This window comes from Hibiscus syriacus, unplaced genomic scaffold, assembly GCF_006381635.1.
Source record: "Hibiscus syriacus cultivar Baekdansim isolate YM2019G1 unplaced genomic scaffold, ASM638163v2 tig00110257_pilon, whole genome shotgun sequence".
In the NCBI taxonomy this organism is placed as follows: Eukaryota; Viridiplantae; Streptophyta; class Magnoliopsida; order Malvales; family Malvaceae; genus Hibiscus; species Hibiscus syriacus.
This window is the reverse complement of record NW_024062648.1, coordinates 565,267-670,532: the sequence shown is the minus strand read 5'-3', so window position 1 is coordinate 670,532 and position 105,266 is coordinate 565,267. Positions and strand designations below refer to the sequence as shown.

Here is a 105,266-nt window from a genome sequence, read left to right as displayed (position 1 = left end):
ACAAATTTTCAAGAATAATTTTGAAAATAAGGATAAAGTTAAAATTACAATTATTACATTAAATACGTCACAAAGGCTGAGATAAACGTGTCATAAAGACAGAGAACGTGTCACAAAAGATATAATTATTCTTATTAAAAACTAAAAAGAAAAAAAAAGAAAACCAACGGGAGGCAATCAACATTAAAATCGGTGCCGCCGTTGGTTAAATAAATTAAAGAAGAAAAAGTTGGATTGATCAATAAAATTGACACAAATTATAAAAAAAAGCGAGTAGAAGAAAGCGGATAGAGTTTTATATTAGAAGATTTTTTTTGGATAATTTGATTTTATTACCCAAAGAAAGAGTAAATACCAATACAACTGCAGAAAGCAAATCAAAAATAAACAACACCCTACAAGCAACCTAAGCAAAACAACTCAAGAAGGACAACTAAAAGAGAAGCAAACAGCAAGTAGTAAATATCAAAACAGCAAACAGCAAAATTAGAAAAGGAAAACAACCCGCAAACAACCACCACAAAGGGACCTCTCGCATGTCTACAGGCAAGAGACCAACAGATCATAAGCAAACATCAAGCTAGCCGATGTTCCAGTCAAGGCAAAGTTGAGAATTAACCCTATCAGCTTTGTTAACGCTGCAATCATGCAACTTAACGCTGACTGTCCGTTTGATAACCTCAAAGACCTCATCAATCGCCCGAAAGCAGTCTCTAAAGTGTCTGAGATTACGTTCTTCCCAGACAAAGTACAGAAGACTAGTCCAAGCTAGCTTCAGAATGCAGACCAGCAAGGATTTCCCCTTAAGATTGCTGGCAGCCCAGACCAAGGTATCATCCCAACACAGCACCCTATAGGGAAATATTAGAAGATTTTAACATTATTGAATGTAAAAACATATTATTTAAATTACAAATCATTAATATAATGTTATAAATGTAATATTTATATATATAAAATATCAATATTATGCATGAATTTAAACTCCTCGGATTTATTCGACCCATTGAGAAAATCATGCATGACAGACGGTTCCCATATTAATCATTACTTCCAACCATGAAAATTGAACTCCACGGCTGTTTAGTTGACAAACGGCACTGCTTTCCTGTTTTGTCGACAGTTAATCATATATTTTTCAATTTGCGATGACGATTATCTTGATTTCATTTGTGTTTTTATTAAACATAAAACCTAACTTATTAAGAAGATTATCCAATAATAATTATTATTATCAAACATAAGCTTCTTTGTTTTCCCTCAATTTCTCCGTGACTCGTGTTGATTGTAAATTATTATCTCGGAATAAGGTAAATTACGTGTTTAGTATTTAAAATATTAGTTTTGATTCTTTTTAGTACATAAACTTTTATTTTTTAAAAAAAATTATACTTAAAGTTTATTTTTTTGTTTTATTTTAATATCCCGCCGTTAAATTTTTTTGTTTTTGTTTCATTTTAGTACCCCGTTTAAGATTTAACATTAAGTTTGAAAAAATTGAAAGTTTAGGTACTAAAATGGACCAAAAATGATAGTTTAGGTACTAAACATGTTAAATTTTTAACTACGAAGTACTAAAATGAAATGAAAACTAAACGTTGGGTATGATTTTGAAAAAAAATATTAAAGATTAGATACTAAAACGGACCAAAATTGATAGTTTGGATACTAAATGTCTAGTTTACACCCAAAATAATAATATTAAGGTAAACTATCTATGCACAAACTAAAAGGTCTCAGTTGTAATTGAGTTGTTATTATTCTTTAAGATCTTAGGTTCGGGTACCATGAATGCTGGAGGTATACACGTTCTATGTCAAATGGTTAATAGTTATCTTTGAACATATATTATCTTATACTTACCATAGATTAATAAAAAAATGAGATAATTACCTATTTGATCACCCTCTTATATTTTTCTCAATGTTGACATGACATTGTCTTATAATGATACATCAACAACACCATTAATTTTCAACGATGAGTGACCAAAATAGAACTAAAACGTAATATTAGGCTTGCTTTTGAAAAAAATGATAATAAATAGATGACCAAAACAGAAACTAAATAATAGATGGATGTCCAAATAAATAATTTACCCGGTAAACTACGCATTTAATTCCTAAACTATCAATTTTAGTCTGTTTTAGTACCTAAACGTTCAATTTTCTTAACAAAATACCTAACATTTAGTTTTTGTTTCATTTTAGTACCCCACCATTAAAAATTTAATGCATTTAGTACTTAAACTATCAATTTTGGTCTGTTTTAGTACCTAAACTTTCAATTTTTTTTAAAACTTAACGTTAAGTTTTTAACGGGATACTAAAATGAAACAAAAATTAAACGTTATGTATGATTTAAAAAAATTAGGTACTAAAATAAACCAAAACTAAACTAAAGTTACTAAACGCGTAATTCACCCAAATATTTATCTATCGCATGTTTACGAATATTTTAGGCATAATACCTTAAAATTCCCTTAACATTTGGTTAAATAATTATTTTACCTTTTTTTTAGAGTATTTTAGCCTTAAATATTTTATTTTAGGACAAAAGGTTTCTAACTTTTAACTAAATAGTCACTTTAATTTATTTTTTAGCACTTTAACCTGAACATTTTATTTTAGAAAAGAAAACTCTATTTCGATATACTTTAATTATTTGTTAACTGCGATTTTCATCGACATAAGGATCTTTTATCCCAAATACTCTAAAAATAATTAAATCCAAAATAATTATTTAGATTGTCAAATCATGAAGGCACTATTCCTTGGATGTTTGCCCCAAATTCATTGAACAATCTTTGGAGTGAAGTGTATCCTACATTCTTTTGCTATGTTGTTTCAACATCCAATATGATGATAATTTTATTTAAATAATTAATTAATTAATTCCACTCAGGTTTATAATACGTAAAACACAATATAAATACTCTTTAATATAAAATAAATATTTAAATTATACCCATTCTCTATTTAAATTCTTTTTAATTAAAGTATGAGACTATCGTTTTATAAATCCAAAATATTTATCCCAATATACTTTGTTGGCAAAAATCTATCTATATTCAAGGTATCAATTTTTAAAATTTTTAGTATTCTCTTTGTCTTATTAAATCTGTTAATTTTTTACTTTTTTTAGTTAAATTTTTTTAACTTTAGCTTAGTATTAATTAAAATTTATTATTAATAAAAATATATTTTAAAAACCTTAAATCAAATAGTTTTCAAATATATATTTTATAAAATTTAATTATTTTAGATATTTAAAATAATCATAATTAAAATTTAAAATTTTGACTTTTTAAAAGTCGATAATGGACGCAATTAGTAGGACAAAGGGTGTACTAAAATACTTTAATTTTGCATGTGACGACGAGTTGAGTAAAAAAATAAAGAGTAAATTGTATGTTTAGTACCTAAATTTAGTTTTTGTTTTATTTTATTATTCCATTCAAAATTTAGTGTTAAATTTTGAAGGGAAAAATCTAAAGTTTAGGTATTAAAACGGATAAAAATGATAGTTTAGATACTAAACGCGTTATATTTTTAATAATAAGATAAAATGAAATAAAAAATAAACGTTAGATATAATTTAAAAAATAAAAATTTAAGTATGATTTTTAACGATCGGTGGGAAAATAATTACGAAATAAAATGTTACGTATCCACTTTAACAAAAGGAAAAGTTTAGGTATCTTCACAAATATGTATATATACTGAAAAAATATTTTATATTATAACCAATTATCAACTTTGATCCTAATTGTCTTTATCGTCCACGAGGGATGAGAAGGTGGAGAATGGTCCTAATGCTTTGGAGAAATTATTAAATGGTATCGGCTCACTACTTTATTCGTAGTTTTAATTAATAATATTTTTTATATTATTTTTTAGGTGAATTTTCACTTCTTTTCTACGTGTAATTAAGAGGTGAATGATTATGTAGAAATTAATTTAAAATTTATGAATATCATTCATTAAGATCATGAATGACGTGGTAAGCCGAATTTATGAAATGATTTCTCCATGGTTTGCTTCGTATCTAACAAAAAAAAAAAGTGATGTCAACCACCCACGTCACTTACTCTAACTTGGCCGTCACGCCCGAATTGACCCACGTGTCCATTATACCTTATAGTAGGACTCACAAGACAACGAATAAGCATTATAATGCCATGTCAGCATCCTTTGCCACTTGTCAAAAATGTTTTAATTACAGTTAACCCCCTCGCTTTCGGTTCTTCTCGTTATAAAAGGTTCTTTGCCCTGCATCCCAACACTTGCATAACAGAGTGAAAAACAGAGGAAACTCTTACATAGACCTTAAAGAACACGATGGATTACTTCCTTTTTCACTCCCCGAATTCGAATTGTTCATCGGAATCCTCGTTGGGGTCATCGGAGTTTTTCCCGATGGATCACAGTTCCCTTCCTTTCAACGAGAATGACTCCGAGGAGATGCTTCTGTACGGGCTGCTAGCGGAGGTTAAGCAAGAGACCCCGGAGGTCAGTTCGACGGAGGCGGAAATCGCGACGAAAGTAAAGGTCTACCGGGGCGTGAGACGGCGACCGTGGGGGAAGTTCGCGGCGGAGATAAGGGATTCGACCCGAAACGGGATAAGGGTTTGGCTCGGAACGTTCGACAGCGCGGAAGCAGCAGCTATGGCTTACGATCAGGCCGCTTTTGCGGTGAGAGGCTCGGCGGCGGTGCTCAACTTTCCGGTGGAGAAAGTGAGGGAATCATTAAAAGAAATGAAGTGTAGCCAGGACGAAGGGTGTTCGCCGGTGGTGGCTTTGAAGAGAAAACACTCGATGAAGAGGAAGATGACAAGCAGAAGCAAGAGAGAAAGAGACGGCCGCGGCGGCGGCGACGGCAGTGTGAGGATAAACAATGAGGTGGTATTTGAGGACTTGGGGGATGATTTTTTGGAGCAACTTCTCACTACTACCGATCAAGCAGCTACACCTTGGTGAATCAAATACATATACATTTATAATATATGTCGTTGTTCATCTACTTCTAGTTTGTCATTAATTTTTCCTCTTCTTTTTTGCCTTAGTTTTTTGTGTTTTAGAACCTTCATTTGCTATTTGTAACTGTAAATAATTAAGGTTAGCATTTTAATTTTGAGTTTTTTTTATATAAAATTCATTGTAAATTAAAAAAAAATCAAATCGGAGTCATTTTAATAAATAAAAAATTCACCAAACATAGCATGATTATATGGATGACGCTTCTAGACAGACTCTCAATTAAAGAAAAACTCCTTAGAATGGAATTGTTACTGATGGCTCATGTATAATCTGCAAAGAGGCAACGGAGACTAGGGATCACCTGTTCAGTGATTGTACTCAAGCAATTTCCACATGAAATAATATTCTTAATCTCTCTAGTTTAGGCAATCCTCATTTACCACGGGTGACCATGTTAGAATGGGCTATAGTGCTTGGAAAGATAAGTCCATTCTCACTACAATCTTGAAACTTGCTTGGTGTGCTTTTATTTATTCCATTTGGGAGGAAAGAATTAGAAGATTATACTGAGGAAGCACAAGAAGTGTCGAAGAAATTGTGAACTCTATTAAGGAGATTGTAGGTATTCAATTAAGAGGAATGAATATAAATAGTTTAGATAGTATGAATATTTACCTTTGTAATCGTTGGGGAGTTTAACCATCGATTTTATTTGTGTTATATAATTAATTATAGTAATCCAAACGGTCCAAGCTATAATATAATTAAACTTGTAACATTTAAGAAAATGGATGATAAAACTAATTAGTTTATAATGTAATAGTCCAATGATTTTCCTAATTACTATTTCAGTCTAATTTTCAAAGTGAAAGGAAGCTTCCGGCTGAATCTGCCCTAATAAAATTCTTTGAATTGTTATCAATTGCATAATTATATCTAACAGTTTATCGGAAGATAAAGATGACCTAACCTTATTGTTTTTTAATTAATATAAAAAGAGGGCTTTTAATTGGATAAGAATTCTTTTTATTTATATTAACCATACAAATTTTTTTACGAGAGGAATACAAATAAAATTTTAAGATTGATATAATCAATATAATTAGTAATTAATAAAATAGTATTCGAATTCTAAATATTTTTAGATTCGAATAGTTTTGGGATTGTTATTTTAAATTGGCTTAACACCATAATAAGTGCCCAAACTATAACGTTTTTCCCAAATGGGTGCCTAAACTAATTTTCGTCGTGTCTAACGTTACAAATATTACCCATTTATGTGACTGGGCTGATAACAGTGTTAATTTCCTCGTTAAATGATACGTGTCACAACCTGGTAATTTTAAAATTTTTATTAAAGATTAAAAAAATTAAATTATATATATATTTTTAAAAATAAAACTTTGAAAACCTTCATTTCAACATCTAAACCCAAGTCAATTGTAGCCTTTTGCCGTCAACGATGCCCCACCCAACCTCCCCTCCCCCGCAGACTAAAAGTCCCATTAAATTGACTAATTGACGGCCTATCGACTACAAATCAACGTTTTAAACCACTCGACCCTAGGATTAAAATCGTGATACCACGCGATTTTAACGACCAATCGACAGAAACTACGACGGTGTATGAATAGGAAGATGGCAAGGAATACATCGGTGGCAGTGGTCGTGGACGGAAAGACCGACAGCGACAAATTAAGGTTTGGGTTTTAAATTATAGGGTTGCTTTATAATAATAGAAAAGTTATTTTTTTATAAATATCATAATAGTTTTAATATTTTATTTTAAAAAATAAATTTTAAAGCCACCAAATTATGACACGTGTCACTCAATGACAAAAATTAACGTCGTTGATGGCTCGGGAACCTAAATGGGCAACGTTTGAAACGTTAGACACCTGGATGAGACGAAAACTAGTTTAGGCACCTATTTAAAAAAACAGTATAGTTTGGGCACTTATTTTAGTATTAAGCCTTTTAAATTTCAACTTCTTATCTTTGATTTCGGATTGAATGAGTTTAGAAAAATTCAAATTAATTTGAAATTTTATAAGATATTTTTAGGGTATATTACTTATTTAGTCACTTACTTTTATCACACTTTTGTTTTGAGTATCTAATTTTAAAAATTTCCATCTTGATCACTTAAATTATGAATTTCATGATTTTATCACTCAATTGCTAAGAGTATAACGTCATTTATTTATTTTTAGATAAAATTATGAAAAAAAGCCCTTGAAACTTTACTCTTAAACTTAGTTTTTTAGAGTTTCTTTGATTCATCAATGTTGAAATCTTTTGTTCCAAATTTGAATGGTAAAGAGGTTGAGAGGGAAAAAATATAGTTCAAGAGAACTTCGGGAAAAAATAATCTGAGAATAAGAAGATAGAGAGAGAAATGAGAATTTTATTGTCAACTACGTCGCACATGATGATCGATGACAATAACTGTCATACAGTGATGGAAAAAAATACCGATAATGGGAAAAATAAAATATTATATTAATTTATAAATAAAACTGCTCAAAATCCAGCAATTTTCTATTGTAATCACATAACCGTTGGTTTTGCGATTAAAAATAAATTTTGAAAGTTTGTTGGTAAAGTTAAAAAAAGAATAAGTGACCAAAACAAAATATAATAAAAATTGAGTGACTAAATACATAGTTTACTCATTTTTTTTATTTTGATCGTCGTAAATAAAACCAATACTTTTGAGAAATATTTTTCTTCTGCTTTCGTCATCACTGACATCCTTTCTTTTGTCTTCTTCCTAAAATTCACAACTTTTACTCTTATATATAATTATTTTTTATTCTTAAATTTTTCATGTTTATTTCAGCTCATTATGGTAGAAAAATATAATTATTTTTATCCTAAAATTTATATATTTTCATAAATAAATTCAAATAAAAATATTTTTTTGGTCGATCGTGTTAGCCAAGGAAGACAGTCCAATTATAAATTAATTAATTAATTATTTCACGTGGTCGTTGATTGTGACCATTAAAGCCCAAAGACGTTGGCCAGAATCTACTTTAGTCAATTCCAAAAAGGGTATTTGATTTCATGAAATTCATGATAAAGTGTTAATTGTTCGTGATCAAAATAATAATATATTTGTACGAATTAAGTGGTCTATATCACTGTATGGTAAAAGAATTATTGTTATTTTTTGAAGATTCGAGTTCGAGCATTATAGATGCTAGAGGTGTGAGCGTTTAATGTAAAAAAGTTTAGAGTTATCTTTGAAGATATATTACCTTATACTTACTCCAGATTAATAAAATAATAATATAGTTTGTTTCAATTTCATTGTATAATGGTTAAATGAATTTGGTCATAAATAAAAAAAGGTAAACTTTTAAATAATTATAATTGTATCAATAAGGAAGTTGTGCTTAATGTCTCTTGTTGCTATATCATCGAAATAAACATAAATAATGTGATATTAGTATAGAATAAGAGAGACATAAGAGATCTGATTTGATTTAATGTAGTTTAAAGTTATATATTTTTACGTGTGAGAAAAACAATAACTCACTATAAACATAAAGATCACAAAGAGTACAGATATATGATATTTCATATATCTCGGCACTCGGTATTTATATTAAAATTTAGCGTCTCACAAATCACTTTCTCGAATCACTATAAAAATAGAGATCACGAAAAATACAAGTACATAATATCTTATGTATTCCAAAACTTGTTATCAATACCAAAACTTAATGTATCATAAATCACTCATCAACGTAAACCCCAAAAGTTACATATATTTTAAAATTATTATCTCTCTAAAATAATTTTCTCTCGTAATTCTAAAACTATAACATACTCTCTTTATTTATAGAGCTAAATATTGTCACCGATAATTTTTATACAAAGATTCTTAATTAAATAAACGTAATCATCAAGTAATCTTATTTAACCCTAAAATTCCATTTATGTTTATCTCATATGAAACTTTTCTATTATTTATTATGTGTCCACCCTAAAAAATATTTATAAATCCGCCACTCTGAGGATGGACCAAGGCGGGGACGGGGAATCTTCTTCTAAAAATTTAAAATTATCATATATTTTAAATTTTTTTATGTATTTTCTATTGAAAATCTATTTTTCCATCTACAATTAGTTTAAGTTCACCCCCTAATATAATGCATCCGTCCCATGTTGTCTCAATATCCAAAACTTCTCTATTTCCTCAGCTTTCCGCCCCGAAATCCTGCCGGTGAACAAATCCCACCGGAAAAATCCTCTCAGTAACAATTCAGGCATTATGAATATAACGCAAGATTTGAGGTCAGTTCACCTCTCACCAATAGATGAGGTCTTCTTCCTGTTCAGTCATTTTCATAAGCAAACTAATAGATGATCAAGCTTCGGTTTAGGCCCACATTCTATGGAATATATATATCTATACGTAAGTGGTTGATAGGGGTAGTTGAGCGGCAAAAACAACAATATGAACATGACATGTCATGTTTCTTCTTTGGTCCTGTCGTCGCCGTTTTGTTTAATGTCTTGAAATAAAAGCTCAGTGACGGGTTCACCAATCCTGAACAACTGTTGCCATGACAAAAACCAAGTAGTTAACTTTGTAAGATTAATGAAAAATAAAGATCCATTCAGTGGTGTATCCAAAAATATTTTTCAAGGTGGATATACGTATGTTAACGATATAAAATTTTTAAATAGAATAGGTACAAATGAAATTTCAGGTAGTTGAGCGGCAAAAACAATATGAACATAGCAGATCATGCTTCTTTGGTCCTATCGCCATTGTTCTGTGTCACGTCCTAAAATAAAAGCTTAGTCACGAATTCTACAAACCTGGAAAATTGTTGGCAAGACAAAAGCCAAGCTGTTTCTTTGTTTTAAACTCGTCTTCTCCCGTCATCGATACCCCAGATTCCTTTCTCAATCTCTTCACCAATTTTCTTTTGTATCTTTCTTTTTCTTCCTCATAATCTCTGAATTCACAACACTATTGATCGAGAGAGTTAAAAGTTTGGGAAACAGAAAGAGGAGTGAAGAAGATATGGCAGGCATTGTTATACCAGGTTCTTGTTCTTCAAGCTTGCTGTTTAGAAACAAAGAAGCAGGAGGCAATGGAGCTTCTCTTGCCCAGCACAATGGGCTTAGAGCTGTGGAGAGCATGCAGCTGCCTTCGTCTGGGATGACTAGACTGTCTTGTTCAGGTATTCGGATCATCTTTTACCTTGTTTCCATCTTCTTTCCTAATCAGAGATTTAAATTAGGCGTTACGGACCTACTTTCGATTGTTTTGCGTTTATCGATATTATATATAACGGATGTTATTACAATCATTAAGTATCATGATTGTACAATAATAATTTCTTAAGACACTGTTACCGCTTATGTTGCACGGGTACGACAATTCAATGCCGTTTGAAGTACCCAATATGTCCTTGAAATGGATACGGAACTGTTACAACTTGATACATATCGGGGACATCCCATGTTATTTTCACGTGGGTATTCATGGTTGTTTTTGAGATGTAATTTAAAAATGATTTTGAATAAGAAACTGAAGTTGAATTTGAAGTCTGAAATATTAGTTGATTTAACGACAAATTTTCGGATGAGGTCTTAGTATTTATGGGTTGAGATATCTTCTTGCGTATGGATCGTTTTTTTGTATCCTTTTTAACACATCTTGAATCGTCTCAATCGGAAGTCGAAAACTCATGATATATTCGTTTTAGCAAAAATAATGCAGACAAAAATCTTCATACGAGTCTAATACATAATTTTGCAGTAATTACGAATTTTAAATTTTACTTATATTTACCGTATCCTTATCATACTTATGCCGTGTAATTTTGAAAATTATCGTATTACGTCGTCGTATTTGTCCTTGTATCCATATTTGTCCTAGTTGGAGGTATAATGGAATCTCTATTTCTTCTCAGCTCCAAAACGAAGAACAATCAGGGCCATGGCATCACCAGCAGTCTCGGTTCCGAAGAGAGAAAAGGATCCCAAGAAACGAATAGTTATATCAGGGATGGGTCTGGTTTCGGTTTTTGGCAGTGACATTGATCAATTCTATAACAAACTTCTTGCTGGTGAGAGTGGTATCACAGAGATTGATAGGTTTGATGCTACAAGTTATTCGGTCCGATTCGCCGGTCAAATTCGTGATTTTTCGTCGAAAGGATACGTTGACGGGAAGAATGATCGTCGTCTCGACGATTGCTGGAGGTATTGCTTAGTTGCTGGACGAAGGGCACTCGATGACGCCAACCTTGGTTCTCAAGTCCTTGAAAAAGTAAGTTTTTTTTCAGTATTTTTTTGGTAAAATACACCAATTCCATTCAACTCTAACTGGTGTATCGTTTATATCACTAAACTTTCAATACCGTCAATTATAGCATCAAATTTTAACGGTGCGATGACATGGATGTATCTTTCCATCACTGTGATGATGTGGAGAAACCGACATCATTTTAGCATGATTATTGATGCTCAAAATGATGTCCTTTTAAGCACTGAACTTTAAGAGTGTATTGATTTTGTCATTAAATTTTTAAACAATTCATTTTTGCCACTGCACTTTTTCGGCCGTCGTCAGTAGTCAATCATTCTCCATCACCGGTCGTCTTTAAGATAAAATCAGTGAAAGACGTTTGAATTTCACTCCTCTTTCTTCTTCTAGGATTTGTTTTCTATGAAACTAACTTAAAATCGACAAAAACTCATTTAAAGGTTCGACAAACTGTTATTAAAATCTCTCATTTAAAGGTTCGACAAACTGTTTTCTATGAAGAGGGCTAGTTTTGAGTTATGTTGTTTGTCTTCTCAAAATATTACTTTTTTCCATTATGATTTTCGCACAAACACCCCAAATCCCTCAAAATTAAGAAATAAAAATGGTGACATTTTTGTTTAATTTCGTCGATTTTAAGTGGATTAATCATTCTTAGGAAAAAAAGAGAAGTGAAATGAGAACGTTTTGATATCATTCTTTCTACAAAAGAGGATCGATAATGGATTGTGATTGATTGTTTGCTGCAATTGGAAAAGTGCAATGACAAAAGTGAAAGATTTATATGTTTAATGGCAAAATCGATACATCATTAAAGATCAATGCCTAAAACGACATTGTTTTATGCATCAATGTCTGTACCAAATCGACATTATTTTGTCCATATCATCATACCGTTTAAATATTAACTGTTTAGTGACATAATTGAAGTCAAAACCATGTGGTGTACTTTATCCTATTTTTTTCTATGTTGACAAGCACTAAACGAACCCTTTCGTTGCCATAGATGGACAAAACTCGAATTGGGGTGCTGGTGGGCACGGGGATGGGAGGGCTCACAGCATTCAGCAATGGAGTGGAAGCCCTTATTCAAAAGGGATACAAGAAGATCACTCCATTTTTCATCCCTTACTCCATCACCAACATGGGATCAGCACTACTGGCTATAGACACCGGCTTAATGGGACCTAATTATTCCATCTCAACTGCTTGTGCAACCGCAAATTACTGCTTCTACGCAGCCGCAAATCACATTCGAAGGGGCGAAGCCGACATCATGGTAGCCGGTGGGACCGAGGCCGCTATCATGCCGACTGGGATCGGCGGGTTCATAGCCTGCAGGGCATTGTCTCAGAGAAATGACGAACCCCATAGAGCATCCAGGCCCTGGGACAAGGACCGTGATGGTTTCGTCATGGGGGAAGGCTGTGGCATACTTGTCATGGAGAGCTTGGAACATGCTATGAAAAGGGGGGCTAACATAATCGCCGAGTACTTAGGCGGCGCCATCACCTGCGACGCGCATCATATGACCGATCCCCGTTCCGATGGGCTCGGAGTTTCGTCCTGCATAATCAAGAGTTTAGAAGATGCCGGAGTTTCCTCCGAAGAGGTGAACTATGTAAATGCACATGCAACATCAACACTGGCTGGAGATTTGGCTGAGGTTAATGCAATCAAAAAGGTGTTCAAGGACACTTCTGAGATCAAAATGAACGGGACAAAGGTGATCAAAACAACAATTTTTTCTTTTATTACAAAAGTTAACGACTAAAGGGTTCGATTTTTTTCGAGTTTCAGTCGATGATCGGGCACGGACTCGGAGCTGCAGGGGGATTGGAAGCCATAGCAACAATAAAAGCAATAACAACTGGATGGCTGCATCCCACCATTAACCAAGATGTAAAAATCTCATAAACCTTGCTTATATTCATATCATTTTTTTAATCAATAACCTTGTATCATCTCTTCCATGAAGAACTTGGAGCCTGATGTGACAATCGATACCGTTCCGAATGTGAAGAAACAGCACGAAGTTAATGTCGGTACGTAGTTTTTCCGAAAAGGGTTTTTCACGTTAAATCTTAATGTCTATTTTATTATACGATCATTGTCACCGACGTCATCTTTCTCGACAGGAATCTCTAATTCATTTGGCTTTGGTGGACACAACTCGGTTGTCGTTTTTGCTCCTTTCAAACAATGAAAGAAACTTGCAGGGCCAAAAAAAAAAAAACCATCATGGAAAAAGAACGAAGTAAAGAAAGGAAGACAAAGCTTCGTGTTTCCTCAATTTTGAGATATTATATCTCTGATTTCAATAATAGAAAAGTATCACCTGACAAGAAGAACTATATATCTCGAGTACGCCGTGATATGAAGATTGATGCTTCGAATAATGTAACAACATTCAGTCCAAGTATACATTATCGAATCGAGTAATAAAATTGATGTAAATTAATGCATCGAGTATCGTATTCATAGAGACTACTATTAATCAAAGAATTGTTATAACATTGAGTAAGCAAAATAACAAGAATTGTGAAGTTGGTGTTGTGAACAAATCAATAAGAATTTAAAACTAAAATAGATGTGAGAATGAATATATGAAGGGATGAAGGGAACTATAGCAGTAGCAATGAAAGTAGTGGATCAGCTCAAGCTAAAGATTACGGTATTGTTAAATGCAACAAGCAATCAACGATGTCACAACAATAAGATCAATGTGTCTAGCATTAACTTAGCAGATTTCTCTCTCTCGATGGCTCCACTTAGAAACTCACAGAAGTGCTATATCTCTATACCCATTTATGCAAATTTACCAAGTATGATACAACAACCAGTCAGTTAAATCTCTCTACACTGATTCTTTAATCTCGCAATCGAATAAATGATAAACAAAATTAATTAAACATGAAATTCATAGAATAGATTAAAAATATAAGCATCCAAGGTTTAACAAATCTCACACGAGCTAAAGAGTATTTCAACTATGCAAAAGTAAACCCACTCTCAGATTCATTTCATCCTGGTTGTTGTTGATGCTATCGCCGATCACTCGCCACTACCCTTTCGGTGTAGTGACTTTGCCTTCACGTCCAACTGCTGCTGCTCTTCTTCAAGAGAATAAAAATGACGATAATAAAATCATCCATTCAATATCATTTAACTTAGTGACACCGTCTTAGTTATTTAAACACAATTAAACTAAAATATAAAATAAAAAGTATACATTTATAAAACTATAATAATACCTCATTTTTTATCTCTATAGATAAATAACTATCATTAAAATTTTAATTTTATTTAAGAAGATATATTATTTTCTAAAAAAATATTTTATCAAATAATCAAATTATAATCTCATTTAAAACTGAAACAAATTTTATTTTCTAAAAGAAAATAATAAAACTCTAAATATTAAACAACCTGGTATATGTTTAGACTAAGGGGACTAAGGGGACCAAGTCCCGTTGACTTAGGTCGTGCATGCATTGTTGATTTAAGTGGCTTTGCTTTATGTTGATAATATTGGGTTGGCTTCTTCTCTGCCACAAGAATTAGATCCTCCATGAATATCAAAGTAGTGGGTTTGGATTACCCATCGTCATCATCCTCTTTTCCTTTCTTCTGTGGGATTCCTCTCCCACGTTTAAAACCCAATAATGGCTGTCTCTTGTTCCCATATGTAATGGGATAAGGGGGAGGTAAGATAGTAGGCTGCCCCCAACACCAGGTTGAGAGCAACTTCCGTATAAGACTTCCGAATTATGAAATGCCCCCAATAGTTTTTTTTAATAATCCGACGTGATTACGAGGTAGAATCTGTTTAGAATCTTTCTTATTCATTGATAATGCATATATTTTATAGATACAATTACTCTAACGCGAGTCTTTTAGGGAGAACAACTCTCTCTTTTACCACTAAAATCACTTTAAGTTCGGATCCAATAAGACTTTTACCATGCTTGTCAGGTGAATGTCATGGATTATTAATTTATTATTTCATATGTCGATGGTAGAAAAAATATTCGATAACTTACGCGTTTAATACGTAAACTATCAGTTTTGATCCGTTTTTATAACTAAACTTTCATTTTTTTTTCAAAACCATCCTAAAGTTTAGTTCTCGTTTCACTTAGTACCCCGCTCAAAATTTAACATTAAGTTTTGGGGGAAATTTTGAAAATTCAAGTACTAAAATAGACTAAAACTGATAGTTTAGATACTAATCGCGTTAAGTTTTTGACGACGGGTTACTAAAATGAAACAAAACTAAACATTATGTATGATTTTGAAAAAATCAAAAGTGAAGTATTAAAACATATCAAAATTGATAGTTTAAGTATTAAATGCGTAGTTCATCCAAAAAAAATTATGAGTCGGATTTTATTGTTATGACCTAATTTTGGTATCGACTATAACGTGATATCCATTTTTTTTACGATTGGGTATCTAGTTTTTTTTAATGGTGCTTGTATGTTCTCAAATGACTAATTTATTGTATTAATAGTTATAAAAAATTCTAATTATATGTTTTATTTAAGAACCTTATTATAACTTTAAATATTTTCTATTTTTAATAAAATTAATGATTCTATTTGAATAAAAAAAATTAAATTATGGTTTATGAGTTATAAAAGATAATTTGATTTAATTTTTATCTAAAATAATTTTTAAATTTCAAAGTGTTTAATAAAACTATGAAAAATATTTAAAGACTATTTTAACAATGAAATTACTTAATACTATTGTAAATTCTTATTTGAACATCTTTTTCCTATGAATCTTGATTATATGTTCAAATAAGAATTCTTTCATCTTTGCATGGATTTAGGATCGTTGGAAGAGTAAAAATAAATGACTGATATTAATTTCTTATTTTTTTCCAGTGAATATCTTCTCGTTTTATGTATATTGAAAGATAAATTATCAATAATTTGATATTGAATGTTCGTACTCCTAACATTCATAGTACTCGAACTCGATGCCTCAAGGAATAACCGTAATTCATTTATCACTGAGGTCGCTTGGTTTGTGCATATATATATATATATATATGAACAATTGTTATTTTAAATTTTTATAATATAACATATTTCATTCAAATATTTTTATTGTTATTGTTCAATCTTTAACATTTAAAATATTTTATTACTTTATATTCCTATTGAATTACAGTTTGTAAAAAAATTAAATTAAATTAAAAATAACTAGATAAATTTCAATAAATATTAGTAATTTTTATTTTACATTCATTTTAAATTGCATTTTAATCTAAACTATTTAAATTTATATAAAAGAAGTAGATCTTATTTTAAATTATTTCTTAACTATAAAAATATTTTTATTATTATTTTAAAATTTAAAAAATATGATATATAAGGTCTAATAAATATTGAATTACACCTATATTTTTTAATTAATTATCATAAATGAATAAATATCTACTACATTTCATCAGCTGCATTATTTTTCTTATGGGTCCATTCTAACTACTTTGTACACTTCTTTTGCTTTATCTGGTTTTTGTTGCACAGCCTCTTATTATTCTTCTTATCATTCTTTTCCATGATTTTTCTTTTTTAAAAAGAAGAAGGGAAGAACTTGAAGAATAGATTCTCATGGCTGCTTTGTGATTCAAAGAACCAACGATCCACCATTTTTTCTGCATCAAGAACAACCATTATATTCTTCAAAAAGAAAGGGAAAAAAAATATACTTTTTCACTTTCAAAGGAAGAACAACCATTCGTTGTTCTTTCTCTTTGCCTTCCAATAATCTTCTTAGCTTCCTGTAATTCTTCTTATTGTTGTTGTTTTTGGAGAGTATGGAGACAAGGGTTCTTGATGGTATAATCAATAGGTTGCTTGAAGTTAGAGGCAAGCCAGGGAAGCAAGTCCAGCTCTCTGAGTCCGAAATAAGACAGCTTTGTCTTGTTTCTAAAGACATCTTCTTGATGCAGCCGATTCTGTTGGAGCTTGAAGCACCTATTAAGATCTGTGGTATCTTCTTCATTTTTTTTTCTCTCTGTTTAAAATTTGATTCTTTTTGAAGTTGGTTGCTTCTTGTTTATGTGTTTGAATTTGTAAAGTAGCTTGTTTTTGGTGTGTTTTGTTGTATGTTTTGTCACTGAAAATGTTCTGAATTTGGCATCCTATGACCTGTTTGTTGGAGTTTCTGACTGATGTTCATGAATTTGAATTCATATAGATTTTCTGCAATGTTTGATCTTTTCAGTTCTTTGTTCAAGTTTCAAAACCTTGAACCTTTGATGTTTAAATCGATGTTATTGTATGAATCAATTGAATTAAGTTCCGGCTTTAAAGATGTTGTGGTTAAATATCATACATCATACTGAATCTACACATATCATACATCATACTGAATCTACATCTTCATGAATTACCAGGAGACATTCATGGCCAGTACTCGGATCTCCTGAGGCTGTTCGAAAATGGCGGCTTCCCTCCTCGTGCCAATTACTTGTTCTTAGGGGACTACGTCGATCGGGGAAAGCAAAGTCTCGAAACCATCTGCCTTCTCCTTGCATACAAGATCAAATATCCCGAGAATTTTTTCCTGCTCCGGGGCAACCACGAATGTGCATCGGTGAACCGTACCTACGGTTTCTACGACGAGTGCAAACGGAGATTCAATGTCCGGTTATGGAAGGTGTTCACCGATTGTTTCAACTGCCTCCCCGTTGCGGCCCTGATCGAAGAAAAGATATTCTGCATGCATGGCGGACTGTCGCCGGAGCTATGCAATTTAGACCAGATTAGGAAGTTAAAGCGGCCCGTGGATGTTCCGGAATCTGGCTTACTATGTGATCTCCTATGGTCTGATCCTAGTAAAGACATTCAAGGCTGGGGGCCTAATGACAGGGGAGTTTCATACATATTTGGTCCTGATAGGGTGATTGATTGTCTCACGAAGCTTGACCTTGATTTAATTTGCCGTGCACACCAGGTTTCATATGCAGTTCACATCGAATCATTTGGTATAAAATGGTTATAGTCTTGGGTTCTTTTATCTCGTTAAACCGAATCTATACGCTTGCTTGCAGGTCGTCGAAGACGGATACGAGTTCTTTGCTAATAGGCAACTTGTAACCATATTTTCTGCACCAAATTACTGTGGAGAATTCGACAATGCGGCTGCCATGATGAGTGTGGATGAAACATTGATGTGTTCATTCCAAATATTGAAGCCTGCAGATAAGAAACCGAAATCCGGGTTCGGGACATTGACTTCAATCAAGTCTCCTACACCTCCATCTAGAATCAGGGTATACACAAAATTCCTTGTCCATAGTTTCAACAATTACAATGGTACACGAAATCGATAGTTACTCTTACATGGTGCTTGAATTTTTTTCTGTTTTTCCAGTCATTTCTTGGAGCAAAAGTATAATAAGAGGCTTATAACTGATGGAGATATCAAGAGCAAGTCGGCTGCTATCGATCAAAGGGGATATTTGGAAGATTTTACAACGTAAAACTCTTATGAAATCCGGTGATTTCCAGGACCCTTTATTTGTATATCAGTTTCAATATAATCTAACAAAGTCCTCTTTCCCTCTCATCATCTTTGTATTTAACCTCTGTGTTTTTTATTGTAATCAATGGATGAAAGTGAAAGAGGGATTGGTGATTACTCATTTGCTGCATTATTTCTTATGAATTAATTTAACACACTTGTGGTTGGAAAGGTTGTCCTGATGTTTGGAGCATTCCCAGCTTTGATCACGTATTACCGGTGCATGAAAATGCCCGAAACCACTAGGTACACTGCCTTGGTTGCCAAGAAAGCGAAACAGGCTGTGGCTGATATGTCGAAAGATATTCGGGTCGATTTGGAGTCAGAACCAGAGAAACTAGAACAAAACAAAGGGAACAGTTTCGGGTTGTTCTGCGCACAATTTCTTCGTCGACATGGACTTCACTTGCTTACCTAGATCACTTGGGTTCGTGCTAGACATTTCATTCTATAGTCAAAACCTGTTCCAAAAGGACATCTTTAGTGCCATTGGTTGGATTCCAAAGGCAAACATCATGCATGCCATTGAAGAAGTTTACAAAATTGCCAGAGCTCAAACAGTCATTGCACTATGTGCAGCACCGATCCTGGATATTGGTTCACTGTTGCATTAATCGATGAAGTCGGAAGATTCAAGATCCAAATTGATGGGATTTTTCTTCATGACAGTGTTCATGTTTGCATTGGCAATACCATAACACCATTGGACTCTACCGGACAACCGGATCAGATTCGTTGCCCTGTACTCGTTCACGTTCCTTTTTCACGAATTTTAGACCAAATGCCACTACATTTGTAGTCCCTGCTGAGATTGTCCCAGCAAGAGTGAGATCAACATGCCATGGAATATCGGCTGCATCAGGCAAGGCAGGGCAAATGTTGGCATGTTCGGTTTTCTGTATGCTGCTGATGCCATTGGAGTGAAATGGAACCGAAACACGTTCTGTCCAACCCGAAATCAACTTTAAATATATAAGTTGTTTTCGAAAATCGTTTTCTCTAACAGGAGAGGTTCAAAAGCACTGGAGTTCATCAACCAACAACTAATATTAACTAGCTAAACTATATTGAATCCTACAAGTCATCAAGATACAAGGGTTGATAAACAGATAGACAACTTTATTCATTTGCTAAGAGATGTAACCTTGATTACATAACCATAACTCGATTGTTTCCAAGAACACGAACCGGCCAATATTATCATGACTGAAATTACTAACCATTTTTGCTTGAAGTCTGTTCCAAGTCAATCTTTTCTTGCCATGGTCGGTTGAGATTGGATGATTCGTACTTCTGAAAAGGCCTGCAATAGGGTAAAGAGCTATACTGAGGAACGTAGAAGGACATTCTGCTAGTACTCTGCCACTTGGATGCTGAAGATTCAGCCGTTGAGCATAAGTCTTCTTTTCTTCCTGGGGTCCTCGGTTCTTTCTTCGGTTTATCCGCATGCAACGTTTCTTCTTCTGCAGGTTTTGCTCTTTTTTTCCTATTCAAGGAACCGTTGTAGCAATTCCGAAACGATGGTACCCTTTGATCATTAGACAAATATGTTGGACATGAAGACATATCCTTAGGACGACTTTCGGGATGGCAGTAGTACCGATACTATCAGAATTATCGAAAACTTCTTCATTCACCTGATCCGAAGTCGCGGATTTTGCAGCTGCTTCCATTTCCCATATTTTGAATATAGCTTCTCTCAGATGTGTCTATTATGGGTTTAGGATAGTTTAATCCCAACTCAGCTTTAAGCACAATAAGAGGTGCATCCCCTGGATGATGGATCCACTCGGTCGGCATTCTTGCCAACTCCGGCAGCCATTGCCTTACATTTCGCCATCGGGGTCGAAATTCGAGCCTTGAATCTGACTCGAAATATTAACATAAAATGAGGTCCAAAGATTAGTTTCAATTGACAAGATCCATCTCTATTTTACAGTTAATAAATTACGGAACACAACGCACCTGCGGCGAGTCTAATAGTTCCAGCTCTTGACCGTCCGGTAAGCTCCCAGAGATGTACTTCCAACCAAGAATGTCACATTCCAAATCTGCATCCAAAAGTGTGTCCCAGAAATACTTCATTCCCCATTTCCATGGTATAAGAAGAAACTTCACTGCAAAACTCGAGACGATCACTCTTATTCTGTTGTACATCCAACCAGTTGCCCAAAGCTCCCTCATGCCTGCATCGACCAACGGATACCCCGTCCGACATTGTCGCCAAGCCTTAAAACGGTTTGCATCGGCATTCCGAGGAAAATACTTCAGGCTGCTCAACAACGAACTCTCGAGAGCGAATGGGAAGTTGAAACAAAGATAACGAGAGTATTACCTTAGCCCAATGGCCTTCAAAAATAGAGTTACACTCTCTTCCCCTCGAGATTTCTATTCTCGTCTCCATTGTATCTGTTTCATATGTACGCACCGGAAAACTTTCCTCACACTTAGCTCTCCGAAATGAAGATATGGGGACAAAAGTGATGTGGTGTTGCCACCAACCTCGAACGACTCTTTGAATTGTCGAACAGATTCCGTTCGACAAACTCAGTTAAAGCCTTATCGGCATTGCTCCAACCCGGAGACCATCCTCTTCCTAACAATGCATTGCTAGATTTTTCAAATTCGTTTTCAATGCCCAAACCTTCAATAGAACATTTTTCAACAGTCCCTGTCACTAATAAGTGTTCAGCAACTACTCATTCTGCAATATGCATATACGTATATTCATACTTAAACACATAAATATGTATAAATCTATACATACATAAATATGTATAAACCTTCATCGTGTGCGTTGTCAACGAACTATGTTATATGTATTCATATTTACATATACGTATACGTTTACATCACTTGATTACATAATGTTTGGTTTAAATTTACCTGCAGCAGGCACCAATCTCCATGGTGGGAGAAGTGAAATGGGTTCCATTTGCATGTTCAAGAACTTGTCCCAATATGCATCAAAAGTAGTAAAAGCTCGTCCCTTCTCATCGTATATCTCCCATGGTTCATATAACAAATCTCCATTATACATTTGCACCGAGATGCGTACCTCTTTCAGTTTCTCTTTGACGTGATGATCGCGGACCAGTGAAACGGGATCAGGCAAAAGGACAGGGAAACATGACACATCTTAATTTGCAGATATCTAAGCATATGACTATAATCTTAAGTGTTTCACATGTTAACTGAAAATATTGCAGTGAATTTGGCATAAGAAGATTTGATCAGCTGAATCGGAACATACCGTAGAGATGATTGAATACTACTTTCGTCGCCTCGGTAGCTTTGATGCAATCTAAAAGAGCTGCAAGAGTACTTTGTGTCTTAATCAGCACAAGTTCAGCCCCAAGGGACTTCAAGGACTTCTGCAAATGAGCAAGAGATTGCTTCAGCCACCATCGTGACACTCGACCGGGATAGAACTGCCCTTCCTCTTTGGGGCACCATATGTAGACCGGAAATACACTGCCATCCCTTGCAGCAGCACCTAAAGCAGGATTGTCTTCAAACACTCTGCTAATATCCCAATCAGACCAACAACATGCATCTAAGATATCCAACCAAACCTAACTTTTAATTAAACCTTCCCTACCTGTCTCGGTTCGATCACCCAATTCGGCCAACCAAACTCTATAATTTTTCCCAAAATATCTCCAAATTCGAGACCTTGATGCAGACCTGCACTAACTCCACGAGAAAAAAAAAAAGCAATACTCTCCACTGTCACTTTGTCAAACAACCTTTTCGAACATGAACAACGTTCTTCATGAAGCTTCTAATGCTCTACAGACAGCGGAAGAAGATCAGATTTTTCAACAAAAAATACAGATCCAAGCTCCCCAAAAAAGTAAAATAAAGTGATTCCTTAATAATTCACATTAAAGAATGTTATCCACAAACAATGACAACTAAAACACACACACACTTCATGTATAGTATCTTTTAAGACAACTAAAAGTCTAGAACAAATAAACCGACCAAACCCTGTTTCTGCTTGAAGTAAATTTGTTGAATTTTTACCCCATTGATGCTAGAAACTCAGCAAGAACAGGCAAAAGAGCTTGAAACTCATGCAACCGGCAAGACCTTTACGGCAAGTGAGGCAGTCGTTTGTATGAAGATCACGTGGGAGTAGTATGATATTGTCCGCTTTGTAGATCGAGTCTGTAAATTTCTCTCAAAGACGGGAGATATGGAACGAAAATGACAGAAGAAAGCTTAGATACATGAACAAATGAATTTGGGCAAGTCCATCCCCTACAGCATCTGGTTCTTTTCCCATACACTCGAGTCAGCTGCTGAGTCAGCATCTGGTTCTTTTCCATCATCAATCAGCAGCAGCAGCAGCATTTAAGATCAACTGTGTTTCTAATTACTGTGGGAACATCATATTAGTTTCCATGAATGAACTTCAAGTTTAGTTTAATCATTTTATGTTGCAGTGTGTTTTACCAGCCGAGCTTGGTGAAATTCTGTCCTTGGTGTTCCAATTGAGAATGGTCAATAAGTTTCGCTGTTGCAGGCATACATGTCAATAAAGGCTGAACTAATTGCATCACATGTCCCCAAACCATGACTTGTTTTAGATTGGTCCTCAAACATTTGAATATTCTAATTTCATCCTCAAATTATGACTCTCATTTTAAATTAATCCTTAAAACATTTCAATTTCATCCCCAAATTATAACCCTCATTCTAAATTGGCCCTCAAACTTTTGAATCTTCCTATCTCATCCTTGTATTGATCCAAATATATAATTAGTTTTAACCGTAGTTTAACTTGAAATTTATTTTTTTCAAACATATAATAATATAGTTGGCCTAACAGTTTTATTAAAAGGAGATTTGATTAGCATATACTTATAGCTTGGGATGAAATCAAAATGTTCAAAAAGTTTAAGGACCAATTTAGAAGTCATAATTTGGGGATGAAATTAAAATATTCAGAATTTGAGGGTAAGTTTAAAATGAGAGTCATAGTCTAGAATGAAATTGGAATATTCAAAATCCTCTACCGTTATTTGCAGAGTATTCCCCAGTCTCACCATGATCGTGCAAATGTGCTGCACCTTCCATTTGTCTTGGCAGAAATCGATTGCACAAAAATGGACATGGCAAGGCTGTCTCAAAAGTACATGTATCTGAGATAGTTACTCCGATTTAACAAAGACTGCTTTTTAATTCAGAGTTCGACAGGATGGTAAAATTTGCTCATTTCTATACTAATATTTAATCCGCTTTAAAGCTCTTTTTAGACGTCCTTCAATTCGGCATTCTCTGTTGCAGATGGAAGCTCCGATTTCGGCTCGGCTCGGTCTACGGGTGGAGGCTTAGCTGCTCATGGCCAGTGAGTGTGCATCGCTTATTATTCTTTCATAGGGAAACTGAAGAAGGGAAAAACCGCCTCATTTGCAAGAGACGGGAAGAGAACCAGGGAGTGAACAAGATTTTGATGATGAAGATGTTAATTCTTAATAGTAGACAATAGTGTCGCTTATCCCATTTAAAATTGAAGCTAACATCGGGGATTATCGAATAAAAGATACGAAATATCCATGATCAAATAACATTTATGACAAGGATCGCTCTGAGGATGCAGCTAACCGATCACTAGCAGTTCATATAGAATGGATTTTTATTCAAAACTGCAGCTAAGCATACCAAGGCAAAACACTCACCTCTTTCAAACACATTATAGAAGTGATGAATGCATTCCTGAGAGGCACGAGTATGCCAATTCCTTTTCCTCGGTGAGCTCCGCTCCGGTCAAGTCCAACTTCTTCCTCGAGAACTCATCAATAGACAGCCCTAAGAAAAAGTAGAAAGAAAATAAATAAGGGGGGAAAACTCGCATTTGCACATGGTATCGGCCAATCTCCAAACTTCCTAAGAAAGTTGTACAGATTAAACTAAAAGTGGCAACAGTTTAGTAACAAATGATGGCTTATGCATTTGGAATCAGAAGATGTTCTAAAGGAAGTCCCACAAAAAGTGAACAGATGGTCAAAGGCGTTAATAATAATTCGTATTAGTTAACACATGCCGGCATAAGACTAGCCAAAATTCACACAAATAGCGGGGTCGCATTTTATTGCATTCTTACCTTGGACAATTGTCCATTCTCCATTCTCCATTCTTACAAGTAACCGGGAAGGAATAAATGACCCCAGCAGGAACATTGTATGAACCATCAGAGTAGACCCCCATAGAAACCCATGTGCCCTAATAAAGCAAAAAAGCCAATCAGATTGTGACCATATCAAATATCATAAGAAAAACAACCGATCAACAACTTAGCCAACCTCAGGAGTCCCAGGGACCCAATCACGTATGTGATCACAAGCAGCACTAGCAACAGATAGTGCACTTGAGAGTTTCCTCGCTTTGATGATTGCAGCACCACGCTGTTGGACGGTAGTTATGAATTCTCCATTCAACCTACAACAAATCAATAGTTTCGATATGTGGTCTGAAAAATCTATCAGTTAGAACATATATGTTTCATCAGATAACCAACTCTTTTAATATGCCTCTACTTACCATTCATCATCCTTAACAAGCTCACGAACAGGCTCGCCCGCAACAGTTGCATGATTGACATAAGATACTGAGTTGATGAGTGGTTACCCCAAATAATCACATTCTTAACATCAGAAACTTGGACGTTTAGTCTCTGAGATTTGACCTAATGCCCTGTTATGGTCCAGCCTTGTCAAACAGGTAATGTTCTTTGCAGGGACTGAAGGTGTGAATTCCTTCAGAATCAATGCTTGGTGTTGGCAGGGTTAACAACAACAAGAACCTGAAACAAACACGAAATGCACAAAAGCATGTGAGGTTGAACGGCAAACGAAAATATTAATCCATGAATTTAGCAACCTTAGAGTGCCATCAAAGAACCTCCACGACCCCATGAAAGGATATTTATGCCATTGCATAATTGATAGAAACAAAAGTAATTCATTTAATACAATTTAAGAAGTTATAAGAGAAAATGATTGTCCATTCCTGGCCAAACCAGTAACAAACCACAAAATACAGTACCGAGTACCGACAGTTTGAAGGCTTCAAGACACTGCTTCATAATTGCAGCAAATTATGTTGCCCAAATCTTTATAGGTGAAGAAGAAATTTTTGTGTAGGAAACTAGAGCTAAACATGTAAAATGAGATTTTTAATTTCGCAGGTGACCAAAATGCTAGAAAATTAACGTTGAAACATTATTTTCTCACCTTGCAGTTTGGAGCAGCATGCTGTTCCAAGGCAGAAGCCTGAGACTTGTAAATAGACACATTCTTGGACATAACATCTTTCCTTTCCATTCCTTCCTTCCTTGGGAAACCACCAACCATGACAGCAACATTGACTCCAGTGCATGCCTCAACAACATCGGTTGTAGCAACAACACCTGACCAAAACAACAAAAGATTAGATCACAAACCATACAACATATTCATACAAATTTAATAATTTTAAGTTCTGCTCGACGACTACATTCAAAACTCAAACAACAAGATAATTAACACAAATACCATTTAGAAGAGGAAATGCAGCATCCACCAACTCCATTTTGACACCATTTAAAGCCTCTGCTGCAGCAGGTATATCAAGCATGTGAAGGATAACGGGCTGGTAAGCACCCAACATGATTCCCCTAGCGATCATGGGTAAAAGAGCATACCCAATTTGTCCTGCAAACACAACAACAATGATTTTTCAGTTAGTCATTTTGGAAAACAAAAGAAAAGAGAGAGAGAGAGAGAGAGAGAGAGAGAGAACAGTAAGTCCAAGCTATGTTGCTCAGACTCGGGTGCGAATATTCAATATATGTGTGTGTGTGTGTGTCCAGCACAGTTCTATTTTTATTTTTTTTAAAGTTTTCGAGTATTTAGAGGATCCTTAGACAGCCATATGCTCATATATCCAAATTCAATTCAACTCCCAAGTACTAACTTTTCAATGTCAATTATACATAGCAGATCCCTCTATTTTCAAGCATGAAAATAAAAACAACGCATATCTCATTACGGAGCGGGTAAAATACAATTTTTATTTATAGATTGATTTTGTTTGTTTGTTTATGATCTTAGCAACTCAACATATTTATTTTCCACACTAGTAAGATATTCAACATTTTTCAAACTTCAAAGCACTTCTTCCATCGCTTACCATATAAGCTTCTACAGTTCACTACTTTGACCTACTAAGCACAGATCCATGGCAGATTAAGAACTTCTCAGTAAAATCCTAATTCTAGATCATTTTTTTCTAATCCAAACAACAATCAGATCAATCGGGACATCTAAAAAAACAGTTGAGAAGTTTAGATCGCGATTAGCTTGATCTAGAAAATAGAGATCCGGTTCACCCAAGTAAAATCACTAGATCTGAATACTAGATATCAACCGAGAGATGTTTAAGTAAAGGATCTAATTAGTGGAACCATAACAGTACCTGCAGCTCCAGTAACGAGGACGCGAACTGGTTCTTTCGCCAATCGCCATTGACGAAGATCGAAGGATAACAAAAAAACGATGTCGTTTAGCAAGAGCTCTGTCATAATTGGTTTTTACCTAGGTACGAATTTTTTACTTGACGAGAAAAATAATGGGAAAAAATAATTTTGATTTAAAAAATATTTTGAGAGTCGTCATCGGTTTTTTAAAAGAGTTTTTAAGAAAACGTCAATTAAAAGATAAATTGGTCTGTGTTTATAACCAAAAATTCATTCTTTTTATTAACAAAAATGGATTCGTGGTCGGTTACGTTTGGGGAAGGATTAACACCACACAACGCCCAAAATTAGTACATTAAGAATTCGAATATGTATTTAATTTATGCTCCTATTATTTCGTATTTTAAATCGGATAATTCTAAGGAAGAAAAAAATATTAAATAATTTTTATAAATTATAAATAAAATATTTATTTATTTAAAACATCAAAAAATGCCATCTAGTTGCTTTAAGAGTGTTATTTCTTAATATTTGAAAATTAAATATTAAAAATAATAATTTTTTTAAGAAAATAATTTAAATAAAACAATATGTGTTTTCTGGTTTTTATAAGTATGATATTTATTTATTTTTAAAATATTAGAATATGACATCCAATTGCTTTAAGACTGCCCTTTTCTTTGATATTAAAAATAAATAAATATTTATTATTTTAAAATATATATATATATGACTAATATAATAATAAAATAATAGTTAAAGTAATAATTTAAACATATTGAAAAATAAAGGACAATAATAAAAATAAAAATGCAAATAAATAGTAATTAAATAAAATTAAACAACAAGATTAAAATGTAAAATATCAAAATTAATGAACCTAATTCGAATTATTATAAAAATATAATTACTAATAATGTAATTATCCCTAATTGATTAACCAATGATTAAAATATAAATTATTAAAATCTAAGGGGCTAAATATGTTATTTACCCTAAAGATATATGAATATACAAGTAAGGATTAAAATAAAATAAATCAAAACTGAAAGACCAAATTAAAAGGTATATAAATTTATTTTAGTGACTAAATTGAAAGTTTATAGAGCTATGAGTGACTGCGGGTGACATTTACCCTTTTCCTAAATTGCACAGACACCCCTCCCCAAAACGACACAGTTTAGGGAGGGGTATATAAACTCATTTAACCGGCCTCTAAAGGCCAAATTTTCATTCTCTCTCTAACTGAGAGAGAAAAAATTTTCTCTGCCTTCTCTCTAGGCTTCTGTCGCCTAAGAGAAACCGACCACCTTGCTCCGACGCAGGTAGCCATCAGTGGTCGAAAAATTTTAAAAAAACCCCAAAAGATAGATCGGAACGTGCTAATACCGATTCTGGTGTTCTTTTTCCCTAAAAGACTCCCAATCAAAGCAAATCTACGAAAGTACCTTCGGTTTTCGAAGGCTTTTGGTGGCGCTTAGAGACCAGTGGTGACTCCGATCGAGGTGTTGTCTTCCCCGATAAGTTTCTCTCGCTCTTTTCTTTTTGTTTTGGGGTTTGCTTCGTAGTTGTTGGTGTTGGTGGTTCCTTGTTATTTTTCTGTTGTTGTCGTCGTTGTTGGTTTATGTCGTGGTTCCTGTTTGTTGTCCGTATTGCTCTCTCTATCGTTGTCCTCTTTCTCTGTTTGTAGGTGGTCGGCTTTTATAGTCTCCACCGAGGATGTTCTCGGACCAGTCCAAAGGGTTGAGCCTCGGTGAGTCACCATAGTTATGGTGGTGACTCACCATAGCTTGACTTGTGGAGGGGCAGCTGGCTTCTGGAGGCTTCGGCGGCGAGGTGGCGTGGCACTGGAGTGTTGGCAACGGCTGGATGAGGCATCTGACAGAGGCGGTGCCGCATGGATGTTCTGGAAGCTTGGAGGCGGCAGATGGGGCTAGGGTTATAAAACCCTAGCTGAAACCCCAAATGGTTTTAGGGTTTCCATATAGTATGGACCGGTTCTAGGTCATTGTTGGGCTTCGGGTTGTAAATGGGCTTCGGGTTTTGTAATATATTTTGGGCTTGTATAATAATATATATAATAATAATATGATGATGAAAAAATTAATGTCTACAAGCTCAGTAGAGAGGCCGAGACAATGACTATAAGCTGAGGCGCAATGATCAAACGAAGGAAAATATTGATAAAACCCATTGTCCAATTCTAGTTTTAGTCCCTCCACTATGTTATAATTTAAAACTTATATTTTTAGTTTATCATAATTTAATCTTTAAATGTTACATGTAATTAGTTATTCTTATTGAAGTGGTCATATAAAATACATTTAAATAAAAGTAATAATTGCATCTGCAAGGCGTCGATATTGTCAATAACTAAGAAAGATTATAAACAGATACTACATTGTAAATGTTCATAATCTTTCTTAATTATTGATAACGTAGACGCAATCTACAAATGAAGTTGTTCGAACCCAGAATCTCTAGGGAGTATATTACGCTAATGATAACTATTAATGTTATAAATTTGGACTTATAATTAATATTATAAATATAGAAAGATTGCATTATGACAAACTGAAGTACATGGATTGAAATTAAAATTGTAGCATAAAATGTGGATTAAAATTTGAATTAGACCTAAAAACAAGAGGGTTTTGAGTTTTGCAAAACTGTATGCTTAATTATCCACACACAAAAAACTGTGTGCTTAACGTCGTCGTTTGGAGGTGAGAGAGAATAAATGACGTTGAGAAGCATGCCGCGCAGATGGCGTGAGAGAAGTGGGAATCATCATGCTTGTTACCGTTGGAGCTAGGGAGGATCATGATTTGAATCAGATCGAGTCATATTTTTTGTTATTCAAATTTGATCTAAGTATAACATCGTTTCATTCGTCATTAGACCCCAATTTAGGAACATTTGACTGGAAACTCAGTTCGATTTTTAAAGTAAAAAATTTGTATTGAATTAGAGTCGACAAAAAATATATATAATTCTCGTTTTTATAATGTAAAATAAAGATTTAATTGAAAATATATAGAGAGAGAGGAGTATTATAAAAATCATTACTAAATATATAAAGGTTAAATCAAATATTTTTATCTTAATCTCGAACTCAACCTAACCTAGCCTTATCCTTAAAAAAATAATCATATTAATCGAATTTGAGTCAAATGTTCATCTTCAATTGTAACTTGAAATTAACCATATCTGAATTCATGAACTTGACATCTTTTCTATTTGTAGTCTTTTGATTACTAAAAATTGTTTAAATATAAATATTCGAGTCATTTTTGCATTGTAGGCACTGACGAAGCCAATACTTATTGAAATTTTTTATAATTATTTTCTCATATAAATAATATAAAAGAAGAAAAATGTCACCCGTTTTAATAAGATTTTAACACTCTTTAAAAAAGAAATTGACCCCATCCTTTAAAAAAATATTTAACAAAAAAATTAACTCAATTTTTCCACTCAAAAGAAAATCTTTACGAAATTTTTAAATTTAACACTACAAAATAAATTTTCTAGTTCCACCACTGATCGTGGGCATGGATTCCTCCGGAGCTAACCACCAAAGTAGCAAGAAAACAAGAGGGACATACAACAAAGAACAAAAGTAGAGCTCTTGTGGATCAAATTAGATGTAGACATTTAGCAAGAATGAAGAACAATGAACATGAAAACAGATCAGTTGGCCATTGGTCCCCAAGGAAAATGAAAACAACAAAGGCACAAAAGAAGCAACATGTCATCACTAGTTATTCATGGGGCATCATGTACGGCACTTCAATATCCGAAAAGACGGTCCAGGCATGGAGTAAATCATACGTTCGAGGGTATGTGGAAAAGGCTTCACACCTGCCAAGACGATCAAATTCAATTAATACAATTTTTTTCGGAACTATACTTGGACTCTGGGTGTGAGTATCGGCAGGTCATGTCCGTGTAGTCATATAACAAATAATATGGGGTTTAACTGAAAAATAAGTTACCAGTTCAGACTAAGTTATGCAGATTTTTTAAGTTCATACCAGCTATGTGTAGTGTCAATGAGACCTCTGTCATATATCAAAATTTTCTTTTTCTAAATCATTAATTTTGACTTTTGAAAGCTCTAAATCGTTTTTCAAAATTTCATTTTGATTCTCAAAATTAACTTTTGATTCTCAAAATTAACTTTTGATTTCAAAACCAAATCATTTTCAACTTTAAATTTTGAAATCAATTTCTTATATTTATAATTCATGGTCTAAAATTCCAAATACAACTCATTATAAGCATCTTGTAACTTATCAAAAGAATGTGAATTTAATTCATTTGAGTTAGAAGATACCATTGAATCTTCTTCGATGGTCATGAGGCATAGGTTGACTACTTCATGGCATAGGTTGGCTACTTCATCTTTTTCTTCGATGATCCTTTCTTTTTTAGGAGGTGACATTCATACTTGACATGACCCGTTCTTTGACAATTGAAGCACACCGGGGAACTCTTCTTCTTGGCTGATTCATGCTTCACTTCCTTGGAAGACATGAATCTCTTGAACTTTTTGAAGAGCTTGGCTATCTCTTCTTCTTCAACATCGTCTTCATCCACCTCTTCATTTGAATCTTGATAACTCTTGTTGGTGGACTTAAAGGCAATGCCTACCTCCTTCTTTTCTTCCTTCTTCTTCTCCTTCTTTTCTTCATCATCTTCCTCTTCCTTCACCATCAACTCATGAGCGATAAGAGAACTAATAAGCTCGTCGAGAGTGAGAGACTTTAGGTCTTTAGTTTCGATAATCGCTGTCTTCTTCGAATGCCAAGACTTTGGAAGAGAGTAGATCATCTTCCTCATAAGCTTCTCATTAGGGATTACTTCTCCAAATCCCTTGAGATCGTTGACAATCACGGAAAATCTATCCGCCATAGCTCTGATGTCTTCATCGGGTTTCATCTTGAAGTTCTCGTAACTATGGTTGAGAAGACTTATCTTGGTTTTCCTCACTTCATCGGTTACTTTATGAGTGACTTGGAGCTTATCCCAAATCTCCTTGGCATTGGAACAAGAGGAGACTCTTCCATATTCATCTGGGTCTAATGCACAAAAGAGGAAGTGTGTAGCCTTAGCATTGAGTTGGAACTTCTTCTTCTCTCCATCACTCCAATCATCCATCTCACCGGGTGGAGTGGAATATCCCTTATTGATTGAGTTCCAAGCTCCTAGATCGTTGACTTGAATGAAGTGCATCATCGTATTCTTCCAATAGGCATAATTTGCTCCATTGAAGTAGGGTGGCTTGTTAACCAATTGTGAATCTTCCATATAATAAGCACCTGAGGTTGAAGTATGTGTGTTCAGCACAGTTCTAATTTTTTTTTTTTAAGTTTTCGTGTATTTAGAGGATCCTTAAACAGCCATATGCTCATATGTCCGAATTCAATTCAACTCCCAAGTACTAACTTTTTAATGTCAATTATACATAGCAGATCCCTCTATTTTCAAACATGAAAATAAAAACAACACTTTTTTATTTATAGATTGAATTTGTTTGTTTGTTTATGATCTTAGCAACTCAACATATTTATTTTCCACACTAGTAAGATATTCAACATTTTTCAAACTTCAAAGCACTTCTTCCATCGCTTACCATATAAGCTTCTACAGTCAGTACTTTGAGCTACTAAGCACAGACCCATGGCAGACTAAGAATTTCTCGATAAAATCCTAATTCTAGATCATTTTTCTCTAATCCAAACAACAATCAGATCAATCGGAACATCTAAAAAAACAGTTGAGAAGTTTAGATCGCGATTAGCTAGATCTAGAAAATAGAGATACGGTTCACCCAACTAAAATCACTAGATCTGAATACTAGATTTCAACCGAGAGATGTTTAAGTAAAGGATCTAATTACTGGAACCATAACAGTACCTGCAGCTCCAGTAAGGAGGACACGAACTGGTTCTTTCGCCATTGATGAAGATCGAAGGATAACAAAAAACCAATGTCGTTTAGCAAGAGCTCAGTAGAGAGGCCGAGATGAATGACTATAAGCTGAGGCGCAAAGGACGAGAAGAATACGCGAAGAATCGACGTTATTTATAAGTACCAAGGAAAATATTGATAAAACCCATTGTCTAATTCTAGTTTTAGTCCCTCCACTATGTTATAATTTAAAACTTATATTTTTAGTTTATCATAATTTAATCATCTATTTTTATAATGTTACGATGTTATTAGTTCTTATTGAAGTGGTCATATAAAATACATTTAAATAAAAGTAATAATTGCATCTGCAAGGTGTCTGTATTGTCAATAACTAAGAAAGATTATAAACAAATACTACATTGTATATGTTCATAATCAACAATGTAGATGTAATTAACAGATGAAGTTGTTCGAACCCAAAATCTCTAGGGAGTATATTACGCTAATGATAACTATTAATGTTATCAATTTGGACTTATAATTAATATTATAAATATAGAAAGATTGCATATGGCAAACTGAAGTACGTGGATTGAAATTAAAATTGTAACATAAAATGTGGATTAAAATTTGAATTAGACCTAAAAAAGAGGGTTTTGAGTTTTGCAAAACTGTGTGCTTAACGTCGTCGTTTGGAGGTGAGAGAGAATAAATGACGTTGAGAATCATGCCACACAGATGGCGTGAGAGAATTGGGAATCATCATGCTTGTTACCGTTGGAGCTAGGGAGGGTCATGATTTGAATCAGATTGAGTCATTTTTTTTGTTATTCGAATTTGGTCCAAGTATAATATCGTTTCATTCGTCATTATACCCCAATTTAGGAACATTTGACAGGAAACTCAATTATATTTTTAAAGTGAAAATTTGTATAGTGAAAATTTGTATTGAATTAGAGTAGACAAAAATATATATAATTCTCATTTTTATAACGTAAAATAAGAATTTAATTGAAAATATATATAGAGAGAGGAGTAATATAAAAATTATCTTTAAATATATAAAGGTTTGTTGAATTATGTTTTGATATAACAATTTATGATAAAATGTTTTTGGACTTGAATTGAATTTATTCAAAGTTTTCAAAAATAATTCAAAGTCCATTTAACTTGAAATTGAGCACAAAATATTTTTCTGGACAAGAAGTACCGATACTGTTCTTACAGTATCGATACCTCATGAACCGTACCGATATTGTTCATACGATACCGATACCTTAGGTTGAGTTCGAAGATTAAGGACCAAATTGGACGTAGACATTTAGCAAGAATGAAGAATAATGAACGTGAAAACAGATCAGTTGGCCATTGGTCCCCAAGGAAAATGAAAACAACAAAGGCACAAAAGAAGCAACTTGTCATCACTAGTCATTCATGGGGCATCATATAGGCCACTTCATGTTGTCCGAAATCTGATATGTTTTTCGACACGGATATGGTTTATGTTCCTAGAAATGATCCTTGTACCTATCTTTGGACATGCATCAAACATGATATTTGACACCGGTATTTCAAGTACAACGAAGAGTCGGAGTAACATAGCATTCGGTAAGTTACCGATTTGCCAAAGAAGCTTTGGACGGCACCAAAGTAGACTAGTTCTTTTTTACTTGTTTGAAGAATAGCCTCTATAGATGGTAATCAATTCATGGTTTCTCATGTAATTCATTACAAGAATAGCATTTGAACCATTGGTTAATGCTACAAAATGAGATTGTTTACTGGACTAGTAATGGGAGAGCTTCTTAATACCTCGAAGCTGCAGAAGAAGGTGATGCTAAAATATTCTACTCAGAATCCCGGACGCTTTCACTTGTGAGCCACAATTTCTTTTGGACAATAAACACGACTTCATCCCCTTCATGTTCTGAATCCGAACCAGAACCAGCCGTTGCTACTGCCTCCCAGTGCAAAGCCGATAAATACTTCCTTATGAAATCTATCACTGGTCGTTTGTCCCGAACGATTATGAAACCGTTGGGCCGGAGAATACGATCCATCTCGAGTAACAAATCCTCAGCACTGCAGCCTTTCTTCTCAATATCCGAAAAGACGGTCCAGGCATGGAGTAAATCATACGTTCGAGGGTATGTGGAAAAGGCTTCACACCTGCCAAGATGATCAAATTCAATTAATACAATTTTTTTCGGAACCATACTTGGACTCTGGGTGTGAGTATCGGCAGGTCATATCCGTGTAGTCATATAACAAATAATATGGGGTTTAACTGAAAAGTAAGTCACCAGTTCAGACTAGGTTATGCTGATTTTGTAAGTTAATTTATGCATACCAGCTATGTGTAGTGCCAATGAGACCTCTGTCATATATCAACTTAAGTGTGTTCGGTCCATCCTCCGGGATGACATTCATCACCCAAACATTCTTGTCTTTTAGAGCAGCCGCAAAAGATCCCAGGTTTGCTTTCATGTCCATCACATTTCTCAAAGTGTCGGCTTCAATCTTAGGACTCAAGAGATTCCAATAACTCTCTACCTGTCGGCGCCAAGTTTCCTATGGATTTGAAAAAGCTATATTACCGTTCATACCGTTTGTCATGGCAGCATAAATTAAGATATAAGCACAAAGAAGTAATCACAAATAAAGGCGTAGATGAAACAATGATGCTGCCTTCATTACCGTGTCTTTTTCGAACATTTCGTTCGAATAACCAAAATCAGCAAGCCTTGGAGGAGGAGATGTCAATCTGGCCGGCCAAGAAGCCAAACCGCTTCCCTTGGCTTTCTGGTCATCTGATAGAAACAAAGAGAAGTTTTTAGTTGTGATAAATTTTAAAGCTCAGTAATCATGTGTGATCGAGAAACAATTGTATCCTATAAAACTCGCAAAAATCCGAAAAGAAGAAATGAGCAGAATAATTGCACTCGATACAACAATTAAAGATGGATGCAGAAGGCAACTAACTCTGGGGTTACTAAGCGATCTCTTTTTACACCTACACTTCTTCCATTTTTTTTTTATTTCTCTCTCTTTAACCCAAAGCGAAAAGCAAATCAAGCTTACTGTTAAGAATTCAACTACACAAAGAATACATCTTCATCAGGCATTTGATATGAAGCCGAAACATAAACCATCTTTATTACTTGGACTTGGGTGTAAGTTTTGGATATGGATATCTTTCCGATAAGGATGTGTTCAAGATTTTCAAGCTTTTTCCATGTATTTAGACTTTAGAGGAATGCTGGAAGGTCATATTTCCAAACCAGTGTCTGAAAATGTGTCGGACACAGGTGTCAAACTAGGGTACTTCTAGCGAAATGAAATGTCAGAGAAACATAGCAAGCGATTTCATGTTCAGTTAGTATAGGAAAGCAACACGATCAGTGGAAGAATGAGATATAAAATCCATCAGTCAACCAATAAATGACTTCAGAAATAAAATCTAATGATACAAATGTGAAATTGTTTATCTAAATATCAGCATACTCTCAATAATAAAAAATGGATAAAAATATCAATTAAAAAAGGGAGAAAAGACAATAATATTAGTAACACTGAGAGATATACTTACGATCAGAATAAGGAGTGATACAAGCTTCCATTGGAACACCCCAAACTGAATCTGGATCATCATCAGACCGGCAGAGGGGTGGATTACCAGGTTCTCGTTCCATATAACAATCATTTGTTAAAGGCTTTTGCCAAATGACAGTTTGGTTCCTTTTTGCAGCTATTCTCCAACACATACGTCCCACAAGGGTGCTCATCTCCCTCCATATCCGGAGATCCTCTTCGTCTTGTGCATAAGCTTCTGGAGACGAGTAGGCAAAATAGCCTCCGGGTCTAAGTAACCGGTCTAGCTCAAGAAGAAGAATCCCATCCCTTTGAAGCCAATCAATCCTACAGCGAGAACAGTGAGCAAGTTCGAATGATCTGCTTGGGTAAGGGAGCCTTTTGGTCCCTAGAACACCAAGATATGCAGGAATTCCTCTTTCCAGGGCAAATTGGATTTGATTTTGATGCACATCATTGGGGGCTAACGACATTGTTATGATATCAGAAGAAAGAAGATATGCTCCAAAACTTGCAACGCCACAACCGACATCAAGAACTGTACGAATCCTCCCTCCATTATTTAAATTGTTGTGCGAAAAGTTGAGCATCTGCCAAATCAAAATCATAGAAATCAGCCATTTCTTCTTCCCTAAGTTTGCAAAGTTCAAATAAGAATCATTACATATGAAGCCGATCAGTAAAAGATGGAACCAAAACATGATGCAGAAAACTCAAGCAGACACAATTATTTTCAATTGGAAAAAAAAACAGTATGCATCTGTGATCTTACATTTGCAATCAAAGCAATATACTTGTCAGCTCCATAGTGAAAATGGGTGCCTCCTCCTGGAAATACTATCTTTTCACCTTGAACAATCATCCAATTCTGGTCAGACTTTTCATGTGCAAGGTGAGTATGAGGAATATTTGCCTTCCACACTTCATCTCTGCTTTGAGGCCACTTAATTGGGATCTGTAATTTCACATGAATTAAAACACTTTCAGAATATGATAAATATCACAATAACCATCTCTATACATGAAAAATTCACTATATACACTTCATCAGCACCTTGTATCCCGCAGGAGGAGGAATCAAGCAATTGTATCTCCTTTCAGGAGGGGGGCAGTGGCGTTCGTAGTGCTCCATCACCGATAGATCAAGCTTTAATCTCATTTGGTATATGATATTTCTGTCTAAGCAAGGAATGAGTTCCGAATGTCGATCATCGCAAACCTTCAAAAGTCACAAGCAGATAAGTTAAATGCCACAGCAACTAGTCAAATATGGAATGATTCAGCAATAAACAACTTACCAGGAAAGTTTTTGGTGTGACATCTTCTCCATCCTCCAGTCCAAATTTTGTTGAAGATTCATATTGCTTGCCATCAGCTTCATCATCCCCACCCAAATAAGACGATCCAAACTTTCTCAGAGATTTGCTACCATACTCTAGAGCTGAAGCACCATTGCTTGAAGACCCAAAAATAGATCCATAATATACATAGAGGAAACCAAGAAAGATGGCCACAACACAGACCAAGGTGATTAATCTCTTCTTTTGGCCTCCATTGGATCTTCCCCTCATCCTTATTTAGTACTACGATCCTTCTTCACAAACCGTTTCACACAAATCTCCTTATCCTAGTCAATCTCACGTCAAATTTCCTACTAAAAATAAATCAGTTTTGTTGCTACCATCAGAAGGCGGTATTCAATCGAATTAATAACACAAAACACTACAAAACTTATTAAAGAGAAACACTGGAAAACTGATCAAACCTGCAAGAAACGATCAGGTGATTAGTGCTCTTGAATAAACCAACAAAGTTCAAAACCAAGCTAGAAGCTTGTGCAACAATTCAGATTCACGTTAACAGTCCACTTAAAGGAAATAAAAGCATGTAACCAATGCTCTCTTTTTACTCTGAATTGAAACAATGGGAATCATGAAAATGACGGCTAGGCAGTAAACTTTAATGAACTAAACAGATCTAAGTAAAAAAATCACAACCAAATCCAACCATCAAGAATCAAAGATGGATTCCAAAGGAATTAGTATCGCTAACATTCTTAAAGTAAAGATAGGAAACTGGAATTGACCCATTAGAGCTACCACAAACGCAAGCAAAACCCATCAATCAGATTCCCTAGAAGGGAAGAAATACGATTTTAACGAAAACCCAGAAATGTATTCACACCCAAAAAAAAACTTCAACCGAAAAAAATAAAAATAAATGCTTACTGGGTTTCAATGAGAAACTGTACTGGGCAAAGTTCAATTGAGAAATAAGAAAAGAGAGCTGTGGGCTATCTCCAGAATGAAGAACCACAAGCAAAGCAAAAAAAGTGAGAGGGATTATTAGATCGCAAAGAATCTGCTTCTTTTTAATCTGCAGTGTGGGTGAAAGAGAGAGAGAGGGAATGCGAGACAGTGCTGAGGTTCACACGGTTTTTCTGTAGGAATCTGTGTTTACATCTATCTGTCCTAGAGTGGATCTGTACATGACTAGAATTTGACACTGAATTTTTTTTTCTTTATTCCAATTCTTTTAAACGATTAGGGTTAATTACACAAATGATTTCTTAAATATATAATATTATTTTATTGAGTATTTTGATTATTAAAAATTATAAAATATTGTTCGGTTATATAAAATTGATTTGTTGAATCCATTGACTTTGAAAAGATATAAAATAATCATCTAACTATTTATATGCATCAAATTCATCCTTCTTCATTAAAAAGTTATCGGTCATCAAAACTGAACATTAACTTATTAATTGAGATGTGATAAAATATGATCATAAAACCGTTTGAGATGTATTTCTTGAAACAACTCTCCATTTACATTATGCCATAAAATCAGTGCTTGAAACATTATATAGTCAAACTAGTACATGAAATCAACAACGGCACTAATAGACATTATTAAAATATAATTTTTATCATATCCTAATCAGCTTGTTAATGTCCAACTCAAATTACATCATTTTTAACAAAAAAATAACGATTTTAGAATATATGAATAGTCGAGTGCTCAATTTGTTGCTTTTAATAGTTTGAGGACTCAATAAATAGCATCCTATAACTAAGGACCATTTTATAACTTTTAATAATCAGATGACTTAATAAAATAGAACCCTATAATTGAATGACCATTTATATACTTTACCCAACAATTTAATAAAAGTACTAAATTAAAATTGATAATTTATCTTTTATTTTAATAAAAATAAAAAATCTATTCAATATATATTATTCGAAAATAAATACATAATATAGTTAAGTTGTTTGATAATATAATAAACAAATTCAAAAGATGATAAAGATAATTATGAAATATAAGATTATTGGCTTAAATTTTAAATCAATCAAGCCAAATATTTTTAAAATTATTTAATTAATAACACTATTATTGATTAATTTAATTTAGTTCATATTATTAATATAATATCTAATAAAATTAAAATCAAATATATATATATATATAAAAAAAAATTTAATATCTATTGATTTATAAATGAAAATTTAAAATAATACAAATATTATATCAATTTGTTGAAAAATAATTATAGCATGTCCTACCTTAGGTCACGGTCCCATCATCAAAAGTAGTATATCTTTGGTCCCACCAAACATAATTCAATCAGGTCGTTGACAAAATAAGCAAGTTGCATCAATTTATTATTATTGTTATTATTTTGTATGACAAATAATTATATATTTGTGTTAGGATATGAACTTTTAAAAATTATATTAAAATTTTAAAAATATAAAAAATACGTTATTATTGTTATAATTTATTTTTTCTAATATTTGTATAAGTGTCTAATTTTTTGTCAATAATTTTAAAGGACCAGTTCTTCAATATTTGTTATCAGTATCCAAAATTTTTAATATTTATTATTAGGACATGTTTTAAAATTCAAATTTGTTCTAATATTTATTTATTGTTATGAGTTTAATTTTTTCTGTATTTTTTATTAGAGATCTAATTTTTTTAATGTTTATTATTATGAGCGTACTCTTAAAATTTACTTTTTTAATATTTGTTATTAGAGACTCGTTTTTTTAATACTTGTTATTATGGATCTACCTTAAATTTTTTCAACACTTGTTATTATGAACAATTACTTAAATAACGATTTGTAACCGTAACAATGATTGTTATACAATGGTAACGACGTCGTCCAAAAATGTAATATTCATAACCGTTATATCCACAATAGTATATGTTATTAAAAATCCACAACCATGATACTTGCAGTGATTGACATAACATCTGTTATGTTCGTAATAGCAATAAACGCAACGAGACCGAAGACATAATTGTAAATTGTAATTTAAATCTTTAATTAGGGGTCTAATTTTTTAGTTCGTCGAGATCACCAAAATCTCAAAAACGGAAGTCAGAATTCCAAGGCTGTTACAAAATTTAGGGTATTGATTTTGATTTTCTTTTGGGACTTTCAAACCCAAGAGTTTAAAAGAGTTTTCTAACAATTTGAAATTCAAAGTTAATATCATGCATTAACTAATAATAATTAAGCCTACTAAATAAAGAGATAATAAATTAAAGTATATTAAGAGTTTTAGGGGTGTAAGTGAACTAAATATTCGATAAAATATTCATGAATCATTCATTTATTAAGTTAAATAAATTAGTATAAATCAAATTTATATATTCGTTTAATAAACGAACAAACAAGCTCATTCATGTAGAGAGAATGTTGTTAATGATTTCTCTGCGTATGTTCGGTCATCACTAGTCCTTAAGCTTATTATACCTACAGTTTAAATTTTAAAATTTATTTTGTTTTCAATTTAGTCCCTACATCCACTAATATCTAAAATGTCAAAAAATAAAAGGAAAATGAGAAGCGAGTAAACAACCTTAGAATCAAGTTGATAAATGAATTTATTTGTGGATATAAACGAAACGAACATAAAGAGAGAATATTATATAAACAATCGGAGCTTGTTTTTTTAATCGATGAAGGAAAAATAAGAAGGAAGAAAATGAGAAAAAATTTGAGGTTTATAAGGATTCAAAATGACATTATTACGAGTTTCATTTTTAAAACGATGTCATTCTTTTGATGTATATTAAGTCATAATATATAACATCGTTAACTATTTAAAAGTAAAGTGATAAAAATTTCAACGACTAAAGTTTAATGATTAAATTAAAAAATAAATTTTAATAACAAAAAAAAAGAATGAGAGTATAATTGAGTGGTGAAATTTTATAGTTTACTCTAGATTAATATATATATATATATATATATAAAACAAATATGCTGCAATAAATCGTATGGACACGTGTCAATAACGCGGCTGTGTATAAGGCGGACTTCAAGGCTTTGCATTTATTTATTTATTTGTAATGGAGAAGTTAGTATTATTTGTCCAATTAATTAATATTAACAGTTCTCTAATCCAATTATTTTCAAGTGGTTAATGTCTCAACTACGACAGTATTATAGAAAATGTTAATATTTTTTTAATATTTTTAGTAAAATGTTACTTTAAATATTATTATTTTTACCGAAAATATTATTATTGGGTGTTACTTAAAATGTTTAATATTTCTGGTAAAGTGTTACATAAAATATTATTTTTTCTACCAGGAATGTTAATGTTGGGTTCTACCGGAAATTAGTTAGCGAAATTGACATTTTCGGTAAAAAATAATATTTTAGGTAGTGTTTTACTGGAAATGTTAAAAAAATATTAATATTTCCTGTAGGATATTTTTTTAGCCTTATATTAAAGATGTCGTACAGTAGAACTACCGGTACACCTCGTACTCCTATAATTTATCATTATTTTTCTTATTATTAATTGAATTGTATATTATACATTTTTTTTCACTTAACTAAATATTTTCTTTAAAATTCAAAATCTTAAATTTCACTGAAAACATATGTATGATAGGGTGTCAAATGGAATACTGAAGCCAAAATAAATGAATAATTCCAACAAATAAAGTTAAAATAAAACATTAACTCTACTAAAACAATAGATGTGATAATAAAGTAAAAAAGAAGAAGGGTAAATTATATCATAGGTAACTAAATTTCATTAAAATGACAATTTTGGTTATTGAACTTCTGAAAACTATTGAAGTTTTCAAATAGATACAAAGTGATCACCATGATATTACAAATTCAATCATTTAAGGACCCTTTTATAATAATTTGATAAAATTTAATAACCATTTTGTAATATTTTGATAAATTTAATGACCCCTTTATAAAATTATAATGATCATTTTTGTAACAATTCGATAAATTAATAATCATTTTCTAACTTTTGAATGTTTAATTACCTAGATGATCATTTTAACAAAGTTCAATAACCTATGATGTTTTTCACCCAAAAAGAATATAGCTTTTTTTTATTATTAATCTAGTGTATTACAATGGACACGAATCAATCGAATTTGGTGGTAAAAGAATTGTTATAATTCGTTGATGTCCCGAGTTCGAACACCAGAAATATCAGGAGTACGAGTGTTCAATGTCATATATACCAAATTAAACCTTGATATCAAGTTTAGGTACCTAATTAGACCAAAATGTTTAGACACCAAACTTCACCAACAAACTAAATTCGAGTACCAAATTGTATATTTACTCTAATTATTTAAACAAAATTTAATTTTCAGACGAAAACTTCAAATATAAAAAAATAAGAATAAAAAAGCAGGTGAAAAGCAAAGGAAAAGTCAAAGGAGCAAAGCCTCCAACTTTTCAAAAGCCATAAAATCCTAACCAATGAGACTTTCAATTTCGTCATCTTCAATTTAATCTTCTCTTCTCTTCTCTCGATTCCCTCTTTACTAGGGTTCTCTTCTACCTTTTCTTTTGGGTACAATCACTACGCTGTCGTTTTATCACTTCTCTCGTTTTGCTACAGAGATCAAATCTCTTCTCAATTTCATCCGGTTTAAGCAGCTTTGGTAAGTTAGTTTAATTATAGATTTGGTTTTGGAAAGTTAGTTAGATTTTCCTTAAAGAGATTTAAATTTTAAGTGACTGCATGGTATTATTTCGTCTTTTGATTGCTAGTTCTAAGATTCGTCTTGAGTGTTCTGTTTGGCTGGTGAGGAAATTAGCAGAATGCTGGATTTTTATTTTTATTTTAATTGTTAAGCATTATTAGCTCGTTCTTCCGGAACATCTGGCCTTGAATTGCTTTGGATTTATTGATTGACTTGAATTGCTTGCAATCAGGCGTTATATTGGCAAGGATCACCTCATCATTTTGTTTGTTTTTCTGTACTCATGATAAAGTGTCGGGATATTAATACTATTTTGTTTTGTTCTATGCATGTTTTAGATTGGTCACCGCAATCCAGTGGAACACAGTTTTTTTTTAATTGCCACATTCTTTGTTGGGAACTGGGTTTTGAGTTCGGGTCTGCTTTGTTCTTTGGTTGTGCTGAAAAATATGGGGAACCCCATGTTGGTTGATAAGAATTACGCAAAAGTGCATCTATTTGTGTATGCCGGTCATTTTGAAATCAATTGATCTAACACAGTAACTGAATGTTTGGTGAGAAATTACTGGCATCCGGCGGATGTGAAGTTTCCAATAATTAGAATTTTCTTCCCGTTTATCTGGTTTTTGTTTGTTTATCTGTTCGTATCCACTGACAACTGAGAACAACTTAAAATTCTGTCTCAAATGTTGATTGATTTCCCTTTTTGTGTGTATTTGTGTTTGAAGTTAGTCCTTATTCTCAGTTAATGTATTCTCATTTCACTTTTGCTCTTTGCAGAATCCGTTTGTTGAATATTTGGGTAAACAACAATTTGCTAAAGTCTGTCAGATTTCTGTTAGTGAGAATGAGATAGTCGGAACCAGATTATTCCTGCATAACGGTAATGTATGTTTAAGAGAGTGTGGGGGTTTAGAAGAGTTGTATTTATTGAGCAAACCAATGGAAGCTACAAGGTCTTGGTTCAACAAACTGAAATCAAAAGATAAGATAAGGTCTTCAAAGAATAAAGAAGGTGCAGCCAATGCAAAGGAGGGGTCTAAACCACCAACAAGTGAAGAGGCACCATCGAATGTCACCAAACAGCGGGTAGCAGCTGCAAAGCAGTATATTGAAGACCATTATAAGAAGCAGATGAAAGGCCTGCAGGAAAGAAAGGAGCGGTATGATTTAAGTTCTTCCTTGAATACTTCTAAATGTATTAGTTACTTTTATGCTCGCATAACTATAATATAGTATATGCGGGAAAAAAACTTAGTGCTGTCATTTTATTCCATATTAACATGATAAAGTGTATTTGTGATCGAAGGAATACTGTGAAAGTTATGGTAATTTTATTTAGAATAATGGGGATAATGGTTTTGGTTAATTATGGTTTTCTGCAGACGTGATATTCTAGAAAGGAAGTTGGCTGATGCTGAAGTCTCTGAAGAAGAACAAAACAACTTACTGAAGTATTTGGAGAAGAAAGAGACCGAATACATGCGTATTCAGAGACATAAGATGGGGGCTGATGATTTCGAGCCATTGACCATGATTGGCAAGGGTGCATTTGGAGAGGTAATTATATCTTTTTCATTTTGTACATCATATCATAGGTGCTTATTTTTCTTATATTTCTGATTTTGCTTTAATCTACTTGCTGATATTACGAAAAATTGATGAGCTATGACTACCACTAGATCATTATGCTAAAATCTTACATTTTGAATTTCTTTTTTTCATCAAAACCTTTTTCCCCGAGACAATGCATCTAGGGAACTTCTAGAAGGCCTTTTGCTTATTACTGCTTTAGTTGCATGATTTCTTTGTTACTAATGCTTCCGTACATATTGATCATACTTTTACCTCTCTTCTATGATCCACCTTTTTCTCTTAGCTTATCTTAAATTCTTGAAAAGTTTGTTTTGTTTCGCCAGAATTACTTTTAACACAACTTTTTCTCATTATAGGTTAGAATCTGTAGGGAGAAGGCAACTGGTCATGTTTATGCTATGAAGAAGCTGAAGAAGTCAGAGATGCTTCGTAGAGGCCAGGTGCACTATTTTGAATCAGCTATGTAGTTACCTTAATTTGTTCTGTGCCATGATGCTAACTTGTTAGCTCGCACTTTTGATGTTCAGGTTGAACATGTGAAGGCTGAGAGAAATCTACTTGCTGAGGTTGACAGTAATTGCATTGTCAAACTATATTGCTCCTTCCAAGATGAAGAATACCTATATCTCATTATGGAATATTTGCCCGGGGGAGATATGATGACTTTACTAATGCGGAAGGATATACTAACTGAAGATGAGGCCAGGTTTTATGTTGGAGAAACTGTCTTGGCGATTGAATCAATCCACAAACATAATTATATTCATAGGTGAGTTGGCATGAGATTAAACCTTCGCACACATTTATATAATAGTCTTCTTGAGTTTGGACTAAGTGGCGAACCCATCTCACATGTTGCAGAGATATCAAGCCTGACAACCTACTACTCGATAGAAATGGTCATATGAAATTATCAGATTTTGGATTATGTAAACCATTAGATTGCAGTAATCTTCAGGAAAAGGATTTTACTATGGCAAAGAATCTCAGCGGGGCTCTTCAAAGTGATGGACGACCTGCAGCACCGAAACGCACCCAACAAGAGCAGTTGCAGCACTGGCAGAGGAACAGAAGGATGCTTGTAAGTACATGACTACCATAACTAATACAACATTAGGTTTAGTTATTTTACTGCTGGTAATATTGGGTTTACAAAGTAATTAAGTTACTGATTTTATTTCTCTTATTTTCCATAGTTCACGCTTTGTTTGATTTTGTCGGAGTTCTCAAGTCTTAGATTTTACTGCTACTACTTTCCTTAGATATTTGAGAAAACTCAAAATCCTCACCTCTCTATCCTGCCTAATTCATAAATGGAAAGATTTTTTCTGCTTCCGTTGAAATTGCAAACGACTGTTGCTTGAACATTTTAATGTTGTGATACTTCAGGCTTATTCTACAGTTGGTACACCCGACTATATTGCACCAGAGGTTTTGCTGAAGAAAGGATACGGAATGGAATGTGATTGGTTTGTATATTGAACATGATATTTTATTTGTGTTTATTTTTGTCAGATTTGGTTATAATGGTATTTTTTTGGATATTTTCATAGGTGGTCTCTTGGTGCTATCATGTATGAAATGCTTGTTGGATATCCACCCTTTTATTCAGATGAGCCAATGTCAACCTGTCGGAAGGTATGCTTTTACCATGAAGTTATTGTATTGTCATTGTTTTATGTTATTATAATTTTGTCCATCTTTACGTCCAAGCATTTATTTTTATTTATATTTGGTGATTAACTTCCATTTAACAACTCTATCGCACTTCTTACCTTCTTTCAACCTTTCCCAGATAGTAAATTGGAGAACACATTTAAAGTTTCCAGAAGAAGCAAAACTATCACCCGAAGCGAAAAATCTTATCAGTAAACTCTTATGTAATGTTGAGCAGAGGCTTGGCACAAAAGGCGCCCATGAAATTAAGGTGTTGTGTGGTGTGTCCTGTTCTGGATTCTTTGACGTTTTAAAAATAGAATGCAAATTACTAAATTAACTGGCTTTATCTGTCTTTTTCCCAGAGTCACCCATGGTTTAAAGGTATTGAATGGGATAAGTTGTATCAAATGAAAGCTGCATTTATTCCTGAAGTCAATGATGAGTTGGACACACAAAATTTTGAGAAGTTTGAAGAGGTAGATTAGTATTACGATGATTATAAATATGCAGAATGGCCTGTTTAGACATTTTCTTATTGCTTTCCTTTCTTTGATGCACCAGGCTGACAACCAAGTTCCATCTGCAGCAAAATCTGGTCCTTGGAGAAAGGTTAGGACAATTTCATGTATTTTCAATTGACTGTTTATTAACCAAGTTTGCTAGAAATTTTCTTTACTGAAGTTTTCGAAATTAAATGGCACCAGCACCATTATTTTGGGGTGTCAAATGAATTCTTTGAAAATTTTCTTTTTTCCTTGAATACCAGAACCATTTTCTTGTGGAAATATATACTTTGCATTTTCCGGTCCATTAGCTTTAATATATGTGTTATACTTCATTATGTTTCTTAAATTATTAAATCAACTTTCTAAAGAAAGCGGATATATGTAGCCTATTGTTTTTAATATACGTAACCTTTTCTGGTCTATTTATTTATTTTTCCCTTTGATGCAGATGCTTTCATCCAAAGATGTAAACTTTGTGGGTTACACATACAAGAACTTCGAAATTGTAAATGATAATCAGTTACACGGCATCGGTATTTTTCTTCCTCGATTTAGTGTTTACGTTTGCTTCTTCTGCTTTCCATACACGAAATCTATCTAACTACTCAAATACTGTATGCATCCTTTTGATGATCATTGAGAAAACAAGATGATCACTGCTACATGTTTTTCTAAATGGATCTCTCCTCCTCCCCCGTCTAGTTATTTTGAATGTGGGCTCATCCCCTGCAGATTTCCAACCTGGCAAGTATATTTGTATTTGACTGTTTTTCACTTGTTCCATCGTGCAGCTGAATTAAAGAAGAAGAGCTCGAAACCCAAGCGACCCTCCATCAAATCCCTTTTTGGTAAGATCTTATCACACTATTATATGTTTTTGGTCGGTGCACTTGATTGTTGTTCGGCAGCTTTGCTGCAAAAAGTAGGTTGTTAATTTCAGCACCTTGCCAGCACTAAATGTTTGTCGATCAAACTACGGTTCGGTCATCTTAATCATGCCTATGTTTTGCAGAGGGCGAGTCAGCCGAAGCTGCCAGTCAGCCTGTTCAAGGGAGCTTCATAAACCTCTTGCCTACGCAAAAAGAAGTCCCCGAGAGCCGTCTGAGAAAGTGAAGGCTTCAATATCCTCGTGATGTCAGGAAGTTCTCCGGTGAACCGCATCTGCTTTTTCGGCACATCTTTTATTTTTCAGTGAAAAAGGCCCCACAAAAACAAAAAGTGGTTTGAGACGTGGGATTTGGCTCCTCCTTGAGCCAGTTAGGAGATTGTTTTCTTTTTTGGTAAAATGACATCTGAAAGTAAATATTCTTTAATATTTGTTGTGTATTTGCCCTCCCCACATTATGTCAATTTTCAAGGCAAGCAGAAAGAATTTCATGTACAATATCTCGCTGTTTTTCATTTTGCATGCAACTTCTTCTCAGGTATATAAGTGTGCTTTAACCATGTTTTAGACCTGTGTGCCTCATGTCTTCGCAATCATAGTTCAAACATTTTTATATTTGGGTAAATTACACTTTTAGTACTTAAACTATTGATTTTGATCTATTTTAATACTTAAACTTTTAATTTTTTTCAAAACTATACATAAAATTTAGTTTTTTTTTCTTCATTTTAGTATATCACCGTTAAAAACTTTAATTTTTGTTTCATTTCAGTAATTCGTTCAAACTTTAACGTTAAGTTTTAAAAAAAATTGAAAATTAAAGTATTAAATTGGACCAAAACTGATAATTTTGGCACTAAATGGATAGTTTTTAATAACCCAGTTACTAAAATGAAATGAAAATTAAACGTTAGATATAATATTGAAAAAATTTTGAAATTTAAGTATTAAAATGGACTAAAATTGATAGTTTAAGTAATGTGTAGTTTACCCCTTACATTTATTAGGCAATTCTATCATGGGTGGATATCGGACACGAATGCTTTAAGAAAAATGAAGAGTTCAAATAACCGCCCGAACAAGGAGGCATCAAACTGTTAATGCTCTACACACTCCGCTTTACTTTTGAATCATATCAGCATCCATTTTTCTTACAGTTGCTACAAACTTAAGCTTGGTCGAAGGTCCGTCATTCAAACAAAGAGAGTCGTACTTTCGAGGGACAAAACCTTGAAAGGATCGGTAGATATTCAAAGAGAATAATGACTTCAAAGTAAGCAAAGATATAGAGAAAGCAGATGACACATAATGCTAGAAAAGTCTTTGTTATAGTATACTTCTTAGGCATTCTTCTTGTTTGCTTCTGATGAAATAAAAGAAACATCATGTGTTTTTATTACAACTAGAATTAATAGTTGAAACTTGGAAATCTATGAACAATTTTCATGAGGTGATGACAATGATATCATCTCTCTCTTTCTTTAATGACACTCTAGAGGCATGATAATGGCAAGAATACCTGACAACGGGTGCTTGAGGAAGGAGTTCCATGAGTTTTTAACCGAGCTGAAACTTCTTTGGGGGAGATCGTTGAAGTTGAGGACGGAAACAAATCAAGGACGCAGATATACAGAGAAAACTGTTTGAAAATACAGTTATAGTACCGAGATCTCCTTCATAACTTGCAAATCCTTGGTACTATCAGATGTGCAAGCCGTTTATTTCCTTCTCCCGCTTCCAATTGTCAAGAAGTCAAAGCTCCGGAGGGCATCAATGCGACGACCTTTCGTGGCTGCAGCACGAGTGAAAGATGATGATTTGGATTCGAATCCAGGTTGGACTTTCTGAGTGGTTGACAGGCGACTGCTGCTCGGAACCAATCTGCTAGACCGGCTTTCACTAGGATCCCCAGAGGAGCCAGGTCGGCTGATAGAAACAGCAGGCCTCTTTGAAGTACTAACATTTCTCGAGGAAGACTGAGCCCTATCAGAATCAGGTTGCTGAAGGGGAGAAAAAGTTCAAGAGAAAATCATAAGAAAACTAGCAAACTAGCACTCATCGAAAAACAATAGATGAAATCCATTAAAAATTGCAGCAGCGGAGTCGCTAACCACGTCCTTGGATGATGGCACATCATCAGAAGATATGTATTGAGACTGATCACCATGTCCAGATCCATTCCGTCTCGCAAATGCCTCAACAGCACCAGAGAACCTTTCACGAACCTCTTGGCCAACTAGAGCAAATAAAGAAATGTGCTAAAACCATAAGTTGGCTAACTTAAGTAAACCAAGGTCAGTCAATGGTCAAGTTTAGGTGACTTAACTACAATAGTTAAATTTTCATATATTCTCAAACCAAGTTCTGAAAAGAGAACACACCTGAAGGCTTTTCGGTTCTTTCAGCAGATACCCCTGGGGGATTTAAACCGGGTTTTGGGCTTGGCTGTTCAAGAATAAAACGGAACAGAGTATAAGCATCTTTAATGAAGAAACAAAATTAAAATTTCCATGAAAATCAAGTCCAAGTTTAAGATCACTGACCCGTGCTCTTGAGCTAGAGCCAACCTGCGGATATCTCAGCATAGTCCAATCAAATACGTAGTCAAACTGATAGCCTGGCATCGGATTGTTGTAAAAATAAATACTTTTGAGAGTTCAAAAAGTCGATTTCATAATAAAAGTTCTATAGCAAATTTATGATGAACTAGTTGTAAGACTGATTCAATATTCAAAATTAAACAATTTCAAAAAGGTAAGCAAAATTTGAATGTGAGAATTAAAATAGCCAATCAACCCTCTCGAATGAAAAGGTCCCGGAACAGCCTCTTCAGGTACGAATAATCCGGTTTGTCTTCAAAACGTAGTGATCGACAGTAATGGAAGTATGATGTGAACTCAGAAGGATATGATTTGCAAAGGACCTAAAAATGCCATATTACTTGTCAGACATACAATTAATCTTTTGAGTTCTTGAACATGAAGAGAACTAACAGGATATTTTTTTTAATAGTTTAACTATTTTTTTGTAAAAATAAAAAGGATTTCACGGGTATCAATATAAGTAATGCTACCTCTATGGGGGTAAGCATCTTCTTTTCGCTAATCCTGTCATACTTCTGCTTTTTGGTGCCAGCTTTCAAGCCCTGCCATGGAAGGCTGAGACGGATAACAAGAAAATAAGTTAACAGTGTAACCCAAACATTTAAAAGGTTAGTGAAATACGCAACCAGATATGTGTTCAACCAACCTTCCCCTAAGGAAGTACATAAGCACATAACCGAGAGATTCGAGATCATCTCTCCTGCTTTGCTCTGTAAGTTAAGTAAACCACATTGGATCATACCATAAAGCCAAAATAATCCAAAGTGACAAGTGTTCGCAGTAACTAAAACCCATATCAATATAAAATGCAGTAAGTTCACTCACCAACTCCAAGGTGAGTGTTAACACTTGCATATCGAGCTGTTCCTGTAAGGTTCTTGTTTTCCCTATTATAAAAAAATGGATAACTTAAATGAGAGTCCATAGGCAGTAAAAGTGTTTATATAAAGAAGGGAAAATAGTGCAAGATGAGGTCGGTGTGGCACATATTAAATGACTTTACAAGAGAAACATACATGCAACATACGAGCTATACTAATTGGAAGAATTGACAATTGATACTACAGCTAAAAGAAGAATTAAGTATCAAGAATTTGTTAAAGTAGTAAATTACAAGACCAAATTGTTTTTGAGGCACTCTATGTCTAGCATCGAAAATGGATGTCTAAGGTACGCTGATGAGCTACAAACATAACCAATGTAAATTTTAACCATCTTCCATGCTAACTAGCCTTTCCATGGGAATTTGTGGTCTTTAAATCTATTACCAAAAGAATTAAGTAGAGATTAGAGTTCTTTATGATGGGTCAATTGATGATCAATCTACAAGAGGAAACATCAAATGTCACACATAAATACATCAAAAGTATTATTACCTGTATGGTATGTGCGTATGTGTTTGAAGATCCCTATACTTTTTTGCAAGACCATAGTCAATTATATACACCTGCAGAGAAAATGTGGAAAACAACATTCTTAAGCAACACTTACTAGGACATCTTGTTGAACAAGTGAGATACAGTTATTTCAAACTATAATTTCAGTTAAGGTAAAGCGATATTTCAAATGGTACATAAAATTGTGTAAAAATCTCATCAACATGATCTCATGCCTCATCGTCCATAAACAAATCCATGAATATGGGGGGAATAAACAGAAGAACATGCCTGATTTGCTTTGCGCCCTAAACCCATCAAAAAGTTATCAGGCTTTATGTCACGGTGAAGAAAACCACGAGAGTGCATATGCTCAACTCTATTTAACTGAATTACCAACAATGAAAAAACAAGTATTAGTAAGGTAGCCAACTAACAAAACTAAAGTTCCCTGATAACAGGCAGAACACTCACTAGTTGATCTGCAAGCATCAAAACCGTTTTTAAAGAAAGCTTCCGATTGCAATAGTTGAATAGATCTTCCAGACTTGGCCCAAGAAGATCAATAACCATGACATTGTATTCACCCTCAACTCCAAACCATTTTAAATGAGGAATACCAGCTGCACATGAACAAAAAGTGAGGAAAAAAATACTTACAGACTCCGAGTTACCATAAAGTATAGATAAACACATTAGAGACAGAGAGAGAACTAGTGAAACAAAACTGAAGACTCACTCCCTCCTTGAAGAAGCATGTACAGCTTTGACTCATAGTGAAGTTGAGGATGCTTGGTCTTGACAGGTTCCTGCACAAACAAGGAGAGCAATACATTATATATTGATAAACAATTCAAAACTTCAAGCAACAACAAAACAATATCATGAAGCTAAATTAGATTATTGAATGGAATAATAGAAGCATAACTACAATCTAATGACATAATTTCTAGAGTGATTTTTTTTTGATAAAGAGGCCTCATTAAAAATCTAGAGTGATTTTGTAAGCACCTAAGCAGATAACCTAAAGCTATAAGCTTAAATAATTGACGAATCCATCCCTATATCAGCAAAAAATGTCACGCACTCCAATTCTAAGAATACTCGACATAAATCTCCAGCAATGCATTTATGGCTGAATATTATCTTCACATCAAACTTGAACTAATTGCATAAATCTAAATTCCAACTCAGTGAACTACTTAATAAAAGCAGAAAATTCACTATTTGGTTTTGTTAGATTTCAATGGCATAAAAGAACTGCTTGGGTTTAAACAATCCTAGGTGCCAATGGTCTCCTTTTATAAGGTAGCTCTACAAAAATTACATCTAGCATCTACATCATAGCACATGTATACACATGAATTAATGAAACATTTTTACACTCCCTAAAAACCATGGCATGATCTAAAGCACTAGCCATCCAAATGAAACACAAAGAAATACATCAGGGCATAAAATCGAAGGCAAGAGCAACATGTTGAACTAAATCAACCATTCCATATTACATATCCACTGATCAACTAATACAGTCTAACAAAAACTCCAACTGATGTTGTGGCAAATATAGTAAAACTACAAACATTACCAGCTTAACAGCCACTTCCTCTCCACTTTGTACATTAGTGCCTGCGAAACAAAACAAAAACCGATATCAATGATAAAAATGTAAAGAAAAAACAAAGAACACAAAGCCATTATCATAATACCTAAATAAAGTTCGCCGAACGATCCATTCCCGATCTTTCTACCAAGCTTGAATTTTCCACCAATAATATGTTCCATGCTCTATTCTTGATTAACTTTTTACACCTAACTACAACACAGTAAAGGGAAAGAAAAACACCCCTGCCCTCTTATTTCTCTTTGCTAATATTGACAAATTGACTTATTACCCTTCTCTTTAAAGCAACTCTCAGATCCATTAAAATTCTAATCTAATCAATTCCAAAGACCAAAACCCAGTTTTAAAATCCTCACAAAACCACCCTGCTAGAAAAAAAAACGATCCTTTAACTTCTTTACTCTTTAATGACTAGAGGGATAAATGAAGGGAGAAATTTTGACTGAGAAACTACTGAATCCCCATCAATCAGTGAACCAAAACAAACGTTTTCAGACCATCAAGCTGCATTTTCTAGTTAGGGAAAAGTAAAGCGAAATTTTTAAAGAGATCAAAGCTTAGGAATATTAAAGAAAAACAAAAAAAGGGGTATATTTGATTGCCCCGGTAAAGGGGAATATGGGGAAGAGAATCTAAAAGTAACGAATTTATGGGCAAAAATTTTGGGCGACGATCCTTAGATCTGGGTTTTTGAAGAACATTTAATTTCCTCGGGAAAATTCTTCTGAACGAACAAAAATGATTTTTTGTGCTTGCAAAGAGGGAGATATATAAAAACGGAAGATTGGAGAGAAAGTTGAATTATTTAATTGATAATTATACTATGAAAAAAAACTATTGATATTATAGTACACCCAAAATTTGTATTAAAAAATATAGATTTTGTATAAAATATTTTTTAAAAATTAACATAAAATATTAAAACTATTGTTAAAAATTATATATATTAATTAAAAAATTTGATATTGTAACTTGATTTAATTTATTGATAATTAAATTCGATTTTTAATTAAATTAAAATTTTTAGGGTAAATTGTGCATTTAGTACCTAAAATTTCATTTTTGGTACGTTTTAGTACTTAAACTTTCAATTTTTATAAAATCATACCTAAAGTTTAGTTTTTGCTTCATTTTAGTATCATCGTTAACTTTTTGTTTCATTTTAGTTTCCCGCTATTTAGTTTTTGCTTCATTATATTATCTAAATTTTTAACGGCGAGAGTACTAAAATGAAACCAAAAGTAAACTTTAGGTACGGTTTTAAAAATTTTGAATGTTTATGTACTAAATATGTAGTTTGCCCTTTTTTATTAGTTTTAGGATTTAAGGTGAATATAAGTTAGTATCTTTTCAAATACTCATAATCATTTAACAATATGAACACTCGTACGCTCCTGCATATACAATGCTCAAACCCGTTGCCTCAAAGAATAACAATAATTCCTTAATCAATAAGATCTCTTGATCGTACTAATTAAATTATCATTTAAATTTTATATTTTTGAAAGTTTAAAACCATTTAAATTCTTCTTTATTCATTAAATCCGGACATATTTACATCCAAAGTAATTTAATTTAATTTCAAAAAATAAATTTAGATATCAATTTAAATAAAAATATGTTTTAATACTTAATTAGATAAAAAATCATAAGTATTAAATTGATCAAATAAATCAAGTTAAAACATTGATTTAGATGAAAATTTTTATTTTAAATATCTATTCATAAAAAACATTGAAACGTCATATTGAAGCTTCAACTCAAATTTATATACCAACAGCATATATGTACTCTTATTTTATTAAAATTGATACAAAATATAATATGAATTATTTAATAAAATAATAAAAATTTAACCTTTGTTAGGTTGAATTTATAGGGACCGTTGTTGTTAGGTGATAAATTTATAAGCACTAAATTGTGATAAATCATTTTGTTTTGGAATTTGAATTGTTTTATTATTTAAAAATAAATTGTGACAATTAATTAGGTAAATTTATTTGTTAATTAATGGTGGGGGTAGGAGAGACATGATTGAGAAAGTGTAACTCTCTTAGAAATATATATATAATCCCTTAGGGTGCATTTAATTCACGGAATGTAAGATTATCGGTGAGAATGTAAGATTACCAGAAAATAGGATTACCGGGAATATTATAGTTTGTGCTTAGTTAGTTTTGCAATAATGTAAGATTACCGTGTTTGGTTAAATGAATAAAAGATTATTAAAATGTATATTTGAATAAAAGATTATTAGAATGTATATTTGACTAAACTGTTCTTATTATATATTTGTTTTTTTAACAAGTTGAAAAATATTTATATATTTTCTTTAAAAAATTTAAATTCATAATATATATATATATATATATTACAAAATTGAAAATATAAAAAGGTTTAATGAAAGGGTACAATTTTATTTTAACCTAACTTCATATAAAATTTTAATTATAGATTTTTTTTGTAAATCTAAAATAGTTTAAGGATAAATTTGTAATTTAACCTTCGTAGAATTTTTATTATTTAATGACAAAAGAATGATATTTTTAAAGAAAAAAAATTAACGGCATTTTAGTCCAGAACGTCGGTAATCCAACAATATCTAAGGAAATGGAGATAATGACATTTCGGGTAATATACTTCAAAAAAATACTATTGGTAATAAAACATTACCGGGAATGAGATTCCCGGCCAACCAAACATAGGAATGTGGAATTCCCATGAAAATGGAATAAACAAGTCGTGTATAATTATACATTATTAAATACAAAAATAATTTATTTATTTATTTGATTATAAAATTCAAATAAATAAAACAAATTGAACAATAAATTCCTATTGATTAATTTAGAATAAACCAAATTTATTTTCAATGGATCATATTGATCGATGTGGATTAATGCTTACCCTACCAAATTGTATTTGTTTGATTTATCCACATGGGTGCATGTAGGAAAAATTGGCAAAACTAGGATCCAAGCAAGCACAAGTCAATTACATAGATTTGATTTGGACCACAGCTCAATATATATATATATATATATATATATATAAATACCTACCACGAAACGATGGACCTCGGTGATAAAAAACTTATTGTTATTTCTTGATATTTCAAGTTCGAGCACCATGAATATAAACTTACAAACTTCAAACATAGATAATAAAACGAACATGAATCATAAATAAACAAATACATGAATTACTAGATTTAGGTAATTTATAGACGTGTTTTATATTTTGTTATTTCCACACCATTAAATTTAAAAACATAGCTAATGACCCACGAACTAATTTACCTCGGTAGTTAAAGAAATCGTTATTATTCTTAGAGGTCACGGGTTCGAGCACCAACGACTGTAGCAGAGTGATTGAGCGTTCATTGTCGATTGGTTGAGAATATTTAGAACATATACTACTTTGTAACCGCCTTAGCTTTAATAAAAAAACACAGTTAATGGCATCTTGAATCCTCTAATTATGACTTTTATTATAAATTGATTTTTAAATTTTTAATTATTTTATTTTCATCTAAATATATAATCAATTTCAACTATAATTTAACCTAAATTTTAATTTTCAAACATACAATATCATAGTTTGGCCTAACAGTTTTATTAATATGTGATACACTTAGCATATACCGATAGTTTGGGATAAAATTAAAATATTAAAAAATTTAAAGACTAAATTATAACGAGTCATAATTAATTTGCAAATGAAATTAAAACGTTAAAAAATTTAAAGACCAATTTAAAATAAGATTCATAATTAATATTTGAATATTTATAATTTTACTTAAATAAAATAAATTTATTGCTAAACAATAATTAAAGTTAAAATTAGAATTATCTTAATTATATTTTCCTTGTTAAAAAAATCTCCAAGTGAAAAGGATTGATAGCCATTGAAGCTTTTCATGTCTCGGACAAATAAGTTATTGATTAGGTGGAATAGCTAATCAATATCAATAATTAAAAGTTGTCCACTATTATATATATATATATATATATATATATATATATATATATATATAATTGGTGATTTTTTAGGTGAGATAGGTTGTCTTGGAGGCATCTATGGCCTATGGGGAAACAATATCTTCATGGTTATAGGGTATTAATTATTAGTAAGATTTTTTTTGTGGTTTTCAATATCAAATATAATAATAAGTTAAACTCAAGAACGAATAGTTTCATTGATAAAAGTAAATATTAATCTTTTCAAAAAATTTAGGCTCGAATAACGATATGTATCGGATGTGTATACATTATCAAAAGTTAAAAATATTGTGAGTAAATATTATCTTATGATCGCTCAAACTATTCATAAAATATATCATAGATGAACTCAAAAATCTTTCCAACTGGCATGATATTTAAGGGTTTTTTGAGTTCGAGTTTAAAGTGAATTTTTTATCCGACCCGACAAAGATAATAGTATAATTATTTATAATATATTTAAAGATAGTTGCAATAATTGATATGAGATGACAATAGAGTGATGAATATTGCTCAAAGTTGAAGAATCAAGCCTAGAGATATAGACTCAATCAAAGAACAAGATTGAAGGAGGTTTAGGGTTTATTGTAAATTTAGGGTTTTGAATGGGGAAGTTGTTGGAAAACTCAAGTAAGAACAAATGTTTATTAGTACGGTGAATGTAAGATAACAAATATGAATAAAAGAATGAATAAAGAATCAAACAACAAAGATAAAAACACTTAGTCAAATTAGAGTTTTCGACTGAGACGGTTCATGACAAGGAATCAAACAAGAATATAATAATTAGAAAGATAATTGAAAATATATAATGAATAAATAAAACGATCAATGGAAAGATATATAAAGATTAAAAAAACTCAAATTGAAATTTCACCTGATATGTGTGGCGGTGGAGTGATATAGGGTTTATGGATAAGTAATTACCATTGTTGTTGTTGTTGTTGTTGTTGATGATGATGATATATTGATGTCCTACGAACTCTCCTAGTCACAATTGACTAGGCAAACTCGATAATCGACTCTAACCAGCCTTTCTAATCGTAATGAAGAGGTAAACCGGAGTGTGAAGATATCGCTTATGAAGAACTTAGTGATAAAGAATGCTTCGAAGGCACAAGGCTATCAACACTTGCAAAATCGTACTAACATTGTATTATTATTCAAGAAAAAATATTATTGCAATGGTGAATGAAGCCTCCTTTATATATACGACGAGTTCTAAAGTCATAAGTAACTAATAAATAAAATAAAAATAAACTAGAGATAATATTTTATTCTAATTCTTAATAATAGTCATAAAATATAATGCAACTTTCTATATTAAATTATATTACAAATAATCAATAAAAATATTGAAAATTCATAATATTTACAAAATCCTGTATTAATCTCGTATAGAAATACTTGTGTGCACTTTCTTCACAAAAATGGACGTATCTTGAGTTACCGACATCGAATTGATGTGATTCAAGTATTGTTGAAAAGATAAATGATAGTCGGTTGTATCTATAGAAGAAATGTTGACCAAATAACACCTATATCTCGTTTAAAAAGTCATTGTAAGTCTGATGTTGTTTTGGCTTTTTTCCAAGGTTTGGACGTGTAGATTAATTGGGAGAGTTAGTCTTCCTTTGATGTGAGGCTTGTGGTGCATGTATCAATAATACCACAGTCATTATATTTTTTCAATTAGATCTCTATTTTACCTGATATATATATATGGGCTAAAATCCAATTACATAGAGTAAAACTAAAAAGTTTTACACATTTTTAGGATCGTTGGATGAAGGGAAATCAATGGCTCAGATTAACAGTAGGAAATGAGAAGATATCTATTGAAAAAAGAACAATGAGTTAATCTCATCATTTGATTTCCCCCATCCAACAATCTTAAAGATTGTGAAACTAAAAGTTTTACAATATCTATAAGTGGGAAACTGTTGGGACATAATATTTTTGATTTTGTAAAACATGAAATGAAAAGATATACATCAAAATTATTGTACTAAGAATAAATAAATTCTTAAAATTAATGTGTTTAAAACTTATGATTACGTCGTAATCTGATTAAGTGATAATATATAAAATTATGAGGGAATTCTAAGGGACGAAAATCTAATTTAAGGCTAAGAAAATGCGTAACATAGAAACACATAACATTTTCGGTTGGACGCAACTTAAAATGTTATTTTTTTTCTTAATTTTTTCGCAACATTTTAGGTTGGCAAAAAAATTGCTACATTTTTCATACATTTTTTGTTCAACCGAAAATATGTTATAATGTTAACATTTTAAGTTGCGTCTAACCGAAAATGTTATAATCTTATATAACATTTTAGATCGTACATTTCGTTACCCTTAAATTAAGCTGTCGTATGAGAGAACTACCTCAAATTATGCTTCATCGATACATCGTATATTCGTCCACAAATATCTCTAATTATATTTTATGTCAAAAATTAAAAATACTGAATCCAATAATAATTAGAAAAGGTAATTATCATAATATATCATAGAAAAACTCTATTACTCACCGTGGTTTAGATTCCTTTCCTAATCATTAAGCAAAAAGAAAGATTAAGGAATTTCCTCTTGCTTAAGCCTTGTTTAATAATTAATACGTATTAATTATCAATATTATATATATAGAAATATCAAGGGTAAGTCTCACCCTACCTCACTCAATTAGTAATGAAATAACAAACGGGTCACGCACTTTAAAAAATTTACATACGAGTCACTCAATTAGTAGATTGTTATAACCATGTCAATAGTCAGCTAAAAGTGAAACAGACCTTAGAAGATCACGTTAGAGAACATTTTTTTATTGGTTTTTTATAGGGTGAATAACATCACATGTCATCCACATTTCAGTTAGATTATAAATGAGTCATCTAATTATTAATAAGATTATAAATAGATCATTCAACGACGAGCTTCTCAATTAATAAGAAAATAAAATTAAAAGAGAAAATCTATTTTATTTTTTGAAGATTTGGGGATCCATTTGACGATCCGAACAACGAAGAGACTATTTTTGTTGAGATGTAGAATATATCTCAAGATGGAGGGCATCTAATCACAGGTGACATATATCGATGTTTAAAAATTTAAAAGTTTTATAACGATTACATGACTTTTGAGAGAGATTCTTAAGAATCTAATTCAATGAATTAAATAGGGATATCAAGGTGAATCTTAGGATGCACTTTGAGATTTATCAATCATCGTGTATAAAAATAGATGACAATCGATAAAATGACATATAACTTGACCGTTACAATCAATTGAATATCATTTAATTGAGTGACTTAAATATAACTACATGAAATCTAATATTTTTTAATAAATATAATATTTAAGGTCATAAAACCACTTAATAGTTAATGATCCAATGATTTGTTTCTAACAATTGACTAATTGAATAACTTATTTGTAACCTTTATAAATTAGGAGATCCATTTATAATTTTAGTGATAATATGATGACCTGTAGTGTATTTGTACCATATAAAAATTCATTGTTTACCGTTGACAAAAAACAAAAAAAAGGATATTTACGTAAACTCATAAAATAATAATTTCATCAACGACTACAGTAGACACCTTTACGTTTCAGCATTCCCTATGCTTGTCGTCAACTTCACTTCAATTCCCCATTATACCCCCTTCAGTCTCTCCTTTTTACTCCAAAAAAAAGGCAAATTGAAGGACCAAAAAAACACTTTTCTTTCTTCTTTCAGCTGTACACTTCCCTCTACTTCAAGGAAACAGCAGTCTTGGATCCTCCATTTCTCTCTATCTTTCTCTCTAAAAAGATACCTTTTTTCACTTTCTCTCACTAAAGCATTTATGTTTTCAACGTAAACTTTCCCATTTCTTCAAGCCCTTCTGATTATCTGCAAAACCCTCTTTTTGGGGTTAGTGAACTGACTCTTTAGACCCCAAATGTCAAATTTTTTTCCCTTTCTGTGAGATTTCAAGAAAGTTGTTGTTTTTCGTTTCATGACAATGTCGTTTCACTGTTGAAGATTTTCCTTTTTTGAGGGTGGGTTAACAATGAAGTCTTCAACTCAGCTTGACTCGGTTGTGTTTCAACTCACACCAACTCGAACCAGGTAATGGTTTTTCTTTGATCGGCAGCTAATACTGCTTGGTTGAGGTATTAAGCATGCTCGGTATTAAGCTTGAAGTAAATTCGAATTATTTTAGCTGAGCTAACTGATTTACCTACTCGAGCTTGAGTTTCGGATTCTTATAATAGTGGTCCATTGAGTTCAAGCCGAGTTTCGAGCAGTGAATTCCGAATGTGGTATAGTATGTGTACAATCTTTGTGGATATAGATTTGTTATATCATATTCTGCTTTGCCTTCATCAGGTTTGAATTGGTGATATCTGCCAATGGAAAGACAGAGAAAGTGGCATCTGGTTTGCTTAATCCGTATCTTGCCCATTTGATGACTGCTCAAGAGCAGATGTCCAAAGGGGGCTATTCGATTATCCTTCAACCGGACCCCGGTATCAGTGCGACTTGGTTCACAAAAGGAACCATAGAAAGGTTTGTTGTAAGCTTATTTGGTGCGTTTTCTTGTTTTATACGGTATGAAGATTGGATGAATTGGAGCAATTTTCTTTTGCTGCTGTGATTGTTTTGGTTGTTGAATGGAGTCCGTGGTGTATGCCGAGTTTGTTCACCGAAACTGCTCTAGGATGAATATTTTGTTTCCCCTTGTAGTTGGCACGAGATGATATTTGTTTCTGTTTTTGAAGGTTTGTTCGATTTGTGAATACTCCGGAGATATTGGAACGAGTGTACACAGTCGAGTCAGAGATTTTGCAGATTGAAGAGGCGATTGCAATTCAAAGCAACAACAATATAGGGTTGAGTACCAGCGTAAGTAATATCTTTGCAAGTCATAATATATGTAGACTGTACAGATTGATAATTCAATTTGTTCGCTTTTACTATAGGTGGAAGAACATCACGTAAAACCTTTGGAAAGCATAGAAGGTACTTCTAGTAACTCTTTTTCCTTCATTCTTCACCTGTAACTTATCATGATTACTTCTTTTTGAACTTAATCATGGATCGAATTGTGGATCAAAAAGTCCTTCTATATCATATTTTGTACTCATTTTGTATCTTTGCCTTACTTTGCTGATTCTGGAGTTACTATCAAGCTAATAAATGTTCTTGCTTCCTCGTACATATCGTGCACAGTCAAGTCTTTCATTACAAATTCTTTCTTCATTAGTTCTGAAAACTTATGTTTTGGTTTTCGGTTTTTAATTTTTTGTTTGTTCTTGTATTAACACCTAATGTCTTTGAACAGGCAAAAGGGCTACTCCGGATTCCTACGAGGAGAAAGCCATCATCCTTTACGCAGTGAGGATCTGCTAAACGATTCTTAGCATTTTCTAAAGCTTATGGAAGTTAGTTTAACTCTTTTTGTTTTGTTTTGGAAGCCTGATGCACGACCACCTGAAGCGAATGGGTCTGCTGTACAGGAAGGAAATCCAAAGTACGTTTTACTATGGCTACATGGATAGTTTTTATTGCTTGCATGTTATCTATAGTTTTTGGCGGCCACTTCAAATTTTGAGTAGTTTGATGTGTTTTTCCATCCGTCAAGTTTCAGAAAAAACCTTAAGTTTGTCGAGTGAATCACCAATGTCATGAATGCGATGACCTTATGACGGTAATTAAATACCGGTACCTTTAAGCATGTATAATATCAGGGGCTGTGATACACACGCTTATCTAACAGACAAAAATAACTTATTATTTCCATGTTCCTAGGGCTGCTTTACCTTCAACTATAGAAGGTGTACACGATTGAACTTGGCTCACCCGACAGTTTTAGCTGCTTATGCTAAAGATCAACTGAATAGTGTACAGTCAAATCTGAATATTCTTGGAGATTGGAGTTGAGTCGAAGTAGCTTGCGAGTAGGCTTGACTCACTTTGCACCCTTTCAGTCTGAAAGGATGCAAAAAATCCGAGGAAGGGCAAAAACATTATGGCTTATAGGGACTTCGATATTTGCATGACGTTTTGTTGACTTCTTTCTCTTTCAGTATATACTCTTAATATTTATAATGGTTAATTAGCTAAATGCAGACATTGCATGGTTTGCCCGAGCAAGAGAATGCTTATATATAGAAGAAGAAGTGTCATAAAAAGGGCAGACATGATTGAAACAAGTGTCATATTTTGTCATGTTAATGATGAAGAACATAGTGCTAAATACCATCACTTTTTATAATGTTTAATTTGTTGGAATAATCTAACATATTGTTTCGATACTTTACTAGATCGCAGCTTTTGAAAGTCCTCGAGACAAGGAAGACTGTGCTGCAGAAAGAGCAAGGCATGGCCTTTGCACGTGCCGTAGCCGCTGGTTTTAACATTGATGACATGGCACATTTGATGTCGTTTTCTAAAAGGTTTGGAGCTTCTCGTTTGAGGTAATTAAAATTTCCAAACATGACAGTTAGTTGTGTTAAAGCATATATTTTCATGCACGATTACATACTCGATTACCTTTCTCTTCTTTTATTGCAGGGATGCTTGTGTAAAGTTCACTGAATTATGGAAAAGAAAGCATGAAGACGGGCAGTGGCTTGAAATTGAAGCAACTGAAGCAATGACTGGCCGATCTGATTTCTCTGCTATGAAAGAGATCAAGGGAGCATGGCCAGGAATATCAGAAGACAACGGAAAAACTGCTGTTGAGTCGAGCACTGGTATATTTCTCCGAGGTTTCCTTTTCTATGACACGACACAAACTGACATTCTGCGAGTAACTTGTCAATTTTCTTCTTGAAGCTAAGGGAGTTTATTTTAGTTTCATTGCTCTTTTCGTGTAATTTGAAAATAAATATTTCTCTCACCTGTGATTTGTTGATATATCTATCAGCATGTTCCGTGCATGTGTAATTATATGTGCACTAATGTTTCATCTGTCTGGCCTTGCTTCCAGTGCATTAGACAGTCCTAGTTTCAGATGCTTATGGTAAAGGAAACCACTACTATTGTTGGTTTTCGGGTTTTTTTTCTTGTCTTATTAAATATATATATTTAATTCTTTCGGATAATTTAACAGGAGGTAAGTTTTTCCCTTCCGATTTTCCACCTACTCGGCCACTCCATATGTTTGGACTTGATCCTGCCCCCCCGGGACTTGCAAAATCTCGCCGTCGATAGCTACTTGTTTCATTACTTTGCTGGTTACCACATAAGTTAATATCTCAGTTAGAATATTCTTGCTTTGTGGTATTCATCCGTTTGTTTTAATTTTGAATTGTGATCGCCAGCTGAGAAGCCTCCCATGGATCAACAGACCCCTGCTCGGCAAGAATATTCCCAGGCCCGGTTTCCGCATCCCATGTTTCCTCTCTGGCCTATCCAATCTCCACCGGGCGGTATGCCAACCTTTCAAGGATATGCCATGCAAGGCATGTCCTACTACCCACACTATCCTGGTAGTAGTCCATTCTTTCAGCAACCTTATCCGTCAATGGAGGATCCGAAACTAGATGATGGTCGAAGAATACAGAGACGACATTCGATAGATAGCCAGAATGGATCGGATGCTTGGAAGCTGGAGAGAGCAAAAACTCAAGATGATACGGAGCTGGAGAATGGAACTTTGGTGAGTCCAAAATCAAGAAAGAAGAGTAGCAGGTCAGGTAAAAAGCAGTCTGGAATGGTGGTCGTTCGGAACATTAATTATATTACTCCTAAGAAGCGAAACTCTTCGGATAGTGATTCACAGTCGCATTCCGGCTCTGAAATGGACGATGAAGATGGAGATTCAGCGCAAAAGAACTCTTTAAGATCCTCAAAGAGGAAAGGGAATCGAATGAAGCCTGTTGATTTATTGAATTCATTTGATAAGGAAGAAACGGTTTCCGGGAAAGAGACACATGGTGGACAATGGCAAGCATTTCAAAGTTATTTACTTAGAGGTGCTGAAGAGGAAGAACGTAAGATGGACCAAGGCATTTTTTCAGCAGGAAAGGAGGTTCAAGGAAAGAGAAGACCGAATAGAGCCGGTGAAGACCATTTAGTTTCGGTGAATACAACTGACATGCATGCAAGTGGAGGCCGCATGCTTAAAGCACCACCAAATGATCATTCTTTGATTTCGAAAAATGGTGATCATTCGGTTGATGGCAGGATTCTCATTGATGGTTTACATTATATGGAAGTAGATGGCAGGAGGGTATATAGGAGTTACACGAATGATGACTTTATAGTAGATAGACAAAAGAATCAGTCAGATTTTATGAATTCTCAGTTGGATCCGTTGGCTATTAATGGGTTCGAACGTTCATCGAATAAGACGGATGACTCCTACATAGTTCCTTTCAGGTCAACCTCAATCACTCAAGTTGGAACTGATGATCGGAATGCTATCAATATGGATTCTGAGTTCTCGTTGTCACTTCAGAAAGCTGGAACTGCATCTAACAGGGTTGGAAGTCATGTCAATTACGAAACAAATGATTTAACTTTGATGCCTCAGCGAGGAACAGAAATGGGGTCGATTGGTTATGATCCTGCTTTGGACTATGAAATGCAGGCTCATGCTGAAAATGGCACTTCATTGGATAAGAAAAATAAAGGGGGCATGAAGGGGTCTAAAAAGTTGGACATCCGGAAACCGAAATTTATTGCTGATCCTTTGGATAAAAAGAAGACCGTAGGGCCGATAAGGAAAGAAAAGCCTTCAAAAATGAGTCCTTTAGATGAAGCGAAAGCTCGGGCTGAAAGGCTAAGAAACTATAAGGCTGATCTTCAGAAAATGAAGAAGGAGAAGGTATCCTGCTTTTCATGCACACTTAATATTTTGTATAATCTCAACTAGCTTGGGTAGTTTATCAAGTGAATCATTTATTCATTTTTCAGGAAGAGGCGGAGATTAGACGACTTGAAGCATTGAAGATGGAAAGACAAAAGAGAATTGCTTCTAGAAGCAGTTCCTCCGGTCCGGTTCAGTCGTCTATGGTCACACAGAGCAGGAAACAATTGCCGTTGAAACTTTCCCCGAGCTCTCATAAGGGATCAAAGTTTACTGATGCTGAGCCTGGATTGTCGTCGCCACTACAAAGATCCATCCGGACTCCTCCTGTGGGATCACCAGCTTCTCTTAAGACCCCCAAACCGAGCAAATTGAACACCGGAACCAACTCCAATGCTAATAGAGTAAGCAAGTCAGCTCCATCACTGCCTGTACTGAAGAAAGACATCAGCAGCGTAACACCGGATGCAAAGGCATCTATGGCAAGGATTAGGAGATTATCAGAGCCGAAAATAAATGGCAGTGCACGTGTTCCTTCAGTGAAGTCACGGAACTCGGAGCCATTATCCAAAACAAAAGTATTTCGAGGTCCTGAAAGCAGAAAAATATCAGCGATCGTGAATTATGATAACGGTAAGATTGCATCCCTTCCGGAGCTCAAAATTAAGACAACTAAATCCCCCGATATTACCCTCAGCAAGTCAAGAGGAAATGAAATGACTCCGGAGGTGAATGGAAGTATTTCTTCTACCACTGATGTTGCTGAACTGAATAAAAACGCAGACAAAGTTTCATACGATGTCAACAGGGATGATGGCACAGTGATTGAGAAAACCATTGTGATGCTTGAACGTGAGAAGTCCTCTGTTCCCACGGTAAACTCACCAGAAGGAACTGCAACAGTACAGAAGGGAGATGATGGCTTTAATAAAATAGGGAGGAAAATCGAGAAGATGGTTTCGGATTATGCTGCCCCTCGTGCTCTGGTATCTTCTGTTGACACACTTGATAAACAACACTTGGTACAACAAAGATCACCAGCTTATGAGGTATGGCTTGTTCAACTTGATTGAAAACGAATGATTAGCCTTTGGGAGTTTCCATATTAAATTGAAACCTTGTTCTCAATTACTTTGTAAACTCAATTCGATGCCAAATTTCCAGTTTTGTTGATAACATGATGTACAAATTTCCAGGTTCAAAAGGTTAATGCGAGTAACACAGAGAAGGAATTACCAAGAGTTACAAGTTCCAGTGTCACCAGAAAACCTTACGAAGCCCCATTTGCTCGGGTCTCTTCTTCGGAACCTACACAAACTGAAGTTCCAGAGAATAGTAGAGCATCTCCAACAAGATTGCAGGCTACAGTGACAGAGCCAGAGAGTGTTAGAGCTCGTGTAGCTGATTCTAAGAACTTAAAACTAGAAAAGATTCCTGAAGTGTCTGATAAGCCTCAGGTAAAGGAGTCATCCAAAGGGTTTCGGCGGCTGTTAAAGTTAGGAAGAAAGAATCATAGCTCAGCGACAAGCGAACCTTTGATCAACTTAGATGGTGTCAGTGTTAACGGTTCTATGGCTGATGAGTTGGCTGCAAACCCCGCCTCTTCTAGTAAAGGTAATTGCCTTGGTTCTTGGGCACTTCAATGCATAGTGAGACACCAAATGAATGACTATATCCGGTCCTTATTCGATCCATTGTCAAATAATCTGTCACTAGCTACTTGGATTGTCTGCAATTTACCTGTAAATAAAAAATGCCAGAGCTAGAATGTTGCATTTATATCATCTGATATATATATTTGTAGCTTTGGTAGTTTTCCAGTTGTATCTGATCCGAAACTAACTAATTTTCTCGTTGTTATCAGTTCGTACATTGAAGAATCTGCTCTCTCAGGATGAAAATCCTACAGCCGGCAGTACTCCAAAAAAGTGTAAGTAGTTACTGCACATAGGACCATACTCGTCCTTTCTTATTCCTTTTTCGCATTTTTCTTAAAGTATCCTTATCTAACACATATTCGAACATACCCATGTTGGACAAATACTCATATCGGACTTTCATCGTTGAGTCTGAGTATCATAGTTTTACATCATTAAGGTCGATAATCTGACAGACGTGTATAATCATGCAGCTGTTCGGTCATTTTCCCTATTGTCTCCATTCAAAAGCAAGACCAGTGAGAAGTTGACAACTTAAAGATGTAGTGTCTCGGTTGTCTCCATTTAAATGGATTTCTTTTTTAATTTATACTGAAAAAAGGTAGCCGAATTCATCGATTAATGTTAAACCAAACAAGTTCAGATAGACATTGCTGGTTGATTTTATGTACTCCCTTTTCTGGTTGTAGCCATGGATTCCTACCATTGTTTACCGTAAATGAGAGAATGTCTTATGCTTATAGAGTCCCGATGCCTCAAAAACTAAACTGAACCGACATGCATATTTGCAAGCTAGGCCACTTTCTCAAGGCAATCTAGTTTGATCAGTTTGTGAGGTCAAACTGTTATGTTTGATTAAATCATGTACTTTATAATTAACCTGAATTGTTTAAGCAAAACTAAACTCAACCGTAATGTCCGAACAAAAACTAGACTAGCTGCAATATTCTGGGTGATTGGAATGAGCACTTCCTGCCATCAAATGATGAACAAATGAGCAACCAACACATAAACTCTCATTAAGCCAATTCAAAAACTAGCAAGCAAGCAAATTAGACAAGCAATATATAGCAATTAACTCGATACAAAATCTGTCATTTAAAAAACAAGGTGTCCTAGACTATCTTAACCATCTAACAGAAAATTGAAATCCACTTCCGAGACAGCTCACGGAATATTGATGAAAAAGTAGCAAAAATCTAATAATCAGTATCGCTTCAAGATGCATTCTCCTTTTTAAGCTTAGCAAGTTCTTGCCTGACGATTCCAGCCTTCTGCTCGGGTCAAAGTTTCGAGAAAGAATTTAGATGATGCCAAGAGAATTTAGGTATAAAAAAGTGTAAAAGACCTTAGTGGTATGGCAAACTGACCTTGATCTTGGCTAACATTAGCTTGAACCTATCAAAGTCGTTGAGAGATGCCCTTCTCTTCTGGACGATCAATTTTCTACCCCATGAGCTATTCTCCCACTTGTTCTTAACATCTGCAATGATTGCATACGGCCACTTAGAAAGAAAACATTACTTTGTAGAAACAATGCTATGATAATGTAAGTAAAAATGATCAAACTTACCAGCTTTCTCCATAGCTTCAATCAATGTTTTCTTCTTAGGAACTCGGGGAATGTCAATTGTGATATCTGTCAGTGTAAGCCTCTTGAAGTTCATTTGGCCTCTGACCATATCCGGGGCATCAACAAGAGCCTGTCATACCAATGTATAAGGAAAAAAAAGCTTCCAGTCATTATGCAATCATTACCTTACTCCAACTAGACTCGTGATAATATCCTTACACTATGGCCAGTTGGCCACTAAAACGACAATTCTATTCTGAAATGGCATGCATATACACCACAATCAACAAGACATAACGAAAGCTGTAGGTTCACATATTCTGTGAAAAATGCACATTAAAAAATGCTGGATAAATCATAATCCATGTAGAATTAGACTACATTCCCACGTTTCTTCGTTGCCCCTCTGAAACACCCTCTTAATCATTAAAATACAATGACTTAACCTAACCCAGCATCCTTTGAATAACATGTTTCAGACTAGATTACAATCAACATGGAAAATACAGAAAACCCAATTTCAGTTCTCTTTACAACTAAAACAACTAGATTCCACTATAAGTTCACAATTCATCCTAGCACCAAATTAAACCTAATTAAAATACCCTAAACTGAAAAATTTCAAAATCATACCACATTAAATTTCATTTTTTCACTTTTCATTTTTTCACTTATAATCATACAACTTTAAGCTGAACCCATCACATGTTTCATAATTGTAAATCCACTAAACGCCTAAGAACAATGACAAAAAAAATTTTAAAATGCCACTATATTAAATCTAAAAAAAAGGACATACTCTGTTCTGGTCAACGACATCAACGATGACAACCAACTTGCCGTAGTCTTTGCCGTAGTTGACGAGAGCCACTCTCCCGATCTCAACGTACCTCTTGAATGGCTAAAAGCGAAATAAAAAGGGAAGATAACAATTAAAACCCGTATACAGGAATGGGAATAATGAATCATATCCTCCACTAAAAGATTAATAAAAAACTCACCATTTTTTTTGCTGTGGTTGTGTGTGTGTGTCAGAACTAGAGAGGCGGAAGGTAAAACAATGAAGGTGCGAACACGGATTTTAGTTTATGGTGGATTTTATAGGATGTTTAAAACCGTCGGATTAGGGTTTTTCTTTTAAGGTAAACTACACGTTTAGTACCTAAACTACTGTTTTTGTTCAGTTTTAACACCCAAACATTACTCTTTAAAAAAACATATTTAATGTTTGATTTATGTTTCATTTTGGTTCCCGTTGTTAAGGACTTAGCGTTAATGCTTACATGTCACCATAAGGTAATTAAACATCATCATTGAAAAATATAAAAAATATCAGTTCAACAGTTATGTTAATTTTTTAATGATGGGTACCAAATTGAAACCTAAATTAAATATAAGGTTTAGGTATGATTTAAAAAAATAAAATTTAAGAAATAAAAAAGAATAGTTATGATTTAGGTGTAATTTACCTTTTATTTTATTGATTTGGGGTGAAGGTGATTTTAGTGGATTTGGGGCTATTTGCTTGTATTTGGGCCTATTTTTCTTCACCTGATGACGATTGGCTAACTGGCTATCATCGGCATCGCAGCTTGGGGCGTTTCTCAATCCTTTATGTTGAAATTTGGGCTCTTGCAGAAGGGCTTACGGTTGCTTAGGATAACGAATTATGCATATCCGTCGTGAAGCTAATGGTGTTGCGGATGCAATAACTCATCTTGATCGTATGGCAATGCTTGACATGATAGATCTTGCTGATCCGCCTGCTAATATTTATCGTCTTCTCTACCTTAATATGGACAAGTGGAGAAGAAGGATCCATTGCTGTCAATGCAGCTAATCTTTGTAACCAAAAAAAACAAATAGAATGATAAAATTGATTTATATACCTCATCATTGTAATATGACATATGTAAGGATGGACCGAAAGGATAACACGGGTATGATTGTGATTGTATATTTTAAAATTTTTGAATCTTCGTATAATTTAAATATCTTTTATACTTTTACTGATAACTTAATATCATATCCATTGAAATTTTTTAATTTCGCACCTCTTAAATCTTTATTGTAATTTTTTATATTCATACTCCTATGACATAAATTCCTACGTTCCTACTTGAACATGAAGTTACAATATTTTGAAATATCTTAGAGGTTGAAATTGAACTTGATGGCTAAATAAATTCACTCTTCAAATAAGTTGTTGCAAAATTATTCCTGAATGCGAGTTCTCATATTATATTTATTTGAAAAAAGGATAAATGAAAATAACGAGTAAACAATAAATACATATGTCAAAAAGAAGAGAAAAATGTATCATAACAATAGAGAAAAACTTGTAATAAATGTATAATTATTAAAAAAAACTAAATAAAGAGGAAACAAAGATACAATATAATAAAATAAAAAAAATAATGAATATGGACAATTAGTAACCATAATTAAGATTCACGTCGCCATCGATCACAAAAATAATAAAAAAAGGACAAATGATCAAAAGGAGAAAGAAAAAATTAAGATTGAAAACCTTAAATTAAAAAATCATTCTTCATAAATATATTAGTTATAATTTAAGTAGTTAAAATATTTAAAATAGTTAGGTTAAAATTTTATTGAGATAGCAAGAGTATTTAAATTATTTAAGATATATATATATATATATATTTAGTATTTTTAAATTTTCAAAATATAATTTTATGATAAAGAATGATATATTATTTTGTTTGATTATTTAAAAAAATTACAAAAACATAAAACTAAAATATTCAGTTAAGAATATAAATTTTTTTAAAGTGTACGAACGAATATATGTTAATTTTTAAATATATTATTTTAGAAAGAAACTAATTAATTAATACATCAATTAAAGTAATAGTGAAAGGACGGCAAAGTAGACCCACATCTCTCTCACCAACTCAGTCAAAGGTTGCCAAGGAAGACCCACATCTATCTCACCAAGTACATATTTTTTTCTAAATAAAATTAAGTAAAAAAATAATTACACATATTATTATTAATTTTAGGGTTAACTACATTAATGATCACTTACATTTGCATTTTGTCCACTTTTAGTCACTGATTGCAAAAAACATAAGATATGACCACTTTTGTTTTTATTTAATTAAGATATGTTCAATTTCATTTTTATTTAATTAAGATGCTGTCATTACAGTTTAACTTCTATTAACAATTAAATGAATATGTGGCATGATGGTTGGTATAATCACACATTTGGTCTAGTTATTTACATATTCCCTCAATTTAGTCATATTTTTAAATAAATTTTAACATAAAATATATATTTTTAAATGAAAATAAAAATAAAATATTTTAAAATTAATTTAATAATAAAATATATTTACTAAATTAAAATAAAAATATTTTTTAAGTTAATATATATAAAATATTATGAATTTAAGTATATATATGCTAAGATGTCTCAATTTGCTTTCATTTGTTTTCTTTCAACCGGAGGATGACACATGTCACTCTTTGATTGGTAGAAATAAATATATTAAATTAAAATAAAGTTAGTCCTCCAAAGAATGATGACATTGGCATGACACATGACATCATTCGATTAGAGGATTAAATTTATTTTAATTTATTAGAAGTATGACTAAATTAAGAGAATAACTAAATAACATGGACCAAATGAGTGATTATATCAAAACATTTAATTGATGTTAATGACAGTTAACTCAAGGTGATCACATCTTAATTAAATAAAAACGAAAGTGATCATATCTTAAGTTTTTTAAAATCAATGACTAAAAGTGAATAAAATACAAACATAAATGATCATTCGTATAGTTAACCCTTAATCTTATTATATATATATATATATATATATTATAATGTTATTGTATAATTTTGACTTAACTGACACTGGAGCAGTCATTCAACATCGACGACGGGATTAGTAAAATAGTATAAAAATCTGAAATCTCCGCAGCTATATTTATATGCACAAAACAAACCACCTTCTCCCATCAACTTCTTCAGGAGATCTACACAGTTTTCAATCTAAAGCCGTGATGGATCTTCTTGATCTCTCGACTTTCGGCTGCACACTGTTTTTAGCCACCGCACTGCTGTTTTTGTACTCCAAACTCAAAAGATCTAGCTCAGCCAGTGGCGGAAAAGCCGCACCACCCGTGGCAGCCGGCGCATGGCCGATAATCGGCCACCTCCCGCTGTTGGGAGGGCCGTTGGCGCCTCACGAAACACTGGGGAACTTGGCTGATAAATACGGACCCGCATACATGATCCGCATCGGCGTTCATCCGGCCCTGGTGGTGAATTCAAGAGAGGTGGCCAAGGAGATATTCACCACCAATGATATGGTTGTTTCCTCTCGTTCCAAATTCGCCGCCGCCGAACACCTCGGTTACGACTATGCCATGTTCGGGTTCTCTCCCTACGGACAATACTGGCGTGAGATGCGCAAGATCACGATGTTGGAGGTGCTGTCCAACCACAGGATCGATCAGCTCAAGAAAGTTTTCGTGTCGGAGATACAGGGATCACTGAAACAGCTGTACAAGACTTGGGGTGAGAAGAAAGATGGCTCCGGGAAAGTTTTGGTGGAGATGGAGAAACATTTCGCCGACTTGACGTTGAACGTCATTCTCCGGACGGTTGCCGGGAAGAGGTATAACGTTGCTGCGCAGGAAGACCAGCGAGTGGTGTCGAGATACCGTAAGGCTTTGCGGGATTTCTTTCACCTGTCGGGGATTTTTGTGTTGGGAGACGCTGTCCCTTTTCTCCGACGTATGGATTTGGGCGGCTACGAGAAGTGGATGAAGAAAACCGCCAGAGAGTTGGATGAAATCGCCGATGGATGGCTCGATGACCACCGGAAAGGCGGACGTTGGGATGAGAACAAAAAGGAGAAGGATTTCATGGATGTTATGAACTCTGTTCTTAAAGGTGCTAGCCTTGCTGGATATGATGCCGATACCATCAACAAAGCCACTTCCTTGGTACAGTCTCTTCCCTTTTCTTTTTCATTTCCCCCGTTAACCACCTCTAAAATAGTTAATGTTTATTGCTAACGTAATGGATTTTATATGTCAAAGTTTACGTGTCAAAGCAATAACGAGACACGTGACGTACCATTATTTATATACATATAACACGTGTTATGTTACAATTTAATCAACGTGATTATATCTTCAAAAAACTAACATAATATGCACCCTGCAGAATATGATTTTAGCAGGCAGCGACACCACAACTGTTACCTTGATATGGGGGCTTTCGCTTATGCTAAACAAACCTCACACACTCAAAAAGGCACAAGAAGAACTAGACGCCCATGTTGGCAGGGACAGGCTTGTGGATGAAACAGACATCGGCAAATTGGTGTACATTCAAGCCATTGTTAAAGAGACATTAAGGATGTATCCACCCGCACCCCTTTCGGCACCTCGTGAGCTCAGCGAAAGCTGCACGATCGGGGGCTACGAAATCCCGCAAGGCACTCGTCTGATTGTGAACCTCCATCGGATCCAAAGGGACCCAAACGTATGGCCGGAACCATCGGAATTTATGCCGGAGAGGTTTCTCACTACCCACAAGGATGTGGATGTTAGGGGGCAGCATTTCGAGCTGATGCCTTTCGGTAGTGGTCGGAGAAGCTGCCCGGGAACATCGTTCGCACTCCACATGCTGTACTTGACGATGTCGAATTTCTTACACGCCTTTGATTTCTCGACGATGAATAATGGCCTGATCGACTTGAGTGGTACTATTGGGTTGACCAACATTAAATCTACCCCGCTTGAAGCACTCGTCGCACCTCGCCTTGCTCCCGAGCTTTATAACTAAAATCCAGGTGAAGATCAAGTGTGAAGAACAAAACGGCTGATAAAACTACTCATAAATGAACTAATAAAATAAGTCATGTTCAGACAAATTATTTATGTACTCTCATGAATTGATTCAATTAATGAATGTTCATTTAATTACATAAACGTGAATATTTTGTTTGAATTTGACAATTTATGTTTTCTTTTACATATCAAATATGTGTTGTTAGCTTAAAAATTCTATATATGGATGACATATTGAATACATGGAAATTTTAAATTCTTGAATCTTTGAGTTCAATGGCGGTCGTGAAATTTTGATATTATATTTATTTAATTTTAATCTCCAGATTAACTATATGCTCTCTGAAAAATTTATTGTTTTTATGTGCCCAAAAAAATTATTGTTTTCGACATGTTTATTATATTATTATAGTATAGTGTTAAAATTAGTCTTCAACGTTTATTAAAATAATTATTTTAATTATTATTTATTTTTGGAATATTTTAGTCTTCAATGTTTCACTTTTTTTTTAATCAAAATGATCCCTATTAAATAAAAATTATTAATTGGATAACAATCAAGACATGTTATTGATGTGCTATTTTTACATGCGCTGAATTGCTTATGTGTCACGTACTAAGTCATCATCTTAAGTGATATTAACACATATATTGTCCATCATCTTAAATATAAATCTTAAATCCGACCCCACCCAATCCCGATGAATTTTAGGTTTTTTTGGCCTTGATTTTTAGTATAAAACCTCATCCACGATCTGACTCAATATGAATATATTAATATTTTTAAATAATTAAAATAATATATTTTATAATTATTTATTATATTTTAAACGGTTAAAATAGTATGTTTTTATAATTATTTGATATTTTTAATAATTAAATAATATATTTTAATAATATAAAATAAAATGCCTAATACAAATATAAATATAAATATATATAAATTAATCGAGTTGGGTCGGTGTTTTCCCCCTTAAACTAGGCCCTCCTGCTCGAAAATTATACACTATATAACTCACTATGCTCTGCCTTGAGTCCTGAATTTTTTTTAAAAAACGCTCCTATAAAATCGGATCGGGTTGGGAAACGTCAATTTCGAGTATTTTAACCATCCCTCATTTCCATCTAGCATGGATTTTTTTGATCAAAAATTAAATTGAGAGTTAAAGTGCTCCAAAAAAAATAATGAACTAGAGAGTAAATATTGAGGGATTAGTTTCGATATTATGCCCGTTCTTTTTACGAAATATATATATATATTGCCTAGCTGTTTCTGTTCCAGGAGTACTTCAAGTCAGTGTCTTTATTTTTTTTGACAGATCTGATCAAAATTAACACATTTTGATAGGATCAGTTGCATCTTTTTATATGATTGTTGATTTGGGTTTTTGAATTTTGAGTAAAAAGGTTAAAATTTTAGAGGTGTTTGAATGGGGGAATATGAGATTTCTATGGGAATGTGAAATTTTCAGAGGAATGGAATTCACATTCCCTATTTGGTTAGCTTGAGAATCCTATTTTCGGTAGTGGATTTTTTAGTATATTACTGGGAATGTCATTACCTCTCTTTCCTTAGGTATTGTTAGATTACCGGCGTTTTGGACTAAAATGTCCTTAATTTTTTTTTCTTTCAAAAATATCATTCTTCTGTCATTGAATAATAAAAATTCTACGAAGGTTAAATTACAAATTTATCTTTAAACTATTTTAGATTTACAAAAAAATCTATAATTAAAATTTTATATGAAGTTCAGGTGTTAAAATAAAATTTTACCCTTTCATTAAATCTTTTTATATTTTCAATTTTGTAAAAAAAATTATATAAATTTTATGAATTTAAATTTTTTAAAGAAAATATATAAATATTTTTCAACTTGTTAAAAAAACAAATATAAAATAAGGACAATTTAGTTAAATATACATTCCAATAATCTTTTATTCCTTTAACCACACACGGTAATCTTGCATTCCTGCTAACCCAACCAAACACAAAATACAACATTCCCAGTAATCTTATTCCCTGGTAATCTTACATTCCGTGAACCAAACGCACCGTGATTTTGATATCATAAAATGGCTGGCTTTTTCTCTGTATTGGATCTTAATGTATGTTAAATTAAATCTTGGTGATTTTAATTTGATTTATGCAGTGAATAAAGGAGGGAAAGGTTGAAAGCTTAACATTGGGGCAATGGAAGGATCAGTTTTTACTCCATCATTGGAAGGAATGAAGCATATCAAATCTCCAGAAGGGGAAATGCTTGCTAAGCCCTTTTTGGAAGTCTGCAACTTGATTTTCCCAGTAATAGGTTTGTTTTTGTTATGCCTTTGGTCATCTTCAAGGCTTTCTGATTGTGGATACATTTTATATTCAACTTGAAGTATATTTTATGTTAATTTAAAATATTACTTTTATTATTATATTAAAATTATACAAAAATAAAATAGATATAATTCGATAAATATTAAATTCTACTTACTTTATATTTATCTTAAATTATACGACCTCTATCCCACTTAAAATGTCCACTATTAATTTTTTCTTTCAAACTTTGTGAACTTTGACTCTTTATTAATTAAAATTTATTATTGATAAAAATATAAAAAAATACAATTTAAAAACCTCCAATTAAGTAGTTTTAAATATATATTTTATAAAATTTATTTTTTTAATATTTAAAATAATTATGGTCAAAGTTTAAAAATTTTGACTAATGAAAGGTCAATAAGAGACAATTTTAGTGGGGCGGAGGGAGTAATTTAAACTTTGGATGTATATGCAGCAACAACAACAAAAGCCTATTCCCATATGTAATGGGGTAAGGGGGAGGTAGGGTAGTAGGCTGTCCCTAACGTCAGGTTGAGAGCAGCTTCCGTGGAAGAACTCCGACAGTCAGAAAATTAAAAATAAAGATAAAATACAATGCATGTATAAATAAACAAATACATAGTTGAACAGTCTTCTTATGCAATCTTCATATGCGCGTCTGTAATGGGAAGTATTCCCTGTAAATAAATCCATGCGTAAAAAAAATCTCTGTATATAGACAGAAACGTAAAACCCTGCTAAATTTAAAAAGAGGAAACATGAAGAGAATGATACACAGAAGTCATCGATAGCAAGCTACGAGAAGGAATAAAGTCAAATGGGTTAAAACCTAAACTAAGGCAACACTACTCCGCTACCCTAGTTCTAAGCCTTCATAGATTCCAATGACAGAAACATATAAAAAATAGAAGTCATGGAAATTACTACAAAGTCATTAAAAAGAAGACAGAGATGCTACACCCTATGGCTGTGACCCACACTACTCGGCTACCCTGGTCTTAAGTCTCCATAATTTCCTATCAGAGGTCATGTCCTCGGTAAGGGCTAAATCATTCAAATAATATCTCAAGCAGTCTACCCACTTCCTCCTTGGTCGTCATCTCCTTCTGACACCGTCGGTCTCTACCCTCCTGACCGCATCTGACGGTTTTCACCTAAGGACATGCCCAAACAACTGTAGTCTTTCCTCCCTCAATTTTTCGGATACAGGTACCACCCCTAAGGACATCCTAATTGCAGAGTTTGATGTCATGTCCCACAGAGTCCGACCACATGCCCATCGAAGCATTCTCATTTATGCGGCCTCCATCCTCCTTACGTGATCCTTCTTGATTGCCCAACATTCTTATCCATACAGCAGTGCTGGTCTTATTGCCATTCTATAAATTTTTCCCTTAAGTTTTAGAGGCACCTTCTTGTCACACAAAACTCCAGTAATAGCCCTCCACTTTAGCCATCCCGCCTTAATACGGTGTGTAACGTCATCATCTACACCCCCATCTTTATGTATCATAGACCCTAGGTACTTGAAACAATCCTTTGAGGGGAGAACGTGTCCTTCTATGCGTACTTCTACATCTTCCTCGTTTTGGTTCCCACTGAATTTTAAACATAAATACTCTGTCTTTTCAATATTGATCCTTAGACCTTTTTCTTCCAAAACAGTCTTACAGGTCTCCAGTCTACTATTCAGCTCAGTTTTTGTTTCAGCAACTAGGACAATGTCATCAGCGAAAATCATACACCATGGAACACCGTCTGGTGTCGCACAATAGATGTCGTCCATAATCAAGGCGAAGATGTAAGGGCTAAGAGATGACCCCTGGTGGAGTCCGATTTCCACCGGGAATGCCTCGGTGTTTCCAATTGTAGTCCTGACGTATGTAGTAGATCTACAGTACATATCACAAATCGTCCGGATATAAGCAGTTGGGATCCGTCTCGTTTCCAAGGTCTTCCAGATCGTATCGCGGGGAACGCTATCATACTCCTTCTCAAGGTCAATGAACACCATGTGAAGATCTCTATTTTTTCTCCTATATTTCTCCATAAGCCATCGAAGTAGATGAATCGCCTCCATAGTAGACCTGTTGGGCATAAAGCCAAATTGGTTTTCCGAAACCCTAGTAACCTGTCTCAACCTAGCCTCTATCACTCTTTCCCATAGCTTCATGGTATGACTGAGTAGTTTAATACCTCTGTAGTTACCACAACATTGGGGATCTCCTTTATTCTTATAGATTGGTATCACCGTAGACTCTCTCCACTCCTCTGGTATCTTGGCAGTCTCTAAAATAGTATTAAAGATGTTGGTCAACCACTTAACTCCCTCTTCTCCTAGGGCCAACTACACAGTGATAGGAATTTGATCTGGACCAACAGCTTTGTCCCTACCCATCTTTCTAAGAGCCATTTTAACTTCCTCAATCACAATCCTACTTGTAGGGCAGTCATTGGTCGTAGTATGATGGTCGACTGACCCATCAACAGTACTATCTCTACAGGTAGAGGCACCGTCATTATATAAGCCATAGAAGTAACTACCCATCAACGGTACTATCAACGGTACTCGATCTGAGTTTAGAGAGGATTCATTTTACCTGAAACTTGACCCAATTTTTGGGATAAATTTTCATGCTCGACCTAATACAAATATATATATCATTCTTATTTTTATTTGATAAAATAGGGACCTAATTGAAAAATACACAGAGATGAATATTATTGTAGTGATCCCTAAATATATCAGGGTAATTATACTATTATCTCGAGTTAGGTCGGTTTGAAGATTTATCACCCTAAACTCAAATCGGACACGACTTAACCTTATCCTCCAAAAACCAAGCCGAACTCGTATTAAAAAAATAACTCTATAAAATTGGGTCAAAACCCGTCAAGTTAAAATCTCATGCCTAACTCTAATTTAAACTATTTAAATTTGTGCATAAACAATATTTTGTTAATTTAAATTATCTTTACTTAAATATAAGAAACAATTATTATCATAGTAAAACCTAATAGTAATTTTATAGATATAAATACGATAAATATTTAATTGCATTTTATATTAAATTTGAATTACAATTCCATAATCAAATAAGTCATTAGAATTTATAGATAAATAATATAATTGAAAATATTTTAATTGAATAAAAAAATCCAATCGATAAATGTTTTAATATTCTAAGGTAAATTATATCAGTGACTACCCAATTATAATCCCTTTACAATTTTATTCATCATTTTTGAAATTTTCAATCATGTCACCCAACTATTTAAATGCATTCAATGAAGTTACTTGTCGTTAATATTTAACGGAGGTGGTGGTAAAAAATTAGTATAATTTCACCTTTGATCCTCAATATTTATACATTTGATCAATTTAATCATAATTTTAATTTAATTTAATGAATTTAATATTCAATTAGGCGGTGACACATGTCACCACCCTACTGGAGGATATTTTATTAATTTTAATTAGTTATTTTTTTAATTTTTGTATCCAATAAGATTATGACACATGTCATCATCTCATTTGTTAAGAAACCTAAATTGTTGCTGAGGATTGGAAACCAGGGTTTTGGAACATCACCATACACGCCTAAAGCACTGGGCTAAGCCCGGAACTTCAGTGGTTTACAACATTTTATATATAATGTATAACTAATGGAAAAGGAAAAAATGACTAATATTCTATATTATTAATTTTTTATATAACCAAATTTTATATTATATTTATTTTATATATAATGAAAGTATAATTTTAATTTTTAACATAATTAACAATATTTATATGGGTAAATTACATGCTTATTTACTGAATTTTACCCTATTTCCTATTTCACTCATCATACTTTTAAATTTTTTTAATTTGCTCACTGAACTTTAGACATTAAAATTTTTGGTCACTCAACTGTTAAATTTCTAACAACGTCAAACTAAAATTGAAAAAAAAAATTAAAAGTACAGTGATTGAAATATGAGAGAGGGTAAAGTTCAGTGAGTGAACGTGTAACATGTTTTATTATTAAAATAAGTAACGGTAAGCAACCCGTTACTGAGTAAACAGTCGAGTGACCAAAGAAGTTCAACGTCTAAAGTACAGTAAGCAAATTGAAAAAATTGAAAGTATGGTGAGTGAAATAGGAGAGAGGTTAAGTTTATAATTTACCCTATTTATATATTTGATTGCTTTATATATAGTTTACCCAATATTCTATTACTTGTATGATTTTTAGGGTTCCAACTATGAATCTGGTAGACGCAGCCGATATGAATCCAAAAGAAAAACGAGCAGCACCTGGATGTCAAGTCCCTGAAGAAATCGTAGTGGAGATTCTTTCTAGACTGCCGGTAAAATCACTCTGCCGATTCAAGTGCGTGTGCAAGGTGTGGTACAACCTAATCTCCGATACTCGTTTTGTGAAGATGCAACTAAATCAATCTATTAAGTCCAGGAGAGGGAGATGTGTCCTGCATGAAAGTATGCCATTTCATCATCGGTTCCAGTTGGATTACGAATCGTTGTTTAGTGGACACGAAGTGAAGCTTGTGGAGGAGGACCCATTGTTCTGCCTGAAAACCATCGATCGTTTCCAGATACAGGTATGGGGTTCATGCAATGGCTTGTTGTGTACTTATGTTTTTCCAGGAACCGTAGTTTTGGTTAATCCATCAACCAGACAAACCAAAACAATTCTTTCCATACATTGTCCCGAAAATAAGCCTAAACCATTGTTTGGTGGGTTTCTAATATTTGATGGGTTTGGGTTCGGATACGATGCCTTGCACGATGATTATAAGGTAGTATTGATAAGTAACCGTAACATTTTTGACGTTTACTCTTTAAAATCCTCTGCATGGAGACGCATTGGGTATTTATGTCGTGATGAGACAACAAGAATGAAACGGGATAGTGTACACATTAATGGAGGTATCTATTGGATTACTTATTTTGAGTCGGAACCAACTCTGAGCATCACTGCTTTTTACCTATCAAAACAAGAATTCACGAAGATCTCCACACCAGTTTCCCAAGCTGATTATCCATGTGTTAAGTTGCATTCAATGGGAGGAAATCTTTGTATTGGAAAACATCTACCACCATTGTATGAATTTTGGGTCATTAAAATCTATGGCAAGAAATATTCGTGGGAAAAGACCGTTTCGACGTTCCCTTGTCAAAGCTCGCCCACCCTGCTCGATTTTCCGAAGAGCGAAGAAGCTTTGATCATAAGCGACGGGGGTTTGCTCATATATAATAACCGTGACAAGACTCAAAGAAGGGTGAATTTTAAACAAATTTCGACTTATGTTATTTTTGGTTTTTCATATGTGGAGAGCTTAGTTTCTCTTTAGATGTAAGAACATTCGTGTTTAGATAAATATATAATTCTATTATAGTTTTTCGATTTGTCTAATTTATTCAATAGTTCTGTAAAATTCATAGTGAATTATATATTAATTAATTAACTAGACATATTTGAAGGTTGATGAGATCAAGGTTACTTGAATTCAGACATTTGTAGAATACGAATATGTTCTGACACAAATATGGTCGGATTTATTATGTTATCCCATTTATTTAAAAGATACCACTATCCGGTCCTTGCTGGCATGGTCACTATTTGAAACAACTACTTTTTGCCTTTCATACTTTAACGTGATGGGGTAAAAGTATGAAAGGTTAGGTGCAGATTGTTTAAGGAGAGCATGGTGGTGATCTTAGAGTCAATAAATAGTTGGCTGGATTTGCTGTGTAGAGATAGAGCAGATTGTTTTGGATAATGTCGTTTTGGCCATGTCTATTTGAAGGTAGGTGCTCGATCTCTTGTATTTGCTCAAGGATGCTTAGCTTAAGGGGTTTTTAGTTTCTTTGTTAGACATAACATTTTTTTTTATAAAAGTATGAGGCCTCATTAAAAACCTCCCTCATAGTTGCCTCTTGAAAAGAGGCAACTAACGGATGGAGGAAAAAAATACCTCAATTTATTGATTAGTCAAAAATTACATTAGAGTAAACCATTACACCTTAGACATCAATTTAATCAAAAACCACTTTAAGCGCCCTAGAAAAATACCCTTACAATCACCCAATCCCCTCCTTAGCTAATTTATTAGCCTCCCAATTACAACCCCTAGGAATCAATCTCACAATAACCGCCCTAGCTAAAACTAGGGACACAATTTCCATGACTAGGGTACTGAAGAAAGAAACAATATTCATCAACATAATCCAGTTAACGACACTTTTGCAGTCACTCTCTATTATCAGTCTTCCCTTCAATACCTAAATTGAGGATAGAAAAATGTCAATTTCTTTTTTAATGGATTTCAACTCAGCCAGAGGTGGAGGGCCATGACCAACACTATAAGAGAAGGTCGCTAAAGTGTAGCTATTAGAATCTCTCAAAATACCTCCAATTCCACCAGTCAATCCATCTTTCCTGATATCCCTATCTACATTTATTTTGAAAAAAATCTGTTGGGGGAGGAAGCTAACTTTGCACCATCCTTCTATGAAAAGTATGGCTAGGAAGTCTGTCTGCAAGCGAGGGGTCCCCAACCAGAAAATCAACTTGTATATGAACTTGTGGTAACTTACCTATAAACCATTTTGCCAACCTAAATCTGATTATGAAGAGTGAGGATCTGTCAAGTTTTATATTATAAAAACAAATGAATTCTTAACTTTCCAGATGGACCAAAAACAACTCCCGAGATAAATTTCCAAATGGAAGAATTAGCCCTTAATTCATACCATGAACTTAGAAGGGTAGGGGGATCATGAGGCAATGTTGTAGAGATATCTCATATCCTGAAAAATCTGTTCTAAAGATCCCCTACAACAGAGCACGAAATGAAAAGGTGTTGAACGATTTCTTCATGCTGATGACAAAGTGGACATAGAACATCATCCAAGGGAACCCCCTTTTCTTTAGCTCCATTCTAACTGCCAATTTTTATAGAAAGCTTGCTAAAGAAAAGTTTCGACTCTAGGAGGAGCCAAACCTGACCACACCCACTTATTCCAGTTAAAACTATCTCCAGATTTTTTTGTTAAGGTCAACCTGCAGGATTTAATCGAGAACAGTCCATCACCCTTCCTAGACCAAGAAAGGAAGTCATTCACTGAATCAGACATATTGATACTATTAAGCCTTGTCATTAATTTGACCCACTGGTCCAATTTCCAGTCACATAAGTTCCTCTTAGTTTGAATATTCCACACCCAATCATTTTTATCATAGCTACCAAATTTAGTCACCTTACCTCATTTATTATTGGATAAAGCAAAGATCCCAGGAAATTGATTTTTCAAGGGTGAGTCATTAACCCAAACATCATTCCAGAAGGAAATAGACTTACCATTCCCTACTTGGATCCTAGAATAAGACCTCAAACACGCTCCAACTTTATCATTTTTCAGATAGTTGTTAACAATTCCTTTCCAAATCCATGAGTCTTGAGGAGAAACTGCCTTGTTAATTGACAGAGGCATACTGCTAACGTTATGTTTGTTGCAAATAATCTTTTTCCATTGGGAATATTTTTCATTTTCAAATTTTCACACCCATTTATTCAGCAAAGCTCGATTTGTAATATTCATATCCAAAACTCTCAGGCCACCATCTTCAAATGGTTGACAAACTGGTTGCCAATTCACCCAATGAATATGACTCTTTGCTGATCCTTCACCCCAAAGAAATTTAGCCATCAAAGAGTTAATCTTCTGACTTACTTTATACGGCATTTTGAAAATAGATAGGAAAAAATCGACAGGGAAAAAAGCACCAGTCTGCCCGCCATTGACAATGAAGAAGTTTTCCAACCGGCTAATTTCTTGTTGAATTTATGGATTATCGGATCCCAAATAATTTTTGAAATTTTCTTTTCACATACAGGTAGGCCAAGATACTCCATAAGGAAAGAGCCCTATGAGCAGTCAATAACAGTGGCCCATTCATTTAAAGTGCATGCTTCAACATTAATTCCATAAAGTTTACTCTTAGAGGAATGAAATTCTCAACTCTAAAAAGTAATTATTGTTTGTCGAAGATATCGAAAGTGAACCTGTAATTTAGCCTGGTTGTCGAGTTTAGTCTTATGTGTGTTTTGAGTTTGTTGCTTTTGCTTGTTTAGGCTGAAAGCTCATTTTGAAGTAAACCCAAGAGATCTCGGTAACATAGTGGGCTAATGCAAAATAAACATAAGCAACAAACATAATCCATAAATTCTAAATTACTCATTTCTTAACCCAACAAAACCAGGTACAACCAAACCTCCCAAATCACTCGTTCAAACTTTCTTCATCTCTCTATGACTCTCATCTTTCTTAGCTAACCTACAATAATAGTATGTGAACATGGATTCAATGGGGGTCATATTAAATAGAAAAAATTACAATTTCTTCTAAATACACACCCATGGTAACGCACCTAAAAAACCTCCTTTCAACATTATTATTCGTCCAAGTTGTGTGTGGGTAGCTGACATTTCACAAAAAATATGTTGAGATTGCAGCTGGTGTCTTCATTGTTAGTTTCGATTGTTGATCAAACAAAGAGAATAAGAAAAAAGGAAAATTTTATTTTTTAGGTTTTCAGTCAATTTGGATGACGAAAATTGTTTATTAAGCTAAAATGGGTTAAAATGATTGTTTTATTAAGCTAAAAAATAACAGTAACGTGTTACGTCAGATAAAACTAATGGGAGGTAATGTCATGGACCTCGTTGAAAATGAACTAAAAGTTTGATGATTGTATTCTAAGTTTTAAAAGATAGGCTACCAAAATACAAGAACTTTAAAAATTTGGTGACTATTTATGTAGTTTACCCTTAATATAATTAGACGAAACTAGAATTAAAGAGGTAAAATAATTTCATATCATAAAATAATAATATATAAGTATTTAAATCTAAAAATTGAAAGGGACAAAGGTCATACTTAACTAATAGTTTAGCAAAAAAATCTAAATTACTATTATACCAAAAATTTTGGAAGGGACAATATCCCTCCTAAGCACCATATAGATTTGTTCATGATTACGCAAAAAAAAATCATTCTTTAAATTTTATTCAAATGAATTTAGATAACGACTAGATTTGATTTATGTGACCCAAATTCTTTTATAACGATTAAAAAATAATTAAAATAAATTTTAAAATGAAGAGTACAAAACATAGTTTAAAAGATTTTTTTCTATACAAGTTTACTTTATAAACAAGAAACTTGTCCTTATAAGTAAATACTAGGGGTTATTGGTTTAAAAGTAAATTAAATCCTAAAACACAATTTAAATTATTATATTCTTATATTATTTTTTTAATTTTCTTCTCTATTGTCCGTAATATTTTTTCGAAATGACTTTTTTAAAGTTAAATTTTGTTTTTTTTAATTTTACAAAATGTTACAATCCAAACATGTTTGGATGACATCTAAAAATATGTTATAATTTTTTTAATTAAGTAGAGATATTATATGTTAAAATAAATATTAAGATTTGAACTAACATAAAATGAAGTAATATAAGCATTATTAATGATAGATTTTCACCCTCTAGATACCCACCACCATTGTTTAGAGATACTTTCTAATTATAGATATAAATAGGAATAGATTTGGGTTATGTCTACTGCCACTTTCTCATTATAGTTATAAATAGGAATTCATATTAAACTTCAAATTTTCAAAATTTTTACTTTAACCTTAATTTTTTAGGGAAAAAAACTAAACCCTTCACAATTTAAAATCTTTTTAATTTAAACCTTTACAATTTTTAAAGTTTTAAGTTGCCCCAAACTTATTCGTCAAGTTCCGCCATTGTATATATGTTTAAGTTGAACCCATTTTTGGTAAGTTTCCAAGTGTTAAGTAGTGAGTACCCTTCTTTGGACATTTTGGAAATAATTTGAACCCATTTCTTGTAAGTTTTACATTATCTTCACTTCCTATTCAATTTCCAGTTTATTAAAGTCACCCTTAAAACACTTCTGAAAAATAAAGGATTCATGTTCTTATGACCAAAAGTTCTGAAATTGACAGCAATGTTTCATCTTCAAATGAGTAGATAAATTCAGTTTCTTACATTACAATGGAAGTAGCAGTGATTGGAGGGATAACTGGCATAGTTTTACTATTTTTGCAAAAATTAAATTACATGTTCACAAAGCAACTAATATAAATAAACAAATGAAGACGAACATAAAATTGAAATTTTAAATAAATATAAATTGAACATGAATACATTAAAAACAAACAAACAAGCATAGTTTTTTTTATTCGAACTTGGTTCATTTACACCCCTGTTTACCGCTTCATTTCGACATATCAAATCGGGTTGAATCAAGTTTAGTATCATGTAAAAGAACAGATGTTAAAACTTTATCACAAGAATGCTGATAACAAGTTTTTTTTCCCATATATAAATTGTTAGTGGGATGTCTCTGCAATGTGTACTTGTCAATGTGATGCCAGGTTCCATATCCAAATATGATGGAGTTCTTCGAAAGTCTTGGAATTGATATGGAGCCATCTGATATGCCCTTCTCGGTGAGCCTTTATGAAGGCAAAGGCTTCGATGTCAAAATTATCGTGGACCAAATATCATGGCATACGATGTGCTAAAATTTCTGATAGAAGATAGCTCCTAGCCCATCCGCCCCAGAAGCCTTTAAAGGCCTCATCATTCGCACTGCGCTATGAACCTCCTCAGCGGTGAACTCCCTCAGAAGAGTTCGGTTAATATCATCCGTAATGCATGGTTTAATGTTAAAAGTTTCAAAGTTTGGCAACCAACTTTGGAAAATGTTTTTTTTCAAAGTTTGGTAAATGTTTCTTTGAAAAATATTTTTCAAAGTTTGGTAAAATTTTGGTAGATGTTTGTTGAAAATAGGAATGGGTAAATTCACTTTAGTCATTGCACTTTAGGGTATTTTCAAAGATTAGTCCCTAAGTTTCTACTATAAATACCCTTACCCATTTAGCTTCAAAATCATCCCAAAACATTTCTTTCTTCTTATACTAGAGAGCTTTCTTGTGAGTAGTGAGTGTTTTGTAAACACCTGTAAATTTTCTCTCTTAGTAAAAGATCTGCAGCAGCCCGGAGATGTAAGCACAATTGGCTGAACTCCGTTATCAATTTTTGGGTATTATTTTTCCGCTTTTATTTCGCATTCTCACTAATCTGGTTATAGGGAAATTACTTGTACTCGGTTTATTTTCCTAACAACTGGCAATCAGAGCTTTTGGTTGTGAATTTTGTCAAATTTTCTGCGAGGTTACTATTCATTACTATTCACGTGAATAGTGAATTCCGTGAATAGTGAAATTCGGTCGGCGATACGAGTTTGTCGACGGTGGTGTTCTAATACACGGTGATTCGCAAGAATTGTCAGAAACGATCCAAACGAAGCCAGATTCGAGTGGGAGCGATGGCTGCAGACGAAGGGAAGGTGAAAATTGAAAAGTTCGATGGTGCGGACTTTGGCTTTTGGAAGATGCAGATTGAAGATTTTTTGTACCAGAAAAATCTATATCAACCTCTCTCAGGAAAGCAACCAGAGGGCATGAAGGATGAAGATTGGGCTCTTCTCGACAGACAAGCCCTCGGAGTTATCCGACTGACGTTATCCTGCAATGTTGCTTTTAACATAGCAAAGGAAAAGACCACGACGGGTCTTATGGCGGCTCTCTCCAGTATGTACGAGAAGCCATCGGCCTCAAACAAAGTTCATTTGATGAGGCGATTATTCAATTTGCGGATGGCGGAAGGGGCATCGGTGGCACAACACCTAAATGAACTCAACACAATCACAACCCAGTTGAGTTCAGTGGAAATTGAGTTCGATGATGAAGTTCGAGCTTTAATTCTCTTATCATCTCTACCAGACAGTTGGAATGCTACTGTTACAGCAGTCAGCAGTTCGTCGGGAAACATCAAATTAAAATTTGACGATGTTCGGGATCTGGTATTGAGTGAAGAAATTCGACGAAGAGAATCGGGTGAAGCATCAACCTCCTCAGCCTTACACACGGAGTCTAGAGGGAGAACTTCAGAAAGAAATTCAAATCGTGGCAGATCAAAATCTAGAAGGGGCAAATCAAGAACAGGAAATAAAGATTTTACCTGTTATAATTGCGGCAAAAAGGGTCACTTCAAAAGAGATTGCCGAGCACCGAAGAAAAATACTGGCGCACAGGAATCTGCCAACATGACGGAGGAGACAGGTGATGCCATGATTTTAAGCGTCAACAGTCCGATTGAATCATGGATCTTGGATTCAGGGGCATCTTTCCACTCCACCCCATGCCGAGAAATCATGGAGAACTATGTCAGTGGTGATTTTGGGAAGGTTCATCTAGCTGATGATGAAACCTTGAAGATCGTCGGAAAAGGAGACATCCGACTAAAGCTGCCAAACCAGACCACCTGGAAGCTGACAGGAGTGAGACATATTCCTGGCCTCAAAAGAAATCTGATTTCTGTTGGGCAGCTTGATGGAGAAGGATATAGTACAACTTTTTCAGGCTGTGAATGGAAGATTACCAAAGGAGCACTCGTCATTGCTCGTGGTAAGAAGACCGGTACTCTCTATGTAACCTCAAATTTAGAGAATATCATTGCAGTAGCAGATGCTGATGGAAAATCAAACCTATGGCACCAAAGGCTCGGCCATATGAGCGAGAAAGGAATGAAGATACTTCTATCAAAAGGGAAGCTGCCGGATCTAAAGAATGTAGATGTCGGACTATGCGAGGATTGCATCTTTGGAAAACAAAAGAAAGTCAGTTTTGCAAAGATTGGCAAGACACCCAAGGCAAAAAGGTTAGAATTGATTCATACTGATGTATGGGGACCATCCCCAGTTCCATCTCTTGCAGGCTCACTATATTATGTCACCTTCATCGATGATTCAACAAGGAAGGTGTGGGTTTATTTTCTGAAGAAGAAATCAGAAGTCTTTGATACCTTCAGAAAATGGAAGGCCATGGTGGAAAATGAGACTGGTTTGAAAGTCAAGCGGTTGAGGTCTGACAATGGAGGAGAATACAGAGACAGTAGATTCAGAGATTTCTGCGCAAACAATGGGATCAAGATGGAGACAACAGTTCCCATAACACCGCAGCAGAATGGCGTAGCAGAGCGCATGAACAGAACTCTGAATGAACGTGCCAGAAGCATGAGGATACATGCCGGATTGCCCAAATTTCTATGGGCTGAAGCTATCAACATTGCAGCTTACTTGATCAACCGTGGGCCCTCAGTTCCTTTGGATGGCGGAATACCAGAGGAAGCTTGGAGCAAGAAAGAAATAAACCTTTCATACTCAAGAGTGTTTGGTTGTATTTCTTATGTACACATAAACTCTGCTGAAAGAAGTAAACTTGATGCCAAGTCCAACAAATACGTCTTTGTTGGTTACGGTGGTGATGAGTTCGGTTACCAGTTTTGGGACTACGAAAATCGAAAGATCATCAGAAGCAGAGACGTCATTTTCAATGAAAATGTGATGTACAAAGATAGGTCAACCGCAGAATCAAGTAATACCGAAGCTGAAACAAAGGAATTTGCTGAGTTCGAGGAGATTTCTGGAAATGATGTTCAGATCAATCCTGAAGCAGTTCAAGAAGAACCAGGCACACCAGAACTGAGACGCTCCTCCAGAATTCCTAAACCAACCCAACGGTATTCTCCTTCTTTACACTACTTGTTTGCTGACTGACAATGGTGAACCAGAGTGCTATGATGAAGCAATGCAAGTGGAGGATTCAGTCAAGTGGGAGTTTTCCATGAAAGATGATATGGACTCGCTTATGTCAAATCAGACATGGGAATTAGCTGAATTACCACTAGGCAAGAAAGCGCTCCACAACAAGTGGATTTACAGGATCAAAGAAGAGCACGATGGGAGCAAATGCTACAAAGCAAGATTGGTTGTCAAAGGCTTTCAGTAAAAAGAAGGTATTGACTACAATGAAATTTTTCTCTCCAGTCGTAAAATTGTCTACAATCAGACTGGTGTTGAAAATTGTAGCTGCAGAGAATTTACATCTTGAGCAGTTAGATGTAAAGACAGCTTTCCTTCATGGTGATTTGGAGGAAGAAATCTATATGAGGCAGCCAGAAGGCTTCATAGAGGCAGACAAGAAAAACCTGGTATGCAGGTTGAAGAAGAGCTTGTATGGTTTAAAACAAGCTCCTAGACAGTGGTACAAGAAGTTCGATAGTTTCATGAGTAGCAGTGGTTTTATCAGATGCCAAGCAGATCATTGTTGCTACATCAAGAGGTTCGACAACAGCTTCATTATTTTATTATTGTACGTTGATGACATGCTCGTTGCAGGCTCAGACATGCAAGAGATTATACACTTGAAGCAAAAATTGTCGAAGCAGTTTTCTATGAAGGATCTGGGCGCTGCAAAGCAGATTCTTGGGATGAGGATCAAGAGAGACACAAAGTCGGGGACTTTGATGTTATCACAGGCTGAGTACATCAACAAAGTACTCTCCAGGTTCAACTGCAAGATGCTAAACCAGTAAGTACACCTTTAGGTGTTCATTTCAGACTCTCCAAAGACCAATCACCAACCAGACCAGATATTGCTCATGCAGTGGGAGCTGTTAGCAGGTACATGAATAATCCGGGCAAGGTACACTGGGAAGCAGTCAAATGGATCATCAGATATCTTCGGGGTACCACAAACAAAGCACTTTGTTTCAAAGGTGGAGATATGATACTGACAGGCTATGTAGATGCTGACTTAGCCGGAAATGTCGACATCAGAAGGAGCACTACAGGGTATGTCTATACTCTAGGAGGAACTGCAGTGAGTTGGGTTTCTCAACTACAGAAGATAGTTGCTCTCTCCACAACTGAAGCAGAATATGTCGCTGTTACGGAAGCCAGCAAGGAGATGGTTTGGCTCCAAAGTTTCTTGGAAGAGTTAGGCAAGAAACAAGAAAACAATATCTTGTATTGCGACAGTCAAAGTGCTATCCATCTAGCAAAGAATCCGTCTTTTCATTCCAGGACAAAGCACATACAATTGAGATATCATTTTATCCGGTCTCTTCTGGAAGATGGGATTTTGAAACTTGAAAAGATTAGTGGAGCTCAAAATCCGACAGACATGTTGACAAAGACGGTGACTACGGATAAACTGAAGTTGTGTTCAACTTCAGTTGGCATGCTAGAATAACAAGACCAGACATGGTACTGCATTGATCGAGGTGTGAAGACATATTAAAATCAGTCTTCAAGTGGGAGATTGTTAAAAGTTTCAAAGTTTGGCAACCAACTTTGGAAAATGTTTTTTTCAAAGTTTGGTAAATGTTTCTTTGAAAAATGTTTTTCAAAGTTTGGTAAAATTTTGGTAGATGTTTGTTGAAAATAGGAATGGGTAAATTCACTTTAGTCATTGCACTTTAGGGTATTTTCAAAGATTAGTCCCTAAGTTTCTACTATAAATACCCTTACCCATTTAGCTTCAAAATCATCCCAAAACATTTCTTTCTTCCTATACTAGAGAGCTTTCTTGTGAGTAGTGAGTATTTTGTAAACACCTGTAAATTTTCTCTCTTAGTAAAAGATCTGCAGCAGCCCGGAGACGTAAGCACAATTGGCTGAACTCCGTTATCAATTTTCGGGTATTATTTTTCCGCTTTTATTTCGCATTCTCACTAATCTGGTTATAGGGAAATTACTTGTACTCGGTTTATTTTCCTAACATTTAATTCCTCGATTTTTCCGCTTTTATTTCGCATTCTCACTAATCTGGTTATAGGGAAATTACTTGTACTCGGTTTATTTTCCTAACATTTAATTCCTCGTAAAATTCGATCATTTATCTCAGTAAAATTTGATTTAAAGAGGGTTTGGAAATATACCCTCGCCAATTCCTCCATGGCTGTATCCCTCTCAATGCGAGCCCTCGACTCTGACTCCAAATGGGAGATATGTTTCCGACGCTTCCTTTGAGAGGTGAAGCGGTGAAAAAATGCAGTGTTATTGTCCCCATGTTTAAGCTAATTCGCCTGAGCTCGTTGCTTCCAATACAATTCAGTTTTATCCATTTCTATGTTCAGATGCGTTTTGTATCAGTAAATTCTGCCAAGACCTCTTCCGAAGGGTACTGCTCCATTAGATCCCTAAGGAGGTGCTTCAGATCCTCTTCAGTCCACCTGTGTTTCTTTCGAAATTCTCGAAACCATATATCCATTCCAGTTCATACATTTTCCAGCTTCCCCAACATAGAATCGGCAGGAATACTCCAAAGCCTAGCCACTTCCTCCTCACAACTATCTTTCGTCAACCACACAGCTTCAAATTTAAAATGCCACTGGCAATTCAGACTCACTGTGATCAGTTTCAATCAGGATCGGGCAATGATCTGAAATAGAGTGGTTTACCCATGAAATCTCCGGACAATCATTCAAAGTTCTAAGCAGATTCCACGATTCGAGTTGACAGCTCTCTTCTGAAGCTCCATAGGACCCGGTGCATCTCCACACACGACTATCCTCCATAGAAACAATAAATTCAATATGGGACGACGAAAAGGATCGCACAGAGACATTCAAGTAACCATGCCATGCTAAGCACAGCCCACCACTGCTGCCACGATCATCAACCTCAACTCCTCCCTAAAACCCACATGATCGTCGAATCTGCACCATTTGAGAGCTCTGAACCTTCGTCTCCACTAAGAACACCAGCGCGGGGTTAAAATCCTTCAACAAATGCTGAAGGCGGCGAACTGCCCGAGGCTGCCCCAAGCCTAGAACATTCCAGCTAATGAGTTTCATAGCGAACGGAGGACCTGGTATTCCAGGTCGGCCGATAACCTGTTGTTTGGAATATTCTCCACATCAGAACCATCGCGCGAACTCCCGTCCATGCTTTAACGCTGTCTTTTAGACTCATCACCTCTCACAAAAGGCATGTTTTCTGCCTCAGCAACCATCTCAATGTCGTCGTTGTGCCCTAAAACATCGCCAATACTTTTACATAGACATATGTTGGATTTCTCCTTAATTGGAGAGGTTCTAGAATATTCTAGAGCTTTCTGGAGAAATATAGAATTTTCTAGAATATTTCGGAGAACTCTAGAGAAGTATAGAACTCTCTAGAAGTTTATGGAAGAGTGTGTAATCATCTGAAATATTCTGGAGATGTGTGGAACCTTATGGTAAAGTATGGAAGAATATGGAAAGGAGTGGAAGAGTGTAGAGCTTCTTAGAGTGTGTGGAGTATTCTAGATAATTAATCTCCACCCTTGGATGTCTCCACTATTTATTGTAGAAGTGGAGTAGTATAAATAGGGGTGAGAGAATTCATTCCTAACCATCCAAAAATACTAAGAGAATCCACTTCTTAGAGTAAGAAACTAGAGAGTTAGAGAGTCTCCTTGAGAGATAATAGAGATAGCTTGGGAAATCTTTATCCTCAAGCTTGAGTGAGCCATCAAGTGTGAGTTAAATTTTGTGAACACATCCTTGTAATCATACTATTCTTTTGCATAGTGGAAGAATCTCCAAATTGGAGAATTATAATTTTGTGCTCTCTTTACTATCCTTAATCTCTAACTGTCTATCTTAATTTCACGAAACGGGAAAGACCGTGATTCTCAATAACATCCTGAGTGAAACTTAGCGGTGACCCACTCTTTCATCGATATTGGAGCCTCTTGAATCGGGGAAATTAACTCCCATTTGAACTTGATGCGTGTCCAAATGGAGTACCTCCCTTATCAGCCTGCATCTTATCTGCATTGCGTAATCTTTCAGACAAAACGCCCCCTATCAGTTGCTCTCGAAGCCAATGACTAGAAAGAATACATTTTCGTCTTGAAGGGGCCCGAATAGATAAGCCCCACTGCGGGATTAACTCTTTCTTCTCTTGTAACACTCGCAAAGGGCAGAACTTCTCACAATGTCCTAATTTACCGTAGATAAAGCAGAAAAGTCTAAGCTTCTCGTATTGGAATAGCGCATACATGATTGTCCCATTTTTCAGCGTAAGCTTTTTTTGCGTTTTAACGCCCTACGAACATCCAACCGAACCCTTACTCGTATACCTCTCCGATAACCGAGTGTGATGGCAATAGTTCTCACAATGTCCTAATTTACCGTAGATAAAGCAGAAAAGTCTAAGCTTCTCGTATTGGAATAGCGCATACATGATTGTCCCATTTTTCAGCGTAAGCTTTTTTTGCGTTTTAACGCCCTACGAACATCCAACCGAACCCTTACTCGTATACCTCTCCGATAACCGAGTGTGATGGCAATAGCATCATAGTCAAAGAACGTGCCTAGAAAATTCCCGAACTGTTTTGCAGTTTTTTTTGAAATATAACCCATGGGAATGTCATTTATCAGAACCCAAAAATCCACCCAATTGAGTTCAACCATCATCGGATTCTCCCCTGATCCCAGCCGGTGCAAGAGCAGAAGATGAGAATTGAAATACCAAGGGCCTTCTGCTTCGATTCGATTTACATCATCTTCATGGAATAACCAGAATATATAACGACTTTTCCCTAGATCCGCAATAGAGATTCCCCTTATCGGATACTAAACGTTCGCCATCGTCACTCTCATTGCCAGAAAATTAACCATACCACCCCAAGAATCATATCAAGGTTGCATAATGGTTGTGATTGGAGGAGGGATAACTGGCATAGTTTTACTATTTTTGAAAAAAATTAAATGAACATGTTCACACAACAACTAATATAAATAATATAAATAAATGAAGACGAACATAATACTAAAATTTTAAATGAATATGAATCGAACATGAATACCTTAAAAAATAAACAAACACACAGTTTTATTTATTCAAGCTTTGTTCATTTACACCCCGGTTTACCGCTTCATTTAGACATATCAAATCGGGTTGAATCGAGTTTAGTATCATGTAAAAGAACAGATGTTAAAACTTTATCACAAGAATGCTGATAACAAGTTTTTTTTCCCATATATAAATTGTTAGTGAGATGTCTCTGCAATGTGTACTTGTCAATGTGATGGCAGGTTCCATATCCAAATATGATGGAGTTCTTCGAAAGTCTTGGAATTGATATGGAGCCATCTGATATGCCCTTCTCAGTGAGCCTTGATGAAGGAAAAGGCTTCGAATGGGGCACCCGAAATGGTTTCTCGAGCTTGTTTGCTCAGAAATTCAACCTCTTCAACCCTTACTTTTGGCAAATGCTTAGGGAAATTATCAAGTTCAAGAATGATGTTACTAGGTGAGCAATGTTAAAATTCCCTTTTATGTTGCTCGGAGTCGAAGTGTAAGTGTCAGATACAGATATCGCCCTCCAATTCTTTGTTCGAACAAATATACTTATTGTCCATCTTTCATTTCTGATTGTGCAGTTATCTTGAACTGTTCGAAAACAACCCGGATATCGGTCACAATGAAACATTGGGATAGTTCATAACATCAAAGGGCAACTCCGAATATTTTCGGAAGGCTTATCTGGTGAGATCAGAGACTACCTATTTCTGATATACTTTTGTTCACGTACAACTCTACTTGTTCGACGAAACGTATCCTCCGTAGTGAATAGCATTGACAAAAATGTAGCTTTTTAGGTGCCTGTATGTGGTTCAATGTGGTCCTGCCCTACCGAGAGAGTTATGGATCTTTCTTTTTTCCGCAACCATCATCTACTTCAGGTATATTGTCATGGTGTATATTAGTCAGATTCGATTGAATTTTAGACATGAATATGTATGGTACACCCCGAACTTCTGTTCGAATATGTTCGGAAAATGAATAGTCTAGTTAACATATGTTCCTGGTAAGAATGAGCAATTTCTTCTTAGGTGATACTAGAGCTTTCTGTGTTAGTTTGGATTTGATAATATAACTTTGCTCATCTTTATAGCACGTTGGACTACCACAGTGGATGACTGTTCAATGGCGTGGTTACCTCGACAAGGTATTAGTTTGATTCTCCATTTCCTCTTCTTCAATTTCATCATTTCTATATCCGAATTCATTGTTACATTCATTTGAATGTAACCTCTAAAACGTGTTTTTCTGTTTGTTTATTGACAAAATGTCATCAACTTAGAGACGAGCTGGAGAGTAGAGGCTGTCAAATAAGAACTGGTTATGAGGTGCATTCTGTTTTGAGTGATGCTGAAGGTTAGTATCTAAGTTTGTTCACTCGAGCATTTTCTTGGACACGATCAAGAATGTTTAACATAACTATTTCTCAAAACTTTTTCCCATGCCAGAAACATTGTGGCTCCACTGCTAATGCCAAAGGTTTATTATAGGTTGTACTGTACTATGCGAAGACGAGTCTCGAGAATCATATCAAGGTTGCATAATGGCTGTTAATGCACTTTGAGATTGCTTGGAAATCAAGCAACATATGATGAATCTTCAGTGCTTGGTGCTTTCCAATATGTCTATAGCTACCAGATCTGATGGATTAATAATCAATCTCTACTCCATGTTGTACGATCATTTGCGAGTCTCTCTATTTGCAGCGATATTTATCTTCATTGTGACGAAAATTTAATGCCCAAAAATCGAGCAGCATTGAGTGCTAGGAATTTTATTGGAAGAACAGACAAGAAAGTATGTTTGACATACTGGCTCAATGTGCTTCAGGTACCTACTATGTTCTCTTTGCTTAAATAGTACTTTTGGCACTGAATTTTTAAGCATTCATGATTCAAACTGTGGTTGCTTCTATCTATGTTGGTCGATAACTTTATTTTTCTTTAAGTATCGATGTCCGGCGTCCGTGTCTAATGCATATTGAAAGTTAATACGAGAAAAGATGACAACACCAATAATGTTGCAAGTCTACAATTTTATGAATCTGCAGAATCTAGGAGAAACAGGCCTACCCCTTTTGGTAACTCTTAATCCAGATTATACACCAAAGCACACCTTGCTGTGGAGAACTGGCCATCCAGTACCATCAGTTCTGCAATAAAAGCTTCGCTCGAGCTCGAATGGATTCAAGGGAAGAGAGCTCGAACCGATTTTATCAAGGAATACATCTTCCCTGGTTGTTGCGTACCTTCATTGACTTGGATAACAACGGCCATGAAAGCAGCACCAAAACTTTGGTATAAATAATATTCCCCCTTGGTAAACTCTTTTTTTTTCGGTTATGGAGAAAACTGAAGGAAGTTGCGTGATCATAATGTGGAGCTGGAGTATATGGAAAACATAATGCCTCATTACTAAAAAACATTTAGATATTGGAGAAAGAATTTTCTGGACAACAAGATGTATGCTATTATATGATCCTTAAATGACACATTTACTGGTGAAAATCATTATTTCAGAACCTTTCTATGAAATTTTGACTGTAATTCTCTCAGCAAAATCCTTGCCTTGGGATTCGATGACAAGTTCATTCGAACATGGGAATATTATTTTGATAATGTGGCTGCTGGTCACAGGACAAGGACTCTTGGGATTTACCAGGTGAGTTTCAAGTACCTGCACAGCTTTATTATCCATGGTTTTCAGTTTTCGTTCTGAAATACTCGTATTCGACATATACTCGACACGAATACGTGATATAATCGTACAAATATCACTAGAAATGCAAATAATTGGAGGTAACTTTACATTTGTAGGTTGTAATTTCTAGGCCCGGAAATGTAGATGCACTTGGCAATTCATTCAAAGGCTTCCCTTCAGTATCATAGTTCATCCATTTCTCCTCGTATCAGATGTAGAGCCATAACCATGATCGGAGTATGTTGGAACTGCTCTGCAATATATATATATATATATATATATATATATTATAAAATTCAGGCATGCATGTGTATGATACTTCTTTTAAGAGTCAAGATATGTGTTCAAGCTTTACTGTATGATCAGAATTTGGAGGGTTCGAATAAAAAGATGAGACCTAATGTGAGTTTGGATAAAAAAAATACTACCTAAATATGTAAATTTTAAATCCTTTCTAAATTACTAGTGAGAACCTCATTGGGTAATATCATTTGCAAAATAAACTATTTGTGATTGAGACCGATAACACAATTGTTGTTGAATTACTTGATGCATGTGGTGGTTGAGATGGATCATATCGTTTTTAAACAATAAGTATATTTTTTTGTTGTTCTCATGTTCATCATGATTAATCTAGACACGACTTGTGTCACATATTCGATTTTGGTAGACAAGTCTCCTACATACACAAATATTCAAATTCGACACATTACTTAAACGATATTAAGCTGCTTACAGCTTGATCAACTCCTTTGGTGACAATAAATATTTTTTTTAATAGAGAATGCCTAATTGAAAAGATTTAAAGTACAATAAGTGAAATATGATAGAAAGTGTTACAAAATTAGCTTAATAGACCTGGCGGATAGAAAAAATGACTCGTTAAGCCATCTCCAAAATTAATTTGGGATTTACGGCATTTGTTACAGTGATTCGAAACTAGTCACGTGGGCATGACAGTTCCAATAAAATATATTTTTTATTAGAACTTATTATCCGACGTGACAAATTCCAATAAAACAATTATATTTTTTTGAAACTTTTCACGTCGCCGTTTGGATAAAAAAAATATTATTTTGATAATTTCGTCATGTAGGCGGAATGAATTTGAATAAAAATTGAGGAAGATTTGTCTGTTGTTGATAGTTATGGTGGAGACATGGCATAATATCAAAAGGCTCCCTAATATTTTATTAAATTGTCACTTTAGCTTTTTTTGGAAGTATTTTGATTCTAACATTTTATTTTGGTAATATTTTTTAAGTGTAAATTTTAAATCCTTTCTCAATTAAGTTCGTTTTCAGTTAATCTGTGATACTAATTCAGTTATTAATGTATTGTAAAGACAAGAACCAAAGATAATCTTTATACTCTTAATTGTAAACCACGAGAGTACATAACATTCTTCATCTAAATCCCAATTAATATTTTGCATATATAACTCCTTACATTTAGGGGTTGGTGAGTTGGTGGACACCATTGTTACTTACAACAAGTTTAACACCTACGAAGTATTTTTTCAAGCACGTCTCCAGGAAATGATAGATTGGTGTCAACAACTAGGAAATAATTGCATTCAAACATGGACCAAATGTTAATGTTTAAATCAAAACATGTATGCTCATTGAGTTTAAAACTATGAAATAATTCTGCTAATTAATTTTGGATTTGATCGGTTAATGGTTAGTGTTTTTTTTTAAACTTAGATTTCGGTTCGAAATCGATTAATTAACCGAATTAATTGAAATTATTAAATATTTAACATATTATATATATTATTTAGTTTTAGGGTTTCGGTTTGGCGCGAATCGACTTGACATTCTGAGCAGACACATGAACATAACAACCTCTACATCCAAGAAAGTTTTTCTCTCTCTCTCTTAATTCTTCTCTTCCATTGATCTTTAGAAAAGAAAAAAAATCTCTCGGTATATTACATCAATCGCAATTAATTCCCGAAATCGCCTCTGGCATTCTGCTCAAACACACAAACAAAACAACCTCTGCATCCAATAAAGCTTCGTTTCTTCATTTATCTTCTCTTATTTGTTTTAATTCTTCTCTTGCATTGATCTTTACAGAGAAACTGGAGAACACTATGTTTCACTCCACATAGCTCATTGATCGCAAAAACCCCTGGGGAAAGTGTGGTGATATTTTCTTCTTTTTTGTTTTTGTTTTGTGAAATAGAGTATTTGGGGAAAAAACAATAAGCTCTCTCTCTCTGTTTCGCTTTCTCGTATATGTAACCTAGAGTAATCTCTGTATTTTGGTTTTTTGTCTTCTCAAGGTTAATCGCTAATAGGCAATGGAAGCTCGATCGAAAGAAGGCGAATGGGCTCGACATTGCTCGAATTTAGTTTCTTGTTTCTACCTTTCTTTTTAGTTTCTATTCTCTCTCAAAGAGGCTCTCTAACTCTCTAGTTTCTTATTCTAAGAAGTGGACTCTCTTAGTATTTTTAGATTTTTTTATAGTTAGGAATGAAGTCTCTCACCCCTATTTATACTACTCACCTCCACAATGAATGGCGGAGATTACTTACATCAAATGGTGGAGATTAATTATCTAGAATGTTCCACACACTCTAAGAAGCTCTACACTTTTCCAATCCCTTCTATATTATTCCATACTCTTCTATAAGGTTTCACACATCTCCAGAATGTTCCATAGGATTTCATACTATTCCACAAGCTTTTAGAGAGTTCTACACTTCTTTAGAGTTCTCTTGAATGTTCTATAAAATTCTACACTTCTCCAGAAAGCTCTAGAATTTTCTAGAACATCTCCAATTAATGAGAGATCCAACAAATCTCCCCCTCTCGACTTAATTGGGAGGTAGTATCAAGCTGACACCTTGACAACAATCTTCGAACTTCTTTTTCGATATTACCTTGGTCATCATGTCTGACTTGTTCTTATATGTGTGAACCTTGTCAAGATGTATTTGCTTTTCCTTGAGAACTTCTTGAATCCAATGATATCCAGTATCTATGTGCTTTGAGCGAGAATGAAATGTTGAATTCTTTGCCAGATAAATTGCACTGATTGTCACACTTTAAGACATACGTTTCTTGATCTATTCCCAGCTCCAACAACACAACCTCTGCATCCACGAAAGCTTTGTTTCTTCATCTCTCCTCTCTTATTTTTTTTAATTCTTCTCTTCCATTGATCTTTACAGAGAAATCGAAGAACACTATGTTTCACTCCACAAAGCTCCTTGATCGCAAAAAACACCTGGGGAAAGTGTGGTGAGCTTTTCTTCTTTTTCTTCTTCTTTTTGTGAAATGGAGTATCTGGGAAAAAAACAATGAGTTATCTCTCTGTTTGGCTTTCTCATATATGTAACCTGGAGTAATCTCTGTATTTTGGTTTTTGTATTCTCAAGTTTAATCCCTAATAGGCAAGGGAAGCTCGATCAAAAGAAGGCGAACGGGCTCGACGTTGCTCGAATTTGGTTTTTTGTTTCTACCTTTCTTTTTAGTTAGTTTCTAGCAGGGATTCAAAAATCGACCGTGTAACGGTATAATGGCCGTTATATCGCGATATCGATGGCCCCCGTTATCGATATCAGCCAAAATCACGGTGTGAAACAAAATCATACCATAATGGCCAATAACAGCCGCAAATTAATGGTTAACGGTCGATCGCGGCTATAACAGACCATTTTTCCCATTAATCCCTGTTACAACACCAAACATCAAGTTTGATTCTGTAATTTCTCTAATTGTTGCTTCAAGCTTTCATCTGAAGAAGAATAAGGCCACGAGATGGGTATGTTGAGATCCAAAGTCTAGGATAAGGACCAAGTCCGATTTCACCGCTTTCAGATCCATTTTAGGTTTAAGGGGGTGGGGTGGGGGTGGAAGCGGCAGGAGGGTTTAAGGAGGAAGGCTGATGGAAATCAGGATTTCGATATAGGCTGAAAATAGGGCTATTAATTTACAGGTAAAAATGAGCAAAATATATTACTTATTTTGTTTTAGGGTAAATTGCCTAAATGGGCACTCAACTTTTACGGCACTAACATTTCAATAAAACATCATTTCAATTTAGTAATCTAATTTACGAATGTTTAGATAATTAAAATATTTTTTTATAATTTAATTATTAAACCAATATATTTCTTAGTAAACATATAATATTAATAACATTCCAAAACTTAAATATAAATCAAATCTAAATATTAATTGAGATTTATAACTCGAATTAATAATTTAAATGTTTTAGATCATTTTTTTTGGATTTATAAAATAACTCCAAAAAGTAAATTTTAAAGATAAAAGGAATATGATTTTTATAGAGTTTTTGGATTTATAAAATAACTCCAAAAAGTAAATTTTAAAGGTAAAATAAGTTGTACGTCCGCAATACCTGCCGTTACCATGATAACATCCGTTACGACCGCGATAAACACAACGCGACCGTAATTTGAATCTCTGATTTCTAGATTTCATTTCTTTTTATTTATACTTTGCGTGATTTTAACAGTGAACAAATAAAAAAAAATCCTCTGGTTCCGATGTCTCTTCGAACCTCTGCAATTCTCACGAGTAAATCGACTGAATACCGACACTGTTTTCTCTATTTTCCATTACTTTTCCGCCTTTTATTGAACAAGTTTTTACTATTGTTTTCTAAATTTCTCGTTATGCTCTTTAGGTGGTGTTTCGATTCTTTGCAAGAAACAAGTGGATCTCCTTCTTGGTGATTTAACGTCGAGCCCTACTTTTTTTATAACTTCGGTATTTAGTCTTTTTTTTTACGTTTTACCGGGGTTTTAACGCTCCTCTGTTTTCTCTTAACAGAGGATGTTACTCGGCTTGAGGTAATTTCATTTCCTTTTTGCTTTAATGTTATTCAATTGTATTGATATTTCAAAAAAGGAACGAGAAAAACGATCTCTCTTGTGGTTTTGTTTCTGAGGTTGAATTTCGTAACTCGTGGAAGAAGGTAGGGAAAGATCAAAATCTACTCCAGAAAAGAAAATCCAGGTAAAATCTCTTTTATATATGTGACACTTCATCTTTAAAAATAAATTTTAAAAAATTGTATAGATGGGATTTTTGGGTTATTCTGTCTACTTGTCTGCAGGAGAGAATCCATTACTATACCTGAAAAATGAAGAAACCTCCATGGGGTTCACTAATGCTGGAGAACCTGAAGAAGAAATCTCTGCGGGGTCTAATCTGGTAAGTGATCAAAACGAATTTGCCAAAAATGCGTGCTTTACATGCAAGAAACATGAAAAAAAAAATGCAAATATCATGAAGCAGGAGCACTGGAATGGGAATAAAACCAAAGCAACATGCAAGACTAAGATGAAAAATACTAAAATAATGTGCCAAATATGAAATAAATGGAAATAGAGGCATAACAAGTTACCATATTGTAAATAAGCAGAACATTGTATCAAAATTAAAATAAAAAAATATAAATAAAAGGGTTAAAATAAAAAAAAACAAAAACCTTACATCAAACATTAAATAAATAAAATATAAACAGGTGACCTTA

General features: G+C 34.1%; 11 protein-coding genes, 2 long non-coding RNA genes and 3 pseudogenes across 14 annotated transcripts; 10 read left to right on the top strand and 6 right to left on the bottom strand.

Annotated features, from left to right (window-relative positions):
* Positions 1-4,297: 4,297 nt before the first annotated feature.
* LOC120115021 (ethylene-responsive transcription factor 1B-like) lies at positions 4,298-4,994 on the top strand. The gene has a single exon (XM_039135795.1). It carries the CDS (start codon positions 4,341-4,343, stop codon positions 4,977-4,979), a length of 639 nt encoding a protein of 212 aa, XP_038991726.1. The 5' UTR covers positions 4,298-4,340; the 3' UTR covers positions 4,980-4,994.
* A 4,857-nt stretch (positions 4,995-9,851) lies between these two features.
* LOC120114989 (3-oxoacyl-[acyl-carrier-protein] synthase I, chloroplastic-like) lies at positions 9,852-13,619 on the top strand. The gene is made up of 6 exons (XM_039135757.1): positions 9,852-10,183; positions 10,919-11,277; positions 12,281-13,000; positions 13,075-13,176; positions 13,253-13,319; positions 13,413-13,619. The coding sequence occupies exons 1-6, from the start codon at positions 10,024-10,026 to the stop codon at positions 13,478-13,480; spliced, it is 1,476 nt and encodes a 491-aa protein (XP_038991688.1). The 5' UTR covers positions 9,852-10,023; the 3' UTR covers positions 13,481-13,619.
* Positions 13,620-16,805: 3,186 nt separating this feature from the next.
* LOC120114991 (serine/threonine-protein phosphatase PP1 isozyme 2-like) lies at positions 16,806-19,346 on the top strand. Of its 2 annotated transcripts, XR_005515446.1 has the most exons (5): positions 16,806-17,279; positions 17,687-18,246; positions 18,344-18,565; positions 18,667-18,792; positions 18,989-19,346. XR_005515446.1 is itself a non-coding variant. In XM_039135758.1 (4 exons), the coding sequence occupies exons 1-4, from the start codon at positions 17,105-17,107 to the stop codon at positions 18,688-18,690; spliced, it is 981 nt and encodes a 326-aa protein (XP_038991689.1). In that variant the 5' UTR covers positions 16,806-17,104; the 3' UTR covers positions 18,691-18,947. The 2 variants fall into 2 exon arrangements, 1 of the variants encoding a protein (XP_038991689.1); XM_039135758.1 differs by lacking the exon at positions 18,989-19,346 and having other exon boundaries at positions 18,667-18,947.
* A 512-nt stretch (positions 19,347-19,858) lies between these two features.
* LOC120115059 lies at positions 19,859-23,175 on the bottom strand (annotated as a pseudogene).
* A 1,178-nt stretch (positions 23,176-24,353) lies between these two features.
* Positions 24,354-27,385, bottom strand: LOC120115058 (annotated as a pseudogene).
* Positions 27,386-32,057: 4,672 nt separating this feature from the next.
* Positions 32,058-33,325, bottom strand: LOC120115057. The gene is made up of 3 exons (XM_039135825.1): positions 33,203-33,325; positions 32,374-32,604; positions 32,058-32,095 (listed from the first exon to the last, which is right to left on the bottom strand). Exons 1-3 carry the CDS (start codon positions 33,243-33,245, stop codon positions 32,058-32,060), a joined length of 312 nt encoding a protein of 103 aa, XP_038991756.1. The 5' UTR covers positions 33,246-33,325.
* Positions 33,326-34,606: 1,281 nt separating this feature from the next.
* On the bottom strand, positions 34,607-39,232 carry LOC120114982 (probable methyltransferase PMT3). Its single transcript, XM_039135752.1, has 8 exons — positions 39,019-39,232; positions 38,089-38,555; positions 37,845-38,009; positions 37,563-37,745; positions 36,789-37,380; positions 35,897-36,009; positions 35,550-35,770; positions 34,607-35,368 (listed from the first exon to the last, which is right to left on the bottom strand). Exons 2-8 carry the CDS (start codon positions 38,359-38,361, stop codon positions 35,047-35,049), a joined length of 1,869 nt encoding a protein of 622 aa, XP_038991683.1. The 5' UTR covers positions 38,362-38,555; positions 39,019-39,232; the 3' UTR covers positions 34,607-35,046.
* LOC120114988 lies at positions 38,391-55,285 on the top strand. Its single transcript, XR_005515445.1, has 3 exons — positions 38,391-38,602; positions 50,747-50,763; positions 55,276-55,285. It is a non-coding gene; the product is annotated as an uncharacterized LOC120114988 (long non-coding RNA).
* LOC120114983 (serine/threonine-protein kinase tricornered-like) lies at positions 43,513-48,928 on the top strand. The gene is made up of 14 exons (XM_039135753.1): positions 43,513-43,741; positions 44,564-44,946; positions 45,169-45,343; positions 45,736-45,819; positions 45,907-46,148; positions 46,241-46,460; positions 46,769-46,848; positions 46,933-47,017; positions 47,175-47,306; positions 47,401-47,514; positions 47,600-47,647; positions 47,993-48,077; positions 48,336-48,392; positions 48,557-48,928. The coding sequence occupies exons 2-14, from the start codon at positions 44,726-44,728 to the stop codon at positions 48,655-48,657; spliced, it is 1,644 nt and encodes a 547-aa protein (XP_038991684.1). The 5' UTR covers positions 43,513-43,741; positions 44,564-44,725; the 3' UTR covers positions 48,658-48,928.
* On the bottom strand, positions 49,747-54,807 carry LOC120114985 (casein kinase 1-like protein 10). Its single transcript, XM_039135755.1, has 14 exons — positions 54,119-54,807; positions 53,998-54,038; positions 53,149-53,218; positions 52,884-53,032; positions 52,701-52,796; positions 52,410-52,480; positions 51,859-51,920; positions 51,680-51,743; positions 51,504-51,588; positions 51,227-51,353; positions 50,974-51,047; positions 50,812-50,875; positions 50,542-50,666; positions 49,747-50,430 (listed from the first exon to the last, which is right to left on the bottom strand). Exons 1-14 carry the CDS (start codon positions 54,192-54,194, stop codon positions 50,149-50,151), a joined length of 1,386 nt encoding a protein of 461 aa, XP_038991686.1. The 5' UTR covers positions 54,195-54,807; the 3' UTR covers positions 49,747-50,148.
* Positions 55,286-61,802: 6,517 nt separating the features above from the next.
* Positions 61,803-69,240, top strand: LOC120114981 (COP1-interacting protein 7-like). The gene is made up of 13 exons (XM_039135750.1): positions 61,803-62,154; positions 62,416-62,595; positions 62,808-62,931; positions 63,009-63,048; positions 63,371-63,423; positions 63,504-63,559; positions 64,353-64,505; positions 64,603-64,784; positions 65,355-66,862; positions 66,952-67,893; positions 68,041-68,458; positions 68,709-68,774; positions 68,976-69,240. Exons 1-13 carry the CDS (start codon positions 62,096-62,098, stop codon positions 69,038-69,040), a joined length of 3,846 nt encoding a protein of 1,281 aa, XP_038991681.1. The 5' UTR covers positions 61,803-62,095; the 3' UTR covers positions 69,041-69,240.
* A 373-nt stretch (positions 69,241-69,613) lies between these two features.
* LOC120114986 (60S ribosomal protein L14-2-like) lies at positions 69,614-71,129 on the bottom strand. Its single transcript, XM_039135756.1, has 5 exons — positions 71,077-71,129; positions 70,875-70,976; positions 70,076-70,205; positions 69,873-69,985; positions 69,614-69,776 (listed from the first exon to the last, which is right to left on the bottom strand). The coding sequence occupies exons 1-5, from the start codon at positions 71,077-71,079 to the stop codon at positions 69,720-69,722; spliced, it is 405 nt and encodes a 134-aa protein (XP_038991687.1). The 5' UTR covers positions 71,080-71,129; the 3' UTR covers positions 69,614-69,719.
* A 3,198-nt stretch (positions 71,130-74,327) lies between these two features.
* LOC120114984 (cytochrome P450 CYP82D47-like) lies at positions 74,328-93,489 on the top strand. Its single transcript, XM_039135754.1, has 6 exons — positions 74,328-75,063; positions 75,287-75,917; positions 82,788-82,795; positions 92,390-92,399; positions 92,461-92,465; positions 93,478-93,489. The coding sequence occupies exons 1-2, from the start codon at positions 74,344-74,346 to the stop codon at positions 75,908-75,910; spliced, it is 1,344 nt and encodes a 447-aa protein (XP_038991685.1). The 5' UTR covers positions 74,328-74,343; the 3' UTR covers positions 75,911-75,917; positions 82,788-82,795; positions 92,390-92,399; positions 92,461-92,465; positions 93,478-93,489.
* LOC120115055 (F-box/kelch-repeat protein At3g06240-like) lies at positions 82,493-83,602 on the top strand. Its single transcript, XM_039135824.1, has one exon. The coding sequence runs from the start codon at positions 82,493-82,495 to the stop codon at positions 83,600-83,602; it is 1,110 nt and encodes a 369-aa protein (XP_038991755.1).
* Positions 93,490-96,425: 2,936 nt separating the features above from the next.
* LOC120115054 lies at positions 96,426-98,210 on the top strand (annotated as a pseudogene).
* A 1,260-nt stretch (positions 98,211-99,470) lies between these two features.
* LOC120114987 lies at positions 99,471-99,945 on the top strand. The gene is made up of 3 exons (XR_005515444.1): positions 99,471-99,513; positions 99,607-99,712; positions 99,868-99,945. It is a non-coding gene; the product is annotated as an uncharacterized LOC120114987 (long non-coding RNA).
* The last annotated feature ends 5,321 nt before the right edge of the window (positions 99,946-105,266 follow it).

What these genes read in the sequence shown, in the direction of transcription:
- LOC120115021 (XM_039135795.1), top strand. Translation starts at nt 4,341, where the DNA reads ATGGATTACTTCCTTTTTCACTCCCCGAATTCGAATTGTTCATCGGAA.
- LOC120114989 (XM_039135757.1), top strand. Translation starts at nt 10,024, where the DNA reads ATGGCAGGCATTGTTATACCAGGTTCTTGTTCTTCAAGCTTGCTGTTT. An exon ending in GACTAGACTGTCTTGTTCAG is followed by an intron (nt 10,184 to 10,918) that starts GTATTCGGATCA and finishes ATTTCTTCTCAG; the next exon opens with CTCCAAAACGAAGAACAATC. An exon ending in ATCCCACCATTAACCAAGAT is followed by an intron (nt 13,177 to 13,252) that starts GTAAAAATCTCA and finishes TCTTCCATGAAG; the next exon opens with AACTTGGAGCCTGATGTGAC.
- LOC120114991 (XM_039135758.1), top strand. Translation starts at nt 17,105, where the DNA reads ATGGAGACAAGGGTTCTTGATGGTATAATCAATAGGTTGCTTGAAGTT. An exon ending in AGCACCTATTAAGATCTGTG is followed by an intron (nt 17,280 to 17,686) that starts GTATCTTCTTCA and finishes ATGAATTACCAG; the next exon opens with GAGACATTCATGGCCAGTAC. An exon ending in CACCTCCATCTAGAATCAGG is followed by an intron (nt 18,566 to 18,666) that starts GTATACACAAAA and finishes CTGTTTTTCCAG; the next exon opens with TCATTTCTTGGAGCAAAAGT.
- LOC120115057 (XM_039135825.1), bottom strand. Translation starts at nt 33,245, where the DNA reads ATGGCGAAAGAACCAGTTCGTGTCCTCCTTACTGGAGCTGCAG. An exon ending in CCTCCTTACTGGAGCTGCAG is followed by an intron (nt 32,605 to 33,202) that starts GTACTGTTATGG and finishes CTTCAACCTCAG; the next exon opens with GTGCTTATTATATGGAAGAT. An exon ending in GGCTACACACTTCCTCTTTT is followed by an intron (nt 32,096 to 32,373) that starts GTGCATTAGACC and finishes TCTCTTCCAAAG; the next exon opens with TCTTGGCATTCGAAGAAGAC.
- LOC120114982 (XM_039135752.1), bottom strand. Translation starts at nt 38,361, where the DNA reads ATGAGGGGAAGATCCAATGGAGGCCAAAAGAAGAGATTAATCACCTTG. An exon ending in CTCCTCCTGCGGGATACAAG is followed by an intron (nt 37,746 to 37,844) that starts GTGCTGATGAAG and finishes GTGAAATTACAG; the next exon opens with ATCCCAATTAAGTGGCCTCA. An exon ending in ATATTGCTTTGATTGCAAAT is followed by an intron (nt 37,381 to 37,562) that starts GTAAGATCACAG and finishes TTGATTTGGCAG; the next exon opens with ATGCTCAACTTTTCGCACAA.
- LOC120114983 (XM_039135753.1), top strand. Translation starts at nt 44,726, where the DNA reads ATGGAAGCTACAAGGTCTTGGTTCAACAAACTGAAATCAAAAGATAAG. An exon ending in AAACATAATTATATTCATAG is followed by an intron (nt 46,149 to 46,240) that starts GTGAGTTGGCAT and finishes CACATGTTGCAG; the next exon opens with AGATATCAAGCCTGACAACC. An exon ending in CTCCATCAAATCCCTTTTTG is followed by an intron (nt 48,393 to 48,556) that starts GTAAGATCTTAT and finishes TATGTTTTGCAG; the next exon opens with AGGGCGAGTCAGCCGAAGCT.
- LOC120114985 (XM_039135755.1), bottom strand. Translation starts at nt 54,194, where the DNA reads ATGGAACATATTATTGGTGGAAAATTCAAGCTTGGTAGAAAGATCGGG. An exon ending in TAACACTCACCTTGGAGTTG is followed by an intron (nt 51,744 to 51,858) that starts GTGAGTGAACTT and finishes CTTAACTTACAG; the next exon opens with AGCAAAGCAGGAGAGATGAT. An exon ending in GGACCTTTTCATTCGAGAGG is followed by an intron (nt 51,048 to 51,226) that starts GTTGATTGGCTA and finishes ATCCGATGCCAG; the next exon opens with GCTATCAGTTTGACTACGTA.
- LOC120114981 (XM_039135750.1), top strand. Translation starts at nt 62,096, where the DNA reads ATGAAGTCTTCAACTCAGCTTGACTCGGTTGTGTTTCAACTCACACCA. An exon ending in ACAAAAGGAACCATAGAAAG is followed by an intron (nt 62,596 to 62,807) that starts GTTTGTTGTAAG and finishes CTGTTTTTGAAG; the next exon opens with GTTTGTTCGATTTGTGAATA. An exon ending in CGGCAGTACTCCAAAAAAGT is followed by an intron (nt 68,775 to 68,975) that starts GTAAGTAGTTAC and finishes ATAATCATGCAG; the next exon opens with CTGTTCGGTCATTTTCCCTA.
- LOC120114986 (XM_039135756.1), bottom strand. An exon ending in ATGTCGTTGACCAGAACAGA is followed by an intron (nt 70,206 to 70,874) that starts GTATGTCCTTTT and finishes TTGGTATGACAG; the next exon opens with GCTCTTGTTGATGCCCCGGA. An exon ending in TAATGTTAGCCAAGATCAAG is followed by an intron (nt 69,777 to 69,872) that starts GTCAGTTTGCCA and finishes TGACCCGAGCAG; the next exon opens with AAGGCTGGAATCGTCAGGCA.
- LOC120114984 (XM_039135754.1), top strand. Translation starts at nt 74,344, where the DNA reads ATGATCCGCATCGGCGTTCATCCGGCCCTGGTGGTGAATTCAAGAGAG. An exon ending in TCAACAAAGCCACTTCCTTG is followed by an intron (nt 75,064 to 75,286) that starts GTACAGTCTCTT and finishes TGCACCCTGCAG; the next exon opens with AATATGATTTTAGCAGGCAG.
- LOC120115055 (XM_039135824.1), top strand. Translation starts at nt 82,493, where the DNA reads ATGAATCTGGTAGACGCAGCCGATATGAATCCAAAAGAAAAACGAGCA.